The 144,179-nt window shown below is 34.1% G+C and overlaps 7 protein-coding genes, 4 long non-coding RNA genes and 1 pseudogene across 14 annotated transcripts; 6 read left to right on the top strand and 6 right to left on the bottom strand.

Annotated features, from left to right (window-relative positions):
• The first annotated feature begins 9,757 nt into the window (after positions 1 to 9,757).
• LOC112707465 (uncharacterized) lies at positions 9,758 to 16,522 on the top strand (annotated as a pseudogene).
• A 7,044-nt stretch (positions 16,523 to 23,566) lies between these two features.
• Positions 23,567 to 25,102, bottom strand: LOC140174857 (uncharacterized). Its single transcript, XR_011864849.1, has 2 exons — positions 24,801 to 25,102; positions 23,567 to 24,712 (listed from the first exon to the last, which is right to left on the bottom strand). It is a non-coding gene; the product is annotated as an uncharacterized lncRNA (long non-coding RNA).
• A 4,552-nt stretch (positions 25,103 to 29,654) lies between these two features.
• On the bottom strand, positions 29,655 to 36,568 carry LOC112707467 (putative RING-type E3 ubiquitin transferase C3H69). Of its 2 annotated transcripts, XR_003156056.3 has the most exons (8): positions 36,085 to 36,541; positions 35,385 to 35,472; positions 34,504 to 35,285; positions 34,197 to 34,266; positions 33,822 to 33,910; positions 33,648 to 33,707; positions 31,843 to 31,918; positions 29,655 to 29,991 (listed from the first exon to the last, which is right to left on the bottom strand). XR_003156056.3 is itself a non-coding variant. In XM_025759211.2 (7 exons), exons 1-6 carry the CDS (start codon positions 36,093 to 36,095, stop codon positions 33,671 to 33,673), a joined length of 1,077 nt encoding a protein of 358 aa, XP_025614996.1. In that variant the 5' UTR covers positions 36,096 to 36,568; the 3' UTR covers positions 29,655 to 29,991; positions 33,648 to 33,670. The 2 variants fall into 2 exon arrangements, 1 of the variants encoding a protein (XP_025614996.1); XM_025759211.2 differs by lacking the exon at positions 31,843 to 31,918 and having other exon boundaries at positions 36,085 to 36,568.
• A 4,429-nt stretch (positions 36,569 to 40,997) lies between these two features.
• LOC112707468 (E3 ubiquitin-protein ligase makorin) lies at positions 40,998 to 46,734 on the bottom strand. The gene is made up of 4 exons (XM_025759212.3): positions 46,487 to 46,734; positions 44,988 to 45,839; positions 44,666 to 44,735; positions 40,998 to 41,757 (listed from the first exon to the last, which is right to left on the bottom strand). Exons 1-4 carry the CDS (start codon positions 46,495 to 46,497, stop codon positions 41,329 to 41,331), a joined length of 1,362 nt encoding a protein of 453 aa, XP_025614997.1. The 5' UTR covers positions 46,498 to 46,734; the 3' UTR covers positions 40,998 to 41,328.
• A 1,413-nt stretch (positions 46,735 to 48,147) lies between these two features.
• On the top strand, positions 48,148 to 51,404 carry LOC112707469 (aspartic proteinase Asp1). The gene is made up of 9 exons (XM_025759214.3): positions 48,148 to 48,579; positions 48,953 to 49,070; positions 49,171 to 49,397; positions 49,783 to 50,016; positions 50,114 to 50,252; positions 50,327 to 50,521; positions 50,616 to 50,688; positions 50,803 to 50,887; positions 50,973 to 51,404. Exons 1-9 carry the CDS (start codon positions 48,395 to 48,397, stop codon positions 51,073 to 51,075), a joined length of 1,359 nt encoding a protein of 452 aa, XP_025614999.1. The 5' UTR covers positions 48,148 to 48,394; the 3' UTR covers positions 51,076 to 51,404.
• A 13,077-nt stretch (positions 51,405 to 64,481) lies between these two features.
• LOC112707470 (uncharacterized) lies at positions 64,482 to 70,367 on the top strand. Of its 2 annotated transcripts, none has more exons than XR_003156057.3 (3): positions 64,482 to 64,854; positions 69,871 to 70,026; positions 70,157 to 70,367. It is a non-coding gene; the product is annotated as an uncharacterized lncRNA (long non-coding RNA). The 2 variants fall into 2 exon arrangements; XR_011864843.1 differs by having other exon boundaries at positions 64,485 to 64,854; positions 69,913 to 70,026.
• A 20,612-nt stretch (positions 70,368 to 90,979) lies between these two features.
• Positions 90,980 to 92,773, top strand: LOC112707471 (uncharacterized). Of its 2 annotated transcripts, XR_003156061.3 has the most exons (4): positions 90,980 to 91,199; positions 91,274 to 91,395; positions 92,020 to 92,220; positions 92,465 to 92,773. It is a non-coding gene; the product is annotated as an uncharacterized lncRNA (long non-coding RNA). The 2 variants fall into 2 exon arrangements; XR_003156060.3 differs by lacking the exon at positions 92,465 to 92,773 and having other exon boundaries at positions 92,020 to 92,450.
• Positions 92,774 to 97,959: 5,186 nt separating this feature from the next.
• LOC112707472 (uncharacterized) lies at positions 97,960 to 98,772 on the bottom strand. Its single transcript, XR_003156062.2, has 2 exons — positions 98,459 to 98,772; positions 97,960 to 98,375 (listed from the first exon to the last, which is right to left on the bottom strand). It is a non-coding gene; the product is annotated as an uncharacterized lncRNA (long non-coding RNA).
• Positions 98,773 to 101,939: 3,167 nt separating this feature from the next.
• LOC112707473 (thylakoid lumenal 19 kDa protein, chloroplastic) lies at positions 101,940 to 104,501 on the top strand. Its single transcript, XM_025759216.3, has 2 exons — positions 101,940 to 102,483; positions 103,928 to 104,501. The coding sequence occupies exons 1-2, from the start codon at positions 102,114 to 102,116 to the stop codon at positions 104,302 to 104,304; spliced, it is 747 nt and encodes a 248-aa protein (XP_025615001.1). The 5' UTR covers positions 101,940 to 102,113; the 3' UTR covers positions 104,305 to 104,501.
• Positions 104,502 to 109,335: 4,834 nt separating this feature from the next.
• Positions 109,336 to 112,009, bottom strand: LOC112707474 (B3 domain-containing transcription factor VRN1). Its single transcript, XM_025759217.3, has 4 exons — positions 111,757 to 112,009; positions 111,021 to 111,423; positions 109,925 to 110,067; positions 109,336 to 109,844 (listed from the first exon to the last, which is right to left on the bottom strand). Exons 1-4 carry the CDS (start codon positions 111,844 to 111,846, stop codon positions 109,611 to 109,613), a joined length of 870 nt encoding a protein of 289 aa, XP_025615002.1. The 5' UTR covers positions 111,847 to 112,009; the 3' UTR covers positions 109,336 to 109,610.
• Positions 112,010 to 115,950: 3,941 nt separating this feature from the next.
• On the bottom strand, positions 115,951 to 120,985 carry LOC112707475 (zinc finger protein WIP3). Its single transcript, XM_025759218.3, has 2 exons — positions 120,148 to 120,985; positions 115,951 to 116,501 (listed from the first exon to the last, which is right to left on the bottom strand). The coding sequence occupies exons 1-2, from the start codon at positions 120,829 to 120,831 to the stop codon at positions 116,064 to 116,066; spliced, it is 1,122 nt and encodes a 373-aa protein (XP_025615003.3). The 5' UTR covers positions 120,832 to 120,985; the 3' UTR covers positions 115,951 to 116,063.
• Positions 120,986 to 133,088: 12,103 nt separating this feature from the next.
• On the top strand, positions 133,089 to 133,544 carry LOC112705370 (uncharacterized). The gene has a single exon (XM_025756205.1). It carries the CDS (start codon positions 133,089 to 133,091, stop codon positions 133,542 to 133,544), a length of 456 nt encoding a protein of 151 aa, XP_025611990.1.
• The last annotated feature ends 10,635 nt before the right edge of the window (positions 133,545 to 144,179 follow it).

The raw sequence follows: 144,179 nt of genomic DNA on the forward strand, positions 1-144,179 counted from the left end.
AAAACATAATCCATATATTAAGGATGGGTAATCGTTCATAACAAAATATGAGATATTGCTAACTACTATACTGTCAGATAAGAGAAGCATAAACAACAACACACTCGAATAAAAGAAATTGCTAAATAGTAATGTTTATTAAAATGTAAACATTTTTAGGAAGATCCTCGTCTCGTAATCAGCTAGGCAGTGCACACACAAAACACCGAACATATCTTGGTCATCACTCATAGTACTGCAGGTAGGGCAATTGGTGGACTGACAAGCCACGGACTGTCCAGGATCTGAAGGTTCCTCATCCACCCACCGCTCCTCAAATAATTCTGTGAAAACCTTTTTTCACCTTTCGACCTCCCCAAAAGCATGTATAACTTAAAAAAAATTAAACACCCCTTCTTTTGTTATTTTCGTCTTCGTTAATACATAGTAGCAGCATGGCATATAAGTAACCGGCTTCAACATTGCCCTCCGTCGTAGCCCTAGTCAGCAGATCTATTCTAAACACTGTACCTTATTGATGAACCAACTTAGCTAGCAAACACCATCACAAACACTAGGATTTTATTCTACAACTTTGGACTTCACTCTTGTTTTTCATACAATTTTCTTTCATTTTCTTTATTGAACTCAAGAACAATGCATACAATCATAAGCATTGGTGCAGTGGCCTAAGAAACTAAGCTAGTAAGCAAAAGACAACTAAAGGAACTAAATGCAAATGCCTAAGCTAAAGGTAAATTCAAAGAAACTAAATGCAAATGACTTAAAGATTGAAGGAACATTGATTAACAGCAATACAAGTGCTCTTTCAATTGCCATCTTTAAAAGCAGCCAAGAAACAGTACAACCTCTTGTTTTTTCTTTGTCATCACCTCCTTTAGCTCTTGCATCTTTTTTTTTCCATCCTGGGTGATGATGCATCTTTCCTCTAAAGGCTTGATTGCTTTTCCTGCAAAAATAGTGAAAGTTGCTTACTTCCCAAGCACTTGAGTGGTTAGCATTCGTGTGTGCTTGTAAGCTTCTGAACTTACTTTGGTGTGTGAACACCAAACTTAGTTCTTCACTTACTTCCTTGTGCAGTGAGTTGCATGCAGAGTGTCATCATGTGCATTTAATCTCTTTTTTTTCGAAAACATATATTGGACTAGAGTCGAGAGCCAAATTGCTTCTGTGATTGCTTGGAATTAGTGATGTCTTATGATAATTGAAGGATTACAGTGTGTTCATGTGAACTTCATGGTGAAACACCAAACTTAGTATCACATATTCATCCTTGAATTATTATCTTATGAGATCGTCACTCTTGGTGTGAAACACCAAACTTAATTCCTTGCAATGCACAGAGGGTTACTTGGCTCCTTATTAAACAAAGAAAAGAATCACAAAGGAGGGTTACCTTTGGTTGGGTTGTCTCCCAACAAGCGCTCTTTTAACGTCACTAGCTTGTCGGTTAGTCTCTGTCAGGGAGGGCTGTAATGTCTCAGGTCTTCTCCTCTCACAGTGAATCTGTCTCCGCTTGCTTCTTTGAGAATCTCTACATGCTCCAAGGAGATGATTCTATTGATTGTGTACACTTGAGGTAGCTGAGATGAAATTATAGGAAAATGATGTGAGATTAGTAGTTGGTGGATTGATATCATTCTGTCCCCTAGAGAGAAGTCCTCTGTAGGGATCTTCTTGTTTTTTCATCCCCTTGGTACCTTCTTTCCAATTCTCCTCTCTCCTTCAGGTGGTGCTTTGGTGATACTTGTGTCAGGAGGGTCCTTGTTGATTATCCCTTTTGACTCTTGACTCTTGAGGTTTCAGCTCTTCCTTGGGCTTCTTCGATTGTTGTATCACTTGAGCTTCTTGTTTTTCCTCTAAAGATATCTTCAGAAGCTCTGGTTGTGATTCACTGCTTGTTTCCTTCAGAATTACTTCCTTGTGATCTTCCTTTAGGTCTTTGTTCTCTTGTTCTGACTCATGTGAAGGTTTAAAAACATGGAAGGTGAGTTGTTCATCATGTATTCTCAATATCAACTCCCCTTGCTCAACATCTATGAGTGCTCTGGCTGTGGCTAATAATGGTCTTCCCAGGATAATTGGATGAAGATAACTTTCTTCCATTTCCAGAACAACAAAATTTGTAGGGAGGAAGTACCTCCCTACCTTCACCAGCACGTTTTTGACTAATCCTAGTGCTTGTTTTTGGGTCTTGTCAGCCAGTTGAAGGGTTATGTTTGTGAATTTCAACTCATTAATTTGTAGCTTCCTCATGAGAGACAGAGGCATTATATTTATGCTTGTTCCCAAATCACAAAATCCTCTATCAATCATTGTATCTCCTATAGCACAAGGGACGTAAAAACTCCCTGGATCCTTCTTCTTTGTAGGTAAGTCCTTCTGGATGAGGGCACTGCTCTCTTTATTCATCACTACTGTTTGCCCACCCTTTAAGGTACTCTTCTTGATTAGCAACTCCTTCAAACACTTAATATATGAACACATCTGCTGGAGGGCTTCAATGAAGGGAATGTTGATATGAAGAGACTTAAATATATCTAGGAACCTAGAATATGTCTTCTCTTTCTCACCACCCCTGAGTCTCTGAGGGAATGGTGCTTTTGGCACATAAGGTCTCAGGGTTTCCTTCTCTATTGGCTCCTTCCTTTGTGCAGAGTCAATTTCTTGTCCTATCTCTTCCAGTTTCTTCTTGGAACTCCTTGGGTATGCTCTGATGGTCTGCTAATTTCTTCCTCCAAAGTCTCTTCACTTCTTAGAGTGACTGCCTTGCACTCTTCCTATCTCCCATTCTTTGTTTCTCCTCTTAGATTCTTCTCAATGTCACTTGAAAAACTGTTAGCGGATTTAGGGATTTGTTGAGAAAGATATCCTACTTAGGATTCAAGCTTCTTGATGGCATCTCCCTAGTTCTTCATATTAGACCTTACTTCATCCTTGAATGCTTTGTTGTCTTAAAACTCCTTATAAAGATTTTCAAGAAAGGTTTCAATTCGGGAGATTCTATCCTCAGATCGTGATGGTAGGTTGGAATTTGGAGGTTGAGGATGGCTATTTTGTGCTTGATATGGAGGCAGTAAAGAGTTGTTGTGTGGGGGTTGGTATGGTCTTTGGTTGGAATGTTGGTAGGTGGAGTTGTTGTAATGGTTGGGGTTTTGAGGTCTATGGTCTTGAGTTTGGTTTTGTTGGTTTCTCCATCCAAAATTTGGGTGGTTCTTCTAACCAGGGTTGTAGGTTTTGGAGTATGGATCATAGGGTTCTCTTGATGAGTTTCTAACATAATTGGCTTGTTCCCAATCACCTCCTTCCTCTGAATTCACCCCTTCTTGAGCTGGTGGTTGAGTATTGACTGCTGCAACTTGGTTCCTCTCCATTTACTTGGTCAGGTCTGCCAATTGCTTGGTAATCAACTTGTTTTGAGTTAGCAATTCATCCATATGACTCAACTCCATCACCCCTCTGTTGGTGCTTCTATCTGAGGCATAGAAGTACTCATTATTAGCCACTATTTCAATGATATCAATGGCCTCTTCTATGGTCTTTTTGGTATTAAGAGAGCCTTCTGAAGAGTGGTCTAGGGCCTTCTTTGCTTCCCTGGAAATACCTTCATAGAAAATGTGCAGCTGCACCCATTCGTTGAACATCAGGTGGACATCTCCTTGTTAGCTCCTTGTATCTTTCCCAGGCTTCATACAAAGTTTCTCCATCCAGCTACCTGAAGGTTTGCACCTCCATTCTCAACTTGATTATCCTTTGTAGAGGGTAAAAATTTGTTAGAAACTTGTTGACAACATCCTCCCAAATGGTAAGGCTCTCCTTAGAAAATGACTCAAGTCACTTAGATGCTTTGTCCCTAAGAGAGAAGGGGAACAAAAGTAATCTATAGGTGTCAGGATGAACACCATTGGCCTTCACAGTGTCACATATTCTCAAGAATGTGGTTAGATGTTGATTGGGGTCTTATTGGGCACTTCCTCCAAATGAGCAGTTGTTTTGAACAAGGGTAATGAGTTGTGATTTTAGCTTAAAGTCGTTGGTGTGAATGGTTGGTTTTAAGATGCTACTTCCACAATTTCCTGGGTTTGGGTTAATGAAAGAGTCTAGAACTCTTTTCTCCTACCCAACATGGTTAATAGCACCTTTCCCAACATGATTGTGTACTTCCTCCTCCATAGTAACGTCTAGATCTTCTTTCAACTCTTCCTCACCAGCTATTCCTTTACCTCTTGCTTCCCTCCTTAGTCTAAGAAAAGTCCTCTCAGGTTCACTATCAAAAGAGGTTGAAGTTATTCCTCTTCTACCTGTCATACATGCAGCAAACAAACAAGCAAAGTCAAGTGAAGGAATCACTCTTGTTAAGAATTGTGGTTAGAGTGGTTGGTGCAATTTATCAAACAGCTAGTGGATTAGTGTTAAAATGTAAGTAAACAAGGAAAATAAATTAAATTGCTGAGAATAAAGATAAATAAACTGAAATAAAGACTGATCAAGAAAAGAAAAGAAAAGTGTTCAATCTAATTATCCTCCGATTTAATCATTGTCAATGCAAAATCAATCCCCGGCAATGGCGCCATAAACTTGATGCACGAAAATCTGCATCTCTACAAATTTCCTTCGGCAAGTATACCGAATTATTGTCAAGTAAAAACTCACAATAGAGTGAGGTTGAATTCCACAAGGATTGATTGGTTGAACAACTTTAATCAGAGGAATATTCTAGTTGAACTGAGTAAATTTGGGTTGAGTTTTGTAGAAATTTAAATGGCAGGAAACGTAAATAGCACGGAATGTAAATGACAGAAAGTAAATAGCAAAATGTAAAGTGCAGAAAGTAAATTGCAGAAACTTAAATGAGAATGGGGATAATGAACATAAATGTAAACAACAGAATGTAGAGAATGGGGAGACAAAAGTAGGGAAGCTCATTGGGCTCAGGAGATATTGTATTCTCCGGATCAAGTTCATTCTCATCTCTTCCTCAATCCATGCAACTCCTTGATCTCTTGACAATCTTAGGTGATTGAATCCCAATTCCTTGGCAATTCAATCTCTCTAAGCTTGAACAATTGCCCAATTCCTTGATCTAATTGCTCATGGGAAGAGATGAAGTGCGATCACTAATTATACTACATGTTTTTCTAGATCAAAGTATTGGGAGGATTATATGTCACTATATCCATCCAACCCCCAATCCAGTCCAGCATGAGAAAGCGTTTCTAGCATGATTTCCTCATTCCTCTTCCAAGGTTTAGAGGAAATCCAAGTATGAGCAATTTCTCTTCCGAGACAATTGCTCAATTGGATGAAGAGCGAAAGCTTTCAAGCAAATCAAAGAGAATGAAAAGAAGAATAAGAACTATAATTGATCCATTGAATTACAACAGAGCTCCCTAACCCAATGAAGTGGGGTTTAGTTGCTCATAGCTCTGGAAATGGAAATTGGAAATGTAAGGTACATTCACAAGTAAAATTGAATTACAAAGAAAAGTAAATCTGGGTGTTTACAATCCTGGATCCCCAGGTCCCAACCTCCTCTTTTCTTAGTTCAAAACTACCCCTATATATACTACTTCTCTGATCTTCAATCAAGTATGCACGTCTCTGGATGTGGGCCTTTGAGCTCAGTTGAAGCAGTTACAATCTCAGTGGGCTTTGCTCAGCTTGTTGGAGGAGTTTGAATTGGGCATCATTCATGTTAGTCAGGCCGTTAGTGTGGTTAACGTTAAGTGTAAATTCCTGGTTCGAAGACGTTAGTGACACTAACTTGGTCACTAACGTCCCCAACCCCTTTGAGTTACGTTAACCCCACCGTTTAGTGGCACTAACGTAGCCTTTCTTAACCCTTGGTCACGTTAATGGTGCTAACTTCACCATTAACGTCCAAAGCACCCTTTCTTCCACATTAATGGCCCACGTTAGTGGCATTAACGTGGGCAAACCTTGGCTCGAACACGTTAGTGGTGTTAACTTCACCACTAACGTTGCAGACTCCCCTTTATCCACGTTAGTGGCACTAACGTGGGCTTCTTTGGCCATTCCTCACGTTAGTGGTGTTAACTTCACCACTAACGTCCTGAGCTCTTCCTTCTTCCACGTTAGTGCCCACGTTAGTGGCACTAACGGGGCCACTAACGTGGGCTTAATTGGCCTTCGAATACGTTAGTGGTGCTAACTTCACCACTAACCTTGCAAGCTGTCTCTTCTTCCACGTTAATGGCCACGTTAGTGGCACTAATGTGGCTCTACTATGCTTCTTCTTACCTGAAATCAATCAAACAAAGTGCATCAAATTCTTTCTCTTAATCATGAGATGATGCATCATTCATTCTATCATTCAATCCTTGCATTATTCTCATGAAATTGTCTAGAATTCACAATGTTTGCTTGAATCAAGGTATGAATGCATATTCACCCAAATACTTGCTTATTGGCTAAGAAAATGCATGAAACTATCCTAAATCATACAAAAAGTGGCTTGTGAAACTAGCCAAAATGCCCTAGCATTAATTGGAGGGGATCCACACACCACTACTATGACCCTTAGCTTCAGAACAACCAACAATATGATGCCCAAGTTGAGACCAAAAGAAACTAACTCTATCAAAGACAACATGAGTCTCTAACAAAATAAAATAACAAGAAAGCTTGAATTTTCTAATAAGTTCTTTGCAATGCACACGAACCATTTTATTTGAAACTCCCCTAATATTTCACACTAAAAAATTTAAAGCACTGTCCATACTGCAGCTCCATACTGCAGCTACTACTTAGTTCATTTTGCTGAGCAGGGATAGGTTGACCAACTTCTGATGACTGTTGAGCCACTGAAGAAGCTTGCAACGAGGAGGTTGTTCCTTGTTTTATCACCGTTCCAACCTTACGTTCATGTACTCCAACATTTGAATGCACAAGACCAACTTTTAGTTTGATGGTAAATAGGTCAAGTCTAGCATTTCCTTTGCCACGGGAAAGCCTTTTTCTGGCCTTGTTGGGAACTTCTCACCTTTTGAAGATGGGCCAACGTTAAAGGAGTGAACTTTCTTTTTTCTTTTTCTATTAACAACTTAGACCCACTCACCTTCATTCACATGAACATTAATTACAAGAGAATCATCAACATGCAACATATTAGCCACAATATCCTCCTTCTTCTGATTTTTTGCTTCCTCATTATTGGTGTTTCCAAATTCAAAAATACTCTGATTCATTATTGGTGTTTCCCTTTATGCTTGTACAACCTTCATTCACATGGCCAAAACAATTACAATTTTTCCAAATGAGATCTAAATTCTCATATTCAACATCGAATCTTACTTCATCACAATGATTTCAGTTATCATTAACAGACCCAAATCAATTTGTACACACACTCTTGCAAACTTTCCACGTTCTGCTTCCTTGGTACCAAGATCGATCTTTATTGGCTTCCCAATTACTGAAGCTATCTTGCACATGGCCTTATCCTAGTAATACAAGATGTTTAATACAACAACTCGTACCCACACCCACACCGGTGTGGAACCAAAAGTTTTCTCATTTGGTTGAAAGGACGCCATCCAAGGCTTAACCGCAAGGGCCTCCTATCAAAACCTTATCACGATCCTCTGTCAATCGCACTTTACAGGAAAATAGCCAAACCCGACATCCTTAATATCGCAACCCCTTTATATCTTCCAAATGCTCTTCAACCGATGCACTAGAGCAGTATAGCTAAAGTGTTTACCAAGCACTTTGATGACGATGGATCCTAGATAAGGCAAAACCTTACAACCTTCTTTCGTGAAAGTGATGGTGGGTGGTGAATTGTCACCTTACTTTCCAGACACTATCGCAAGTAAATCTCCATCAAGAGAATCATCAACAACCAAATGCTTCGGCTATGATGCACCAAAAATTTTGTCTCTAAAATACACTTTGAAACCCTTAGCCCCCTCCGAAACACTACATGCACCTTTTTCCGTGCTCTCCTCTTTATTGCTGCCGTCGACTTGGCCTTCGTGTACCCCACTCTCACCGCTCTGCCCTCCCCTGCTTGCACTACTCGTATCGTCGCTCATTTCTACTATTGGTTTCTTGGTAATAAAAACGGTTAAGTATGCTTTTGGTCCCTAAATAGGCAAAAAAAATTTCTTCTCCAACCTTTTTTTGCATACAAAATCGTCCATAAGGTTTAACTTGATTTTAAAATCGTCCTTTTTATTTAAATTTTAAATTTTATTACTAAATTATCCATAACAAAAAGATTATAAAAATAAAAAAGGAAAAGGGAACAGACTGAGAGAGGGAGAGAGGGAGACAGGGAATCACGCTGAGGGGGCAGGGGAAGAAGAAGAAGAAGGGAAGGGAAGGGAAGGGAAGGTGGTGACGACGACAACGCCAGCAGATCGGCGAGGAGGACGGCTGCCGCGTCGCCATTCTACTCCTCCTCCTCGCTAGTTCGTCACTCGCTGTTGCTCTTCGCATGTCGCCGCTGCACCTCGTCCTTTTTCTTGGGAACTCAACTGCAGCGGTTCGGCGACGGTGCGAGAAGCTCAGTGATAGCGTAGTGGCCCCCCTTCTCCTTCTCCTTCTCCGATCTATTCTGTCTCTCCCCTTTCTCGGTTATTGCGCTCTCTCGTCCCTCTCACGGTGCTCGACGGCGACTACTCCACCCAGCTGCTCCGTCTTAGGGTTCCAATTCTGCTTCTGTTTCTGATTTTATTAATCACATTATTTTTTATTCTGATTTTGTTATTATGATTTTGTTAATTGTTAATCATATTGTTTTCAATTCTGATTCTGTTTTTAATTTTGTTAATCTATTGTTCTTCTATTTTTTTTTGTTTCTTATGCTTCTGCTTCTACTTCTATTTTTGATGTTTCTGATTCTGCTTCTATTTTTGTTTCTATTTTTTTATGTTTATTATATTGTTTCTGCTTCATTGTTGTTATTGTTGAAGAAGAAGAAAAAGAAAAAGAAAAGATATTGCTGTGATGAAAAAGAAGAATAGAAACTAAGTATTTTGTTAAAGAAGGAGAAGGGTATTTTGGTTCGAAGGATGATTTAAAATCAAGTTAAACTTTAGGGATAATTTTGTATGCAAAAAAAGATTAGAAACGAAAAAAATTTCAATCTATACTTTAAGAATCAAAATCGTACTTAACCCTAATGAAAAATTATGTAATAGTGTAAAGATCAATTATATAATTTTAAATGAGTAATTTTTATTAAGTATATATTTTTTAAATGTTTTAACGGCAGGTTAACGATTGATTAGGAAAGATAATGTAAATAGGGGAAGATTTTATGTACTACTTTTATATAATTTTTTATTTTTATATTGAAAGTGATTAATAAGAAGTGATAAAATAATAAAACATTTGTATTTCACACTACAAAATAAAGATAGAAAAAACAATCCACACAAAAAATATATAAATATTAATTTCTGACGAAAATATTAGCAGTAAATATGCATTAAGCCCGTTAACGTAATTTTTTTTTTTCGTGATTCCATTAACGGCAAATGACTACGCATATTACCCACTTTACACCCCAACAATAGCGAAGAAAACAAACCTCTTTCTCTCCTTTCCTTTGCGCCATCTTTGGGGTATCACTGCACTTAACCGACTGAGAGAGTATATATTAGGTTCCCTGCTACCTTCCTTCTTTCTTTTTTTCTTCTCTCTTCTATCTTGGTATTCTCTCGCTACCGGTGAGAGATTTTCCATGACTGCGCCAAAATTTCCCCACACTTTCCCGAGAAATACTGCCTCTCTTCGCCATACTCTACCCTGGTTCTGAGTTCTTCCCGCAGATTTCGATAAGCCCCGATAAAGAGTTTGTTAGGGTTTTGAGAACATCGCAATTTTGGTTCATATATATAGGGAGAGAAAGAGAGACTAAGACTCACTCTCTTCGTTAGGGTTTTCTTTTTGTTCGGGGATTGGAGATGGGGAGCGTTGATCGGGATGGGGATCGTGCTTTCAAGGCGAATTTCACCGCCGATGGTGCGGCGAAGCTGAAGGAGAGTGTGAAGGAGAAGCTTAAGGAGTTCATGGGGAGTACACTGATGACACTCTAGTGGTACGACCTAATTCGACACCATTTCTGAATAATGTGGTGTGCGTTTTCCAGATATTTTGTATTTGGAAGCGAAGTCCGAGTGTAATTTCAAATGTTCTACATTTGGTAACTGATGTGTTGGATGCTTTGGTTTTCTCTTTGATGAGTCAAGTGCGTCAGTTTCTGAATATTCTGACGTGGAATGAGTTCAGTTGGATGAATTGGAGAAGAGTTTCTATTGAAATTCCCAGTAAAATGTGCATATAAGGTTTAGAATTCTATGAATTTAGTAGTAGAAATATAAATTTTAATTAGAGGCCACTTCTGGTAATAGAATCGAAGGCTATCTGTCCTCTGATTGAATGCCTGTTGCAGGTTCTAATGCATACTAATTTCTTTTGTGCTGCGCTAGTTTTTGACTTTGTTATTATTGGGTGGAACTGTGTTGCACATGCTGCATATGTAGGCTTCTTCTGATATGTGGCAGGTGTATTCATATGCACATATAGCATGACTCTGCAATTATACACGGTAAATATGCAGTGTTGAAACATGATGCTAGAGTTCTAGTTTGAAAATTATTGACAACTTTGTGAAAGTTTACCTTTGGCATGGATAGAAGACTTATGATGAATAAGAAGGTTTAGTATATAAGCAATGTTTATTTTAGGGAATCATTTCTGAAAAAAGGTTCTCGAGAGTCAAGGCTTGCACCTGGTGCAATTTGGGGAATGGGAACTGTTGATGTACTGAGCCTAACCGTACAAGCAGAGAGGCTGTCTTGAGCATTTGAATCTGTGTCCTATAGTTTATAAGTAACCACTTTAAACAATCACCTCCTTCTGTGCTAATACTTCAAATTTCAGAGGAATATTCAACTTAAGCACTAGTTTGTTTGTAAGTTTTTCCTTCTAGAATGTACTGAAATGCCTGCATGCAAGGATAGGCTGTGGGTTTATCTAGTGTCCAAATCTTGGTGATAGTACTTGATTTTTGTTTAGTTTTCCTGATTAGTGGTCATCACCTTCCAGATTGAAGATTGTAGTGGTCATTACCTTGCATGGATAGTCAGGGTCAACCTGATTTAGAACCATTATTTGGATGTTTGTTTGTGTTCTTGTCAGTTTTCCATATTATAAGAAGGCTGGATAGTTGTTTGGAGATGACATGAAACTGTGTAATTAGATAACGTTTATAATGTAAGCTGGACAGTGAATGTTTTGCAATGTAAATATAAACTACATCTCAACTCAAACATAGATGTTACTAGACAGTGAATGTTTTGCAATGTAATACCAACAAGAGCAAATAATAGTTTTAATAGAGGTGAGAATGTTAAGCTGGATGTGTGAACATGTAGGGGAAGATAAGATTAGAAACATAAGTAGTTGAGATCAAGGTATAGTAGCACCAGATGATAGATGAGGAGACGAGTGAAACTTACCTAAGGTGGTTTTCTTCATGTCAGTTTAAGACAAATGGAGCCACCACTTAGAAAAACATATGAAAAATGGAAATTGGAAGACAGTTAGATTAAATATGGTAGAGGAAGACCAGGATATTTTATTTTATATTTTTGGGGGAATCCATTAAAAATAATTTATTTCAAATGGATTTTGGTATTGGTTTTTATTAGACCATCATGTAGTGGGATAAGACATAATTTTTGTTATTGTATAGAGGCTGACTTGCTGAATTATAATGTGTAATTCAGATTGAATGTCTTCAACTGTTTCTTCCATATATTTATTTTTGGGCAATGTTTTGGTTATATGTAATCCACATATGATTGTTACTATTATAATTATTAGTAGTAGTTGAATGATAAGAATGGTTTCCTTTATTTATTTACTTATTCTCTTTAAATTTTATTATATAAGTAGTATAATGTTGTAATTGGAGTTATTAACTAGTGAGTAAAGACAAATGAATATGAAGTTATAAATATTTCATCAAAGTCATTTGATTTTATTGAGTAAACTAAAGTTCTTATGCAATGGCAGGAATATGTTATCGTGTTATTGAGGAATGGAAGGAAGAAAGATGAAGCAAGGAATGAGTTAAATGTTTTTTTGGGGGATGACAGTGATTCTTTTGTATCTTGGTAATTTGAGTTCCGTCTCCAATTTGATTGATAAGTTTTAAGATTATTTCATTTAAACCAGTATGGTATTTACACCCCATTATTCTTTGTATATGTATTCATTATGGTAACAGGTTGTGGGATCATCTAGAGTTGCATTTAGGCTCATATGTACAACCAAAAGAATTGCTGAATGAGGCTTCTAAGAAAAAGCTCACATCAGAGGTCCAATCTGAAGAGTTGGAAAGAGGGAAGTCTGATAAGTTATCTAGAAGTCGGCATAACAAAGATTGGAAAGGATTGGTCAGGGGTGAAGCAGAACCACCTCCCATTCGCAGCTGTGTTGTTGACACTACCCATGTGGAGGATAAATCACAATCTAGGATACATCGTGGTGAAAGGTCACTGTCTCCTAAATCTCCAGTTCAGAAGAAAAGGGGCCGAGCTGATGAACCTCAGTGGACAAAGGTTTGAGCTGCTATAGTAATTTTCATGATTGCTCGATATGTTTGCAAATTGCATATATAAATTGCATTCAATTTTGAGCCCTGAATTTTTATCTGCATTCTTGTATCATGGATTCTTATGCCTCTTTCCATTACCTAGTAAGTGTAAAGAAATCCCTATGCAGATAAAATTACTAGTAGTGTATGCTATTTTCTTGTTACCATTATTTTTTCCCCAACGTCTTGGTATTATATTTTGATGTATTGATATAGTCTCGTAATGGTTGCCTTACTACCATTGTGATTAAAACTCCACTCTGAATGACGTGTTGTAATTTACACATCATGCAAAGATGAAGAATAAATGTAAGATATTAAATTAGGGAGATATTTAGGCACACTAAATAGGAGGATTGTATCATCTCTCTTCTTGTAAACAAGAGTATCTCTTGATCCTTTGCTTTCAAACGTCTGACAAAGTAACCTTGACAGAGAGATGCAGGATCCCAAATGAATATTGCTGCTCCTCGTCGGCTGCTTCAGTTTGCTGTGCGAGATGCTGTTGCCACTTCTAGGCCTTCCAGTTTGGGCTCATCAGTAGAACCATCATTGAAACGACTTCGTTCTGTTGTTTCGACATCAATTGGCGAGACATCATTGGTGGAACGTCCCCAGCGGATACAGTCTGCATCCAAGGTTGCAAATCCAATGGCACCAGTACTTAAAGCTGTGGCAGATGCTGCAGAAGACGTGATAAAATACAGATCCTCTCGTAGTGTATTCGATCGACTAGGTCGTGGGATGGATCCATCAGATGACAACAATCCACCAGAAGATAATTATCAAAATCAGGAACATGACCAATCACTATTTCTTCGAACTTCTGATTACGTTGGACAGTCAAATGAGACTATGGTGGAACGTGAAACTGGTTTTCCTTATGATTCAACTTCGGATAATGAAGGGTTTGATGATGTGAATGTTATGGGTCATAAGGTGACTGGAGCTTCTCGGAACAGGGGCAATGATTCATTAATGTTGCAGTATAGTGTTGCCAAAAATGCGGAAGATGGCTTGCGCCTAAAATGCAATAGAGAGCAGGAGCAAGTTTCTGGTGCACCTAACACTTCACATAAGATTGTGAATATATCTGTTAATGTAAATACGTGGAAGCCACCGCACTATCATGAACCAAGGGAGGTTAAAGAAATAGATGGTTATAATACCATGGACAGTAAAATAGGAGCTCCCAGAACTGGCTTGCGACTAGTGAAGGAAAATGCTAGCACTCTGAAAACTAGTAATGGAAATGTGGGTTGCTCACACATACATGCATAGACTTCTCTGTTAATCAATTAACATTATGCTTAAAGCTTTCAATTTGAGATCATTTTCATTGATATTATGTGATTTAACAGGTAAATGCTGCTCCTGATGTTCAGAAAGAATCCAACAAGGCACAATTTTCTTCAGGTATGTTCTAAACTTTGATGGAACAATTCTTGCTTCCAAGTGGAATGAAATAATTTTGCTTGAAGGCTACTGTAGTGTGATACAATTGCTTTATATGATATGATACATAAAAACAATTTTAATAAATTGTAAATGTAATATAACGGTGGAACATGATGCATCAAATAAAACATTATATTTATATATCCGACTGAAACATTTATAATATAACAACGAAGACATATGCCTTATCCTACTAGGTGGAGTCAGAGTCAGCTACATAGTTCAAATGATGCCATACTGCAATATAACACATCAAATGATCCAAATCTTTATAATGAAATCTTCCTTTGCTTTGCTTTTGTACTAGGAAACTCTTGTACCAATCTCGTATTACTGTTCTCATCCTAATGAAATTCTTTTTATTCCAAAAAATGACCCAAATCTATATATAATTTATGATACTCTTAAGAAAACATTTGTAATAATTATAATTTTTTAAGATTTTAGATATGACAATTGGTCTCATCCCCATGTAAATAGAATGAAAACCTCATCTTGTAGTTCAAAATATTGGTTACAAAGAAAAGAACTCTTAAGGTGGTAATATTTGGTGCATATATTTATATATGTATACATTATGTATATGTGACCCAAACAAAGTATTTATGCATTAAAGAGTATGATTGATTGCATATTGTGTTTGTAGGTTTGAGTGCTTCTGGTCGTCCTTCAGAAGATGCTGATTCCAGAACCATTTTCATTAGCAATGTAATAACTCTGAACTCTTATTTTCTTGGTGGAGGAGAGGAAGCTTTTGGTTGGATTTATTTTTGTTTCTGAAATTTCCTTTTGTTGATTATCACAGGTTCATTTTGCTGCCACCAAAGATGGTTTGTCCCGTCATTTTAATAAATTCGGGGAGGTGTTAAAAGTGGTTATACTTACTGATGCAGCAACAGGGCAGCCAAAAGGGTAAGATGTTTCAAGTTTGTTTGGCACATTTGGATATCAAATGTTCAGTATAACTACACTTTGTACTTTACATTGATTCCCCATTACTTGAGCAGGGCTGCTTATGTTGAGTTCATGCGTAAAGAAGCGGCAGAGAGTGCATTATCTCTCGATGGCACTTCTTACTTGTCCCGGATTCTCAAGGTATTGAAACAGCTTGATAATGTATTCATCTGATTCATAGGGCTTTCCCCCCTCGTGAAATTTACTTTGCTCCAGGCATTTTTCTCCTTTTAATTCCTTTCCATTTTAGAGATGAAAAATGCTATAGCAACTATTAATATACTTGGGTACATGTACTTAGATTTTAGACAATGAACTTGGTTAGTTTTGTAACTTAGTATCTCGTCCTGGTCATTTTTAGTTATTACCTTGGGTTTGATACTTGCATTGTTAGATAATACTAAACGTGTTTGGATGAAGTAACTTTGTGGCCTAATGTGGAAGTACGCATCAATTAATGTATGCAAATGTTGTAGCTTTTAAGCTTAAGACAATGTTGCTTAATTACTGTGTTTGTTACTACCCATTTGCAGGTGGTTAAGAAAAGTGCTGCACCCCAAGAACCATCTTTAACCATGACATGGCCACGTGTTGTTAGGGGATCTCCATTTCCTGCTGCTAGGTTTTCCAGACTTCCTTTTGCAAGAGGCGTTCCTGGTGCATTTAGAGCTCGGCCTCCGGCTAAACTGGGTGCTCGGAGCTTGCAGTGGAAGCGAGATGCTGGTGGTCAATCTGACAATGGTACATCTAGTAGTGGCAATACATCTCAACCTGCGAGTCGGGGTCTCACCTATGTCAGAACAGAGTCGAAGCCGCAAAGCAACTTGGGTACTACTACTTAATTTGATTCTTAAGATGGCGAGATATTGGTTGCACCGGAGTGTCTTAAATATCTAGTCAAAAACAATAAAAAAAATTGATAGAAAAAAAATTAAAAGGTAATGGGACCGCTGGCTTAATTTTTGGAAGTTTGTTACATGGAGGATATTTTGATATCTAGATCCCCAAGTAGGTGGAGATGAAGTTAAATAATGTCTCTATTTTCGTCTGGCTGTTGAAGCGGCATAAGTGGTGGGCATTGATTTTTAATTGGAATGAAGATATGAGGAATTGAGGATGTCACGAATTGTATTAGATTTGTCCGTACAGTTGGAGTGTCTTCGTAGGTTGGACCCCGTCATGATCCTCTTTTTGTTTGGTGACAATCTATTCAACTGCTTATTTTTGAAGGGATATTGATGAAAAAGGAAAAGAAGAAAAGAAAAGGAAAAAAATTAAAAAGGAAAACGGAAGTGTGGGAAAAAGATTAAAAACAAAAGTTGAGAATTTCATTGATGTGCTCCATTCTACTTCATTGTTTATATAGTTAAATATTTTGTTCGTGCTGTAATCTAAAGTTATGTACTTCTGCCGGTGATACTTTTTTAAGTAAATATACTTTTTTTTAAACAAATAAAATAAATTAAATCTTTAGTATTTTCTTTTGGTGCTAATGTAAATATTCTAATATTTTCTATCTTAAAGTTGACATTTAGCTTTAGAAAAGATTTTTTCATCAATTTCTGAATTGAACGAAAACAATTAAAATTTTGAATTCAATCTTATTTTTGCATCAAATAATCTAGAATCTCTTTTCATTCGGATATTTCAACTTCATCAAATAATCCTGAACCTCTTGATCCGGATATTTCAACTTCATTGAATGGTAGGAAGTTAAAGTTGAGCTGAAAGTAAATTACTAAAATGATATTACAAAAACAACTTACTAATGAATAAAATTTTTTAAAAGAATGAAAAACGCAATAAAAATAATGTGTTAAATATATATCTTCAAGAAGAAATTTAGAGATTGAAATCTGATGAATTTTATAAGTATGATTTAAGAAATGAGACTATAATCTTTAGACTTTGGTAATTTTAAGTAATTGTTTTTTTGCATTTTTTAATCAAATATATAAGTTGTTCACCGCTTATAAAAAAACATTTTTGTTATTTTTGTCATTTTTAATTCTTCTTGAAATATATTTGTCTTTTTCTATTGTTTTAAGATTATTTTTGTCTGCGATATAAATTTTTAAATATTATTTTAGTAGTTTGTCCTTAATGTGAAATAAGTATAAATAAAAATAGCACGAGTAAATAGATTTGTTTTCTTTAATAACTAAATTTGTAATAGTTGCATTCCTTGTTGAGTATTTTTTTTAGCAGAGAATTCTAAAATACCAAAAACTAGGAAGTATAAATTGAAAAATGCATTTTTTTTTTGTTGGAAAAATTATAAAAATGTGGATGATGATATGTACATGGATGTGATGGATACTATTTGTTCATACTTTGACAATATAGTCAGGACAAAAATGAATAAAGTCCAATCAACATTCTATAAATATTGTTCTAAACTACACTATCGAGGTCGGACAGGGCGATATGGGCCTAGCCTTATTTACCTAAATAAGTAACAAACTCCTACAACCTCTCCTACTCATCTAGAAAGGAGATCTCAACAACTTCTCTAACAAAAGGGAATAACCAACCCACCATCAAAGGTGGAACTACTCTAAAGGTAGTTATTAACTCTACATCTACACTTATAAACACCATGATATTCTCAGGTATTCCTCGAACTCCAATCTACTAAAAATATGCCTAAAAACCTTTGCTAACTTATGTATTGAAGTTTCTTGCAGGTACCACCCTCCATCTTCACCAAGACATTGAACGACGGCACCTCGGGACTCGAAGATGTCGCATACACCCTATAGGAGTTTGGGCTTTGCGTTCAGCCCCAAATCATAGTTTCAAGTAACCCTCTAAACATTGGCGTCATTGCTAAGGACCTGGTAATCGACGTTGTACAATGGTGGATGACATTCCAGAAGATGGACATACAGCTTCCGACTCAGAAGCTATGAGGAAGAACAACCTAACGACGATCGCGCACTTGTCATACCTCCCCGGCTCGACATGGGGAAGGGTGTTGCTAGAGATACACACCCTGTAAGTCAAGGAGGACGAAGAATAAGCTCAGAAGTCCATCAATCAGGGGGATCGGGAGAAAGAGATCCTACTGAGCTCATGAGACTGGTTCACGGCCATCAAGGTCAGTTAGAACAGCTTGAGAATGAGTTAGAACGACAACGCGAATCGGAACGAGCTCAATAAAGGGAGATACAATGATAAAGAGAACTGGAGGAGAAACTTGAGAGGCTAGAAACCGACATTAAAGGTAGGAGAGCCCGAGCTAATCGAGAAGAAATGCCTTTAGGTGGCGAGGATCCATTCATAGAAGAAATCATGCAAGCTCAAGTTTTCAGAAATTTTAATAGCTCGGACATGGATCTCTATGATGGAACGACCGAGACATCATTTAAATAATTTCAAAAGTTGCATGTACTTGGCGGATGAGTTGGATGTAACTCTCTGTAAAGCTTTCCCGATTACGTTAACCAAGGCGACAATGAAGTAGTTCGACAGTTTACCGCCCAAGTCAGTCACCTGCTTCGACGATTTGGTAAGAAGTTTTCTTACCCGATTCTCCATTCAGAAAGACAAGATCAAGCATGCTCTAAGTCTCTTGGAAAAGGAAAAAGAGACAAACAAAAAAGAAGAGTACAACTCGGAAAGCCCTCGAAGATACCATTCTTGTACCCTACTACGAGTCTCCCTCGTCGACATATACAGAAAAATATGTCACACTAAAAAGATACCCCTCCTAGACACATTAAAGGCAAGAAAGGTAGAAATTGGTCAGAATATTTTGAATACCACAAAATAGATGGCAATTCCAGCAACGATTGCTATGATTTAAAAAATGTTATTGAACAATTGGCCAGAGAAAGCCGTTTGGATAGGTATCTTGCTGTGGATGATCATAGCAAAAGAAAAAGAGATGACGACCAGGACAAGCGAGACCAACCCCCAAGAACTCCTGAAAGGCATGTCCACATGATCGTTGGAGGATTCACTGGAGTGGAGATAACAAAATCTTTCTGGAAGAGGCACTTAACAGAAGTGTACTAGGTCGGCAAAGATGTTGAAATACCCAACCTACCCACAATTGTTTTCACCAAAGAAGACGCACCAGGAGTGATGCCCGGGCACGATGATCCAGTAGTAATCAGAATGATCCTTGTTAACGCAAACCTCCACAGAACCTTAATAGATCAAGGGAGCTCAACAACAGATATCATATTCAAACCAGCTTTTGATAAGATAGGTCTTGAGGGAAAAGACTTGAGAGCATATCCATATACCCTTTTTGTTTGGGAAACATTAAACTGATTTACGGAAATAGTTTCAACTTTTCATCTTTGCATAAAATTTTCTACACTCGAAGGAATAGCAACCGTAAGGGGAGATAAAAAACTGGCAAGATGTTATAACGAAAGCCTGAACTTGCGAGGAAGTGCCAAAGAAAAAGAAGTCAATACCATAGAACTCGGAGGAGTCCAAGTTCGGGAGGAATTGAGACCCTAACCAGATGGAAAGATTGAAGAAGTCCAGATCGGGGATGAGATCAGAAAGACAACAAACATAGGGCCAATCTGGGAGAGTAGCTAAACCAAGAACTCATTAAACTCCTACGAAAAAAATTATGATCTCTTTGCCTAGAAAGCCTCTGACATGCTTGGAATTCATCTCGATCTCATGAGTCACAAGTTCGCCGTTTACCTGGGCTCATGACCTGTACAATAGAAGTGGTGAAAACTCAACCCCGAAAGAGCCGAAGTTGTAGAAGAACAAGTATATGCGCTGTTAAAAACTGGGTTCATAAGGGAAGTAAAATACCCATTATGGCTCGGTAATGTGGTACTCGTGAAGAAACAGAATGGAAAATGGAGGATGTCCGTCGACTATACTGATCTTAACAAAGATTGTCCAAAGACCCTTATCCCCTACCCAGTATTGATGCTCTAGTAAATTTAGCTTCGGGCTACAAATATATGTCCTTCATGGATGCATACTCGGAATACAATCAAATCTCGATGTACAAGATGGAACAGGAGAAAATATCTTTAATCACTCCTAGGAAAATTACTGCTACATAATAATGCTTTTTGGGTCAAAAATGATGGAGCTACATATCAACGGTTAATAAACAAAGTGTTCTTATCTCACCTCGAAAGTTGAGGATGACATGCTTGTCAAGACCAAGGAGGAAGCCATTCTATTGCCTGATCTTGTAGAATTGTTTAACACGATAACGCAGTACGGGATGAGATTAAATACCACAAAATGTACCTTTGCAGTAGAGGCTGAGAAGTTCCTGTGGTTTATGCTTACTCAAAGAAACATTGAAGCCAACCCAGACAAATGTAGGGCCATCATGGAGATAAAAAGTCCAATCTGTCTCAAGAAAATTCGGCAGCTAATTGGCAGACTGACAATTGTCTAGATTCTTGGCAGGATCGGCCTTGAAATCCCTACCCTTATTTGCAATCCTCAGAAAGGGACATCAATTCTAGTAGAATCAAGAATGTGAATACTTCAAAAACTTCTTGAGCCAGCCACGTATCCTTACCTGACCTAAAAAAAGGGAAGAGCTCGTGTTGTACCTAGTCGTCGCAGACAAGGCTATAGCCTCAGCCCTCGTCCGAGAAGATAAGGAGGGGCAACGACCTGTCCACTTCAAAAGCAAAGCATTACAGGGGGTAAAAATGAACTATCAAAAAATATAATAATTTGCTTACACTCTTGTTTTAGCTTCCAGAAGACTGCGACCTTATTTCAAGCCCACACCATTAAATTCTGAACTAATCAACTCATGAAGTATATCCTCCAAAAGATGGATACTGCAGGACGGATGTCACAATAGGTTATGAAATTGTCTGAGTTCGATCTAAAGTATGAAACTCGGACAGCATCAAATCGCAGTACCTAACCGACTTCCTACCTGAATATAGAGGAGGGCTACAAGAGAGCTCTACAACTTGGAATCTATATGTGGACGACTCATCAAATAAAGCTGGGAGTGAGGTAGGAATTATTCTTGAGAATGAAGAAGGAACTCGGGTAGAGCTTTCACTAAAATTTGAGTTTTTAGCCTCTAACAACCAAGCTGAATACAAAGCCATGCTCGCGGACTTGAGGCTAGCCAAAGAGGTCAGAGCATCAAAAGTCACAGTGTTTAATGACTCCCAAGTGACAACCTTACAGATATGGTAATTACGAAGCCAAAGATCTTGACATGAAGAGGTACTTAGAGAGAACACTAGAATAGCTACCCCAATTCTCAGAAGTAGAGCTTAGGTATATAACTCAAAAACTCAATTTTCAAGCTGATGCACTCTCCAAACTGGCTAGTACCAAGTCAGGGGGCAATAACAGAAGCCTGATCCAGGAAACACTTCCACACACCATTAGTGACCAAAGAAGTCGACAAGTCAGACGCGCTGACGATCTCTAATTTAAACTTAGGTTCGATGACTCCCAACATCAAGTATCTCAAATTCGATGTCCCCCTAAATAAGAAAGGGAGGCAAGGAGACTTACAAGGAAAGTGTAGAAATACACTTTGGTGTACAACGTCTTCTATAGAAAAGGAGTATCTACACCCCCTACTAAAGTGTGTTCCAATTTCTAAGACGAAAAAAGCCTTAGAAGAAATTCATAGTGGTATATATAGAAATCATCTAGGGGTAAGGCCACTAGCTAAGAAGGTGTTACAAGATGATTTTTATTGGCCAACCTTACAGAAGGAAGCGGCCGAATTTGTTAAGAAATGCTCACCCTGTCAAATGCATGCCAACTTCCATGTGGCCCCACCAGCTTATAAGCATCACTTCACCATGACCCTTTACAAAATGGGGTTTAAACTTGCCCGGGCTATTTTTTCAAGCACTCGGGCATGTAAAATACCTCAGAATAGGGATTGACTACTTCACTAAGTTGATTGAAGCAGAACCTCTGGCATCCATCACAGCCTAAAGAAGTCAGAAGTTTCTCTACAAGAACATTGTCACCCGATTTGGGGTCCTATAATCCATTATTATAGACAATGGCACTCAGTTCACTGATTCGACCTTCAGAAGCTTGGTGGTAAGCCTTAAGATCAAGCATCATTTCACATCAGTAGAACACCCATAAGCCAATGGACAAGCAGAAGCTGCAAACAAAGTCATATTAGCAGGACTCAAAAGAAGGCTATAAGATGCGAAAGGAGCATGAGCAGAAGAACTACCCCAAGTCATTTGGGCATATTGGAAAACTTCTCATTCTACAAAGGGAGAATCTCTGTTTTGACTTGCTTATTGCATAGAAGCCATGATTCCATAGAAGTCAATGGATAAAGCCTAGGGTTAAGATTCTACAATGAAGTAGGAAACATCCAAGCTAAAAAAGAAGAGCTTGACCTCCTTTCAGAAATCCGAAAACAAGCTCAGATAAGGGAGGAAGCGTTGAAACAGAGGATGTCCATAAGGTACAACAAGAAAGTCATAAAAAAAACTTAGTAAAAAAATGACCTTGGTCTGATCAGAAGTGACATCAGGGTGCAAAGGTCGGGTGAAGGAAAGTTAGTTGCAAATTGGAAAGAACCTTACAAGATCATTGAAGTCTTGGAAAAAGATTACAACGAAGTGTCTGACCTACTAGGGAACGAGCTTCCTAGGTCATGGCATGCATGTAACATGAAGAGGTACTACATCTAGAAAGCGAATTTTGCTCCCTGATATACTCTTTTTTCCGACTTCATAGTTTTTTTCCGAGAAGAGTTTTTCTGAAGGGAGTTTTAACGAGGCATCATAGTAAGGGTTAGGAGTTAAAATATAAAAATTCTTAGTAGAAATAATATTTGTAAAACATTTCTATTAAGGATATTCATTATTTTCTACTTTCTATGTTGTTTATTCTACTATACGCACCAATTTAACCTTGATAAAGTATGAAAATCATTGCCCAACCTAGATGGTCGGCAAGATGAAGCAATAAGGTCTAAATTAATGTAAGAAGTTATGTAAGTAGATCATGGTCTGACCTCATCAAACCACTTGTACAAAAATAAGTTGGAAAAAGAGGCAAGCTTAAAGCAAATTACAAAAATAACTTGATAAAAACATAACCGACCTCTCAAAGTCGGAATAAACATAATTGAGTATTGATATTAAGAGAATAAATCATTACTCAACCTTATAACAACTTGTTAAAAAAATTGAGAAAAAAGGGTGATTTAAATAAGTGTCTGACCTCCCTAAGTCAACACAGCAAGAACAAGTCATCCGATCTCATAGAACAACTCGACCAAACAAGTTGAAAAGAGAGTGCATCATAACTTGTAAAATTTTTTCATAGCAACGAAAACTACCAATCACACGTAGTCGGAACAACTAAAATTTTGAAACTTTACTAACTTTTAGAAATAGTTCGGGACAATCGAGTTATGAAAAAAAAGTTTAGTAAAGAAGATAACATCTTCAATTACTAAAATGCTTGTTATAAAGTGATAATTGAATTCATGAAAAAAAGGAACAAAACTACTATTATGCAAAGCCAAAAACCATAAGCACTTATAAAACCATAAAATAAGTGTGAAAAGTTAAGAGTTAAAGCATTCAAAAGTCCAAACCAGGAAAAACCAGTATCCAACTATTACAAAAAATAAAGTGTTTAAAGACCCACAAACTGATCCATCAAATATAAGGATAAAAGTCCAAGAATGAAACTAAGAAGGAGGAGGATCTTGCTCTTCAGTAATCATGCCATCTACCTCATCAACTCGGATCAGAGAGGTAAGAAGGTTCTTAGTAGTTCGGATTGGGAGGTCTAGGAGAGTCTCATCAACTTGAGCACATGAAGTCTTCGGGTCCTCAATAGGGATGGTCTCATCCTCAGGAGAAACAATCTTTTCTTCAACCATGACTTTGTCGGGTTCAATAGGAGCAAGGTCCATTTCGGGCGCATGAACTCAAAATTGAGTCTTCAAATTATCTACCATCTCGTCCATTCCCTGGGCCACAGACTCCTCCAGATACCCATATTCTTCAAGTCTCTCTAGTTCCTCCTTCAAGCTCAATTTCTCCCCAAAGACATGATGATAGCTCTCCTCAGCCTTCTTTGCAAACCCTCTACCATAGCCCAAGCCACTTCAAAATGTTTCATCTTTTCACAAAGTTTGGAAAGGTCAAAGGGAAGAACCCCCATCTTGGCCTCTAGTTCCAACTTGATCTCCGTCAGAGAAGCCACCTCAGAACGAAGGTCGGCCGACTTCCTTTGGGTAGACCAAGAGGAATTTCATTAAGCTACTTCAAAAAGGTTGCGCACACCCCCCACTGTCCGAATTCCTCCTCGGGGTAGCACCTCCAAATGTCTCTTCAAAGAAACATGAGCCATGCTTATGGCACTATGAGGAAGAATATATTCCTCATAGAAATCAATGGCGTCGAAACCCTAGTCGTAAGCACTACCAAACTCGAAAGATGGGCTTTTACGTTTTTGGGAATTCGGTTCAGTGAGAGGAGGTATAGGGGGCACGGTCCTAGAAGGAGGCTATGTAATTGGAGGAGGAAAGAGGAATGGCTTTGGCCAATTGAGATGAAGATGAGTCCGACTTATAAGGAGAAGAAAAATATCATGATTTCTCAATTTTCTTTAGCTATACCATCCAAACTGCTATATTTTTCTTGGCAACCCGAAGCCTTTGCAAGGTACCAAGCCCATTAGTCATTCTTGCTACAAAAACAAAGCAAATAAAGAAACTAAGGTTACAAAATCCGGCAAAGAAAAGAGAAATGTCTACGAAAAGCAAAAAGATAACTACCTAGTTCAGTACAAACATAGCTCGGCTTGCCTATAAAAAACTTCTTGGTGTTGAGGTGAGGAGATCGGCTCCAACAATCCTAAAACAAGGCTACTACACACTCTTCTACCTTATCCAGATCCTCAAGGTTGTATTTTACGACGCTAGAGACCTCTTCCTAGTATAAACAAAAAACAGGTTTATCTCTCTCATTAAGGAAGAAAGGTCAGACACCCTCTGCACGTCGAACCTTAAAAAAACAATTCTTGAAATCATGAAAAGAATCATCAAAAATAGAAAAAATCTTCCTGTCCTGAATAACTCGAAAGAAAATTCGGTATTGTTTTTTGGAGCTAAAAGGCTTGGTGAGTTGAAAGAGGTAAAAGAAAATCTTGGAGCTGAGATATAGCAACCCCACAGATACGAAGAATTTTGGATTCAAAATTGGTGAAGGAAAATGTCAACCCCAGCCTAGTAAATAAACAATCATACAAGAATAGAAAGTGTTTCTCCAAGTTACTAAGTCGGGGGAAGCAAATTTTATCTTCAGGGTCAGGAGCCACTAACTTATACTTCTTCTCATCCTCTTAGGTTCTACAAATTCTATGCTATAAATAAAACTTTTCTACATACTCTGTCAACTATGGAGATGGCAAAAAGTACAATGACTTCTACCCAATCTAAGCCAGGAGGTAATTTAGACGGCATACTGAGAACTACTGAATGAGACATAAAGGGTTATACATACAAAACAACAAAATAAAGCTATGCCACTACAAAAACTCATAAGCAACAAATCGGGTACAGCAACAAAAGTTAGACCATCCTCAATAGCTGGAAATTTAATCTACTTTACCAGAATATGAAATGAAGCCATTATTCAAAAAGAAAATGGCGCCATTTGGAGGCAAGGTAAAACTCAAAATTCAACACAAACCACAACAAATGGATAACCTACAGAAATAATAAATGAGGAATCTACCACCACAAGAACAGTCAGAAGCAAGCAACTCTGATAGCGAGAATATTACGACGACTTCTATATACTTAATATTTAATAGGAGCCTTTAACTGAAAATCGCATCGACATTTCTTTGAAAAATCAAAAATTCTTTTTCATTTATAGGTATGTGTGTGTCTATATATATATATATATATATATATATATATATATATATATATATATATATATATATATATAGACTCAAATACATCTCATCACACATTACACTCACAAAAATAACTTCTACAAGTATATATGTATATATAAAACCATCAAATCACAACTCCTATCCCTCTTTATAAAAATATAATAATAATAGCGAGGAAAAGCTATATATATATATATATATATATATATATATATATATATATATATATATATATATATATATATATATATATATATATATATATAACAACACAACAAAGAACTCAACAAGAACTCCATAAGCTTCTTCGAAAAAGAGAAATCTATAGGGAGTGAGAACATTGTCCTCGCATATTCTTAGTAGAGGGTTTAAGAATAAGCATTTCTCTCTACTATCCCATCTTCAATTCCATAAGTAGAGTTTAGGATGTCTCTAAAAGACATATGTCCAACTTCAGGCATAAGAGTAGTGAACATAGGTTCTGCCAATCCACGAATGAACCGGCAAACTTTCATCTCTTCTGAATTCACCAGGTAAGGATAACTCTTAGAAAGTCTAGTAAACTCCTTAGCATACTCGATCATTGACATATTCTCTTACCTTAATCTTTCAAAGACAACTATGTAACACCCCACCACACAGAGTTTTATGCTTAAGTCGTAAAACAGAGGTGGTGTGGTATTACGACCTCTAAAATTAAATATATAAGCGTATAATAGTCAAAAGAATGTATGTATGTATATGTTTATAAACCTTAGCTTTCTTTGTACGCAAGTAATCCTTATTCTTGAGCATTGTATATATATATATATATATATATATATATATATATATATATATATATATATATATATATATATATAAACACAAGAGTAGAGAGTCAAGAGTACAAAATATCGAGCTTTGAACTTAGCCTGCGAAACTAAAGCTAGTCAGATAATAGTCATAAATATACATATAAGGAACCATAACCCAAAATACATAAAAGTAATCCTAGTTCTGCATAAACCTCTATGAGGTGCAACATTAAAGCATATATATACATAGGGAGAGACTATACATATAGATATAACAAAATGGAACAAAATATCAAATCCCCAAAGCTCACTTTGCTGTAGAGAACTCCAGACGCCTAGCGAGGTGCCTCTCGACTTGCATCTGAAAAACACAAATATCCGTATGGAATGAGAATCGGAGGTTCTCAGCATGGTAAATGTGTCACGCACATAAGATATAAGGTCCTGAAAAAGCCAAAGGCAATCCTAGAACGCCGACACTCAGATTATAAAGCTTAAAGAACTAAAATAGAAACCATAAGTCAATGTGGTTTTCTAAGAGTTTCTATCTCAACTAAAACTTAAACCTTACCCTCAATCCTCCTCATTTCCTCCAATCCTCCAACACCAGAGAACCGCACAGACAACCAAGCAGATAATAGCAAACACAGGTAGATTACAAGTATTGCAGGTAGCAAATATAACAATCAACATGGTAAGTTTTTAGGTATTCCCAAATAATGCACAAACAAGTAATTCAAATAATATTCATATAATGCATGCCTACCCTATGGCTGATGAGTCTCATTTGTCGGTTATCAAGCCAACCCGACAAGTCTGGGTGCTAAACCCTGGACTGTCTCTCGACGCGCATCCCCAACAGTCTATGCATAGCTTTTCCTCAGTCATATATATAAATTTTGCTCATTGGGGGATATATTCCCGGGAATTTATACATTCCCGGTCACCCTTACGTCGTAGGGTCAATAGAGTATCGAGTCTTAACCTGGAACACGTGGTGGCAAGCCACGGTACTTTACTCAGGAAAACTTGTATCTCAGATAGCATAATTGCATAAGTCTCATTTCATTCATATGCATTCATAATCATTTCATATTCATTCATTATAGTCATAACATTACTTATATATCATATGTTTGCACTTTTATACATAGTTCATCATAACCCAGAGCAAGTGGGGCAAACCACACCCTTGCATCTACCCACGAAGCCTTTATACTAACCAACCTGGAGCAAGTGGGACGAAACCTCAACCCTTGCGTCTACCTAAGAGGTACGTTCTTATATGCCCAGGAGGAACAAAGGAGGGGATCCTAACCTCCCACCATCTCGTTGGGGGCGATTTTACAATACCAGGAGGAACAAAGAAGGAGATCCTCACCTTCCACCATCTCTTGGGATCCCACTTTCAAGAAAGAGTGCTCAAATGCAACATTTATTCATTTCTTTAGCCAGTTTCATAGTTTAAGTAGTATATATGTGTGTGTGTGTGTGTGTGTGTGTGTGTGTGTGCACCCTATCTCCCCAAACCTAATTATCACTTCTCAAGCTTTTTTCATCTCCAAGTTACCACTTTTTCCTAGCTTCATCTCATTACTAGGTATACTATTAGGATCTAGGGCTAAAAGAATGAAAATAGAGGTTTAGAGGTTCGAAATTTAGCTTTAAAACACAAAACCTAGGTTTGCTGAAACTAGGGCCGCCACGCGTATGCGTGGGCGTGCGTTTTGCCATGCTTGCGTACGCGAGATGCCTAACCCGAAAAGGTTGGTCGCGTCGCATGCAGGTGGTCACGTACGCACCCCCTTCAGAAATCACTGCTCGCGTATGGTTAATTTTTTATTTAATTTGTCTTTTCTAATAGGATTAATAATTTATATTATAAAAAATTACAATAGTAAATAATGCACAAAAATTACAATGACAAATTTTACAAAGTCAAAAAAAAGATAAGATTCCATAATTTTTTTAATACTCTCAATGTGCTTTTATTTAGTACTGTTTTAGACGATAAATTTTCATTATTTATGACTATATTGTTAGTTATAGTTAATTTTTATTTACTTTATCCTTTTTGACGGAATCAATCATTCATATTATAACAAAATTACAATAATAAACATAATATATAAAAATTACAATTACAAATTTTATATATTTTCAAGCAAAATATAAAAAAATTTCATAAAGTACAATAAAAAATAAAAGAAAAGAACTCATATAAACATGAAACAATAATAATTTTATAAAAAAATACAATTATATATACGAAATATCTGAGTATTAAAGAGATTACAACATAAAAAAATAACATATATCATACGAAAATAAAGGACAAATGTGAAGGTAAATTATTTTTTGTGCTCTTTTTTAGAAAAAAAATATATAAAGGACAAAATTAGTAGAAAAAGAAATAATTTTTTTTTTAACTAATTGTCTAACAATAATAAAATAAATGCTGCAGATAAAACTTCAAGCTTCACATAGACGTGGTTTTAAGATGTGCATTTAGAGAGAGGGAAAAAATAACCAATACAAAAAGGAAATGTTTCAAAAAACCTTAAACACCCTAAACCAAACTCAGCCTTAAACGAGAAAGACGCAATGCAGCCTATAAATTATGCATGTCACTTCACTTCCATTTGCATTTTCCTAACAGTGCTTCGCTGCACATTATATTCCAACTTTATTCTACTCTTCACTCGGGTTTTCTTTTTTGCTAGTGACAATCTTTATTCTTTGGAATTCATCTACCATTATTTACTTTCTTTCAGTCCACCTTCTATGTGTTAATATTATAACGCCACAAATAAATTGCCATGGATTAGTGCTTATAAGAGTTGAAATCACACATTTCAGTAATTAAATCTGATATTTACAGTTCTAATTATGTAATATACTCAATTTAGGTGCTAAACGCATTCCAATTTTAAAATAATTGAAATTGAAAACAAAATCAAAATTATTATAAATATTACAGTTTTAATTCTAAAATTCAAATGAAACCATATATCCCTTTTCCCAAGGCACTTGGTGCAATGTCACCCAGGAGGAAAATCCATTATGCAATACACATCTCATCATCTCAATAATGATGACAGGGAAACCTCATCACAATGCATAATGTATAACCCCATCAATACATACTTTGATTTATAATGTTGAAGACTACACCCTTGTAAAAGCATGTATGTCCATATATCATTTAACATATGCCTTTATTACAACAAAGAATGCACCACCGCCTTTTTATCAGGTACTTCACTGAAATTACACAAAAAATAACTTTTAGCAACATTTGTGTTATGACAATATTATTACAACCACAACGAGAAACTATGAACCAAAATTAAACAAAGGGTTTGGGTGAGAAACCCCAATCTTGACATTGAAGAAAAGAGAAGACAGGTTGCACGAAATAATACTGAAAATGAAAATTCTACACCCTTAAATTCTCCTAAATACAACCTTTCTGAAGCTACTATGTAATATACACATACCAGTCCCAGGAAATTATCAAACCCAACAGTAAAAGCTGTAAAACATTTAATATGACAACTAGAAACACAATGCAATTTTCCCAAGCTACATGTGACTCACCATAGGCCTGCTCTTAACCATAATTTGGGAATCAAATAATATTAGAATAGCAATCATGTGAAGGCCTAGAATCCCAACGGTTGTATGATAACTGATTCACTGCTTTGAACCAAGACATACATGAACTTTCAAGAAAATTCAGTCATTCAGTGCAATTACTATTGCAACTTCTACATGGCCAACAGTCAGATTGAGTCTTGTTTCGGTTTAAAACAAACTTTTCATGCAACAGAACTCTCTCTCATTAATCTGCAGCAAGCTTGAATACCTGAATTTTTTACCCTCTTTTTTTCTCTATTTTTTTATTATGAACAAGATATGTATCAGATTATATAATGGAATTAAGACTCCATTAAGCTTGTAACTTCTTTGGTTACTTTGGACTACTAAAACCTACTATTCTATTTTGTTAAAACACAACTAAGCTTTGCCCACTAGAAGAGGTCAGCTATATTTATCAAATGATGCCACAATACCCTATCATGTACCGTATTACATGATTAAATCCTAGATGTGTTTTGATAATTTTCCTTATGATTTTCGTAGATCTATCTCCCACTAGCTATTGGATTACGCTTCTATCTAAGCCGCTTTCCTTAATGAGGCTTCTATAAACCTTTTCTAGAGATGTCCGAATCATCTAGTGAGAGACTACTATCTTTTTCATGAAAGGAATGCATTCATAGCATCCTGTCTTGTTATGTGTGTCCCCTTGTCTGACACAATATCCTCATTTCTGCAATATTTAGCATAGCAGAAGAAGCTAGCATTCATGTAATGCAATCAACTTAGCAGGCTACCAATGCAGCCATGATACTTTCTCAATCCATAAATAATACCAATATTGATATAGTGTTAAGTATCTAAGGAAAATGAAAAACCACACTCAAAAGCTAGTTAAGGGAGAGCCACTCTCCTTAAATACAACATCCACCCCATAATACCGAAGTTCCTAAAAATACACCTAGTTAAGGGAGAGCCACTCTCCTTAAATACAACATCCACCCCATAATACCGAAGTTCCTAAAAATACACCGCCCTTGGAGAGCCGACATCCTCAGCGGCTTCATGCTATTGGCTATCAACATCGATACCATTGTTAAGTATCTAAGGAAAGTAGAAAACCACACCTTAAAAGCTAGTTGTCAAGAGGAAGGACCACTCTCCTTAAATACAAACTCAAGCATCTCATGCTATCCGATGTGGGACTATGGGCACCCCATAATACCCAAGTTCCTAACACATGGTGTATGATGAAAATGGCAACAGAACCACAACACACTAAAAGGAAACAAGTTTTCAGGGATTTATCTATTCTTGGAGTGTTTGCTTGTGGTAAGGGCATCAAAGAGAAAAAATGTGCATAATACCTGATATTATCAGAATATAAGCAAGAATCATACTTAGCTGCATATACTTTAGCTACCAAACAAACATCATGATAAATCTAAAATAAAGTTCAAGCACTCAACACGATTTCTAATCAGGAAAACTCGGGTTAACCACAGTACCTACCATAGAACAAAAGTTGTTCGACTTGCAACACTAAAAAACCTTTGACATTGAAGCATGCCATTTTTATGCAAGTATCCTGCAGACATAATAGAGCAGAAGCAGAGGCAATTAAAACAACAAAAGGAGAATAATATATATACCTGACAACATTTCTATCCACACTGCTAAGTGTTCATAACATTTGAGCAAGGTATTTGAGAGTCATCAAGGAGTTTGGAAATAAACAATGAAAGAATAATGAAAGGAAGTGATATGTCTGCAAGTGTGTCTTCTGTTTGAGGTAGAAATTCCTTAAGATAACAAGATTACTACAGAACATCTTTAGATTACATTGTGAAATCAATTAGTCGTCTAATTGAGAAAACAATGAGCAACAGTTTCTTTATTCCATTATATTTACAGATGTGTTTACTGTTTACTTGTTTAAATTGGGCTATTACCATAGTGAACTTAAGCATGTACTACTACTAGTACAGTACCACATGATTAAATGTGTTTTAAGACATTTATATCACAATTATTACACACCACTTCAATATCACACTATAATTTATAATCCCTCCTCTTATAATCCCTCTCTTCTCCTCCCCTGATCCTAAACCATCATATTTTATATTGAAACCCAATCATACATTTTCGCTTCTAGTATTATGTCATTGTATTTTAGCTCTCATGTTTGGTTGAAAATATTATAAGAAAATAAATAACATTGTAAAAGAAAATGGAAACTGGCATTGTGCTTTTTGTGGAGCAAGGGGTGGCTGATCTTTGAGTTATCAAGCAACCTAGGGTCATTGTCAATGACAAATGATAACCAGAATGGTAGGGTAGGGATTTCACTACCAGAATAGTCATCAGCACAAAGGCAGAATAATGGTAGTAAGAGATAGTAATGCCAGATGATTGCCAGAGGAATGAGACGTTACCACTGGAATTACTGATCGTATGAAGATATGTTACCAGCAGTATGATTGTACAATGCATAATTACTTATTGGGGGTGAGAGATCTAGCTTTATCATTTGCACTCTCATCATTTGAAAATAATACAATATACATAAGAGTTTCATCAAAGATGAAATCCTAAAAGAGCATACTAGAAAATTGGAAAGCATTTGCTGGAATTCTGGAAAGAGAATCATGGAAAAGCAATAGCACAAAGATGCAATGAAGAATTATTATGGAGTTAAAGACACAATCATAATAATTTATTGATGATGGGTTCTTTTGGAGTTTGGTAGCAGGTGTTAACTGGACAAATACTCAAAGGTATTAACCTCATTGTAAGCCTTCTAGTACCAAGAAATTATATTTCAAGGAAATAAACTGATGGGCATTCGCCTATTACAAATGTTAAAATTAGTAGAGATAGGAAAGAATAGGAGATAAGCAGGACCGTAAAATGGGAATAACATTGAAGCATGTGTGCAGTTTTGGGGTGGCTTCCATATGTTGGTAGTTCTCATAGTAATGAATAAAATGCATGTGGGTGTTGTTATTTAAAGTGAGGAGTTGAATATCTTGTAATGAAGGAAGTTTGGGAGGGAGCAGGTCTCAATAAGAGCTTATTGTAGTATGGTGTTTCTACTTTTTCTTCAAATAACAAAAATCATCCTCCTCAGAACTAGAATCTATCATAAAGAAAGGAAACAAGTTGAGACCTTATTCCCTTAAATAACATGACTAAACTAGGAACATAAACTTTATCGAAATATTTGCCACAATGAACCAAAGACACTAACAAAAATTAGTATGGATCCACATACAAAAGTTTTAAGCAAAAGGAACCAGAAGTTAGTAACTTACCCTAAAACATATGAGCACCACCTTCATTGTAAATGCATGCTAGCTAGGAAATCTGACAGCCTGATATCATCATGTATTTAGTTAGTAAATGAACAAAAACATAACAGAAAGGAATCTAAAGTCAGAAAGAAGAAGGCCATAAACTATAGAACAATAAAGGAGCACAAAAGCAACCTGATATCTTTGGCAATCACTGTATCGCCATCTGCAGCTCCAAGATGTCGCAGAACTGCCTCCTCAAGACGGCCATCTCTATATGCATGCTGTAATTGAGACATAAAACGCAATTAGGCTGCTGCCAATTTTTAAAAGATGCCTTATACTCACCAATCAAGCATCAATTTTAACATGGTTGTAAAAGCAGTACCTTTTCAACTATTTTGAGTTCAAAAAATTTGCATTCATGTACCAATTTCATGTAATAACGTCCAAAGATCAAATAATGTTTCAAATATACTGTAGACTGAAATGAGAGTTCTTTTTGTTTTTGAGAAACTAAAACGAGTCTAGTTTACTCAAAATAAGAGTGTATTTATATTCATGTATCACCTTGTAGAAACAACTGGTTCCGAAAGGACAGTTCCCATCGCCAAAGTCAAAATGTTTGCAATCTATGGACCTGCAAATCACAACCAAAAACATAGAAATATTAGAAAAGCTATGGTTGTCCACTCAGCTTACTTTTGTTTTTCTTTTTTTTTTTTATTTCTTGATAGTGAAGATATAGAGGTAAGTACTATGGCCATCTTCAGCAGGTTCTATGCATGAATTCCAAGTCATGATTATCTCATGTTACAATTGAAATAGAAAAGCAAAACAAGATATTAGAAACTTTGGCAAGTGATTAGGAAATTACTTGAGCTTTGCCTTGTAGCTGTCAACGATTTCCATTTTTTCTTCATGTGTAGAATACCAAATGACACTTGGAATGACAAAGTAAGATAGCTTGCGACAGATAGGACATGCCCTCAATGTACTATTGACATCCATCCCCAATGTTGGGTTGCTACTACGCCAATTTCTAATACATGATATGCAGAACGGATGGTCACATTCAGATAACAGCCCAAACTTTCGTTCTGCTGCAGTAGGCTTTGAAAGAACACGCTCAAGGCACACACTGCATTCAATTTCTTGACTACGTTTCAATGCCTCAAGATGCTTTTGCTTATTTTCACAACTCTTCATATGTTCTGCTCTTTCCTCAGGTCGAAAAGGATGCAAGCAGTGTTTTCCACAAGTACTACACAAATCTCCATGGATATGAGGACAAGTTTCCCCTCGTGGACAATTGCCAGCCGCAGCAAATGAACAGATTGGAATCTCAGCAGGTGAAGTAATTCTAGATTGACTAACATCATCGTCCCCTACAAATTCATGATACTGCTGCTGTTCTTGATTCCAAGCAGGTATGCTGGGAATAAAGGAAGGACTTCTGGAAGGAGAAAACTCAGGAGCTGCAGCAATACCATTTGATGTAATTCCAGTATTACCAAATACAACATCATCTGAAACCAGGGGCCGTTGTTCAGTTATTGAGGAAGAAGCCGTCGAGGATTGTGGTCGAGAAACTTTGACATGATCATATCTGCAACGACTACCATAAGCACAGACTCCTTTCTGATAAAATGTGCATATCTGTCACAATAAGAAAACAAGCACAAATGATCAGACAAAAATAAATCAACAACCATGAACTGGAGGATCATTGTATCACAAAAGGAGAGCTTGTATCACCAAATTCGGAGGATCATTCCAGTCATGAGAATATTCACAATGCTCCCCTTTCAGACATGCTCCATGAGCAAAGAATTTACAAAGAACCCTAGAGGATTTCAAAAGATAGGAAGTTACACAAATTATAAGAGTCACCAAGTTGCATAGGCATAAAAAAGACATAACAAATTAACAAGAAACAAAGCCCGTAAATACCAAGGTAACGAAAATCATCATGATCACTAATCACACCTTGATTGAAACAAACACAAAGCTAAACTAACACCTCCGAACAAATTTACTTTTATTGATTCTCTACTGAATGACAGGCTAAAAACATCATAACCTGTTTAGTCCCCACTTAATGAATTGAATCCAACAAAAGTCAAAATAAAAAAAAAACTCCATGATTGTACCTTGTACTCTTATTTCCTTAATTCTGATGATTGGGATAAGAGGGAGAGACAGAAAATGGTACAAAATTTTCTGTCTCCGGTACAGAAAATTTTTTATATTTTTGTCGCAACAACCAAAAGAGTTTATGTATCTATTATGAACTGACCCCATATAAACAAAACTTTTACCCATCAAGAAAAATAGATTATAACAACAATCATTCAATCAATAACAATAACCAAAGCAAAACAATCGAATCAACAAACTTCAGATGAAAATTCATAATCAATTGACCATATAGAGACAGTGATAATCGATATCCCACCTCCTAGACATGGCGGAGACAGAAAAATAAAAAAATAAATATATGCTTGAAAATTGAGCGAGACGAAACGTTGAGGAACAAAACCCTAAACCTCGAAGGTGATTACTACGGATTGAGAAAAGAGGTGGACAGAAGAATAAGGGGCGGGGCAAAAAGTAAGGAGGGAAAGCACGTGGGGTTTTGCAGCCACTCAAAAAATGAATTAATCGATTAATTAAAGGGGTGGTGTTGTGTTGGATGGGTGGTGGGAACAATAAAGATATAGGAATAGAAATATGAGCAGAGATTGGAGGCTTGAAGCTAGGATTTGGATGGATGGTAAATACTGCATAGATAGAAAGAGAGACTATGTTTTGTTTTAGCTTCGAAATGGTACCAGCAACCTACCAAGGTCATGTTCTTTCTTTATTTCCTATCTTGTCTTTGTAAGTATGTCAGTTTGATTTGTCATATGATCACGTGGCCTTACGTGGTAGGTTGCTCCAAGTAATCATGTTCAAGGATTTCAGGTGTAAGTACCTTTTGATTGATGGTGAATGCTAGGTGCTTAAAAGATGTTGCCTATTTACTAAAAAAGGTTAAAAAATAATATTTAATTTAAAAAATATAACAATAAATAATTTTTAAAAAATCAAAACTTACTACAAAAGATAAGTTAGGCAAAATTTAGACACCAATTCATAGGCACCATAGAATTGGCCTTGATTAAAAATGACAAAAACATTTTTTGTTTTGGGAAATAAACTAGTTTATCGCACAAAAAAGTGGTTAATATTGTAAAATAAATAAATAAATAAGAGAAAATAATTATAAAATAAAGAGGTATAAATAAAAAATTTTAGTGTTAATATCTACTAATGTTATTATCTCAATATAATATAGATGATATATATATATATATATGGAACAACATAGAGAGAGAGGAGTGTTTTGTTGTTGTTGCTGTATGTTATTAACTGAGGTTTAACCTCTTATTTATATACGTACAAAATGTTACATTTTCAAATTTTATTAAATTCATTCTATCTTGAGAATACGGAATTACCCATCATAAATGAACATTCACATAACTATTCTTATCACAATACTCTTTTTGGATGTCTATTTAGAATTATATCTCATTAAAATCTTACTAAAGAAAAATTGAATGAAAAAAAATTTAGTGAAAGAAAAAGAGTACAATATCCTTTGTGACAAGACTTGCTGTCTTTTGGAAGTTCTATTTTCGTTTGATTACTATTTTGAAAAAAAAGGTCCCTTTGTTTTGACTTTCTGTGAACTTTAAGAAGTGGTTGGTTTACTTTGATTTTTGTGTTGCCCCTGAAGGTGTCGCTGTAATGTTGTAATGTTTGCATGAGAGGGCACCTTTTGGTTTGAACATGTTTCTTTTTTAAAAAGGGTTGTCTTTGATTTTTTTGGGGTTTTGCCCGACCTTTTTGATCCTGCTCGGGTTGTTTGTAGTAACGATCTCTTTTACTGTTGTATTTGTAGGTGTAGCTTTATGTCTCGTAAGGTTCTAACGAAAATGTCCATTAAGGTTCCTCCTGGCCTCCGTAACTGAGTAGATACTGTAGTTCTTTCTTGTGTAACCGTAGTGGATAGGGAGTTCTGTGACGAGTTCTGTAAGCATCATAGAATATGTGTTAATAGGGAGGATGAGAAGAATTACGAGCTAGTCATTCCTGACTCTGAAGAAAGGGTTTGCTTCCCTCCTTTGGATAGCTTGGAGCGCCCTTTTTTCTATGCTTATGATTGTTTTTTCGTCAGACTGGGTATCACTCTTCTTTGTACCGATTTTGAGATGGAGATCCTCTGGTCTTATAACGTAACCCCTTCCCAACTTCACCCTAATTCTTGGGCATTTTTGAAGATTTTTCAACTCCTTTGTCGGGAGTTGGATGTCCAACCTTCTGTTAGTCTTTTCTTTTATTTGTTCGTCTTGACCAAGCCTGGGTCACAGAAGGGGAAGGCTTCTTGGGTCTCCTTCTGTGCTGTTCATGGTAAGAAGGTCTTTTCTTTTTTTGATGGGTCCTTTCATGACTTTAAGAACTATTACTTTAAAGTTCGGGTAGTGGAGGATGTCCAACCTTTTTTCTTAGATGAGAGCGATGAACCTTTCTTTTCCCTTTTTTGGCAAGAGAACCTTGTAGTGACAAAATACACTATAGATAGCTTAGATGAGGTCGAACAAGTTTTTGTTGGTGTTTTGGAAGAGTGCTGGGATCGAGCTCCTCATTTAGACACGAAGAGATTCTTAGGGGACCCCAGTCTTTTCCGGTCCGAGTTAGGTAGTTTCTGACCTCTGGCTTTTCTGATTATGTTGATGTTATATGTTTGTGATCATAACTCATGTCTTTGTGCCCTTTTTCTCTTTTCAGACATGGCTTCGAAATCTTCCTCTATGAAATTGTTGCGTAACACAAAAAGAGTCGATTGCCGCCCGCAATCTTCAGAGCCAAGAGACTAGGGACTCCTCTTCCCGACCTCCTCCTAAGAAATCGAGTTCTGGTTCGGCCTTTCAGAGGAAAGTCATTCTGACTCCCCATGTTCGTTTAGTCTCTCCTGATCCGCCGTTAGAGAGTTCGAGCATGCCATCGTCCCCGTCTCCATTCGAGCCAACCCCTAAGAGGCAGAAGACCACTGGGGAGTTGGGTATTAATCACAAGAACTTCGACGGCTTTGCTTGGAGCGAGAAGCACATCCTATCTAGCAGTCAGATATCAATGGATGATGTGTCTATTCTGAACCACCTCCTGCATATGACACGTAACTGCATTCGTATGGTAGGGGTGAATACTGCTTTGGCAAAAGAGTTGAAAAGGTCTCTTCTTCACGCTTCTCAGGCCTTTTTTAGCTCTGCCCGAGCTAATGTGGAGAGGTTGAATGGGTTGAAGGCCGAGTTGGAGGAAAAAAATGCTAAGTTGGAGTCGGACTTGGAGATGGCTCGTTCTCAAGCGGCCAAGGTGGATGCGTGTAAGAACCGGCATAACCATTTTAATAAAATAATAATTTTTAAGTGTCCAGCGTAGATTCAAAATTTAAAAGTTTTAATTTGAATTTTAAAGGTGAAATTTGATTTCAATGAATTTTTCTGAGTTGGAAAATGTATCTTTTGCGAAAATTTTTTGTAAAAATTCGTACCAGAGCCTAAGCCGGCAGTACTGCCTCTAGTCTGTTTGGTATTGCATATTTTAGTAAAATAAGATTTTGAAAATTTAATTTATTACTTTGAAAGGACAAAAATAATTTAGAATCGAAAACCGGATACAAATCTTAAAGGTTTTGATTCAAAGTGGACCAAATGGACCTAACACGCTAACTGGTTAGATCAGACCCAAGTTTGGCCCAAGACCCAACATATACAAGTAAGTTAATGAGCAACTCAGCTCATTTTCACCCTCCACAAAGAGAGCCACGCGGGATTAAGGTCACTATTCATCATCACCTTCCGAGAGCCATAACTTGAGTTACAAAGCTCCGATTGACGAGCCGTTTGCAGCCACGCGAAACTCTTGTCGAGCTCTTCGTTTCTAGCTAGATAATTTTGGTAAGAAATCAAAACTCAAACTCCAATTTCCTGCCCTAGATTTTGTGCGTTTTTGTCATAATTTTTTAGTAGATTTTGTGGTTTTGGTTGTTTAGGTGATCTCTAGTAGCGGATAATTGTTGAGCTTTGTCCCAATCACCGTTGGATAAGGTAAAGAACCTCTCTATCTTTGTAATTTGAAGTAATGTGAGCTTTAATTATTAATGCATGATTATGTACACATTAAACTTTAATTTTTCAAACTTAATTAATAAAAAATTCAACATTTTTTCATTAAAAAACTGAGTCACCTAAATTTTAATGAACATTCAACTCATTCCTAGTCCTTATCACAATAGGAGAGACATACAAACGCTTATATCTCTCCCACTATATATAAAAACAATGATCTATAGAAATGGTCAATATCTACATTTAAAAAAAAATCATCGATCAATTAAAGGTAAGAAATAGGTAAGCTATAATTTTGAAAATTGAACGAAACCAGCAGACTCAACTGGTCGAACCAAGTAACGTAGGTCAAGTTGGTTTCCTTCTTAAACAAAACAATTCGTTCCAAAATAGGTGGCAAACCAAAAAATAGGTCAAAAATTCATGAGTTGAACTAAGTCGTAAATCAACTGGTTTTCCAATTAATTCAAAAAAAAAAAAAAAGAGAAAACATCCAGCTAAGTATGAACTGAACCTAATACTCTTCCTCATCTTTAGCTGCTTCTCCCATCGAGTTTGCCGCCGTTTTGGCTATTGCAATCATCTGTCATCTCATCACGCTTCCAAGCATCGTTGTCGTCTCCTCCTACATTCCACCTTCTAACTGTCATTTTTGGACAAACATTTCTGATCCCTCTCTTGCCCATTTATTGTGGTTTTTTTTAGTTATTGTTGTGTGTGTAGACTTTTAATAGTTAATTAGTTATTGAAGTTACCTATGGTTGGATTTAGCTGCTGCTTGTTGTAAATTCACTAAATTATAATAGTTAACGTTGTGATGATTAATTGAATTAATTGTTAATTGGGTTGATAGTTTATTTAATTTTATTGTTGTACAACTTATTTGTATACTTACATGGGATTATGTGACTTTAGTTGGTATTTTTGAAATTTACATTAGAATATATTTATGCTTTTGTGTGTTTAGTTATAATTTTATATATTACTATAATTTAGTTGATCTATAATTACATACAATCCCCTTTCATTATACCCCAAGTTTGATTTCACAGGAACCGTTTAGCAATGAAATAAATAACACTTCATTATTTTAAAACAAAAAATACCGAGTTGTAAATGTTACAACACTTCCAAAACGAGACCATAAATCATGAAAAAGGGAACTGTCAGGTAGATAGTAGAACTTAGAAGCAACTTATGAGAAGTCAAGATAATCCCCATCAATTTAAACTTACAAGCATTTGTAGAATAGCTTACTTAACGTAAGAATTACAAGCCAAAACTCGACGGGCAATTTGTGCCAAGACCAAGCAAAATCCTCAAGCCAAAACACCTTCAAATAACATGATATTATAAATATACAAAATGTCAAACCAATCTGAATACCAGTTATAGACACCCGCAATAGCATCACCAAACTAAAGTAAGGATCATGAAGTTACTGCCCAATGTTTTTCAAAATAAAACACCGCAAAGGCAACACTACTTCAAGAAAACAAGGTTAAAAGTATGGGCTTTTTATATAACTAATAAATTTCATCATCACTGTCTTCCTCATCTTCTTCAATATTAGAATGCATCATCATTGAAAATAATGCTGCCTCCATTGGATCCAATGCATCATTTCTAAAATCATCCGGGCCAAAGTCATCGACACCAGAAGCCAATGCTTCAGCCAAGGAAGTCATCCGAATGAAATCCACGTCATCATCTTCCTCGGAATCAAAAGGGCAAGGACCTGGTCCAGTGACCAGCATGTCTGAGATAGCCATCATTTCATAGGGATCCATCTCATCAAACATGTCATTGTCCCTCATGATGGAATATAATTCTCCACCTGATAAATCAACATCGCCAAGCATATCCAATACATCATACATATCAAGATTGTTCGGTCTTCGTCTAGGTGGTGGTCTCTTATGAATCCATGTGTATGAACCAGGTTTCACAGTGTGCTGAAAATAACAGATATTGAACACATTAAAGGAGTAATCAAAGGGAACATAGATACAAGAAAGATGAACACAACCAAACTCAAGCCTCAAAAGTCATAAATGTCATTATTTCAAATGAGGGGAATCACAAACAGAATCAACTTCAAGTAATCCTTTATTTCTGAAGACCAAATTGAACCACTGGAATGACAGTAGCAACCTACAAATCCTGACCTGGCTTGTCTCCAAAACACTGCTAACTATTTTTCCATGGCTCATCATCCCCACCAAATGAAGTATCATTTTAGGTGTCCTAACATATTACAGGTACTAGTAAAATTGTAAAAATAACTATATAGCTAAAATAAAAATTTAAAAAAGGAGAGAGAGAGAGAGAGAGAGAGAGAGAACAACTTATATATAACAAAATTTGTGTATATGTCTTGATTCGGTTAAGGAAAATATACTGTAAAAGCAACCGTCATTGTCTTTATAAAATATTCGTTTTCTGATTTTAATCCCTATAAAAAATACGTTTTGGTTTTGTTCCTAAAAAAATTGTTACATCAGGTACAAACTAAAATGTTGACAAGGCAAGATGTGCCACATCAGCATTTAATCTGCCATGTCAACACTTATTAGTGAAAATTAATGGTGGAGACTAAAATAGACAACTTTTAAATTCTACCAGATTAGAACCAAGAGAAATTTTATAAGAAACAAAACCAAAAAATAGATATAGGGGGTACAACCACTCTTCTTCAATACAACATTAAACATCCCATATTACTCAATGTGTGACTTTGGATACCCCATAATGCCCAAGTCCCTAACAAATAACAATACACTGGCCTCAGAGAGCCAACGTCAATAGCGGTTATCGTCTATCAATTTTGGTGTTTACTTTAATTCAGCCTATTGGTAACCCTTTCCATACCACCGACAACCAGGCTCTGATACTATTGTTAAGTGCCTAAGAAAAGTGGAAAACCAAACCTTAGAAGCTAGCTATTAAGGGCGAAGAACTACTCTTTTTTAAATACATCATCAAGCATCCTATATTACTCGACTTGGGACTGAGCACCCCGTAATATCGAAGTCCCTAACAGCACCATTTTTCTTTTTACTATTGTAAACCAAACCATACAGTTTTTAGCACTCATAGCTGAAACAAATTCCAAAATGAACTTTCTTGACCTATATCATCCTCTCACCACATTATACACAATTTTCCCCATGAACGGAATCTTCTCTTAAGAATAAGATGCTATGTACTTTAAAGAAATCTAACATTCTCTGACATTTACTGTAAAAGAAGCATTGGTAAAACATTGAGTTCTGATTTAAACACAAAGGAAGAGAAATTTGAATCAGCCTGCACTCAGACCTAAAAAAGGAGGCAAAGAAAACAAGTTTCCAAGACTAATTCAAAGAATAAAGATTTCAAATAGTTGATTTCGCGAATACATGTTGATAACTAAATTTTCATCATATCCATGCACAGTTTTTTATGGCAGATGGCGGCTCATGGTAGAAGGGTAAACAACTGCCATGAGGTTATAACTAATGGCTTTGCAGCAAATGGTGGAGAAATAATATATAAAATATAAATAAAACTACTAAAAAGATAAAGAAAAGTTTATATCTTAGTGATACTTTATCAATAATAATATGAAACTATTTATCCATATTATAATAATCAATATTAAAGATTAAAACTAATATCAAGTTGACATAACTAATAATAATATTAATCTTAACTATGCAGCAGCAGAAGCAAATTGAGGGTTTAGAATAGACGATAGAGAATAAAAAAATTTGACGGGTGATAATAGGGAAAAAGAAAAGGATTACAATGGAACAACAAAAACTTGGGGGTTTAGAATATAAAGAAAAAATGATGCAGCTTAGAGAAGCACCATCGTTGTCAATGTCCCATGCCTCTGTGCCGTTGCGTTCTATTACTTTGTCATTGTGGTCTTCCCCTGCAGAATAGGGCGATGCTGTTGGCGGTAATGCTGTTGCATCGCAAGACTTCATCTTCCTCCAGCAGTAGACAGGGAGAGCGAACGACATAGAGTAGAGAGAGCATGAAGAGGTAGAATACGAGAGCTACAGAAGGCTTTGTCTTATAAATGTTAGGTTTAGGGTTACTAAAATGACCAAAAGACCCTCTAATTTTTTTAAAATATATCCAAAAAAACCTGCCAAACTTGTATAATGCACCTTTGGATGCAGCTATTTACTTAAGGAGTATTGGTTAATTATAATATTTTGATTCTTTCTTTTTTAAAACAAAAAAAAATGGAAATTTGAACCAGCCCACAATCAAAATGTAAACACCCAAGAAAGGAAGAAAAGGAAACAGATTTCCAGGACTAAATCAAAGATAATGAAAACGATGATAGATAAGACAAATAGATAATTTAGTATTTTGTAATACTGATTAGTACTCACTCCAAATATGACCATTAAATAATCAAATTCATATATTTGATGGGAACCAGCCATGGAAATGGGCCTTAGATTAGTTCTGAATTAGTTGGTATACAAATTAACGGGAAAGTGATCAAGAATTCAGATTGAATGAAAGGGGCTTTAGATATTGTCTTCAAATTAATTTGAAATTGATGTTACTTTCTTTTCTAATTTTCTGAACCATTACCATCATTATCACCTAATGCTTTAAGAGAGAAGATGCAACATATGCATGGCAAAATGGATGAATTTAATTGCAACAATCAGACTTAATAATAATGAGGAAGTTGTACGTATGACAAATTTTCATATAAAGAACAAGGAGAAACACATAGTGAGCAATTTACTGCTAAAAGAATAATGGCTTTATCATCACCAAGAGTCATGGTAATCAAACAATCCAAAGGGGAAATACATGAAAGAAAGCAAGAGACAAGATAAACTCGAGTACCTTGTAGAAACAACTGGTCCCAAATGGACAGTTTCCATCTCCAAAGTTAAAATGTTTACAATCAATTAACCTGAAAATAGACAATAATTAATCAGTTAAAATGTCAACAATTCAAGATCTGGGTAATATAAAATAAGTTCACAGAAATTGGATCATGTATGTTATATGCAATTTTTCTTGAATATATATATATATATATATATATATATATATATATATATAGTAGCAATAAGTGATGGAACAAATATTTCCTAAAATATCACACACACCGGCACACAAAAATAATTATCAGGTGTGTAGCAGAAGGTGAGAAAAAAATTACTTGCAGTTTGCCTTGTAATTATCAATAATTTCCTGTTTCTCTTCCTTTGTAGAATACCAAATACCACTTGGAATGACAAAATATGATAGTTTGCGGCACACAGGGCAGGTTCTCACTGTATTAGTAGTATTATTAAAGTCCATTCCAGAGGTTGGGGCACTACTACGCCAGTTACGGATACAGGATATACAAAAAGCATGGTCGCATTCCGGAAGCAGCCCAAACTTACATTCAGCAGGCTTAGGTTTCGATAGAACACGCTCAAGACAAACATTGCATTCTATTTCTTGACTATCTTTCAAACTCTGTAGGTATTTTTCCTTTTTCTCGCAAGTCCGCAAATGATTGTCTTTTACCCTTCGATCAGTAGGATGCAAGCAATATTTTCTACAGTATAAACATTGATTTCCATGAACACGAGAACATTTATCTCCTAGAGGGCAGTTTGCAGCAGCAAATGTACAAAGAAGATGCTCAGATGGTATCGCACTACTAGTACTTGATTCACTAACATCAACATTCCCTAGATAGTCCTGATGCTTATGTAGTGAACGCCTTGCATGCTTGTCAGACGGAGATATCTTTGTGGCTTTTGGAACCCAACTTGACGATGCTCCTTGAATAGTATGAGCTGCAGCAGAATCCAAAACAACAGATTGGCATCCATTTGCTGAAGATGATGCTTGAGAAACGTTGACATGCTTATATCTGCATCGACTACCATAAGCACAGAGTCCTTTCTGATGGAATGTGCAAATCTGCTGTCCAGAAACATCTGTATCTTTTCTCTCATGATAAAAATCACATTGCTCCCCTTTCAAACATGCTCCTCGGGCATAAAACTTGCAAATCCTAACACAATTATTAGAGTTTTTTAATTAAAAAAATATATATGAATCAACAAACAAACAAGTAACCAAGAAAGCCCATAAACAACACATAGGAAAATGGTAACAAAATGCAAGCACAGGACATCATCATACAAACCAAAACCCTCGGGGTTAGAAATTCTTAAGCATTTTCACTTCACATAAATCTCATTAGCATTAAAAGATCGTAAACCTAAGTTCAAGATTCACCCTCATATGCTATATACACTATAATAATCCGGGTCCCAGCTTAGTAAATCTTGCAAGACTTTGTTCGAATCAATAAAGAATGGCAAGTACGTTACCCATCCACAATCAATTTCCATGTCGCTAGTCACGATATAATCTATCACTAACCAAACAAGAACGACTCAAAACAAAAACCCTCCTCCTTTCTCTACCCAGTTTCTGCAGCCCCAATTATCACATCACCAACCAAATCACATAAAAAGAATAGGTAACAAAATTTAAGAAATAGAAAGAGAGAAAGCATAAATTGAAAGGCCTGTTTGGTTAATCGATGGATCATGGGATGGGATCAGAAAGACAGGAACCAAAATAGTGTAATCGAACAAACAGGTAAACTAACAACAAACAATAATAATAATAATTTTAGGGATTGAAACTAACCTTGTGGACATGGTTATGGAGGGAGAGAGGAGTCAGGATAATATTGGGGAAATGAAATGAGAGAGAATGAGAGAGAAAAGACAACGTTCGATTTTGGATTTTGATTTTGATTTTCGGGAGAGAAAGGAAAACCTAAAGACAGAAGAGAGGAGGACCCATTTGAAACGGGTTCAGAGGTTTTTGTTTCGTGTTTTTGGCGGTTGGTGGTGCTTTCACAAATTCCAGCTTCCTTCACTATTCTCTGCCAGTTTCGATGATAATTTATATATATTTATACTAATTAACTAAATCAATTCCTAATTTTAATCTCTAATAAATTTAATCATTACATTAGTCCCTAACCTCTGATTTTATTACAAAAATTGTGTTGAAGTCAGATTTTTTGCATTAGAAGTTAACATAGTCGTCTATGTAAAAGGCTGAAATTTTAGTCAACAAACTATAATTTAAATGATATAATTTTTTTAGAAAAATTTAATTTAACTAAAAAAATTATATAATAAATTTAAAAATTAGATTTATAAATAATAAATTTAAAAATAATTATTTTTAATAATAATATATAATATAATATCTATATAAATTTAGTATATATTATATTATTTAAGATAATAATATATTTGCACTGTGATGAAATTAACCTAATAAATTAAAATTAGTTTAATACTTACAAAAGATAAAATTTGTTTAAGAAAACTACAAAATTATTGAGTATATATTAATTTTATTAGAAAATACTGTAAATGTCCTTCACTTTTTTTTTTTCTCTTCCTCTTCTAAAGGAAATTCTCTAACATAGATATCAAAAATATAAACACATTTAAAATTGACTATTAATTCATTGCACTATAGATAATGATTAATTTAGTTGTTAATTTTTTATTAAAAATTATTTTTATTTAATTAAAAGATGCAAAATATATACACCTATAAAATCAAATATAAATAAATTCATCAAGAATACTTAAAGATATATTAAAAGTTAGGAACATAGAACAAAAATATTAAAATTTGTACTCTAAAAATATTCTTTTCTAACAAATAAAAATAAAAAAAGTAATGAATAAATTGTTAAAATTAAAAGAAAAATTTAAAAAGATAAAAGCAAAATTTTTCATTAGTATTTTTCTAAAGTTATTTTGTTCTTTTAATTTTTATGTATTGCTATTTTATTGATTAGTTATTTATTAAATAAATTATTTTTATAATAAATAACTTTTTTTTGTTAAAAATGATTATGGCATTTAAAAAAATAATGTGAAAGAGACTATTTAAAATAAAAATATTTTAAATTAATATTTTTAAATATAAAAATAAATTATATTAATATTAAAAAATAAATATAAGATACAAATACAAAATAAATAAAATATATAAAATAAGAGTACGTTGAATTTAGTTTTAAAAACAAGAATACGTTTAAAAAAGAAGAGTATGGTTGAAAAAAAGAAAAAAATACTTATTTTATCTGTTATTTCTATTTTTTAATGTCAATTTTTACTTTATTCTTATTTAGATCTAGATTTACTTTTATTTATATTTTTTTTTTATCTTTGCACTTCAAAAGAGTACTACTCCTTTGTTGTGATGTTTGGAGTTTTCCACTAATTTTTTTCATACTTTTAGCTAATAAAAAAAAAAGGTTACCATATATGAAGGACACGCCACCATGCTTAGCAACGTAATAAAAGACGAATAAGACACGCCAATAGTATATCTCTGTTTCAGTGTTTTTTATTTTTTTTGCCATTTTTTTGCGTTCCCATCCTTTCTTAATCAAATCACAATTTCCAAGGTCCATCGCTTACTTCGTTGAAATTAAAAACCTTACCTTCAAAGTTCAAACTTCTTGCGGTCTTCTTCTCTTCTCTATTCTTCAGCGGCAAGCAATTTCTTTCGTTTCCAAAAATGAGTGTCAAAAGCTGGAGAATAGTAGCTTTGCACACGGTTATGCTTTTTCTGTTATTTTCTGTCATTTTTCCACTCACTTTATCAGCAGTCAGTCAACCCCGAAACCTCAAGAATCGAAATTCCAAAACTTCTGATACTTCCTCAGCTATTTTCCAGGTTGAAGGGAATGTCTACCCTCTTGGGTATGTCTCCTATTATTTCTTGGATTCCTTTTTAATGTCCCCAACCTTTAATCCTTATCATAAAGGAAAATCAAACTTTTTTATTGTTGATTCTTCTCCAAATTATGTTTCAGCATGGTATTTTTCTTTAAATTTCTTGTCGGTTTGGTTTTTTGGATAGTTTTTCCTGTTTCTGTCTTTTGGTGGGAACTATGCTCATTGTTTTGAAACATTATTCAATCTCATGCGTTCTGAAATAAGCGTCTTATTTTGCTTAGGAAATTTCAGATTGATTCGTCAATAAATCTGCTGACTTTCTAAAGTGAACTTTTTTCAATATTAGGTTTAAATTATACTGCTTAGCAAATTTTTTTTAATGTTCCTCTTTTTACAGGCATTATACAGTGTCCCTAAGCATTGGCAATCCCCCCAAACTATACGATTTTGACATTGACTCTGGTAGTGATCTAACTTGGGTTCAGTGTGATGCACCATGTAAAGGTTGCACCAAGGTAAACATACGTTTAAGTCCATTATGAAATATTAATAGCAACCGTTTAGTCATTGCAAGCTTTTCATTTGATCTCTATCTTATCTTTTGGACTCTCGCAGCCACCAGATCAATTATATAAGCCCAAAAACAACCTTGTGCAATGTGGTGAAGAGTTGTGTGCTGGAATCCACTTATCAAATGAGTATCAATGTGCTGCTCCTTCGGACCAATGCGACTATGAGGTTGAGTACGCTGACCAAGGGTCTTCGCTGGGTGTGTTAGTCCGAGATCAGATTACCTTGCCGTACACCAATGGCTCTGTGGTACGCCCAAGGATAGGCTTTGGGTGAGTGTTTTCTTTCTATCCTTATGTGTGATATTGGTTGCACAATCATTATGGTAAATAGGGATACAAAGATAAACAATTTAGAAGGACAGAAAATGAGAGAAATTTGTGTCTTGAGTCTTAGATGCGTTATTTTGTGTTACCTGCAACACCAAATACATTTTCGTGTCCTTTCCCAACTACCAAATATAGATTTAGTATTTGAGCTGGTGTTGATTCAGCTACAAGAGTACTATACTGTCATTGGTTTTACCACTTTGATCATTGTCAATTATGAAATGATAGCAATATCAAATAAGAGTACTATTGGTGAATGATACTGCAGCAGAATTGTTATTTGCCTTCCTGAATTTATTTAGAGTTTCTTTTTCTTTTGTATGGGTAGGTGTGGATATCATCAGAAGTATTTTGGTCTTAACTCTCCGCCATCGACAGCAGGAGTCCTTGGCCTTGGCAGGGGCATTGTAAGCTTTTTGTCCCAACTTCATGCTCTTGGTTTGATTCGAGATGTGGTTGGTCACTGCTTAAGTGTGAAAGGAGGAGGGTTTCTATTCTTTGGAGATGATCTCATTCCCTCTTCCGGAGTTGTTTGGATACCCATGTTTCCTAGTTCCTTGGAGTAAGTTTTTGTTGAAGTTCGTATATATTATTTAATTCCTCAAGAGATGCTTTTATTTTTTCTGTAAATGAGAAAGCTCACACAACCATTTCTTTAGAAAACACTACAGTGCAGGGCCTGCCAAACTTTTATTCGATGGAAAGCTTACATCTATTAAGGATCTTGAACTTATCTTCGATAGTGGCAGCTCATACACATATTTGAATTCTGAAGCTTATCAAGCCACTGTTGATCTGGTAAGATATAAAAAGTGTTGTAGACATAAAAAATTCCATCCCCTCTTATAACCCTTTTTTTATGTGTAATACAGGTAAGTAATGATTTAAAGAGACAGAAATTGGAAAGAGCCATTGATGATGACTCACTTCCGATTTGTTGGAAGGGTGCAAAGCCTTTTAAATCCCTAGGTGAAGTAAAGAGCTATTTCAAGCCCCTGGCATTGAGCTTCCAAAAAGCAAAGGATTTGCAGTTTCAGCTGCCACCAGAATCTTATCTAATTATTACTGTTGGCACCTTCTAAGACTATGAATAACATTTCTACCACTTTATTGAAGAGAACAAGAGAAATTATGCGCCTAACTTTCTGTCCTTTTCTACAGAAACATGGAAATGCATGCTTGGGGATTCTAGATGGCACTGAAGTAGGTCTCGAAAAACTTAACATCATAGGAGGTAAAACTCAATGAAAACCAACAATATAAAATTTGATGCCAATCTCATCTTTCTTCCCCTTTTATCTGAAAATTTGATGGTAATATACATTTTCTTTTCTAATTTGCTCAACAGACATCTCGCTGCAAGATAAGATCGTGATTTATGACAACGAGAATAAGAAAATCGGATGGGTGTCTGCCAACTGTGACAGGCTTAGGTTATAAGCCCAACTCTTCATATTTCTTTAATTGTGACATTAAATACGTATTAGAGAATTCTTGTCTTATTTTTTTTATTAACAGTGTGAATCGTGAAGTTGAAGAAGGTTTTCCACGCCGATATGCTACTGATTCTGGCATCTTTTCTGATCGGTGCCCAGCAATCTATGGTACAACAGAAAAATAAATGAGTTATTTGCCACAAGATGCTCACATGTAAATAAGATAGAACATATGATTATACATAGTACATCATATCTATATGCTTAGTACAATATGTTATGCGTCATAAGATAAGCTAATGTTAATGAAACTATAGATGATAGGTTCCAACCCAACAAGGGTAACTAATGGAGGAAAGTGTTGAAGTAGAGAGATTTTAAATGCCATTAATGCAAGATGTAGACTCGCTGTGGCTTCAATGATTTACTAATGTTGGAAACAAGTATTAAATACTACCCATACATTTAGGAACATAATTCTATTGAATCAGTATGTGCTGGATTTTGATGGTCACTGTGTATAGTAGTAATAATATCACCATGTACACGAAATTTAATATAAAGATAAATTGTGGAGATAATAGCACTAAAATTATTTAGAAAAGAATGCCCAAGTATAATATTATAAGGACTATAGTAATCGACAAGAAGATATTAGTAGATATCCAAAATTTTAGTAAAGGATGCTCACCTGTGCGCTTAAAAACCACACAGAACCTAAATCAGGAACACGTTCACTTGAGAAACCCACAAAATCACTGGATGATGGTTGTAGTATGTGATCACTCAGTTGTATTTTTTAAAATGTGGAATAAAAAAGGACCTTGACACTGCTCCTGAAATCTAGAAGGACTTTGCGTACAATCAAATCCCCTAGTTATATGGAAATGACCGTTGGATCATCCAAATTTGTGGTTGTGGTTGTGGTTCTATAATCAGGTGGGTAAAATACCATTTTTAGATTATTAGGCTGAGGTTGTACAGAGCTACTTGCTCCCTCCATAGAAAACAGCTCAATATGTACGCTTGTGTGCAGAATTAGGGATGCCACCACCAGTAAATTTTTTAGAGATATAATTACTGACATTTTTAGAGATACAATTAGTGGTTAAGTAGGTTATCTATGATATTTTTACTTTTATCTTTTGAATGCTGTCTTGCAGAGGAATGATTGGTAGAATGTCTTGTTCTCTTTTGAATGTGACTATCAAATGTATCTATCCAAATGATCTTGTCGAGCTAGTCGCTCCATAAATCCTTGGCCACCACACATTCATCAGCAGTATGACTATGTTTCCGATGAAAAGCACAATATCTTGTCTTGTCTACATTTTTCATATCTTGATAAGTACCTGCCTTTTGCAAAGGTTAGATAAGCTTGGCATTTAAAATTTCCTTAATAATTTCTTCTCGTTTAGCGTTGAACTGCATGTAAGAGTCATATCGAGGTGTGAGCGGAAAGAGTTTCTTAGCATCCCGAGCTTTATCGTCTTTGTTAGTGTTTCCCTTATTTAGATGTTGAGTTTGTCTAAATTCTTCAATTTTCATTTGACCTTTTGCCTTTTCACGAAATTTAGCAAGTGTCTTTGGCTTTGTAACCACAATAGTCTCCTGAAACTTTTTTGGCCGAAGTCTGCCCTTTATTGAATAAAGATGGACTTCTGGATGAAGATTTAGAATGCTCATAACTATCTTTATGAACCAAGTAACATAATCACGAAGACTCTCTTGTTGTCCTTGCTTAATTATACTCAAGTAATCTAAATTATGTAAATAAATAGAGAATGTTGTGAATTGATCCTTAAAAAGTTTAGTTAGTTCCTAAAAACATGAAATAGATACTATAGACAAAAAAAAATCAATTAAGTGCAGAACTATCTAAAAAAGTAAAAAAATAATGACATAAAAGAAACACCTTTCACTAGCATCATTGAACAAAATTTCTTGACATGCTTTTTGAGTTCACCAAAGCATCATAAAGTGTTAACGTCATAGGTAAAGAAAAATTTCTAAGCAATTGAAAATCCTGACATCTATAGTAAATGGACCGACTTTCGTTGGCTTCGGTAACTGGTTGATTTGATCTTCGCCTTGCCTGAGTTTTAGAAACATGAGTTGGATTAGATTCAACTTCCTCATCCTCTGATTGTTGTAATGATCCACGTTTTTTAAAATCTAAATATAAATAAATTATAATTTATTTTATTAATTGGAATTCTTTATTTTTAAAAATTATTTTATTAAAAATAATTAAATTAATTTCATAATTATTAGAATTGAATTAAATTCATATTTTTATATTTTTTTGTTATGGTGAAATATTATATAAATAAAACTATAATTTTAATAATTTATAAATAATAAAAATTATATATATACATATATATTTTAATTTGAGTAATTGATATTTTTAATTTTAAAAAAAATTTAGTTAACAATATTATTATCAAGTTTGATATCTACCCATATGACTAAATATCGGTACTCTTCGGTAAACTTGTCTTTATTAATGTTTCATTGTATATCTCTTATTATTATGTTACTAATGTCCTTTATATTAGTAACTTATATATATTATTACTTGGATTTTAATATATCCAATTTTTATAATTATTCGTTTAGGATATTTATAATTTGAGTTGCTGACTTAGCAGCCTTATAACGCGACACACAACTCCATTTTTTAACAACTCATCACTACCTTAATTAATATCATCATTACCCTTCATTGTCTCTTGGAACCAAACCAAGAAGAAATAAACAAAAAAAAGAAGGCCGTGAGGGAGAGAATAAGAAACTATAAAAGCCATGAACCTTGGCGTTCGATTTCTTGAGATCTGTAACTCGAATAAAAAATCTAATCCGACCAAAGTGTTCGTATCTTCCTCTTTTTCATATTGATGTTACTTTTTTTTGGTAGAAATTGACGGTGATATAGTTCTCCTTCCCCTTAAATTTCGCAAATTGGAGTTTGACAGAGAGAATCACGATAGTTCAGAAATTTAGTGAAACAAATTCTTCGTTGATAGCATAGTTCAAACCAACAAGTAACCCTCTCAATCAAAGTTTAAATTTCAATTTAAAATAATCGAGAGTAATTAAACCTCCGATCGTCTTCTCTAAGAACTACTGTCTAAGAGCGCACAATTTTGATTGCAAGAAAGCAAAGGAGTTTTCAATAAAGAAGCAAACAATAAAGAGATAAAAGAACGATGTAAAATTATAATTAATAAAGCAATAAAGGAATAAAAGAATTAAGTATGTAATATGGACAAGGAATGCTTTAAAAATGAGAGAAAAGTGGTTCAAAACATAAATGAAGCCTTGACTTGGGATTAGTTATGGAATCCTTTCCTTGCCATAACCACAACTATAATAATTATGATGGATTAATCTCACTAAGTCAACCCTTAACATCGAAGAATAGGTCAAGTAAGTATAATTGTTATTAATCCACAAATCCTAACTAACTTACTAATTACCTTAGTAAGAAGTTAGCGTTAGTGAAAACAATAACAATTAACAACCCAAGAATTATCACTAAATGTCGGATATTATGACTCTAATAATCCATATACTCATTTTCCCAAGTCAAGGGGTGGAAATCTACCTCATAATCAAAATTGACATTTTATCAAACACATGAAGGGTATAATCATAAAACATGGCAAAATTGGAAAAATGATAAAAACTATGAACAACCAAATGATCAAAATCAACAAAGGCAACTCAATAAACATGTAAAAGCCAACAATCATCAAATTCATCAACTAGAAATTCAAGATTGTAAAACTATATATGTATTGATAAAGAAAAGTAAAATATAAGAAAGCATAGAACAAGTAGTGTAATAAAAGAAAAAATTAAGAAATACTTACAAGGGAAATGGCTAGAATCAAAGATCAAAACTTGAACTATAAAATTCTACAAAATTATAATTAAAAACCTAAACTAAACTACCTAAAACTACTCTTAAGTATGTTTTATATTGTATGGTAGTGTATGTTATGATATGGTGTTGCTTGCCCCATCATATATGTTTCAGCACCTTCAGAAATGGGCCAAAAAACCTCCAAAATCGCGAGCTACGTGATTTTTTAACGAAGTCACGCGCTGGTACCTTGTGTACGCACAGGTATGTGCGCACGCACACTTGGCCGAATTCTCAGGTTGTGCGCACGCACACTTCGTAGTGCTTTTCTCCTTTGTTTCTTCATGTTTCCTCCCTCTTGCATGCCCTTCTTCCATTCTTGTCAAGCCATTCCTACCTATTGCATCTGAAATCACTCAACAAAACATCAAGGTATCGAATGGAATGCAACTGGAATAAAAATTGATCAAATTAAGCACAAAAGAGTATGTTTTCACAATTAGACGTAATTTAAAGAGAAAACACAAAAGCATGCTATTTAGATGAATAAATGTGGGTTTATATGATGAAATCCACTCAAATCAATCCAAAATTTATCGTCAAATATGGATTCATCAATTCCCCCACACTTAAACAATATCATGTCCTCATGCTAATCACAATCAAAGGAAAAGGGTAAAAAGACAAGCAACTTATTCAATGCAACTACTTACATGTATGCAACTATGCTAAATGTTAACTACCTCTATCTATAATATGGTTCCTATGGATTTTGGAAAAAAACAAACAATGAAATCTCAATCAATCCAAAATAAAACCTTAGGGCTATGGTAAGAAAATATAGCAATATGGCCAATGTCCAAAGATTCGATTTGAAATTTTCAAAGACTAACAAGCAACTTGCAAGAAGATATAGGATAAGAGATGGAAACATAGAATTAAGTAATTGAACCCCTCACTGGATGTGTTTACACTCTAATCGCTCAGTGTGTAGGGCTTAATCACTCAATTCTCCTTTAGTCATGTTTTTTAGGATTTGCTAGTTATCTAACAATCAACACATACTTGATGCATGAATGCAAATATCATGAGGACTTTTGAGAGTTGTAATAGGGTTAGGGTAAGGGTAGGATTAATATGGTTAAGTGGACTAGTAGATTGGATCTTTGATTAGTTCAAGTGTTCTGCCTAATCATATTAACCTATTTACACACACAAAAATAACCTAACTCCCCATTCATTCCCTTTTTCTGATATTCACTCATACATTCTTCTTTCTAATTCAACCACATATGCATTCTTTTATTTAGCATTATTATTATCATTCATTTTTTCTTTTCTTTTCTTTTCTTTTTTTTCTTTTTTCATTTTTTTCAAAAAAAATATACACTAAAACTTTTTTTTAATATTGTCAAAAAGAGATGCATATGTTTTAAGTAATGAATGCATGAGTATTTACCCATCTTTTCAAATTTTCTCAATGAACACCCAAAGAAAACTAACTACCAATATTTTTCCACAAATCTTCCCCTACACTTAAATAAAACATACTACTCAACCCAAACTAATCAAAGATACAATTAATAGACATTAATAGTTTTTTACTTAGGGCAAAAGGTGTGCTTAAAATTAGAACAAATGGAAATTAAAGGCTCAAAATTGGGTTACAATGGTAAATATAAGGGTTAGTCATATGGGTTAGTGAGTTTAAATTTCAAAAATCGTCTCAATCATACTAAATGCATTCAAAACATCAAATATAGGACATAAAAATTCAAGCAAATCTAAGATCACAATCATGAAAGGAGTATAACACATAAGAACAAAATTTGTGGTTGAAGATGTGCAACCATCCAATAAAGCTCAAATCTCACTAGGTGTTTTGTTCTAACTCTTTTCTATGTTCCATTAAAAATAATACTTCAAGCAAGTCAAAAAACAAGTTTCAAATCTAATCAATAGAACGCCCTAAAAGGGATTTCTTGAAAATTCCTTGTTGTTTTTACCAAACTTATTTCTTATAGTAGACAACATGCAAATAAAACTATAAGCAAACTAAGTAAAGTGCAATGCAATAAAATAATAAACAAATATTCACAAAACATAACTATTAAAAACTAGAAAATAGTGCAAAGTGTTGAGAAAGAGAAATTTACGCTCCGAAAATTGTAGATCCTCCCCCACACTTAAACGTTGCACGGTCCTCCGTGCACACACATGACCCAGGGGTGAAGAAATATGAGACTCCATCTTTAGCTGGCGGAGGCGGGGGCTTGGGATGCTGGATAAAATAAATAAATCAGAATTGAGGAAGAGTTCATATGAGTGTGGTGTGATAAAAGACAATGTGTGTATTCTAAGTGTACACGGTTTAGAAAACACACATTGACTGGGTAAAACGGTGTCCACACAATCAAAAGAAAAATAGCATGTATTCCTCAATTAAGTAGCCTAGGTCCCAAGTAAAGATAAGCAATAGTGAAGGCACAAACAAACCTAGGAAATCACAACTAAAGTGAATTGAATATATGAGATATTAGATATTGAAATTGTGCAAGTGGAAGCGCAAAATTGATATAGAAGCACAATAAATAATAACCATCCAATAATGAAAAGAAAACTCCTTATTCATCATGAAAAATAATGGAATAGCCACATGGTAAATGTACTTGTTGCAAAAAGTGACAAGCTTGATAAGAATCAAGTTGAGTCACTCAAACAAATGCAAAGCATTAAAAATAAACAAGTGCCTTGTAATGTGATGAATTTGATATGGAAATCATGATGAACAAGTAATTTCAACTCAATTCACTTAAGTAAAAGTGCACAATTCATGATTAAGTTGCCACAAAAGGATATAATCTAATGCATATGGTAGCTACAACATATGAATCAAACTCACAGTTCATTTAGGCAATCAAACAAGGATTTGATGCTCAGTACATATATTCATCAAAAACCATGCCAAAATTCAAGCAAGAACCAACCCAATTAACATCAATCAAATACTTGCAATTTATTCAATTAAGAAACAACTAAACCAAAACTAATATAATTACTAAAATGAAAATGAAAAGCAATTAAAACTAAGTAAAACAAGTAGAAAAACATGAAAAAAAGTAAGAGAAGAGAGGGATGGAGGGGGTGGAAGTGCGTTAGGGCTTAATACAACGTGCAATAAAAATTTTGCTCAAAACAATACTTATGCATACGCACACTAGGTGAAAAAAGGAAGTGTGCGCCAGCACAAGGGTGTGCGAACGCTCTGGACAGAGAGGGAGTGAAGAAGTGTGCGTGTGCGCACGCACAGAACACGCTATTTTTTTAATAACTTGGGGGAAGGATCATGTGTGCGCGCGCACCCATAGAAGCAAAAATTGATTGGGGTTCATACGCACAGGGTGTGCCACCGCTCCCAGCAGAAGGGGTGAAAGCTGGTGTGTGGACGCACAGGTGGGTGCGCACGCACAAAGCGCAAGAAAAACAGGGGAGCGCCGACGCACAAGTAGTGCGAGCGCTCTGAACAGAGGGTGCGCAGGCTAGTGTGCGCGCGCACATGAAACGAAATATAGAGATTGCGTGCGCACGCACAAGGGCGTGCGCACGTACGATGCCCTTTTTTTCCAAAATTTTTTTCTCAAATTCTAAGGTACTCAACCTTAGCTCAATCAAAATTTCACCCCAAACATACAAACATTCAAAATTTCATGGCCCATATGCAAATTAACCTATCGAACTCAAAGATTAAACTACTCCTAAGTCAACCAATCATAACAAAAAGCAACTAAGTCAAAATATAAACAAAAAGAGAGGAGTTCAAGAGACAAAATTTAATAAGCAAAAGCTAAAAGAAAAGAAAGGTTGGAACAATGTTATCATGGTAGGGTGTCTCCCACCTAACACTTTGGTTTATAGTCCTTAAGTTGGACTTGTTGAGGAGACTCTTGTTAGGCTGGCTTGTGTTTCCACTCTTCCTTGAATCTCCATCCAAGCTTGCACTTCATAGGTCCTTCGGGATCTCATATTCTAGTTTCCTTTCTCATTCTTGTTGATCTATATGCTTCAAGTCAGATGGACAAACTCTCAAATTACCCCTGAAGTAACCCAATACTCTCCACAAATCACCCAATGGTACTTTACATCCCACTTGAACTCAAACTCTTGAATTGGTTTTCTTGAAGAGCCTTGGATTCACTTGACAACTAACACTCATTTCTCTACCATTGATAAACTCCATTTGTAGGGTTTATCTTGTGCTTAATTTAGGAGATTTTATCAACTTTTTCTACATGTATTCAATGAAATGGCATGGTTTCATAACTATCTCCTAATTTGTGCTTAAGTATGAAAACATGCTTTTTAGGCCTTAATTTGCTAACTTTGATTCACCTTTGATTCCACTAGATGCTAGGGGTAGCAAAGTGGGCCGGCCCGCCCCAACCCGTCCCGCCCCGCCTAGGCCCACCACGTAAATGGGGCGGACCGGCCGCCCCACCAACTAAAATGGGTTTAAAATGCTAGCCCGTCCCGCTTTATGGCGGATTGGCGGGTTGGCGGGCTAGCCCGCTTGACCTTTTTTTAAATAAAATTCATTAAAATTAACCAAAAAATAATAATTAAAAAATCAAATATAAATAAAAATAGTTAAATTATAATATAATTTTTTTACTATTTTTTTAATTTTTAACTTTAATAAATTTGTTCAAAATAATATTTGTTAATAGAATCATCTTTATTTTAAAAAATAAGTCACATCATTTGAGCATATATACGAAATTGTAAAATAAAATAAATAAAGTTAATAACTAAAAGAAGAATAAAAACAAAAAATGAAAAAAGTGTTTAAAAATTATATAATTATTAATTTTATAATAGTAATCACTCTTTTATTTAATAAAAAAAAGAAAAATAAAAATTTTTGGCCCGGCGAACCGTTCCGCCCCGCCAAAATCCGCCAATTTGGCGGTGCGGGTTTGGCGGATTTTTTTAATTTGGCAGGCTCCAAATCCTAGCCTGACCCGTCTTTTTAGCGAGTTTAGCGGATCGGCCCGACGGGCTCGACCCGTTTTGCCACCCCTACTAGATGCCTTGATGTGTTTGTTAGTGGATTCAAGATGAAAAGGCTAGGAATGGATCAAGGGAGTGAAGAGAAAAGCATGCAAAGTGGAGAACTCATGGAAAAACAAGGATTTGGAGTGCATACATCGATGCGCACGCGTGGCAGGCGCACACGCGTGGAAGATGAAGCCGCATGGCGACGCGTATGCGTGCACTACGCGTACGCGTGGATAGAAAAATGTCAAGCGACGCATACGCGTGACCTACGCGTATGTGTCGCTGCTCGCACGTGACCTCATAAAAGTGAAAACGCTGGAAGCGATTTCTGAGCTTCCTAGGCCCAAATCCAACTCATCTCTGAACCTATTACATGCAGAATTTAAGATGGGTCAAGGGGGATGATACATACACTTTAGTTTTACTGAGAGATGTAGAATTCTAGAGAGAAGGGCTCTCTCCTCTCTCTAGATTAGGGTTCTTAGTTTTATTTTCCTTTTAGATCTAGATTTACTTCTTCTTTTGCCTTAATTTTCCTTTTATCTTACTTGTTCTAGCATTTTTACTTCTCTTGTAGTTCCTTTATATTGTTAATTTTAGTGTATGAACTCTTATGTAGATCTCCATTTTCGTTCAATGCAATTTATGATTTCCATGTCTTCTTATATCTGCTTTAGTTTCCTATTGTTGATCTCTTGTTTTTGTAGTTGTAGTTCCCTTTAATTCTTGCAATTTGCCATGCTCTATGTTTATGCCCATTAAGTGTTTGATGAAATGTTTCTTTTAGTCATAGCTTAGATTTTTCTCCTCTTGGCTTTAGTTGAGTAATTGGTGACACTTGAGTTATCAAACTCTTTTGTTGATTGATAATTGGAAGTTGCTAGTCAATTTGAATGCCACTAAAGCTAGTCTTTCACTATGATTTGACTAGGACTTGTGGTCTCAAGTTGATATCCACTTGACTTTCCTTCATAGTTAGAGGTTAACTAAGTGGAGTAATAGACAATTCTTGTCACATTTGATGATGATAACGAGGATAGGACTTCTAGTTCTCATACCTTGTCAAGAGCTTTCTTAGTTATTAGTTTATTTCTTTTACAATTTACATTTCTTGTTTCTTATCCAAAAACCCCAAAATATACTTCCTAGCCAATAACAAGAACACTTTCCTGCAATTTTTTTAGAGATGACCCGAGGTTTAAATACTTCGATTTGTTTTATTGGGATTTGTACATGTGACAAACAAATTTTTTATTGAGGAATTGTTTGTTGGTTTAGAACTATACTTGCAACGAGATTTCATTTGTGAAATTTTATACCGATAGGCAATTTCCGTTCATCAACCATGTAACAACCTAAGAAAGACCTTAAGTTAGTAATCCGTCTCCAAGATAGCATATTGATGGGGGCCAATGAAGTTCATCGGTGAAATTGCCACCCAATCAATATGTTCTTGGAACGGAATTGCTTTCTCACCAACCTCCTCTTCCCCATCACTTAAGTCATACTTTGGAGGTTGTGTGAAGTCCACATCAACCTAAGAAAGACCATGTAACAACCTAAGAAAGACCTTAAGTTAGTAATCCGTCTCCAAGATAGCATATTGATGGGGGCCAATGAAGTTCATCGGTGAAATTGCCACCCAATCAATATGTTCTTGGAACGGAATTGCTTCCTCACCAACCTCCTCTTTCCCATCACTTAAGTCATACTTTGGAGGTTGTGTGAAGTCCACATCAACCTCTTCTTCAAATCCAAAGGGGGAAGGTTCATCAAGATCATTGAGGGCTTTGACCAATGCGGACAAAAAATTATCAATGATGGAATCCATATATTGATCAATCTTCCTCAATTCTCCCTTTACCTCTTCCGGTTCACATACCTCACTTTCTTCGTCTTGTTTTAATTCATGCTCTAATTCTTCTTCTTTCCCTTGTGGCTCCATGCTCTCCTCCTCACTACACCCTTTAGTCAATGATTCATATTCTTCAAGAGAAGGGCCTTGATCGGATGAGCGTAGTAGGACCAAGCGGTTCACCACTTCAGCTATGGTGGCCATGAATTGCCCTTGAATGTCTTGATGGTCTTGGATCAAGGGTTGGAGGGCTTCATATTGGGGTGAAGAAAGAGGTTCATTGTTTGGGAAAAAGGTTGTATATGTGGGAGGTAGTTCATATTGGTAAGTGTTTTGAGGTGGTATGTAAGAAGGTGGATGGTGGTAATGGTGTGGTGTTTGAAAATGTGGTGATTGAGGATTATGCTGGGGGTGCGGGTCATAGGCATATGGTGGTGAAAGTGCATAATCAAAGTGAAATCCATCATATCCTTGGTTTGGGTATGTATATTGGGAAGGGTTTGGCTCGTTGTAGCATGGGGGAGGTTGCTCATTCTAAAACTGATGCTCCAATTCCATGATGCAATCCAAAATTGAAGTTATCAAGCCCTACAAAATGATCATAACCATACTCCAAACCAAGAGGATGATAACTCATAGAGAAAATTGAAAATAAAAACTAGAGACATCAATTAACAAAAGAAACAAAATCCTAATTAATAGCAAAAATAATCAAACAACTCAAAAAGTATCTATTCGCACTATTCACATATTCACAATAACCAAAATTATGGCACTCATTGTACTAGCTCCCTGGCAACGACGCTAAAAACTTGATAGATGAGAGAATTGTGTCGGTTCAGAAATTTTAGCAAAACAATTTCTTCATTGATAGCATAGTCCAAACCAACAAGTAACCCTCTCAATCAAAGCTTAAATTTCAATTTAAAATAACCGAGAGTAATTAAACCTCGGGTCGTCTTCTCTAGGAACTAATGTCTAAGAGCGCACAATTTTAGTTGCAAGAAAGCAAAGGAGTTTTCAATAAAGAAGCAAACAATAAAGAGATAAAAGAATGATCCAAAATTGCAATTAATAAAGTAATAAAGGAATAAAAGAACTAAGTATGTAATATAGACAAGTAATGCTTTAAAACTGAGAGAAAAGTGGTTCAAAACATAAATGAAGCCTTGACTTGGGATTAGTTATGGAATCCCTTCCTTGCCATAACTATAACTATGATAATTATGATGGATTAATCTCACTAAGTCAACTCTTAACATCGAAGAATAGGTCAAGTAAGCATAATTGTTATTAATCCACAAATCCTAACTAACTTACTAATTACCTTAGTAAGAAGCTAGCGTTAGTGGAAACAATAACAATTAACAACCCAAGAATTATCACTAAATGTCGGACATTATGGCTCTAGTAATTCATATACTCATTTTCCTAAGTCAACGGGTGGAAATCTACCCCATAATCAAAATTGACATTTCATCAAACACATGGAGGGCATAATCATAAAACATGGCAAAATTGGAAAAATGATAAAGACTATAAACAAGCAAATGATCAAACTCAATAAAGACAACTCAATAAACATGTAAAAGCCAACAATCATCAAATTCGTCAACTAGAAATACAAGATTGCAAAACTGTATATGTATTGATAAAGAAAAATAAAATATAAGAAAGTGTAGAACAAGTAGTGTAATAAAAGAGAAAATTAAAAAATACTTACAATGAAAATGGCTAGAATCAAAGATCAAAACTTGAACTATAAAATACTACAAAATTCTAATTAAAAACCCTAAGAAACTTGAGAGAAAAACCTAATTAAAAATGACGTGGAGGAATTGGATTCTTCTTCTTCTTTGTCCAGACGGAGAACGACAAGGTGGCTGCTAGAGCGTGCTGCTACTGCGTGAAGACCGACGGATAGAGAGCACCGGTACAAGGAAGGGAGAGGGTGAGGATAGACTGCTGATGTCCGGTAGAGGATTAGGGGGTGATGTGCTTTTTATTAGTAGACTGGTATACAATAATGAAGAACAATTTTTTAGATGTGTTCTTCTTTTTTGTATGAATGGGAGTAGAAAAGATTAGATTAGGGTTCTTGAAAAATGAAGCAATCTTTTAGTGTATATGAATAATGAAATGTATTTTAGTTTTGTTTTTTAAATTGATTCAGATTTAAAATTATAAACTTAAAGCTAATTAAATTTTGACTAAATTAAAAGGATTAAGATAGTTTTTGTCCAATATAAAAAAATAAGATATTTAAGTCATTTTATAAAATTAAATAAAAAATATTTTTTATTTTTATTAAAGTATAAGGGTGATTCAGTAAAAGTATTGATATGATATATATTTAAAACGAAAATAATTAATTATTGACGTAAAAAATATAATCCGCATGTCGTATTTTAATTTGTCCACGTTTTTATCGTATTAATACGTATGAATTTATCATCGTACCGAAACAAACAGCTATTAATAAATATTATTTGTTACAATTGCCATCGAAACAACATAAATTATCCTTTTTTACTCTTTCTCTTTCTTATTTATTTTTTCTTACCTCTTACTATTTATCCAATGAAACACTGTATTTATCAATGTTCTGAAAATCTGACCGAACTGGCCGGTTCGACTAAATTAACCGGAAATCGATCATTTAGTCAGTCTAGTTGATGCTAAAAACCGATTTGCCAAAAATCAGAGAAAAAATCGAATGAATCGGTGGTTAATTGGCGAACTGTATAAATCGACCGGGTTTGGGCATCCCGGTTCGCTACTATATATATTAAAAAAAAAAAGCAAAAGAAATCAAAGAGCACCCTCTTCTCAGTTCTCTCTCACAATTCACAAATGAACTTACGAAACCCTATCAGAGCTGCAGCCACTTTCAAGTTCCAGAACGCGTACTGGCCCCCGCCACTCTCGCCACTGACAGTGACAACCCTCTCGAAGGTCTGATCGGCCCTCTCAAATGTCAAGCCAGTTGTCGGCGGCCCTGAGTTGCTGATTTTTCTGTTTTGTTAAGTTTGGTTCGCTTATGGCTCTCACTTGCGTGCCTCAACTCAGTCGTGGACTTCTCTCATTGCCGTCGCTCATGCATGCTTGCTTCTCGTCGACATTTTTCTGCTTCGTCTCTGTTCTCTCTCTCTCTTTCTCGTAGCTTAGTCACTGTCACCGTTGGTAAGCCTCCATCCCTCTACTGCTTTTTCAATTTCATTTTTTGGGAGTTAGTTACTATTTTTCTGGATTTAATTATGTTGATGGTTTTTTTCCGGGTTAATTAGTTGTTTTCTGAGTTAATTTTTTTCGTTGTTCATTGTTGTTAGCAGGGATGGGTTGTTGTTGTTTTGTTCTGACTTCTGGATTAATTATTATTAATTATTGGTAATTTTTTGAGTTATTTTTGTGCTGCTTTTTTAAATTCTGATTTAATTTACTAGTTGTTGGCTTGTTTCCAAGTAAAATTAGTTAAACTTAAAAACTTGGTTTGTTATATTAATTCTGATTTTTGAGTTTTGTTAGGTTTTGTTATATTGATTCTGATTTTTGAGTTGTTGGTTGCTGATTTTTTTTCTAATTCTTCTAATTCTGAGTTGTTGATGGTACTTTGCTGGGAATGAATGTGTCAATATACAATTGAGATACTTGTGCTCTTCAACTAGATCTAGTTCTGATTTGATACTAAAAGAAGAGTTTTCAGTTGAAATCCAAGATGAAAAAACTAATAAGCTTGTTCGCTGTGCCAATGTTGTGAAATACATAGCCTCAGCTAAAGCAGACTAAAAAATTGTTGAAAAGCCCTGAAACTTCACTCTATTATTCTTTTGGAGATGTGAAATTCTAAGTTATATGAACCTGTGTTAAGTTTGCTTAGTAGCATATATGACTTAATGTTAGTTTTCTTAACAGTGTGCATTATATGGGAATGTCTTAATTGGGTTGAAGAATACCAAATAATTGATCTTAGCTAATATTGAACACTTGTGTTAATTTACTTGGTGTTGATTATGATCTTTGCTTTTTTTTTTTTGGTTTTTGAATTCTTCGGCTTTGAATGCTTTTGGATGTTGAGAAGTTTTTGGATTCTAAGTTTTTCTTGAATACTTGATTAGTATTGAGAATATAAATGTAATAGAACAAGATTTAGTTTAAGAAAAAGTGAAAGAAGAGAAGGTAAACTCTTGATTATTAGTTAGTTATTCTGTTTCAGGTCAATAACTTTTATATATATAGTGTGCACATTTTGTATTTGGAAGTGTGATTCAATTTTTAGTTTAAAATAATATGATCAATATGTATTGATTCTCAATAATTATGTTTTTAATTTTAAATCTTTGAATTCATTTCTGTTTTTTATATCACAAAATTTTTTTTCTTTTATTATGAATTCTTAATGATAAAATATGAATAAATTACTATGTAAAATACTAAAATGATAAATTTTAAAATTTTATTAGTTTAAACAATATTAAATTTGAATATTTAAAATTGTATATTAAATTTTTAATAATTTTATTGTATATTTATTTAAATCGATTTGACCTAAGTCCAACTCTCATTAAATCATTAAACTATTAAACCAATAACTTAATCGATTTAATGAACAGTTCAGTTTTTACAACTTTGGTATTGATACTACACATGTCTTCAGTTTCATCCGAAAATGATAAAAAGAACTTGGAGCTAGGTTGCAATTCCAATTTTTTGGTGGAATTGATGTGTCAACAAATATATATTTTTTTATTATTTTCCATAGTAGTAATTCCAAAGCTTCACGCTGATTCCCGACTTAACAGTTGGTGAATATTGTGGTTGTTATATAATACGGATACCTACTATCTAAGTCCACAATAAAATAAAATAAATATTTTATTAAAATAATATTAAAATTTAATTACTCAGATCGGTTAAAAGATTTTATATCAATGATACAAATTTAGTTAACGAAAACAAAGATATACCATATTGGCCTATTTTGTTTAGGGTTCGTGATATTTCACTAATAATATATATTGATTTGTATTTATTTGTGTAATAAAATATTTTTTATTTCTAAAATTTAGTAAAAATCTTAAAAATAACTCTTAGTTATATTTTGTTTTAATATTTTTTTAAAAATTATTTATTTACATCAAATATATTATTTATGGCTAATTTTTTAAAATATTTTAGGACAAATTCAACAAAAATTTTATAAAAACAAACTTTAAGCATAAGTTTTCTGTTCGGATTCTTTTTCTTTTTTAAAATTGTTCTCCAAGTCCTCTCAAGATGCTATCAGAACATTTTTTTTCTTTTTCTTAGTTCTCTCTTTTTTATTGAATTTAAGACAGTCATACTTATAGTGGCTATCTCTTTACAATGATGACAAGTTATTTTAGTGAAGTCTCTCTTCATACCATGATTCTTCTGTCTATCGATAACTGCGTGCATTGCACGATGGATATGAAGAAGTAGTCCATTATCCCGGCAATAATGAGCCAAACTAGTATTTGCAGTGAATCCCCCTGTTAAGTAATCGTGCATTACGATAGGAGCGCCCAATTCTCTAGCAAATACAGCTCTTTTTATCATTTCTTCGCATGTACCTGCAGTAGCGTTCAAGTAATGCCCTTTGATTTCACCAGTTTCGGCCTGGGATTTAAAAAAAGTTCTTTCGGTTAAAACGCCATGCGACTCGGCCGGGTATTTGACTTCAGCTTAGCTGCTTAGCGAATGCCACGTCTTGCCACTCATTTGAAATTACCGGTTGAGCCCATGCCATCCCTAAGGGTTATGGTGGGGAGTGGTCACAGAAGGGCCACGGGATTGTACGTGATTTTCGCGGCGAACTCGGTAACATGATATGAGTTTACTTCTTCTCCTTGCGCCTTCCGCCTCCTCGGCTCACTTCGGTTGAAAAGACTTTCTCCTTAGGCGCATGTCTCAGCAACACAAAACGAGGGTTTCGCTCGTTATAGGACTTGACCAAACATCTCACGAGGGCAGGTAGTAGCGTTAGCGTACTAAGAGCCCTCTGGTTGCATTTGAGCTCGTTCTTTTGCTATTTTTCTTGTTTCTCATGATTCTCCTTAGTCTTCTAACAAAAAATACAATTTTATCATCTGATAAATTATTATTGGAATCATCTTTTAATGACTCAACAGTAGATTTTAATGTCACTTCTTTTTTTTATCATCATGGTTCAAGTGGGTGGTTTCATATGTAAGGAATTTTTCTCTCAACTCATCATAAGATATTTGTTTTAGGTTACCACTATCAGTAATGACTGTAACTTTAGTTTCTCACTCTTTGGTAAGACTTCTCAATATTTTTCTCATTAGCACTTATTCGGTGTGAGTCATCCCATAACATCCAAGCTATTGATGATGACCGAAAATCTCTTGAATATTATTTCATTAATGGTTTCTCCTTCCTTCATAGCAAATATTTCATATTCTTTTCTCAGCATGTCGATCCTTGTTTCCTTCATTTGTTTGGTGCCCTCATGAGTTACTTGGAATTTATCCCAAATCTCTTTTGCTGTTTTGTACCTTGATATCTTTTGGTACTCCACAAAACTAGTTGATTAATGCATCATGTTGATTGCTTTGGCATTTAGCTCCACCTTTTTTTTTGTCTTCATCATTCCATTTAGCTTCTTCTTTGGGTGTCACTACTCCTTGTGCACTTGTTTTTGTTAGAATTTGTGGACCATTCATGATGATCTTCTATATATTGTAGTCAATAAATTGGACAAAAATTTGCACCATTTTCTTCCAGTAATTGTAGTTCTTACCATTGAAGAAGGGAGGTCTATTGTTGGACTGACCTTTAGTGAGCATGTAAGTCACAATATTTGAACCTATGTTGTTAGCCATTCGGATCTTTTCTCTAAGCTATGAAGCTTGCTCTCTTGAGACCAAGCTCTGATACCAATTGAAGGTTTGAGAATGGCCTAGAGAAGAGGGGGTTGAATCTATAACTTCCTTTTTAAACTTCTTTTGCTTTTAACTTCATATTGAAATAGGAACTTAGTTGCTGTTAAGTCTGTCAAATTTAAATTTCGGGGACATTTTTATTTTGTCTCTTCACGATACTGACTGACACAGAGCAACAAGTCATTTGTGGATAGCTTGGACTTCTAAGATATTGATAATATAGGATACACTTTTATTATATCTCTTCACGAAAGAAAAATAAAAGAAGAGTAGGGAAGAGAAATTCACACAACCATATATCCTGGTTCAACCACCATGTGTAATATGACCTATATCTAGTCTTCTCCACAATAATAATAGAATTTTCACTATTTTTCAAAGACTATAAACACCAATTTTTCTAGGATTCAATCCAATCATATCCAGGACAAATTCAGCTTCTATCCAAACTATATTTGACTAGGTTTACTCCCTAGAGTTTTAACCATTAAATGCTCACCTAACTTAACAAGGGAATTCTCTCAAGATCATGTGTACAAAACAGAAAAACATACAAAAGAGTTTTGACATAATTTTCTTGGTTTTTGTTATATCTCTCTTTGCCTTTTCTTTCAATGGCTTTTACTGATTTCTCACATAATGTCCTTTTCTATTGAAAAAAAAAAAAAAACAAAGAAAGATGAATACTGAAAAAAAAAAATTTAATGTAAAATTCTGAAGGAGAAAAAGGGATAGCTTGAAAGTTATGAGAATCCAAACTTGTGTGCTCACTCTTTGAATCAATCTTTGGTCGTTTACCCTTTTAATAGTGGAGTAAAAGTTTAAACAGTTGACTTCTTCCCCAAATATCACAGCAGCAGTACAAAAGACAACAGTAGTGATTAAAGCTAACATACAAACAAATTTTGCTACTTCTCTTTTATCCTTTTTCAATCTTCTTCAAGAATCTAAGTCATTCATCAATGCTTTAACTCCAAGTTTCATTCTTAACCTTTGATTTGTAATAGAGTTTTCATAACTTTTACTTTCTTCAAATTTTTAGTTTGATGCTTGTAAAAGGATAGCATTCTCAACACGTTATCAATAAAGCACAAAGAAAAAAAAGATTTTTTGATTCACCTCTTGATTTAAACTTAACTTTTAAATCTTAACTTTTAAATCCTAGCTTTTGACTTGCCTGATTTTAGTAATTCACTTTTTTTTTTCTTTGATTTGAATCTAATCAGAATTTTTTTTTTCTTTTTTTTGTGACTACTTCACGTGTGTAAAAAATAAGAGAAGAGAGAGAATGAATTCAGTTGCTTTTTGTTTGGTTCAGATGGGAATGAATTGTTATGGATAGTGCTCAACAACTATTTTCTTGAGCCATGAGTGATTGTAATGAATGCTTATGGGCTTGAACTACTATCGGGCCTGATTAGTTTGCTACTGGGTATGTTTTTTTATCTTTATAACTTTTGCACAATGAACAAACTAATTATATTGGACTTTTAACCTAATAATAATATTTGATCATCATCAATTAATTATTATTAATTTTTTAAACTTAACAATAAGTGCAGCTGAGACCCAGCACAGTTGGCATATCTGTCCGCCTCATACAACGCTGCATCCGGGTTCAAATCTCAGCTGAGGCTGGTTGTTGGGGGCTGTCCAATCCACTTGACCAAAAAAAAAAGAAACTTAACAATAAGTAATTTTTGTAATAAATTCTAGTTTTATTTTTTTAAAAAAAATCATATCTGCTCTTCAAATTAAAATCATTAATACAAATTTATGTGGAGATTCTCAAAAATCAAGCCAAACAATAATAAAAATAATGCTATAAATCCAAGTATTTTTATTAATCAAATCTAATTAAGTTAGTTTAATATAATAAAAATTAATTATGACTAATATTATTTTAAATTTTATTATTTAATTTAATTAAATAATATTTATAAAAAAATTTAAATGTGTAGTATTACTCCAATAACAAATATATAATTTGCATAGACATACGTACATAGATTACATAGCAAATATAATGTTTGTATATACGTGTATTGTATCGATTACATAATAACTGAAAGTAATCAACGTTGAAAGGCCAAATCCTTCTTATATATTCTCCCTAAGGCCTACGACAAATAACAATTTATACTCATAGATACTTGAATCTCTTCTAAGACGACTAAACGAAAACTCCAATAGCCACATGTAGATCGAATCAACCTGTACACAAATCGATCACAGTTAGAAAACGAGTCCGGGACTCTTCACCGGTCGGAATCAATGCTTCAAGATCGCGAGCAATGACATCACAACCGAAGCCCCGACCATAGCCATCGAGCCGAAAACAGCCACAGCAGCTCCAGCCTGTGGCCCTGGTGTTGGCTCTGATGATGGCGCCGAGCCAATGTCCTGTCCGGTAGAGTAAGCAAAACAGAAGATTGCGACAGCGAGGATGAAGGCAAGGGACCTGAACATAGTGCTCATTTGAGAAGCCATTGTAGAAGCTCTAAAGAGAAAAGAAATAGCTTGAAATGAAGTTGCTCGTTGCTGATCACAGTGGTAACCGTTATTTATAGGAAGGGGAAGGCGCGTGGGGCCGGTCGGGAGTGTGGATGCGTGGAGTGGAGAGAGAGGGAGTAACAAGTGTTGGCGCGTGATTGGGTGGGGTAAGTTAGACGGGTGTCTACGTTTGTGTGCGCTCTGCGCCATGAGCACGGTTTTGTTAATCAACCGTCGCTGCCTCACTGGTTGGCTTCTATGCTTAGCGTCGAAGGGAAAGAGCAACACCTGTAAGAAACTGTAATTTTCATTTTAATTTTAATCTCGTCTTTTTGTCGTTTATGTGGGGTGGTTGATTATTTATTCAATCATGCTAACTAGACAGGATCATAGTATTATATGTTTAATTTAAAACGAATTAATTGATGGTATTCTTAAATTTTATAATGAATAGACCACAGTATCTGCCCATAGTGTCCTGTGCCCCTCTTAATTGGTCTTTTCTTTTTATCTAGAAAAATGTTATCTGGTGTATATTTTTTTTATATGTTTTATATTTTAATATTAAAAATATTTGATAAGAAGTGAATAAATCAATATAAAAAAATGATAAAAATATAATTTTTTATTTAATGACGATATTTTGCAATAGAATAATACTATTTTGATTCTTACGAATTTTGTCTAAAGTCAAAATTATTTTAAACATTTTTTTAAATCGTATTGAATGTTATAATTATAATGTTTAAACAAATTTATTCTGACAAAAAAATAATTACAACTCTTTTAAAAAAAGTTCACCCTAATACGTATTTAACACACCTAAAGTCCTTCCACTGCACCAGCCATCTCCAAACATCACCTGTACATCACATTCACCACCGTTACTTCCCTTTATTCGGGTGGTATATAATTTGGTTAATTCATAAATTAAATCTATTTTTAAATTGGTTTAATTTTATATAATAAAACTAATTATCAATCGGTTAACAAAAATCAAAAAATTATTTTTAATTAATTATAAAAATAAAAATTAATTTTAAAAAATAAATATTTTTTTAAAAAAACTGATTTTTATATAAAAAATTTATTTATTTTTAAATAAAAACTGATTTTTAATCAATTAAAAAGTGATTTAACCGATTAAAAATCGACTTTTACAAAAAAAAGTTAACCAATTTAAATATAAGAGTGACATAAAATTTGATTTTAGTTTTGATTAATCGATTAAAAATTGATTTTTAAAATTTAGTTTTAATGAATTATTTTTTAATAATATGAATATAATTTTTAAAATTATTTTATTAAATTAGTTAATTAAAATGTGGTTATAATTTTTTAATTGATTATTTTATGTACATTCCTACCCTCTACTACAGTTTGCACAATAAGCCAATCCAAGCTACATAACTTTGAGAAGTTAAGAGTTACAAGCGTGTTCAAAATTTTTTTGGAGGAATTGAATTCAATTTCATTATTTAAAATAAAAATAATTAAATTAATTTAAATAGAATTTAATTTAATTTATTTTTTAAAAATTAATTTTAATCTAAATAGATTTAATTTGAATTTCATTGCATTGAGATTTTATTTAAAATTTAAAATATTTAAAATATTTTTATAATCTAATTACTTCTTGTTAACTTTTTTTATTTTTTTTTGTTTTTCAACGCTTCTTATCTTTTAATACACACTCTCTCTTCTCTTATCATCTTCATTTTTTTTTCTTCTCTTTCTTTTAAGTCACTTAATATAATATATATATCTTTCTTTCTTTTTTGAAAAGTCTACTATGTAGATCTAAAAAAATATCCACACGTATAAAATTGATGTGTTTAACTTAGATTAAACAAACCAAGCATTTGTCAATACGTTTGAACATTTCAAGTAAAGTTGTATCAATCATGACACTAGTAAAAAATGACATAATTTTGTTCCATTTTAATAACATGAATTAGTTGTTGTTCATACCCTGACCCAAAATATAATCCAGGCCCAATCCAATAGGACGGCCTCGTCTACGTATCCGACCTCTTCTAAGAGGTCAGAATATATTGAAATAGGCAACTCACACTTAACTAAGTGAGTAACTGCCTCCCTGAATCTCTCACCCACTTCTAGAAGGGAGATCTCAACAATCCTAAGATAAAGGGATGGTTATCCACCATCAAAAGTGGAACTACTTCAACGGTGGTTATTGGCTCATCCCCTATAAATATTCTGACACACTCAAGTACATCTAAGTCCCAATATATTAAACCTGCTTAGCCCCTTGCTAACTTAGGCATCGGAGTGTCTTGCAGGTACCACCCCCGATCTCTTCAAACACACAACTCGGACGGCGGCTCCTTGACGCATATCAAGTCGGAGACCACCCCACTGAGCGCTTGGGCTTTACGTTCCAAGCCCAAATACCATCTGGTTTCAGGTAACCCTCAGAACATTGGTGTCGTTGTCGGGGACCTAGAGATCGACGCCCAATGGCGGATGACCAGTACAATGATGGACGCACAGCGTCAGAGTCAGATCAAGAATACCAAGACATGGTCAACAACGACCAAGCCTTAGTAATACCCCAGCCAAGAATGGAGGAGCCGCATGGGGAGGGCCCCTCTGACAACCAAAGGAGAATCCCATCCGAAGTTCGCCTCCCCGAAGAGGAAAGACAGTCTCGTGACACTGACCTCATGGGATGGCTACAAGGACATCAGGGCCGACTTGAGCAGTTGAAACAGGAGTTAGAGCGATAGTGCAAAGTGGAGAGAAGTTTGAAGAGAGAGATCAAAAGGCGAAGAGAGCTGGAGGACAAGCTCTCAAAGCTAGAATCCAACATTCGCAATAAGGATTCTCGTACTGCTCAGGGAAGATAGTCTACTGGGGGGAGAAGATCCGTTTACTGAGAATATCATGAGGGCTAGAGTTCTCAGAAACTTCAAAAGCCCTGACATGAACCTGTACGACGGGACAACCGACCTAAAACACCACCTCATCAATTTCAAAAGTCGGATGTACCTAGCAGATGTCTCGGATGCTACCCGCTGCAAGCCCTTTCCGACAACATTGACTACAGCAGCTATGAAGTGGTTTGATAGCCTGTCCCTAAGGTCGGTATCTAGTTTCGACGATCTCTTGTGCAAATTTGTTACCCAATTTTTGATACAAAAAAACAAGGTGAAGTATGCTCCCAGCCTACTCGGAGTAAAACAAGAGCTCGGAGAACCCCCTGAGAGACTATATGGAGAGATTCAACAAAGCATGCGTGAAAATTCAAGACCTGCCTACTGAGGCGGTAATAATGGGACTTGTCAATGGCCTTCGAGAAGGTCCCTTCTCCCAATCCATATCAAAGAGGCATCCAACTTCTTTGAACGATGTACAGAAGTGAGCTAAAAAGTACATCAATATAGAAAAAAATGCAGGTTACAAGAGCCAAGATGGCAATCAGGACACCCTTAACAGCCGAAGGAGAAAAGGGGGAGCCCAAGAGAAAAGAAAAAGTCGAACCCGAGAAGCCCAGAAGATACCACACTTATACTCCTCTACAAGTTTCATTAGTGGATGTCTACAGGAAAATCTGTCACACCGAAAAGCTTCCTCCCCGTGTCCCATTAAGAACAAGAAAGGGGGAAGTCATAACGAATATTGTGAATCCCACAAGTTGTACGGACATTCCACAAATGATTGCTACGACCTAAAAAATGTGATAGAAAAGCTGGCCAGGAAAGGTCGGTTGGATAGATATCTCATGGAAACGTCAGACAATTATGAAAAAAGAAAAAGAGATTATGAAGACCACGAGCGGAGAGGTCAGCCCCCACAGACTCCAGAATGACATCAGGAGGATTTGGTGGAGGGGGTGCTGACCAAGTCATCTCAGAAGAGGCATTTAAAAGAAGTTTACCAGGTCAGGAATAATGGACCCTATCTCCCTACAATTTCCTTCACCAGAGAAGATGGATAGGGAATTATACCCGGGCATGACAACCCAGTGATAATTACAATGATCCTCACTAATGCTCATCCGCACAGAACTCTGGTGGATCAAGGGAGCTTAGCCGACATATTGTTCAAGCCGGCATTTGATAAGCTGGGACTAGACGAGAAGGAGCTAAAAGCCTACCCAGATACACTCTTTGGGTTGGGATATTCTCTTATCACGCCACTAGGCTTCATCTCCATACACACAACTTTTGGAAGGGGGCTGAAGTCTAAGACTCTAAGCATCAACTTTATTGTCGTCGATGTGGCCTCCACTTATAATGCTCTGATAGGCCGGACGGCATTAAATCGGTTGGGAGCAGTTGTTTCTACTCCTCACCTTTGCATGAAGTTTCCAACACAAAAAGGGATTACTACCATCAGGAGAGACTAGAAGCTGGCAAGGAAGTGTTATAATGAAAGCCTAAACCTAAGGGGTAAAGGCAAGGAAGTCAATACAATTGAACTCGGAGGAGTTCGAGTAAGAGAAGAATTACGACCACAGCCCAGGGAAAACCGAAAGAAGTCCATATTGGGCAAGAAGCCGGGAAAAATACCATCATAGGAGCTAGTTTAGTAGAAGATCTGAAGCAAAAACTTGTAAAGCTTATACAAGGAAACTCCCTTCACACACTCTTCTTCTCCTCCATTTTCTTTCTTACTTTGTAAATATTTTAGTTATGAGCCACTAACTCTTTTCATTGGGAAAGAGAGCTCTATTGTAATTTAATGGGTTGATTTATTTTCTTCATCTTCAATTATTCTTTTATTGTTTCTTAAGAAAGAATCTTCGTTCTTCATCACAAGAGTTCAATTGTCTTGAGAAAGAAATTGAATCTAACTTGGATTCTATGGGAGCCTCGAGAGAGGAAACATAGAATTGTGCTTGAAGTTCTTTCTCACAATGGTTATGAAATTGGGTTTGGGATTAGTACGTGACATATAACCTTTCCAGTACTTGATTCATGAAATTGTGTGGCTCTAAATCAGAGACCATTCTTCATCTCTTCTCATGACTAATTAGAAAAAGAGATTGGTAATTGATAAAGTTAAGAGAAATCAAATCACCAAGAGATTGGGTTTTGATTACTTATGATTTGCCAAGAGATCAATGATTGCATGATTGAAGAGGAGATGAGAATTGTTGATCCTGAGAGTGCAATATCTCTTGATCCCAATGCTTTTCTTTATTTTTACTTCTAATTGTTTACTTTCTTGTACTTTTATTTCTTGCACTTTACTTTTCCGTACTTTACTTTTCTTGCTCTTTAATTTTCCAGCACTTTATATTTTTGCCATTTACTTTCCTTGCACTTTATTGCTTTCTTTTAATTTCTAGTCATTTACATTTTCTTATTTGCTCATCACTCCAAATTGAATCGTCTAACTAGAATAATCAACTAATTATTGAGTTCTTAATCCTTTAATCCTCGTGGGATTGACCTCACTCTAAGTGAGTTTTATTACTTGATACGACCTGCTATACTTGCCGGTAGTTATGCGGAATTAAATTTTTTCGTATCAAGTTTTTGACCCCTCCCCAAAAATTGCTTTCTAATTATATGAAACTAAAGCCTACATATAGGCTCTCCTAAATTACAAACTCAAATAAAATTGAAAATAAATTACAATGAACTAAAAATTAACTATTCTAGATATTTCTTACGGCCTTGATTGAGTGATATTAGTGGGATTTGCTTGCTTGAAATTTGAGTGCACTTGGAGTGAGTTTAATTGAACTAGAATGATGCTCCAGGGGTCCATTGGCGTTATTGGCTCCAACTTGAGCGTTGCCAATGCTCAAACTGGCGTTGGTGACATAGCGTTAGCGTGGTTAACGCTTTCACTCTCACGCGTATGCTTCGCCCATGCATGCACGTCATCACTGTTTTTGGCACTTGTAACGCGTACGCGTCGACCATGCGTACGCGTGGCCTTCATCGCTGGCATTGTTGAGGTGACGTTAGCGTTAACAATGCCCAAAATGGTGTTAGTGAAATAGCGTTAGCGTGGTTAATGCTTTCACCCTCACGCGTACGCGTTGCCACGCGTACGCGTCACCTTGCAAAAGTATCACTCTCACGCGTACGCGTCGCCTATGCGTACGCGTGGCCTTCATAAATTGTAGCTTCCAGAGGCCATTGCGAGTGTCATTTGAGGCAACGCCAGTTACTTTGGGTGTTGCCAACGCCCATAAAAATTGCCTCCAAGGGTGCTTTGCATGCTTTTTCTCATGCTTGTTTTGTGTTTTCTTTTGCTTCTTTTTCCACCATTTTCTACAACATAAATCAAATTAAAGAAGTGAAAGAAATATACAGCTAAAACACAAAAACACTAAACAATTAAGCATGGTTAATTAAATTTTGATATGAAAAAGCATAGAAAAACACAACATGATGTGCATCCATCAGCCTCCTGGCCGACCTTTCACAAGTCTTTGATAGTATAAGGAAGCATGGTATGAGGCTAAATCCTACCAAATCTACCTTTGCAGTAGAAGCTGGAAATTTTCTAGGATTCATGAGGGCACAAAGGAGAATCGAGGCTAACTCGAATAAGTGCAGAGCAATCTTAGAAATGAAGAGTCTGACCTGTTTAAAGGAAGTCCAATAGCTGAATGGTCGCCTTGCAGCTCTATCTAGATTTTTGGCGGGATCAGCATTTAAATTCCTACCACTTTTTTCACTACATTGAAAAGGATGCCAGTTCGAGTGGATTCCTGAATTTGAAGAGGCCTTTCAAGAGTTCAAAAAGTTTTTGAGCTGGCCTCCTATCCTTACCCGGCCGAAAACAGGGGAAGAACTCATATTATGCTTAGCTGTCGCTGAGAAGGTTGTGGCATCAGCATTAATACGAGAAGATGAGGTCGGAAAATATCCAATCTATTTCACTAGCAAGGTGTTACAAGGTCCTGAATTAAGGTATCAAAAACTTGAAAAGTTTGTGTACGTCTTAATTGTAATATCTAGAAGGCTCCGACCTTATTTCCAGGCTCATATCATAAGAGTCCAAACGAACCAGCCTATGAAGCAGATCCTTCAGAAAATGGATATTGCAGGTAGAATGGTTCAATGGGCTATAGAGTTATCCGAGTTTGATTTGAAATACGAAACTCGGACAGCAATCAAAGCCCAATGTCTTACCGACTTCGTCGCAGAATACACAGGCGATTAGAGCGAGACCTCCACGACCTGGGAGCTCTATGTAGGCAAATCCTCAAACAAGGTCGGAAGTGGAGTCGACATAATATTGGTCAATAAAGAAGGTACTCAGATAGATGTATCCTTGAAATTTGAGTTCCACGCTTCCAACAACCAGGCCGATTATGAAGCTCTGATCGCAGGGCTGAAACTCGCTAAAGAAGTTAGTGCTAACAAGGTAATAATCTTTAGTGACTCTCAAGTAGTAACTTCTCAAATTAATAAAGAGTACCAGGCAAAAGATTCCAACATGAAAAGGTACTTGGAAAAAATGCTAGAGCATCTCAGGCAATTCCTGGAAATCGAGGTTAGGCACACAACTCGGGAGCTCAACAGCCAAGCTGATGTTCTCTCCAAGCTAGCAAGTACCAAGCCGGGAGGAAGTAATAGAATTTTGATACAGAAACTCTCCAGGAGTCCACATTTACAAAGACAGACAAAAAAGTTGACGTCCTACATGTCTCAGGCTTAAACCTGGGATGGATGACTCCTCTAGTCGAATATCTGAAATTCGACATCCTTCCTGAGGAACAAAAGGAAGCCCAAAAACTCAGAAGGGAATCCCAGAACTATACTTTAGTGCGGAGTGTCCTACACAGAAGGAGGATATCCTCACCATTGCTAAAGTGCGTCCCGACCTCTAAGACAGAAGAAGTCTTGGAAGAAGTACACAATGGAATTTGTGGAAATAACCTCGGAGTGAGGTCCTTAGCCAGGAAGGTGATACGAGTTGGGTTCTTCTGGCTAACTTTACAAATGAATGCTACCGACTTCGTTAAAAAGTGCCAACCTTGTCAGATGCATGCCAATTTCTACATTGCTCCTCCCGAAGAGCTTATCAGCGTGACATTTCCCTGTTCCTTTGTAAAATGGGGGGTTAGACCTACTCGGACCTTTTCCCCAAGCTCCAAGACAGGTCAAATATTTGATTGTAGGAGTGGATTACTTCACCAAATGGATAGAGGCAGAACCATTGGCCATTATCACAGCGCAGAGAAGTCAGAAATTCATTTATAGGAATATAATTACTCGATTCGGAGTCTTCCACTCTATCACAACAGATAATGATACTCAGTTCACATTTTCCACATTCAAAAATCTGGTGTCCAGCATGAAGAGCAAACATCAATTCACATCAGTAGAGCATCCTTAAGCCAATGGACAAGCTGAAGCCACCAATAAAATTATATTGGCAGGACTAAAAAAGAGGCTGCAAGATACGAAGGGAGATTGGGTTGAAGAGCTTTCTCAAGTTCTATGGGCTTACAGAACAACACCTCACTCCACAACTGGAGAAACACCCTTTCGACTTGCATATGGAATAGAAGCCATGATCTCTGTTGAGATCAATGAGCAAAGTCCAAGGATGAGATTTTATAACGAGGTTGACAACATCCAAGCCAAAAAAGAAGAGCTCAAACTACTTCCAGAAGTCTGAGAGCAAGCACAAAAAAGACAAGCAGCGTTAAAGCAATGGATGACAATAAGGTACAACCAAAAAGTCATTCGAATGAGCTTCACCATAAACGACCTAGTCTTAATACGAAATGACATCGGAGTAATAAAGTCGGGCGAACGGAAGCTCGCTCCAAATTGGAAGGGACCTTACAAGATAGCTGAAGTCTTAGGTAAGGGCTATTACAAAGTGTCCGACCTGAGTGGAGCCAAGCTCCCTAGGTCGTGGCACGCTTGCAATATGAAAAGGTATTATAGCTAGAAGCGTACTCCGTTCCCTGATGTACTATTTTTTCCGACATCATGGTTTTTCCCAAGAAAGTTTTCCTGAAGGGGTTTTAACGAGGTATCAAAGCAGGGGCTAGGGGCCTGAAAATTATTCTCTTAGTAGCCAAAGCATCTTTGTAAAGTTACATTTCATTAATGATAATACCTCTCTTTCTTAAAATTTCTATTATTATTACTACGATACGCACTGACTTAAGCACGAAAAAGTGCAAAAATTTGTTGTCCGACCTAGGTGGTCGTCAAGATAAAGCGATGGGGTACAAGTCGGTATAAAGAGGTTGTAAAAAGATGATCATAACAACTTGGCAATAAAAAGGCAAACGACGTACAAGTCAGAAAGACTCTGAGAAAAGTAAAATGTATTGCAAAAATAACCTAAGTTATGAAAACGATTCAAAGGTAAAACAAATTGAATGTTTATGCCCAATTAATGGAAAAAGGAAAGTCCTTGGAAGGTTGCTACATAAAGTCTTCATAAAAACTTTGTAAAACAAAAATCCTTATAAACTGTTTTCATAAAAAAAAGCTTTGCAAAAGGCTTTCATAAAAAGTTTCACAAACTAAGAGACATCAAAAGGCTTTGCGAAATAGCAAAATATCTATCATACTAGCATTCACAAATATAAGAAACAACTACTTTGTTAAGGGTCCCATGAAAAGGGACTAAACATCGAGAAAAAGCAGTTGTTAAAGATCCTTTTAAAAGGATCAAGAGTCAGAAAACAAAAGCAAAAAGATTCAGAACATACATAAAAATTATTCATAAAAAAGGTCCCACAGATCCGGCCTTAACAGGAAATATTACTTAGGGCCTAAGAAAGGATTAGGATCATCAACAGCAGAAGGGGTCAGGTCAACAACAGGAGTCAGAGGGGTCGGAGGAACCTCTTCGGTGCCACAAGTTGGAGCAGCCTCGGACGGAGTAGAAGAGCTCGGTAGTGACCCCTCGGCTGGTTCGACCTCACAAGGAGGAAACTCAACCAGGCGCTATCCCGCCGTCTTCAGCTCGGAGTCAGTAGGAGGGTAAGGAGGAAATACAATTTCACCATTAATGACAACTTTGTTAGGGTGAAGAGGTGACAGGTCCAAGTCGGGAGCCAGAACTCGAACTTGTTCCTTCAACACCTCGAACACCGCCTCAGTGCCTTCAGCAACAGATTCCTCCAAGTCCTAGTATCCCTCCCTGAGCCGGTCTAGTTCTTCCCTCAACTCTATTTTATCTGAAAATAAATGAACATAGTTCTCGGCCTTCTCTTTTAAGCCTTCATCCATAGCACAAGAGGCCATCAGCTGCCTCTCCTTCTCACGAGATTCGGAGAGCTCATTTTTCAGCCAGTCCCTCTCCTCCATCAACCTCTTCTTATCCTCTCGGAACATAGCCAATTGGCCTTGAAGAGCCTCCAAAGGAGTCTTCTCCAATTCCTTGAGGAGAAAGGTACAAACCCTAACAGTATGAATTCTCCCTCCGATCAAGACCTGAAGGTGAGTTCGGATGGAAGCATCATCCATAGCAATAGAGCTATGGGGAAGAATGTGCCTCTCACTGAACTTCACCCCGTCAAAGCTAGTGTCGCTAACATTAGAAATACTAGCCTCCGAGGTCTTGCGCTTTTTTTAAATAAGCTCCGAGGAGGGAAAAACTGGAAGGGAAGGGACAAAAGGAGGAGGAGGAGGGGTAGAAAGATTTATCAACTTAGCCAAATTAGAAGAGGTTGTCCCCGAATCTGACTTCTGTGGAGAAGGAGTAGCCGATGTCCTGCCTTCCTGTAGCTGAGCAGCTTGGGCTCGGGTGTTCCTCTTAGCCTCCTGCACTTTCTGGTACACCTTAGAACTACCTTTCATCTTATCTGAAAAGGAAAATTGGAAAATGATTAGCATATAAGTCGGAAAAAAAATCGGAAGAAAACAAAAGCACCTATAAAATAAAAAACAAAAGCTACCTAACTCGGCCCGGACATAGCTTGGAGTTTTGAGAAGAAATTTCTTGGTGTCGAGGTTTGGAGCCCGTCCACAAGCCTCTCGAAAAAAGTCAACCACAACATCCTCTACTTCATTCAAATATATCAAATTGTACTTCTCTACAGGGACTACCTCTGCCCAATATAATTGGAAGCGGGGCTCATTATTTTCATTTAGGAAAAATGGGTGATGGCCTTCAACGGCTCGGACTTTGAAAAAGAAATTTTTGAAATCACGGAATGACTCATAAAAAATGAAAAACACCTTCCGACCTTGAATAGCTCGAAAGGAGACCCACTGCTGTTTGTTTTGAGCATTAAAAGGTCTGGTCAAATGAAAAAGATAGAAAAAGACTCTCAAAGAGATCAAAAAATCGTGTTCACGGCTAACAAGCTGGTAAGTTTTGAGAAATCCCAAGAATTTGGATGGATTTGGAAAGGAGTCACCCTACAATGAGACAACACCTCCATTTCAAAGGCAGAAAAAGGGAAAGTAACTCCTAGACAAGTAAACAAGCAGTCATACATGAACATAAAGTGGGATTCTGACTCATCACCCACCCACAGCAAACCCAATCCTCAGAGTCAGGGGAAATTATTTCGTATTTAGCTTCATCCTCAATAGAATTACAGATTCTATGATGCTTACGAAGTTCTTCTATGAAAACACTATCAAAAAAAGGGTTGGATATGAAAACAGAGGAATCTACCCATCGCAACAACTCTTTAGAAATCCAGGAAGACATTTTGGAAAATAAAGGTTGAAAATATAAGAAGGAATACCTACATTGCACAAAGAAAAGAAACCATCAAAAACAAGTTTGAAACGAAACAGTTCTCTTCAAATAAAAAAAAGAACAGTCAACAACCACAAGAGAAGAGATTTTTATAAAGGAAAATATCAAAGTTCTCTACTGTGAACAATGAAGGTGCAATAAAAGCTACTCAGAATCTCCCTCTCCATCATTCACTTTACTTAACAGAAACAAAGAAAATGTTGTAAAAGCAAAGAAAGGAAGAATCCAGTGAGAAACTAACCTTTTTAGAGAAAAGGAATCTGTTAGTAGAAACGGGGCGAGCAAAACACCAAAGCACTAAGATGTGTGAATGAAGAAGAAAGCGTGAGAGAAAGCTCGATGAAAAGATGAAAAAGAAGAAAGAGAAAGAGGGAAAAGTATTTATAAGATACCAGGGAAACAAACGTAAAAAAGTCCACTCATTGAAGAGGTGCGCCGTTAACAATGTTACCGCCCTCCATGTGTCAAAGTTGAAAAGCCAACGGACGCGACGGTTGACAACCTGAACTCACATTGGTTTTCAATTCAAATCACGTTGTTTACACGACTTAGAAAGGAGCTGCTGATTTACGCATCTCCGACCTTATCTAATACTCGAATCTGACTTAAATAATAAGATCGGGCTCGAGTAGGGGCACTGTTCATACCTGACCCAAAATATAAGTTAGGCCCAATACGATTAAAAGGCCCAATCCAGTAGGACAACCTCATCTACGTATCTGACCTCTTCTAAGAGGTCGGAACAGATTGAAATAGGCAACTCACACTTAACTAAGTGAGTAATTGTCTCCCTGAATCTCTCACCCACTTCTAGAAGGTAGATCTCAACAATGCTAAGATAAATGGACGGTTATCCACCATCAGAAGTGGAACTACTTCAATGGTGGTTATTGGCTCATCCCCTATAAATACCCTGACACACTCAGGTACATCTAAGTCCCAATATATTAAACCTGCTTAGCCCCTTGCTAATTTAGGCATCGGAGTGTCTTGTAGGTACCACCCCCATCTCTTCAAACACACGACTTGGACGGCGGCTCTTGACGTAAATCAAGTCGGAGACCACCCCACTGAGCGCTTGGGCTTCACGTTCCAAGCCCAAATACCATCTGGTTTCAGGTAACCCTCAGAATTATTTACCGGTAATAACTAACTTTTTATTTTACTTGCTATGTCATTAGATATATGGAATGTAAGTTTGGCCTGCAAAGGAAAAATCCTAATATAGAGGTGAAGATTGGAGATAATATCCTACGAAAAGTTAAGAGTTTTAAGTATCTTAGGTGCATCATACAGGATAATGGAGAGATTGAACAAGATGTAAATAATAGGATCCAAGCAGATTGGTAAAAATGGCAGAGTGCACCCAGTTTTATATTTGACAAAAAAGTACCTTTAAAAATTAAAGGTAAATTCTATCGCACTGCTATCAGACCGGCTATGCTTTATGATATAGAGTGTTGGGGGTCATAAGGGAGTACGAACATAAGTTAAGTGTGGCAGAGATGAAGATGTTGAGATGGATGAGTGGTCATACGCGATTGGATAGAATAAGGAATGAAGATATAAAAGAGATATAAGAGAGAGGGTTAGAGTAGCGTCTATTGTGGAAAAGATGGTAGAATCGCGTCTCGGGTGGTTCGAACATGTGAGAAGAAGACCGACAGAAAACCGAGTCAGGAGGGTGGATGAGATGGAAGATTGTCAAGGGGTAAAAGGTAGAGGAAGACCTAAGAAGACCATCCATGAAGTGGTCAAATGAGATCTACATATAAACGATCTCTCTATAAACATGATAAATGATAGAGCTCAATGACATCGTTTGATTCATGTAGTCGACTCCACCTAATGAGACAAATTAGTTAGACCACTCAATATTATTGATAGTTCATGTTTGTTTTTTATTGTTGGAATAATTAACCATGGAGAATCATTTAATTTTTTAATTAATAACAATATTTTTTAAATTTAATTTTTTAGATTAATCCATTTTTTAAAGAGGTAAACAAATTTTACTTGAAAAAAGTTTTAGTTAAAAAATACAATTTTTTAAATTATTTCATATAATTTAATAAATATATATTTATTTTTTAAATATAATGTTATATTAATAAAAAATAAAGTTGTCCATTATAAAATTTTAATTTATTTGATAAACACTCCAAATACTAAAATTTAATTCAATTATATAATTTTACTAATTCATTTTAAATATTAGAATTTAATTCAATTCTATATCATTGAAATTTTTAAATAGGCTATACATGAATGCATAAATAAATAAAAAATCATTGAAAAAAAAAACCAGCAGGACCTGTGCCAATATTAAAGAGAAGCAATTAGAAGAAGCTGCAAATCCCAATATTTCTTAACAAAAAGGGAACCTTCCAACAACCTTCAAGAACGACTTAGCTGCTCTCAGCAAATCCTATCAATCATACCCTTTCAAATATTAACCTTTCAGTAACATCTTATTACACAAAATTTTATGTTTAGGACCTTTAATATAATATTTTATCACACACAATTTTATATTTAAAATATAAATTAAAGGTAACGAAGTGCTACGACTTTTAAAAGTAATATATATATATATATAAACTAAACAAAATACAAATAGAGCAGCACAACACTCATAATCATATAAGGGTAGAAAGGTATATATATATATATATATATATATATATATATATATATATATATATATAAAGTCAGAGTTCTAAAAATACAAATAACAAGTTTTAGGTTTGGTTTGTGAAACAAAGACTGACTAGAGTATATATATACATATATATAATTTGGCCCAAAAATAACTCAAAATACACATAACAAATTTTAGGTTTGGTTTGTAAAATAAAGACCGACTAGAGTATACATATACATATATATACAATTCGGCCCGAAAATAACTCAAAATAGAAAACTAATAACCTATTTTTTCAAATTAACTTCTAAAAAAGACAAATATAATATATACAAGGTAAAAAATCTATATACATATATAAATATAAATATTAAATAATCAAACAAAATATTAAGTAACTTAATGTTTGTTTCAATCAAATTAAATGAATAATTAATTAACTAACGTATTTAAATAAATAAAATAGAATAAATTAAAAAACACCTTCCAAAATATACTACATAAGTTATGCTATTAATTGAAAAATCTAATTTTAATAATGGGTTAACCACAAAAAATACCCTTGAATTATTCAAACGCTGACAAAAATACATCCGAATTTTACTATCGATAAAAATGCCTTCAAATAATTTAAAAACACAATAATACCCAACAATAAATATATATTTTCAAAAAATACTTTAGAGATTGAATTTTAATGCAATTTTTTGCAAGCATGATTGTAAAAATAATATATTATTATACATAAAAATTGGTAATTTTTTGTTAAGTATATAATTTTTTTATAATTGTTTTTGTTAACAACCAATAATACTTTTAAAAATCACAAAATAATACATAGTTAATAAAAAATCACCAAATTTTAAGAATAATAATATCTTATTTTTCTAATTATTCTTGTAAAACATTGCATCAAAATTCAATTTCTAATATATATTTTGAGAAATACATATTTAACATTAGTTTTCGTGCAAGATTATCTAACATTAAATATGTATTTCTCAAAAAATATATTAGAGATTGAATTTTGATACAATTTTTTACAAACATGATTAAAAAAATGAGATATTAGTATCCTTAAAATTTTGTAATTTTTTGTTGAGTATATATTTTTTTGTAATTTTTTTGTTAACAACTAATATTACTTTTAAAAAATCACAAAAATATATACTTAGAAAAAATTATTAAATTTTAAAAATAATAATATCTCATTTTTTTTATTACTCATGTAAAAAATCATATCAAAATTCAATCTCTAAGATATTTTTTGAAAATATATATTTACTGTTGGGTACTGTTGTTATGTTTTTAAATTATTTAAAGGTATTTTTGTCGATAATAAAATTCAGGTGTATTTCTATCAGCATTTGAATAATTCGGAGACATTTTTGGTAGTTAACCCTTTAATAATATATAATAGATAATGGATGATAGATCTAATATCATACTCTTGGAAGTGTTTATTGATTTAATATATTTAATTCATTTAAATGCATTAATTATAACCAATCGAATCAACTATTTGATATGATTACATCATATATATAGTGAATTTATGTGTAAATTATATTATCTTTATAACATTATTTTGTTGGTTAATTTTTCTCCTAAGACAACTTTAAGTCATCATGTATGTAGGATAATACATACATATAATAGTGCCAATATTTTTTTACCTACATGCATATAATAGTGCCAATATTTTTTTTACTTCTTGTTATTGGAAAAATATATGAATAAATGGATCTTTTTTTAATTGATGAAAAACAATAATAAAGGTTATTAAGTAAATGAATCACATAATGAAAAAAACTAAGAGTGATTCATTAAATAGAAAAAATAAAATTATTTTCACATTGACTACAAATTTTATAAAAAATATTTTAGATAATAAATTAACCTTCAATAAATTAGATATTATTACAAACGTACCCCAATATACATATTATTAATCATATCAAACTATATTAATTTATATTCAGATCAAATGATATTTATTTAGAATTATAATTTAAATTTTCTAAAACTAGTTGTCATCATAAATGAGATAGATGAGAAAATTATTTTTACACATATTTCTTTCAGTGACAACAATATCAGATTATTCAAAAACTAAAAAAAAATATATTTTCAATAATTTAGATCAATTTAAAAAATAAAATCGATATAATTTATTACCATTTAAATTGTAAAGGTTTAAATTTTTTTAATCTAATCCAGTATAATTCAAATGATTGTGACTTAATTACATCTTATTCATTCAAACTTATTTTTGAATTCAATCTAATTGAAACTATTATGTTTTGGATTGGATAATATATCCCATCCAAAGTTTAAATTTTATGATTTAAAATTTTTTAATTATTAATATTAACCTTTCTAATAATTTTAAAAAATATTTAGTCTTTTTAAAATAAATTAAATTAAAATATCTAATTTCTCACATATTTAAATTAATCTTAAAAAGGTATTTTGACTTTTTAAAATAAATTCAAATTTTTAATACAAGCAAACAACTTACCGAGTTTACAACTTTTTTTTTTTCACTAATGATTAATCTAAGTTGTGATAAGGATGAATCAGAAGGAGAAGGTAGAAAAAAAAAACGAGATTAAGAAAGAATTTCAGAAAGATTAAACTAGGAAAATTTATATATCCTTCATTATTTTACAATTATAATATATATATATATATATATATATATATATATATATATATATATATATAAACAAATTTCAACAACAATGTTAATAAAAAATCGATAGTAAACAATGTAACATATAATTCACTCCATGGCACGCAATATACAGAGACAATCAAATTCACTCGGTAATTAAAATTAACTAAAAAACAACATGAATCTCTCTGCAGAAACGAATCGATTTTGTACACAAATACACAAACAAAACAAAACGAATCCACTCAGAAGACTCGGTGGTTTAAAATGATGGCTAGCATTGACAGCACAACCGAGGCTCCAAGAGCGGCCACAGAGGTTGAAACAGATCCGGCTGCTCCGGCGTTAGGAGAAGGCGCCGGTGACTGGACAGTGCCCTGTGCGGAGGCGGCCACCGCAAAGAGGGCGAGGAGAAGGAGGAAGGTTAGGGACTTGGACATGGTGACTTGTGATGATGCCATATGGAAGTGACGGTTAGAGAGAGAGAGAGAATGAAAGACTTGTTAGTTGTTGATTGAGGTTGAGATTGAGATGAAAATTGGCTCAAGATTTGGTAGTTTCAGAATATTTGGACTATTAAATAGTCCCATAACAAAATATATTTTCTAAAATTTTTTAATAACGGTTAAATAGTCTTTTTTTAAATTTAATTACAAATTAACCTCATATATTTTATTTAATTATAAAATGATTTTTTATTTTATAAATAATTATTTTATCATAAATCTATCATGTTTATTAACAATCAAGAACAAAAACAATAACAAATTAGATCTTCCATTGATCCTAATAAATTTTTTGGCTATTCCAATCGATTAAATATTAAATTTGATCCGGGACTTCGTGAGGAATTACAAAATCGTGTTTCTTTAAAAACCAATCGATTGGACTATCAAACTAATCGATTGAATTCTAACTCAATCGATTAGATTTCAGTTTATCACTGAACAATCGATTGAAAATTGCAAGGAAGCATGGTTTTTGCATAAATCAATCGATTGGTCATATTAACCAATCGATTGAACGCTGAATTAAATGTGGATTTTATGTAATTCAATTGATTGTTTAGAATTTTCAATCGATTAAATTCTTCAAAACAATCGATTGGATAGTACAATTCAATCATATAGTGGAGTTAATTGCTATTGCCACTGTGAATTTGATGCAATGATGCTGGAAAAGCAGGGTGCTATAGCAGCGAGTTAGCATCACTAATTTTCTTTCATTCTACAACCTCATACTGGGCATCTAAGGTGTTTTATGTCAAACAAAAATTCTAAGATCCATAATTTCGCATTGGTCATATGCCTTGTTCTTTAGTCAAAATTTTTGTACCTGTAAACCTAGGGGAGGATAAATAAAATGTTACAAGTTATCTATTGCACTTGCATTAACATTGTAACTATCATTTTTTGTTCTTCTTTAATTTCTGATATGTTCTCATTTGTGCCAGAACCAAGTTATGTTGCTTTTCATGAGGAAGAGTGGGGAGTTCCTGTTCATGATGATAAGTATGCCAGTTTGTTTTGGTGTTTGCAGAGTCTTTTCTTTTATTTTTAGCTTCCGTGTTGAATCTGTATGAATGCTGAAATTCGGTTTTTTGTGTAGGAAACTGTTTGAGTTGCTCAGCTTCTCTAGAGCCTTGGCTGAACTTACATGGCCTGCCATTCTTAGCAAAAGGCAGGTATTTTGGTACTGACATAATTTGCTTGGGATTTTATATATTCTAGATTCAATCATATTTGTATACGAGCTCCACTGTATAGTAAAAAACAATTTGGTACAATGTTCAGAAACCCGACATGGTGGTAGACTGCACCATGACAAAAAATCAGTGTGAAATGACCATATATGATTGAATTGTACTAGCCAATCGATTGTTTTGAAGAATTCAATCGATTGAAAATTCTAAACAATCGATTGAATTACATAAAATCCACATTTAATTTATTGTTCAATCGATTGGTTATATTTATGCAAAAATCATACTTCCTTGCAATTTTCAATCGATTGTTTAGTGATAAACTGAAATCCAATCGATTGAGTTAGAATTCAATCAATTGGTTTGATAGTCCAATCGATTGGTTTTTAAGAAAACACGATTTTGTAATTACTCACGAACGTTCCGGATCAAATTTAATTTTTTAATTGATTGGAATAGCCAAAAAATTTATTAGGATCAATGGAAGATCTAATTCGTTATTGTTTTTGTTCTTGATTGTTAATAAACATGATAGATTTATTATAAAATAATTATTTATAAAATAAAAAATCATTTTTATAATTAAATAAAATATATGGAATTAATTTGTAATTAAATTCAAAAAATGACTATTTAACAGTTATTAAAAAATCTTAAAAAACATGTTTTGTTATGGAACCATTTAATAGTCCAAACATTCTGGAACCACCCAATCCGGTGCCATAAAAATTCAAGAAGGAACTATTTATAGAGGAGTATATTGTAATACTATTGAGTCATTGGCTCCTCAAATGGGTATAAAAGGAATAATGAAGGTTTTGGCCTTTTGGAGACAAAGTTAGGTATTAAGATTTTCCATTTTGAAGAAAATAAATATATTCTTATTAATTAGACGATTGGCTGACCATCTTAACTTTAGCTTTGTAAATATTCTATGACATGACTTTTTGTTTAAAAATAAAAAAATATATATAAACCAATTCTAAATCAAGTTAAAAATAGAATAATTTAATTAATTATAAATATAATAATTAATTTTATTTATTTATGATTTAAAATATTAAATTTTTTATTGATTATTAGTTCTTTACTAATGTGATTAGCTCTTATTTTTTACTAATTTTGTACGTTGTGATTTTATTAATTAATAAATGTCTTGTGATTAAACATCTTTTAGGTTTAGAGTTTTGTATTTTACTTCTAAATCTATTACCTCCAGCTCTTCACAGCTTAAGAAAACCCGCTAACTTCCGTTACCCTAAACCCGTCGACCTTTACAACGCCTCTTTTCTCCGCTCGTCGTCGCTGTGAGCTCGTCATTGTTGTAGCTTCCTCTGAGCTCGTCACCGTTGCCCCTTTTCTTTGACCCCGTCACTGTCTTCCTTCGACTCCCCGCCATGTCATCATATGCAGGTAAGTTCTTCTCTCTCTCTCTCTCTCTCTCTCTCTCCGCTGACTCATTGCATGTTCTTATTCTTCTTCCACAGACTCATCGCTGTCGCTGTGAGCTCGTCATCGTCGAAGCTTCCTGTGTGCTTGTCACAAGAACCCCTTTTCTCTGAGTGCGTCATTGTCTTCCTCGAGCTCGTCACGACCCCGTCATCTACAGGTAAGTTCCTCTCTCTTTGTGTGTGTGTGTGTCTCTCTCTCTCTCTGTCTTGGGGTGTTATTGTGGCGAGTGAAAAATGTCTTTGCCCTTCATGTTGGATTTTTAACCAAAGACATAATTAAGTTTTGGCGTTTAGTTATAGCGCTTGCTTTCATTCTATCTCTTAACTATATATGTTCTATGACAATAGCAGTACTAGAACTTTGATTCTTAGATAGAGGGTTCATTTATTAGTTGAAGTGGGGAAATATATATAGTAATTAGTAATTCAAGGCTTGTTGAGTTTTTCTGGTTATGGTTTGTTAAATTTTGACATTGGAAATCATACATTATGCCACTACCTAATAATGCTATTGCCACTGTGAGTTAATAAACCTTTCAATATCATTATTGATCAAGTCCTAATCAAGAACAATAAAAAGTATCTTAGTTTTGAATTGGTTAAGTTGTGAATTTGTGCTGTAATTTTGTTTGTGCAACTGAATCTTATTCTCATCATGAATTAGAATTTATGCTTTAATTTAGATATATTTGCTTATCTATCATTTACTCTGTAACTGCAATTTATGTTAGGATGCAGGAATCATGATGAATTCAACTTACAGGTTTTGTATTTCGTTTTAGTTTCGATACAGACAAGTCGTAAAGTCAGCTATAGTACTCTCTTGAAAAATGGGAGGCATGCAAGGGACTATACCCTTTACACTGGGGCTCTTGGGACAGCATTTTTGGTTTTCAGGGCTTATCAAGTCACCAAGAATGGCAGTGATCTTAGCTTATGCTCTAATATTGTTAAGGCTAGTGATTCTGCTTCAGAAGATTTAGGTAATACTAGGAGTCTGGGACTGGTACTAAATTTATTTTTTATTTGAAGGGCTGGTTCAAAATGTGTTCAATTATATGATGTCAATTGCTAAAGCTTGCTCTTTACATTGTAGACGAAACTACTAGAACTAGCTTTTGAACTTTTGTTTGGAAAATCCTAAACAAAATTCAGTTTCATTTACTACCTAATATCATATGTGGAAATAGGATGATTAAGTTTAATATGCTAATCTATTGGTTGCAGTCGTGTGACATTCATCTGTGGTTGTGCTGGTGTTTGTGTTCTTGGTGCTGTCTGGTGCACAAAAATGAAACTTGCACAACTGAACCGGCAAGTGCACCGGGTCGTCCAAGTAATACCTCAGGTGAGTGAGAGTCGAATCCCACGAGAATTGTTGGATTAAGCAAGCTGTGGTTATCATGCAGATCTTAGTTAGGCAAATATAAAGTTGATTGTTGTTGTCGTAGGCGCATAAACAAAACAATAACGAAAGCAATAAAGAGTTGAAATAAAAACAACAAGGCCTCGGAGATGCTTGTTCTTCCGGATTGATACTTTCTACTCCCTACTTTAACAATGAGTGATTCATTCAATGGCAAGGCTGTAAGTGATTAAGCCATGGGTCGTGGTCATTAATCACCTCTAATCCAAACCAAACGCCCGAACAGGTCAGTCAATCTGGATGAGAGTGAAGCTTACGCAATTCAATCTGTGATGATCCTACTCAAAACGCCACAGACAAGGTCGAATCTTTTATATCGGAGAATGAAGCTCTATGATTCTAGCCGTAACGCCACAGGGACCTCAGTTACCCATGACTAACGAGATTTCATGTCATGTATCCCAATTAGCCCAAATAACTTGTTAGAACCTGTGATGTACTCTCAAGCTGTAGCTCAATACTATCCGAGTCAGGACTCGTAAGAAACTCATGTAGAATAAGGGTCATACTTTCGTTTTACCCCAGATTCATAAAGATGAAGAATGATGATACATCATAGAATGGAATCAAACATATATTAGAGTAGAAAAATAATAATATTAATCCATAGGAATGAGCAAAGCTCCTATCCTTAACCTAGAAGGTTTAGTTGCTCATACTTTACAGAGAAAACTGAAGTAATGTGTTTGTGCTTCTCCCCTCCTGGGAGGTTTAATTCTCAAGAAGAAGGAAGTCTCTTATTTATGATAAAAACTCTAAGACTAAACCTAAAAGATATAGTTTTTAATTAAAAATTATAAAAGAAAAATAAAATAAACTAAGAAGTGCTAAAATCTACTTTGGGACCCACTTGGTCAGTGTTTGGGCTGATGCCTGGCGTTCAAATCAAGTTTTGGGTGTTCAACTTTGGTTCCTGCTACCTAGCTGGTGTTGAATGCCAGTTTGGGCATTCAACTTAGGAGGTTGGTCTTGTTTGGGCGTTGAACGCCAGAAAGGGGGTAAGTTGGGCGTTCAATGCCCGTTTTTGGCAGTTGTCTCCAGAGAAAAATATAAATTATTATATATTGTGGAAAGCCCTAGAAGTTAGCTTTCCAAATCCATTAAGAACGCATAAATTGAACCTCTGTAGCTCTAGAAATGCTCGTTTGAATGCATGGAGGTCAAGATTTGACAACATCTGCTATCCTTTCTTTGCCTCTGAATCAAATTTTGCCAAAACTCGCCAAATTCACCTAAAAATCACCTAAAATCATAGGAAAAACACAAAAACTCAAAGTAGCATCCAAATATGAATTTTGCACTAAAACATACTAAAACATAATAAAACTTAACAAAATATAACTAAAATCACTATGAAAACAATGCTAAAAAAGGTATAAAATATTCACTCATCACTGTCATAGTTAAGCATGCTAGTGATGAAAAAAATACTTAACTATTACCTAAGACAATTCAAAAAGGTATTTTATTATGTTCTCTGTATATTTTTGAATTTTGACCCTTGTAAATATTCCAATTTATACTTAAAGTGCGCGTGTTTAACTGCTTCCTGGATTTGTGCCAAATAAGTGTTGATTATTTCCTTGAGATTATTTACTTAGGAAATTTTTTTTTTATTTGATTAATAGTATGAACTCTCCTTGAGAACTTCAGATTTCACAACATTAGTTGCTCAGACTGCACACAAGAGGGTAACAAAGGATAAGAGAGTTTTTCTTTGTATATTAATGTAGGGAGTGAGTAAGTTCTAATAAGAGTAAAGTATCGTTTTTATCCCTAACGTTTGAGGTAAGTTTTAAAGTTGTCCCTAATGTTTAAATCGTTCTATTTAAGTCCCTAACGTTTTACAATTGACTCAATATTATCCTGTCGTTAGACATCTGTTAACCGAATTGACGGCGAGACAAAATTGAGACGATTTTAAGACGTTAGGGATATAAATAAGACGAGAGCGTTGAGGACAAAAACGATACATAGAAATAAATTTTGATTTTATCCTTCAATAATATCAATATTTTAATTTGATTAAAATTGAAATTGAAGAAAAGATTAAAATTTATTAAAAATTAAAATTATTAAAATTTTTAAAGTAAAGTTTTTTATTTTTAATAAATTTTAATATTTTCTTGAATAATTTCAATTTTTTACAATAAATAATTACTTAATTTATTTTTTAATTTTACTCTTAATAAAAAAATAAATTCACTTAGAAAAAAATAACGTGATTAAGAATAAAATTAAAAAAAAATACTTGAATAATTATCTAGCATAAAAATTTGATATTATTAAAAAATAAAATTAAAAATAAAGTTTAAATAAATTAAACATTAAAGAATTTTGGTACATTAGAGACAAAAGGTACAATGTATACTTTATTGTATATATATCATTTTCTTCCACAGATTTATATACTAGTCATTTTACAAACATTTCATTATGAGTAAAAATATTTAAGAGTAAAATTATAAAAAAAATTATTTAGAATGAAAGTAATGTGATTAAGTGTAGTTTAGTTAGATGTGATTAAAAAATAATTGAATAACTATGTAATGTAAAAAATTGATATTATTGAAGGATAAAATTAAAATTTATTTCTATGTATCATTTTTGTCTCCAACGTTTTCATCCTATTTATGTCCCTAACGTTTTAAAATTATCTCAATTTTGTCCTGCCGTAAATTCTGTTAACAGATCTCTAACGACAGGACAACATTGAGTCAATTTTAAAACGTTAAAGAATTAAATAGGACAATTTAAATGTTAGGGACAACTTTGAGACTTATACTATGGTGTAGACTTCTGTAGGCTATGCTTTTGTTAACAACTTTAAGATATAATGTGCCAAGCATTTAAGGTCCAACGAATAGCTCATGTAACCATAATTGAAAAAAATATGGTTGCTTTTTATAATTTTGGCATAATAAACACATTTGGTTTATCTTTATAAACCTTTTTTAGGAATTAGAAGGATATGTAGGAAGGCAATTAGAAGGGTATATCATTACTCTTTTTTCCTTTTAATTTTTATTTTTGGAGAGGCAATGAGATGTATCGACTTGTTAATAATTTCTAGTACAAAATGTCGAATTCTCAAGAGATTCTAACTTCTGAAAGTTTTGAAGGCATCATTATGATCATGTTTAGTTTAATCTATATATCAACTTATATTGATAGACTTTCTTGTATTCCATGACATTGTTAGATTGATTGAAGGAGTGTATTATTTTGTAGGGAGCTATTATAGGGCCGTTGATAACTACAGTCATGATTGCTCTGAAGAATTTATATGTTGAATTTGTTCTTGAAGAACCTAAAGGAAAGGTTATGCTGACAAGCCATTTACATTTGCTTTGTATGTGTAGACCGCTGCAGTTCTACATTTAATTTAGTGTTTTTTAATTACAAAGGGAAAAATGGCTCTAGAAAAGTTTTTGCAATTAGAATCTACACCCTTTTCAAATAATGCCACTTGTAATTAGCCAATTTTGTTTTAAAACTTATGTATGAAATTGCAGCGGTTCAAAACTGTCGCATTTAAAAAAAAACTTACATAAATTTGCAGTGGTTTCAAAACTCCGGCATATTTTTTTAAAATTCACTAACTAAAATAGTGGCGGTTCTGCCACCGCCATAAAATCAAAATTATCTAATTTGTGACGGTTGTGCCAGCAGTTTGTAAAAATTGCTGCAAAATCAAATAGCAACGCCCTAATCCGCAATGGTTATAGAACCATTGGTATGTCATTTTGCAGTGGTTTAAAGCTGTCACAATTTCCCAAAAAAATTGCCGCTATGTCCTGGTTCCCTTCTAGTAAAAGAACAAAAGAACATGAGAGAAAGTTGGAGGAAAAAGGTGAATTGATTAAAAGAGGTTGAAGCAATGTGCTGGAGATTGAAAATATCTTTCTTGTACTTGTTGTGAGCCACATGACAATGGGGGTATCAATGAGTAGGGTAGGGTTTGGATCTAACCCTAACCCTATTCGTGGGTTGAGAATATTCCAATCTTAAGTCTATCCGTTCTTAACATGCGGGTACTCGACTCTAGCCATAAGTTACCAAAAAGATGCAACATTATTATATAACTTGATGATAATTTAAAATAGAACTGACTTTTATGTAAAAAAAAAATTATCAATTAATGATCTTCTCTTAGTAGTTAAGAATCTTTTGTATTTAGTGAGAGGTCTTTGGTTCAACATTTACTTGAAACATATTTTATATAAGTATATAACATATACATATATAGGGTGTAGGTTAGTCGAATAGGATTGAGACTCAGCCCGCACCCGACCTGATCCGCACGAGAACCCTACCCGTACCCTACCCTACGTGCTGTGAATCGGGTTGGCAACCCTACCTGACCGGATTGGGTTGTGTTGGGTACTCGTGGATAAGGTGCATGTTGCCACCCATACATGACAATCTATTTCAACATATTTTACTCTTTTTATAAAAAACATTATTAGAGACAATTTAGATGAAAGATTTATCGTCACAAAACATGCCCATAGGTAGAGAAGGTTGAATATGAAATTTCTTTAATAGCCTAAACAACTAGATAAGCTCACAAGTGCCAAGAGTTAAAGCTTGATATTGTTTTTTTCAAAGAGAGATTTGAAAATAGTGGTTTGCTTCTCATTCTTCCAAGATATCACAGTTTGGTTAAGAAAAAAAACAATAACCATAGATGAATTTTTCTGGTGTATTTGAGGGCTCCCGAATCTAAATGTGTGTAGCTAGTGAATGTGAAGGTGATCATGGCAAAAAAGAAAAGGCTAATAATAGAAAATTATTTCTAGTATCTCAGAACTATGTAAGAAGCATTAAGATGAACATTAGTAACTGATTCAATGAATTGACTTAGACATCCCACTAAATAACTTATATCAGGACTCACGTTTGTCAAGTAGAGGAATTTACTATTGAGTCGTTTATAGACAGTGGCATCTCGAAGAAGAGAGCTTAATTCCTCAAACAGGGAGGTTGTGTAATCCATCGACATTGTAGCTAGTTTGACCCCCAAGTAATCACCAATCGTTAATAAGATCTAAAGTATACTTCCATTGATAGAGAGTTATACTAGATTTGCTGTGTGTATCTTTTGTCATATTCCCATGAAAAATTTGAGGATTCTCTAGTCTTTGATGATCTTGAACCTATTATCCAGAGATGTTTTCGCTTTTTAAATTTCAGCTAAATCATCCCCATCAAGCACATGATCATCAAGATGGGTGAGAATAGCTATGAAACCAACGTTGGAGGTTTTTGTAAAAAGTGAATGATCATTCTCAAATTGACTAAAACCAAGTCTTCACTATAAATTTTCAACACAAATACAATCATTATTCAACAAAGTGTCATCATCACAACTTATCATCATCAATCATCTCATATCCTCATCAACCTTAATAATCAACACATTTTATAACAAACTCAACAATTTCATCAAAATCACTAAACCTTAACAATCACACCTAGTTCAACTTAGCCTGCAGTCAACTAGCTTAAATTTTCACGTTACATTATAGGTTATCTACGAGAAACCAAAATCATACCTTGGTCGATTCCTCCCTAATACTCGGAACACCCCCAAGGTCCTCGATTCACAAACTTCAATCCCCAATCACTCACCAATCACCAACTCAGCTCCCAAGGTTCAGTCTCAAGCCTCCAATATTGCCAATTTATCTCCAAACCACATAACTCACTCTAATTCCACACAATTATCACAAATTCAATATAAGGTTTGTTACATCAACAATTTCACAAGAGTTAGAAGTTCCTCGTCTTACCCACGGTTATTTGGGACAAGACCCAACAAGCCCACAAAGCTACTTCAATCCTAAAACATCAAAATCACATAATCTCTCAAAAGCAACACCCAAATCACAAAACTGAAAGGAGAAAAATTGGGCACAAAATCAAAATTTTTTTACTAAATTGTTCGGTAAATTTTGTAGAGGATTCTGAGACAAACGCGTGGTCGCTAACAATTCGTCGATCAAAGCTCTGGATTGAAAGATAGATGGAATAGAAGATTTGAGCAAGGGTTTGAATGTTCTTTCCATTCTCCCCTTGCAAGTTTCGGCGTGTTTCTCTAATCATTAAGGAAGAAGAGCTGAAGCTCATAATTTATGTGGTAAGTGGGTTGGGCCTTAGGCCTTGGGCCTAAAGTAGGCCCGATTCAATCGGTTTAGTTTGACAATTTAATTTTGAATCAAAATCTTTAAAATTAATGTTAAAATTCATATTTTAATTATTTTAATTTTTTAAAATTATAAAATTTAATTTTTTAATTTTTTAAATAATATTTTATTTATTAAATTAGATTTGGATCCTCTAAAGTTTAAATTTTATTTTAAAGAGTAAAGTGTGATCTATCACCATTAATTTCATAGGTAGGACCAATAATAAATATAAAAAAAAAAGAATAGAAGATCACATTTTATTCCCTAAAATAAAATTCAAACTTTAGAGAATCTAAATCCTAATTATTCATTAATCACGCAAAATTCACATGAAATAAAGGTGGAATGATATTTTTTACTAGTTGGGCTTCATAATTCAAGCTCATACTTATTTTTTTATTTAAAATAATAGACCCATTATAAAAAATTTTAATAAAATAATTTAATTTTAATTCATGTCACTAATACCTGCAAATAGTTGGGCTTCCACATTGTAGCATTGGCTGAAATACACGCGGCTTATTAATTTTTTGGTTAAATTACACAGTAGGTCTTTATATTTTTGGTGAAATTGTAAGTTAGTCTTTATACTTTAAAAGTTTGTAATTGGATCTCTAAAGATAATTAAAATTTGTAATTTAGCTTCCGCCGTTCAAAAAGTATTTGATTTAACAGAATATTCTATATTTTGAACATGTAACCTACACATGTTTGCAATAGGGACCAATTTATAACTTTAGTAAAAGTATGGGGACTAACCGTGTAATTTAACCATTTGAAAATGACCAAAAACTCCTTAGACTATCTGAATCCACTCTACTCCTCCCCAGCTCTCTCACTCTCACTTTCTCACTTTCCAAAATGGCACCCCAACCCCAACGCTCTCTGTCTCTCACCTCGACTCACCATCATCGTGCTCTCGCCTCCGTCACCACGCTGAATTCACTAATAAATTGAGTTGCTATTTTTGTGTTGATTTGTTGCTATTTTTTTCTTAGACATTAAATTGTTCGCTTTGAACATGCTTGGGATTGGAATTATTCTCTTTCATTTATCGTCGGTGTTCAGTATTGGGATTGGAAGAGAAGAAAAAGTTGTCGGATGAGAGATGCGAGATGGAGAAAGGAGGTGAGACCCGACTCGTGAGCACAAATGCGGTGGATCCGGCATAGCGACGGTGAACCGAGGTGAGAGATAGAGAGCGGTGGGGTTCGGGTGTCGTTTTAGAAAGTGAGAAAGTGAGAGTGAGAGAGTTGGAGAGGGACATGGTAGGTTCAAATAGCCTAGAGAGTTTTTAATCACTTCAAATGATTAAATTAAACAGTTAGTCCCCATACTTTCACTAAAATTGTAAATTAGTCTCTGTTGTCAAACATGTGCAGGTCACATGTTCAAAATAGAGAATATTATGAGAATATTCTGTTAAATCAAACACTTTTTGAACGACAGGAGACTAAATTGTAAATTTTAATTCTCTTTAGGGACCAATTATAAACTTTTAAAATGTAGGGACTAATTTACAATTTCACTTAAAATATAAAAACTAACGGTGTAATTTATCTTAATTTTTTTAATGTTGCATGATAGTATGTAACACAAACAAAAATCAGTCAAGATGTGTTTTTTATTGGTATTCCCATTTTTTGTTTAGTTGTAAGGTATTTACTGATTTGTATTAGACAATTTGATTTGCGTTTTTTTTTGAAATTGAAAAACTTTAACATTGAATCAAACTCTCTGACTTCCGTTTTTTAAAATAAAAAATTTAAAAGTATAAATCGAATTTTTTAATTTATAATTTATTTTTTTTAACATATTACACCGTTCAATTTGATTAATATCATTTTTAAAAAAAATAACTTCTTATCAAATAAAAATATCCAAACTTTCAACAATAATCAACTATACACATATTTAATCGTCACAAAAATATACATATTTAATCAATATATAAAAAATAGCCTATATGTGTACCTAAATGCTTTCAAAAAAATTTAAAAAAATAATTTACTTAAATAAAATAATTAAAGTTTATATTTACGTAATTATAACAATGCAAAACTGATTATGTATGTGTTCTATTAGAATTCTATATATTCCGTATAATTCTTACCATTTTTTATAAATACATATAACCGTAAAACTTTTATCATAATTTGTAAACAAACAAGTATTAGCATAAATCGTAAAACCTTATGAACAAGCACATGTACACGGAATCAGTAATTTTTTTCTTTGAACTATTTAATTTACAAAAAATGTAGACATTAATTTATTTACATGTTAAAAGTTGATTAATATCGAATTAATTTTTTATTAAATTATATGATAGGCTTTTATCAATAACTTATTTAATTTATAAATAATTTATAGTGTGGTGATTTATATGTTAAAATTTGATTAGTGTCGAATCAATATTTTCGTTAATTAATGTATTAGAATTTTATCTTTCAATTATTTAATTTATAAATAATTAAAAATTTAGTGATTTATTTATTAAATTTTGATTAGAATCGAATTAATTGTTTTTGTTAATTTATGTGTTAGACTTTTACCTATAACTTTATTTAACTTATAAATAATTTTAGACTTTTTGTTATGAAATGTTAGTCTTCTTCTCACTGTTATCTTTTCTACTTTTTCTGTGTATTTTTTTTGGACGATTTTCTGTGTACTCTTTATACTATTTATGTACTCTCTATCTATTATCTTTTTTTATCTACTTTTTTATTTAAATATTAACCTGTTATTACTTTTATTATATATAATTATTTTTATTTTAATTTATTTTTTAAATTAACTATAACTCCTATCATAATACTTTATTATAATATATATATATATATATATATATATATATATATATATATTCTCTTTAAATAAGTTAAAAATAAATTATTTTTATAAATAGGTCAACAAAATTTTCTAAAGTATTATATATAACGTCTATTAATTATTTTACAAAAATTACATAGTTTATATTATCATTACCTTTTTAAAATTAATAGGATACAAATGTAATATAATTGTATCTATCTAAATAGTTACTCCAATTGTTTTATCTAAATAAATTGCTAAAAAGAAGGTACACGGTGAGAATCGACATCAGCTGAATCGTGTGATTTCTGTAACTTCTGGATAATAAAAAAATCTGCTCAAAAGCACGCAGAATCACACAAGATAACATATCGGACATAAACATCAAACAGTAACGTTTTCCTGCACCATACATTGCTTCTATCCCCACAAAAAAACCGCCATGGCCTCCCCTACCATGTTTTCATCACCGTCTTCCATTCTCTCCTTCTCCTCCTCTTCCACCACAACAACCACTACCACCACCACCACACCAAAACCATCTCAACAACTTCTCTCCCCACTACTTCCATCGTCCAAGCAAACATTAACAAAGCTGACTGCCGCTGCAGCCATAGCCACCATTCTAACCGCCGCACCTGCACCTTCCATTGCATCCTCAGAGCCTTCGTACCGTGTCTACTACGGCACCGCTGCCAGCGCCGCAAACTACGGCGGATACGGTGGCAACTCTAGTAAAAAGGACTCTGCTGAGTATGTGTACGACGTCCCTGATGGATGGAAGGAGCGTTTGGTCTCTAAAGTTGAGAAAGGTACTGATTGAAAAATATGCACAATTTGTATAATTTTACTTATTACTTGAAAAGAAAGATACAAATATTATATTTTTCTTCTGTTATTCGTTAGTTTCAAACAATTATTGTGAACTATTTAGATAAAACTTTATTGTATTCTATGATTTTCTTTTCTATAGAAAAAAATTTTCATTCATAGAAATAGGCTTACAGATTGTATATAAAACATTAATTCTAAGTCTATTAAAAAATAAATTAATATTCTCTATGTTAAACACGCCAATAGAAATCACAATATTAGATTACAAGAGATCTTAATAAATAGAGGCAGATACAGATTTAAGTCTCTTTCCTTTTTAATTACATATATGCTACAATACATTATGATATATCTTCTTCTTTGCACAAATATGAATATCTTCTGGATCTAAAAATTTCTCTATGAATGTTGTATGATTCTTCATTAACCTCAAAGGATTAGATGAATCTTTAGCTGACTAAAATTAACTACTTGGCTTTGTGTTATCCATTATACTCACTATGGACTGATTAATGTGTATAAGAGGTCATTGTATTTTTGTCTCTTGATCAATGATTTTAGAATCCAGGTATTATGAATTTAAAATAAAATATTTATTGTATTTTCTTTAAGAGAGAAAAAGGATATTTTAGAAACAAAAATTGGATAGCAAAGAAAGAAGAATCCCTTTATATATGTAATAGGTAATATATAATAGATACTAGATACTTAAAGATTAGAATACTAAAACTAACTATAAAAGATTATAACGCTAACAAATTTAACCATTAAAAATTAAAACTAATTTGTAATTATGAAATATTGCTTTTGATCGTTAACTATGTAGCAATGCTATTAGTGAATGATCTCACATATATTATTAACAATTAGTTAGATTTGTCTAACAAAGACAATCTTTCGTAATTATAAATTTTAATTCTTTTATGATCAGATTTGTCAATATTATAATTTTTTATGGTTAGGTACTTTATTTCATCCATATAAGTTTGTTTACTTAACTATCAACTTTTTATTATCAATTTAAATACAAAATTTTGACAAATTCTGAGCACGTAGCTCAGCTGGTGAGGACTGTACTTGCTAAATTAAGTACACAACTATGTCTAAGCTTAGAGCTTTAACACAAGTGGTTGGTTCTATCCGACGACAATTGTATACCGCAAAGTACTTATCAATTTGCTGTAATAGTAAAGATCACTTAGAACATTTAATCCACTTGCTAAAATCTTTCTATTTCTATGATTCATTAGTCTCAAACGATTATATATAATAGCATGAATTCTTAGGATTCAAGTTCTTAGGATTGTATAAAGTAATGTAGTATAAATTACTTAGAAATTTCCCTTGCTATAACAAACTAATGACACTGAATACACAACTCTAGCAAATTTCTAATTGTTATTTTTTTCCCCCTATCATCAGGCACCAACGGAACAGACAGTGAGTTCTACAACCCAAAGAAGAAATCGGAGAAGGAGTATCTAACTTTCCTCAGCGGGTTTCGCCAGCTTGCCCCAAAGGACGCAGTGTTAAACAACTTGGCTCTCTCGGATGTTGATTTGCAGGACCTCATCGCGAACGCGGAGAGCTTGACCTCTGAGGAAGTGAAAGATGATCAGGGACAATTGTATTATGTTTACGAGATTGATGGGGTTGGTACTCATAGCTTGATCTCCGTAACTTGTGCTAAGAACAAGCTATATGCTCATTTTGTCAATGCTCCTACTCCTGATTGGAATAGAGACAAGGACATGCTGAGGCATGTTCATGAGTCTTTTAAGACAGTAGGGTCCTATTAGCAATTTGGTTATATAATTTGATATGAAACCTTGTGAAGTGTTTCATGGCTCGCTGTGTTTTATGTTGAAGAGGATGGTGTCCTGTGATCGCATGCAATTTTGTAATTGCCTTTACATGGAAACTGTGAGTTTCAGGAACGGGTTGCCATAATCTTTTGGTATGTCATTATGGGGAATAGAATCTGGTTATCGTTGCAGCCTTGCTGGTTGGTAGTTAAAATTAAATTTATGCTTATTTTGGTTGCTGAGCAGGGGAAGTTTCCAAATGCTTTTAGATGTGTTCTTGAACAATTTTATTTCCAGTTCCCGAACGAGCATTCAAAATAAATCTCACTTTCGACTTTTTGGTAAGAGTAATTCTAGAGAGCAAAATTTTTTTCAGCTAGCTTTTTTTTAATTATTTACTTATCTTAAATTTTAAATTTTTAATCCTAGATTTTAAATTATAAATCTAAATCTTAAAGTTGACTAATATTGACTAACTAAAATTAGTTTTCTATACTTTTTCTTTTGATAAATAAAAAAGTAGTTATTTGATAAATTGCTGCCTTGAATTTTTCTATACTACTCGAGTCGTATGTAGTTTTCTACCCAAATTCATTTATCACTGATTATTGGATAGAATATAAGTTTCGTGAGAGAATCTTCAACCTAAATCTATCTATCTATTTATAATATATAAAACAAATCTACTACACATATAAATTTTTTTAGCATACAAATTCATATAAGTTGGCCAAAACTTAATAGAAACGACACTCTGTTTAGATTACGTGTAAATATACTCTTTCCCAACTCTTGAATAGTGCAAACGGTTCTTTTTCCTCAATTAAAATTGTAACGCTCAAAATTCAAACAACGATAAAAATCTCTCAAAATCATCGCGAAAAGTGAGGGAAGTTTTAAAACTGAATTCGAAAAAAATTATGAGAAAATGAAATAAGATGAAGAAAAAGAAGCAGAAGATATGGAAGAGGGGAATGAAGAGTTTTGAATTACGCAAAATTTATCAATATAAATCCACCGAAAATTCTTAAACAATACACATAAATGACTTAGTTTTTATACCGAAACTTGCTGCAAATACACAAAAATATTTTCTCTAATGCTACAATTTTTTTCTTCTTTTTTTCCTTATTTCTTTCTTTCTTTTAGTTGAATGAATGTAAGTTCATCCTCTTCGAAATAATTTTGTAACATTATGTGTTTCTTCTTTTTCTTTGTTTGATTTTTTTGTTTTTATTTCTCTTAAGAGAGTAAAAACAAAAAGAAACTCGAGAAGGTAAAACAAGAAAAAAAAGATGAATAAGAAAAAGAAAAGAAGAAGATGGTGATGATGATGAAAAATAGAAGAAGAAGTAGCAAAAGATGATGAGGAGGAAGACGAAGAGTTTTTAAATTATGTAAAATTTATCAGTACAAATCCATCAAAAATTCTTAAACAATACACATAAATATCTTAGTTTTACATCGAAATTTGATGCAAATATATACAAATATTTTCTCTAATACTGCATTTTTTTCTTCTTCTTTTTTACCTTATTTCTTTCTTTCTTTTAGTTGAATGAATGTAAGTTGAATTTATGGAGAGAAGCTCTAGAAGTGTATGGTTTGCGCATAAGCTGTAGCTAGACGGAATATATGAAATGTAAGTTTAGTTTGAGAAGGGAAAACCCTAATATAGAGGTGAATATTGGAGAAAACATCCTACCAAAAATTAAAAATTTTAAGTATCTGGGATGCATCATACACAATAATGGAGAGATTGAACAGGATGTAAATCATAGGATCCAAGCAAGTTGGTCAAAATGGTGGAGTGCATCTGGTTTTATATGCGACAAGAAAGTGCCTTTAAAACTTAAAGGTAAATTCTATCGCACTGCTATAAGACCGGCTATACTTTATGGTAAGGAGTGTTGGGCGGTTAAAGGAGAGCACGAACATAAACTGAGTGTGGCAGAGATTAAGATGTTGAGATGGATGAGTGGTCATACGCGATTGGATAAAATAAGGAACGAAGATATAAGGGAGAGAGTTGGAGTAGCACCCATTGTGGAAAAGATAGTTGAATCGCGTCTCAAGTGGTTTGGACATTTGAGAAGAAGACCGACAAAACACCCGGTCAGGAGGGTGGATGAGATAGAAGATGGACAAGGAGTAAAAGGCAGAGGAAAACCTAAGAAGACCATCCATGAGGTAGTCAAACGAGATCTACATGTAAACAGTCTCTCTGTAGACATGATACATGACAGAGCACAATGGCATCGTTTGATTCATGTAGCCGACCCCACCTAGTGGGATAAGACTTTGTTGTTGTTGTTGTTGTTGAATGAATATAAGCTCATCTTCTTCCAAGTAATTTTGTATTATTATGTGTTTTTTTTCTTCTTTGTTTGAATTTTTTATTTTTTATTCTTATTAAAAGAGTAAAACAAGAAGAAACTTGAGAAGGTAAAACAAGAAAGGAAAGATGAATAAGAAAAAAAAGATGGTGATGATGATGAAAAAAAATAAGAAGCAGCAGAAGATGAGGAAGAAGAAGAGGATAAGTTTTGAATTATGCATAATTTATTAGTACAAATCCACCGAAAATTCTTAAACAATACACATAAATGTCTTAGTTTTACACCGAAATTTTCTGCAATACATAAAAATATTTTCTTTAATGCTGCATTTTTCTTCTTTTTTTTTTTCTTATTTCTTTCTTTCTTTTAGTTGAATGAATGTACATTCATCATCTTTCAAGTAATTTTGCAGCATTATGTATTTTTTTTCTTTGTTTAATTTTTTGTTTTTTATTCTTGTTAAGAGAATAAAACAAGAATAAACTTCAGAAGGTAAAACAAGAAGGAAAAGATGAATAAGAAAAAGAAGAAGATAGTGATGATGATGAAAAAAAAAAGAAGAAACAATAGAAGATATGGGAGGAGGAAGAGGAAGAGTTTTGAATTATACAGAGTACAAATCTACCAAAAATTCTTAAATAATACGCATAAATGTCTTAGTTTTACACCGAAATTTACTACAAATACACAAAAATATTTTCTTTTATGTAGAACTCCTACATTACATTCAATTCAAACCATCAATGATGAACAACAATTTTCACCTACCGAATCGTAAACTACTAATAAAAATATTAACTAGAATCGAACCACACTTCAACTACTTGATTTGATTCAAAACAATAATTCATTTCACTCTAGTTCAATTGACAATCTGAACTTGAATCATTCATTATCTTTAACAGCGAGATAATTGTTCAAAACTGATTTTAGAGCTTGATTTCAAAAACGTAAAGAACAAAGGAAATTGTGAAAAACAAAAAAAGAGAATGCAGAGAAACACAGAAATAAAAGAGAACGTAAATCGAAAACGCTGAGAAAATTCGAAAAAGGAAACGAAATCCTTTTGAAAAAGGCAATTATATATGTGCACGTTGATTGAAAAGTTGGTTAGATAGTGGAATGTGAGGTGAATTAGTTTAAAGAGATTTGTACAAACTTGTATGTGGAGAATATTTTTATATAAAAATTGATAGCACTCTTTTATACAATGAATTTTGGCCATCTTATTTTTTTTTAATGATACCACATTAACACTTCTAAATGCATGACAACATATGAGATTTAATCAATTATTTTTAAGAAAAAATTTAAAAAAACTCTTACCTATTATTAATCAATTGAAACATTAATTATTAATTAAATACAATAAAAATATACAAACAAAGTGTTCATGATAATTATAATTATAAAAAATTTTAATTACAAATATTCAAATGCCACGTTATTTGACTTATTTATATATATTGTATAAAACTCTTATCAATATACTATTTGGTCTATTTACAAATTATGTTACATACAACTCTTATTATTATTATTTTATTTTTTAATTTCTCTTACAAATTATTAAAAACTGCTACAAATAAATTCAAATTTAACACAACATCTCATCAGATACATTTAAATATATCATGAGTTCATGACTATAAAATTAATTTATAATTTTATATTATATTTTTAATATTTTCATTCGAATTTATTTTTCTAACTTTTTTCTTTAATTATTTGAAAATAATAAAAATGTAAATTTATATAATTCTAATATAAAAAAATTATGTTTTTTTTAATAAATGAATTCAAATTCCTAAAACCAATACCTTAAAATTCAATTTATATTATATTTTTATTGAATAATTATATAAAATTAAATATAAATTATTAAATAAATATTTTTTAAAATATTTTTAATATAAAATATTTTAAATTTAATATTAATATACATATTATTTAATTAATCTCTTAAACAATATTAAAATATATTATATATAATATAATTAATTTACCTCTCCGTTCTCTGGGCGAGTCTTAATTATTCTAAGTTTTAGAATACCTCAAGCAACTCTAATACATGATCAAAGATCAAATGTGGGCTTATTATAATTTGATTCTGCCTTGATTGAGCTTGTGCAAACTAGTATAAACTTCTTTTGGGTTTCACTAATGTTCCCTATTGCATCCTTTTAGTCAAAAGGAAGAGTTGCCTCCCTCTCATTTTTGTTCATTGCCGATCTCTGAATTAGTATTCCTTTCTTCACGCTTGGTTCTTGTATAGTTGATTTTCAAGTATATGAAAGTTGATACCACCTAACGTTCGATAAGATTGGACTTTTTACTTTATATCACAAAAAATTGGTTATGTCGGTGACTTTGGGCCATTACACATATTCGGCTCGCAAAATGGGATATCACACCTTAAAAATTAGCTATTAAAAGAGAAGAATCACTCCTTTTAAATATAACATCAAGCATTTTATATTACTGAATGTGAGACTTTAGACACTCCATAATATTCAAGTCTACAATGGATACTTAAAACAAAATTCCTTTGGTTGTAGAAACTAGAACAAAAATACTTGTTTTTTCCCAGATATAGATTTTTTGTTGTATTTTTTATACTTCCCTAAATGTAAGAACAGCATATATTGTCTGTTTCTCTGTTTCTCTAGTTCTCTCTTGGACAGAATTCAAACAAAGACATGTCACATTTATGATGTATCAATTATCACATGCATTGCCATTCCCCTAAACTTTACAAATTAAAATCATTCACAAAATTTGGTAAACAAAATTATGCATGGTTTTAAGCTAATCATGGACCATAGATTCTTACTTCATATATTCCAAAATTAACTACAAAAGGTCCAATTCATCTATAAGGGAATCAGATGCAATCCAAGTGACATCTCTTCAGCTTTTCACAAAAAAGAAAGCAACAGAATCCAAGTGGATAAACTTTCTCTACCTTTTGAAAACATGAACCTTAAAAACTGAATCTTCCATGTTAATCAGTTCAAAGACACAAACATCTTCAGCTTGCAACCCATTCTCATGGACAAACAAGGACCAACCACCTGAGAGGCGGCGAGCCGAGCTGCGACAAGGGAGCAACTTTACTTGCCATTGTCTTTCCCCAACCTTAAGCGCCACGTCCTTCACCTTGTCCTCAATGTAACCTTTCAAAGTCGGTACATTCTGCAACATATCAGAACAGAAATTAGGGACTTCAAGAATGTTTCAAGAATAATGCTGAGGCTTTTTTTATTTAATGGTACCACTTGGTATTCTGTGAGGTAATTTGGCTTTATGAACAGTGTGAAGAAAGGGTTATAGGAGATGAATTTCTGAGCTATTTCCTGAGCTTTAAGTTCCTTTGGCCAATTCAAAGATGATGTTCTTCTTCGAGTAGAGCTCTCACCTGTTAGAATGCAGAAGAAACAAGTCTCAAGCAGTTAATCCAGTTGAATGAATTTTCGGTCATAATCTGAGAAGTTTAATCCCTCATGAATCATGATATTCAAAATGTAAAGCTGATTATCATACTTATTGCTATACTACTATCACTAATATCTAAGGCTTTTGTAAAGGGAAGCACAATTTTATTTATGTTGATCAATATACAAATACGGAATTGTAGCTTTTTAGGTCCAAAAATTCCAAAAGTAAATGGTGTGTATTTGGAGATAGGTACTTATGCTTTGAACTATAGATGTATATAGGGTTATCAGTTATGGTAGAAACCAAAATCACTTAATTTTGAACATTTTTAGACCAAAATCATGAATCACAATTTTTAAAATTTTTGGCACATATAAAAATGACTACTTTTACCCCAACATAAAAAGAACATGTTTAACCCTATACAAATAGGAAAGATGAATATAAATATATAATCAAACGAAAAGTATAACAAAAATGTTATATGTACTAAAAGTTAGCTACCAAATTAGTCATCATGTATTGTTTAGTTCAATTTTAAATATATGTTTTGTGACTTAACATATATTTTATACGAATAATTAATTTAATGACTGATTTTTGGTATACAGTAGCATAGTTAAAAATGAAAATGGATCCTTTCAGTTATTAAAAAAAATTGAGGGAGTAAAATGTGATTTATAACCTTTCAATATACTCTCTCTCATGTTTTCTCTCGATTCCACTTATAACAATTATTGGTGAGAGATCATACTTTACTCCCTCAATTATTAAAAAAAATTGAAAAGATCCATTTCCGTTAAAAATACAGATGCCTCGGTGAAATAATACACTACCACCAACATGCAAGGAATGGAAACCTTAATAGACGAAGATCTCATCAGCAAGATATAGCAATTATTAAAAGATGAAAAAGACAATAAAAAGCAATACCTCTGACTTTCATATGAGGCTGAGGAGAAAACAATGTCAATCTTTTTCCAGCGTCATTATTTTTTACAGGGATTTCCTTTAAGATTCCAACTGTTTTCTCATCTCTCTGGTCACATTTGCCCTTTCTATTCACAGTCTCATATTTGGAATAATCTATTTCTAGATCATTTGTCTCAAGTATGATTACATCGAACTGAGAAGTTTCTTCATATTTAAACACAACTAAATATCCTTCATTAAGAGAGTAGTTTTTGGTAAATTCCTTCCATCCTTTTACAAACCAAACTTCATCACTATTCTTTTTTGTCCAATACACTTTCCATAGAGTGCCATCTGGAGGCTTAAGAAACACTGGATTTGAAAGAGCGCTTCCATGTCTCCTTGAAAACTTATTGGGTATTTTCTGTGTGAAAATCTTTTAGTTAGTGTGCCAAAAGTTCTCACACCTTAACCAGAAATAAAAAAACAAACAAAGAAAATAGCCTAAACTATAATTTTCATCTATGTATAAAAATAAATAAATTCCGATCCTGCTTTTAGTTTTTTATTTTTGTTCTGAAGATGGCTATTACATCTGGAATGCTCTCGCCTGTTGATGATAATAATAATAATGAATAGATGAATAAATTACCTTCCAAATAAAAACTCTCTTGTTAACTATTATATATGATATATGATCATAAAATCAATAGCAAAATGTATAGCTCTAATGCAAATAAAACATAAATATGCTTACAATCCTTTGAAGATTAGTTTTGAGTATAGCCTTGAAGAAACGGGAATGCAACATAATGTTGTTCTGGCATTGATGGTGATGAGAAGACATGAATAATGGAGTTTATTTTGGGTACCATGAAGGCATGAAATGAGAAGATGGTACAAGTAAAATAAAGCAAGCAGTTCAATATCTCTCCGGTGAGAGAAACCATAGCAGGTGCCCCATTTATGATCCTACTTGGCTAGATATCTGCTCCTACTAGAGTGTCATGAATACCCTAACGGTTGATTTACCAAGAACTAGTGTGAATGTATATAAGCATAAGCATAAGCATAATTATTTAGGGTGTGTTTGGTTTAGGATTTCCTGTATGGTATGTTTAGTTTTTCTTAAATGCTTCGGTTTAGCTATTTTTTTTAAGTGTTTGTTTGGGTGTTATTATTTTGATAAAAAAAATTATTTTTTAATAAAAAAGATTTTTTTTTATTTTTTAGCATGTTTGTCAAATTTCTAATAGTAAAAATAAAAAAATATTTTTTTTAAAAAGTTGTAATTTATATCTTTTTTCAAAAGATTTTTTTCTTAAAAAAAGATGTTTTTCATGTAATAAATAAACAAAAATTTTTTTTATTATGATTTTATTAATTCTATTTGAGTAGTAAAAAATACTGAAAATATTAAAAAAAATATTAAAATTTATTTAAATATCTAAAATAAAATAATTATTTAAATATATATTCTTTTCAATAATTTTTATTTAAAAGTGCTTTTAAATAACATAATCTAAACAACATTTAGTTTACTATAACAAATCTTTATATAAAAAATTACGAAACATAAACTACATTAGTACTAATTCAATTTTAATTAAAATCAACTTTATAAAATTGTGGTTCGAACCTAGTTACATGCTCTTCTTGCTATTAAATTATATTATTTTTTATTATTTTAAATATTAATTATTAATTATATAGTAAAAACATATACTAATTTTTTTAGATATTATTTTAATTTTATACTCACTTATATTTAAATTAATTATATTTTTTATTATTCAAATTATTAATATAAATATAATTAAATTTGTATAAATATAAAAGTTCAAATATTTTTACTAATTAGAATATAATTATTTTTTATAATTATATGATATTTATTAATATTATTTTTTAATAAATACATATAATATATAATAATATAATAAATATAAATTAATTAGTTAGTTATTAAAATAAAAAATATTTACTTTAATATAAAAATAAAATTAAAAAATATTTATTATGAAAAAATATTAAAATTTTATATACTTATTTAATAATAACTAAATTATAATTTGTTGATTATAATTTGTTAAAATTTAATTATTTTTAAAATATTAATAATATATATTTTAAATTTTAATTTTAAATTTTTGATTATTTTATATTTTTTATTTATGTAATATCAGTTTTATCGATTCAATTAGTAATTTATTAATTGAATTAATAAACTAATAAATAAATCAATAGTCTGACGATTCTGACAACTATAATCTTAACATATATATAGTTAAACTCTTTAATTAATTTGGATCATGTAGATTTTCTTCCTGTATGGGACATTTAATACTGTTTTTTTATGCCCAACATTTAATACTGTTAATTAGCATTCATGTCTCCTGGCTAATGATGCTTACTCATATACTCCTAATAATATCCTTACTATTTTCCATGGGAAACAACCTAAATGATTATTAGCAATTATGAATTATGAGGAAAACATATGATTTAACTATATTGGAAACTTTATTAAGGGACAAGGCAGCACACAAAAGCTAATAAGGGTAGAGGATTATTAAACATAAATTATAATAGTGGAATTGTACTAACACGCCACGTTATTTTTATACGAACATTATTACAACTATTCATAATCTATTTTCAATATATGGTGAGTGATTCGTTGCTATATTAATTAAAATTACTTCGCAACATTGACTACTTATTACCCACAACATCATCATCGTCAGAATACTAAAAATATTGAATAATTTGCGGAAAAGAATTGGTTGGTGTTGGTAATTTAGATGATGATGCTCTGGCATCTGGCGATCTAAATCAGAAGAGGAATGACATGGAAGAATCATCAAGACTCAAAGAATGCACTACATACTTGCAACTTCAATTATTGAGGCAACAAAAAATAATAAAAACATGTCCTCAAATAGTGACATTTGAGTCCTATCTTGAGTGATATTGATAGCATAGTCCTACACTATATTATTTTAACCCCAACCCGACATATTAAGGACTAATCCGTCGCGGATCTGAGCTCCATTTAAGGGTCTGCCGCTGGCCAATGAGTTGCTGCATGCACAAGGCGGGGTTCGAACTCCCAACACTTACTTAATCGGACGAGTGAACTGACCACTCGACCAACCCAAGTTGGTTTACACAATACTCATTAATGGTGCTGGATAGATGCTTTTTGGACAGAATTTTATTTATTTTGTTTTTGTTCCTTTTGGGCTCGAAGATATTTGAATGCTTAAGCCCATCAGAAAATATACACAAGGTTTTATGTTTCTATCTTTGGACATGCGTCTTCGGCTACACGTGTTTTTTGGACATGCTAGAATGATAATAATCACAATATTGTTTAAATCACAATATGCTTTGCAGGCCAACAAACTCAATTAACCATCTTGCCGTGTGGCTATTGTGCATTTACTAAATAATAATCCATTCTGACCCCAAAACTTATATATCCATATTACTCGGACTTTGATGGCCAGTTAAATACTTAAATCCATTGTATTCTCTCATTTATCTATGGAAGTATAAGTTTTTCAAACAATAAAATGACATGTAATCATTCAATAAGTTTTCTTCTTCTTCGTTTTCGGATTTTTTTTTTTTTATGCGTAAATTCATTTTCGCATTTTACTAATGACCCTTCTTTTCTATCACTTAGTAGAAGGATTTGTGATTTGCTTTTTATATGTAACAGTGGCTTTACAAAAATTTGTTGAAATATATAAGTATGCACTACCCTTATTTGTATATGAAAAAAATGTAAGAAAAAAAAAATACTCATTATAAATTAGTATTAGAAAGAATTTTTTTAATTAAATTTATTTTTTAAAAATTTTAAATTAGTTAAATTAGTACTTTTATTATTGATAGTTTCAAAATTTACTGATGTAGAATGTTAAGTGATTACATTGACCACAACATATATCTAAAAGTTTTAATTGGCTACTGCTAACATGATAAATTTATAAAATTAGATCAAATCAACTATAAATTAAAGAGATTTTGAGGCATTAAAATTCTTCAGTTCAGAGTTAATTTGATTTAATTCTATAAACTTATCATGTTAATAAATAATTAAAATTAGGTGGGTACATTTGTATTATTTAATGTGCCATATCAACTATAAGTAATAGAAAGACTAATATAATCAGCTTAAAATTTTTAAAAAATAAATTTAATTAAAAAATATTTTAAGAGACTAATATAACCAATTTAAAATTTTTGAAAGACAAGGTTATTTTTACTAAAACATGTAATATAATACAGATAGAAAAAAAGAAGCCAGAGAGAGACACTCAAATGCAAGAAGCCTAACTAATTAGGGGAGAAGAGCAACAAATAATGAGGAAGGAACAAAGAACAAAGTATTATACAATGTAAGTATTCTTTTTTATGTTATTTTCTTTCATTCTTCTCTATATACTTTCTATCTGTGACTGACTGAACCAACACCTAATTGTATAGGTGATCGAAAATCCTTAGCCCTTATACTTCTATTTTCTTCTTCTTATACTTAATATACGTTCATTATTTTCTTTAAATTTGGTTACTGTTTTTATTACATATATTTTTTCTCATTTTGGATTTATTCTCCAAATCAATTGTAACCCCTATCATAAAGATGTAAGAACAAAGAATAACTTATTGTTTACATTGATAAAAGTTTAGAATGTTATTTGTGATGATAGAAACTAATTTTGTACCAATACAAAATATGTTTGTGTAATAAAAATATTAAAATGTTAATTTTCTTTATAAATAAAATTATCAGTATTTTAAATTTTTACGAATAAAAATGTATAATAATAATGTATTTATCTTTCGTGATACAAAATTAATTTCTTTCGATTATAAAAAAAAATTTCTGTTGTCAATTTTCACGAATAAAAACAATAATTTATTCCAAAAAAAGCACTAATTTGAGCAAGGTAAATAAGAAGGGTATCATTATACAATATATAGTCTATTACAATCATTTATACATATTACGTAATATATGATATGTAAACTTGGGTTTAATTATTCCAGGTTCTACAAGGAGCAATCACCATCATGTTCAACTTCGGAAGCTGCTTCATCCTCCTCTTGCATGCAATCAATACCAAAAGCACCATGTCCATGGCCAAAGGCTTTGACATGATCCTTCAGGGACCTCTTATGCTTGAAATCAGACCCACACAAACAATACCAGATCCTGCCGCAGTTCTTCTCATGCGTCCGCCAATCGCCTTTCACGGCGAAGGGCTTGCCACATTTCCGGCAAGCGTAGGGTTTCACGCCGTGCTTTCGCTTGTAATGCGTTTGGAGGGTTCTGAAGTCCTTGAGAGGCCTCGCTCTTGGGTGGTCTATATTGTGCTTGCAACCTGGCGCACAACAGAAGCATGGAAGCCTTAGCATTGCTGTTGGTTGTGTTCCTTTTAGAGAATCTGGTCCCTTTCTGTATTGAGATCCATGTCCCCACATATGCATCTATAAAGCAATGAGAGAATTGAGAAATAATCTATATATCATGTTTAGAGTAAGGGTACTGCTATGGCCTAAGCTTAAACTGATTTTAGGTTCACCAAGAATAGAACTCTTAACCTTTTAGATCTAAAACTCTAATACCATGTCATGAACCCACTCATCCCAAAAGTGTAACATGACAAGACATTGTAACACTAATAGTTATATCTCTAATACTTCCTAAACTTCCATTGTACACGTTATACGCTTAGGCCATTGGCTCCCTATACTTTCTCTTAGTTTAAACAATGAAAGAAAAAGTATATGTAGACAACGAAAATAATAAACAACGTGAACAATAGATATGTGAGATGTTTAATTTAATAGGTATGCAGATGATTATGTTTATTATTTTTAATTGGATGGTTATTTCTTTTGATTCGATTTACTCATGCAATGACTAGATATTCAATTCACTATATATGTACAGATGATTATTCTAATATTAAAGTTTAGAAAGTAATTTAAAAATAAAATATTTTTTTATTTATTAGGTTAATTTTAGAATTCATTGTTCATATTATTTAAAAAAATTATTGTATACCTAACAAAATTCACGGTGAAAACATAAACGTTCATGTTTCTTCTTAGAAATACATTAAATTTAACAATGATATTTGGAAAACAATAGAACTTGTTTTGTTACATTAATATTATCAATTCATTTTGATAATATGTTTAATCAAATTGATCCAGTAGTTTAAGGATAAATAACAAAAAATTTTAGTTGAAGAAGAACAAAGAGAAAAAGAGAAGATATATATAAAAAAAGACTTTGATTAAATTTAATTATAAAATTAATTTATGTATTTAATATTTATTAATTATTATTAAAATAATTATATTATTTTAAATGTAATAAGTATATAACTATAAATATTATGAATATGTTATGCTAAATAAAGGAAGTTGAGTTATTGTGTATCTAGTATTACTGTTTTGTTTTAATGTATTTCAATACTATTAAATATTTCTGCAATGGTGTTTATACATTTATTTCTAAGATAGTAATCAAACTGAGCCTTGGTGTACAATAATACTGTATCAATAACATTAACAACTACCGACATCTAATGAAAAGGACAACTACTATTGATAATGTGTGAGATATCTATACTTACATGAGATATATATAATCACTGTCAACTAAATGTACGAGCAGAAAACTAGAACTTGAATGTTATATTGAGAACTACACAAAAAAGTGAAAAATACGAAAATAAGTATAATATAAAATATGTACTTTTTGTTGATACAAAATATGAAATATGAAACTATATATAGATACTGAGGAAACAAACTTTTATAGTCTATACCGACATAGAAAAACTTTTATAATCAGGCTCAGTCATGAAACTTAATTTAAGGCATTAACTCACTAAGTTGCTCTAATAGGAAGCAGCATAACTATGGATTATGTGAAAGTTGAAACTCGCCCCCCTACACCTTCAAATGGAAAGATTCCGAAAGGAGTAACTAAGAGGGGATAAAAGTTAAATACGAGACATGCATTGAGCTCAAGTAAAATATGAAATATATATTATTAAACTCTAAACTCAGTTGCAATATATTATACATATGTTTTAGTATTCTTTTTATTAAAGTACCTAACTATTTTATTTCACTGGAGTTAAAAAAATCTTAAGTGATAATGATAAGAAAAAGGTTGAGGACCAGCAATTTTTATGACTATCAATTTAGCTAGCATACATGTTTTATTAGTGTATTTGAGTTTTTTTTTTCTTTTTACACTAGCTTATAAAAATATGCTAATGATTAAGTGCTATATATATATATATATATATATATATATATATATATATATATATATATATATATATATATATATATATATATATATATATATATATATAGATATAGAAAAAGTATAGGTAACTAATAACATTTTTGAATAATGTGTGAACAATGTAAATTAATAAAGTTAAAAAAGTAAATTAATCTTAAATTTAATTAGTAGCATTAAATTAGAATGTAGTGTGTTTTTATTTAATTGATGATTGTTCATGTTATTCAAAATAGTCATTGTTTATCTAGCACTCTCCATATATATATATAGAGCATATAGCATTGGCGAATGATAATTAAACAACGAAAACAAATCGAATGAAAGAATAGTTTATTGTTAAGTAAAATGGGAAAATCATGGTTTGAGTGATAATAAAACAAGAAGCAACAAATTAACTACCTAACACAAAGTCATACATTAATTATTTCATCTTTCAAACTGCCCTTGAAATGAATAACAAAGTACAATACTATAAAATATTAACAAGAACAAGCAAGGCTATTTGAATTTTGAAAGGTTTAATTAATAACATAGATTTATCAGTCAAACAATAATCATAATATTTAATTTTAGTCCTTTCCACAATAGGGTGGCAAAGTTCGTACAATCTGTATAAATAAGTAGGTCAGATATCCAAATCCAAGTTTTTTTTTTCTATTTTTTTTATTCTACTTATTTTTAGTTCACATAATGTCATCATGGGGAAGTGGGACTGATGACTAATTTTTTCTCTCATTTGGGGGGGGGGGGGGGGGGGTTAAAATGGACCGATCCGTAATTCTTGACAGATAGATGTTAGGTTCCATTAAATTTACAAAATTGCATTTTAGGAACAACTGGAGTAGTCTGCCATTTTAATTTCTTCACGAGTACTGTTATTAATTATGTCTTAGTTTTTATTAGTCTTGTGCAGAACACAATATTCTAGTTTTGACATAAGATGGAAAAATTCATCAGAAGTTTGAATTGATTTCTTAAACCAAAAACAAAAAGAAAAACTGATCAATATACATATATAGTAGTCTTACTACCATATTAGTTATGACATATGCAAAAGGAATATGCATGTATGACTCCAAAAATGATCAAACACCGGCAGAAAAAGATAATAAGGTAAACCAATTAACAAAATCTTAATTAATTAAGAATACATCAAAGTAAATTATAGAAAACTAAATTTATGGCTAATAATGCGATGAAAAATGCCTTTTAAAATAATAAAAAAAGTTTAAATATATTTAATACTAATCAAGTGACTATTATGTATTTTAAGAAATGCCATTTATATTCTAGATTTAAAAAAGTGATTATAATTATTTTGGTTTTCCCACTGTATTTTTCGATTTCATAGGTCAAGAATTAATGTATTGCGAATTAAGATTTTATTTAAAGATTTGTCACTAAACAATTGATTGTTATATGTATAAAACAAAATTTAAATTTCTGACCCTTATTTAGATGGACAAGTGAGCTATCATTCACTCAATCCAAGATGATTAATGAAGTGTTTATATGACGCCCTTATTTTGATTTTCTTATGGTATTTTTTAACTTCATAGGTTAAGAATTAATTTATTACAAATTAAGATTTTATTTAAAAATTTGTCATTGAATAATTTGATTGTTATATACATAAAACGAAATTTAAATATCTGACACTTATTTAGATGGACGAGTGAGCTAATCACTCGATTAATTTAAGATGATTAATGAAGTGTTTATATGACGCCCAAATTTACAGTGACGATGAGAACGACACAAAAATTCTATTTCACTGGATGTATTATTGACAAAAACTCTGACCTGAAGATTATTGTATCGGTTGAAAGTCTTGGAGCAGACTGGGCATGAGAACTGAGTAGGACCAATGAGAATCTGAGAAGCTGTGGGAATCCAATACTGAAACTGTGTCTTGTTATTGTTCAATCTCTCTAACAACAAAGGCTGATGCTCAGAAACCACGCTCATCACTTCATCTTTTTCTCCCACAATTTCTTCTGTGTTTGATGAGATCTTCTTCTTCTTTTGCCGATCATCAATACCGGAAGTATTATCAGACACGCTATTAGGAAGCCCTATTCGTAGCGCTACGGCAACACCTTCGTTATCATCATAATCATCATCAGCCAAAAGATTCTCTTCATCTTTTTTGTTGTTGTCTTTTCTCATCTTGTCCACCACTACTTCTTGATCACTGCTGTTGGTGTTTATGAAAGGAAGGGCTTGTATGAGAGGAGGGGAAGAAGGAGGAGGAGAAGAAGATGATGAAGAGGGTGGTTCCAATTGGAAGGAGAATAATCTGGTGTTTGAGAAATAGAGAGGATACGATGGTGATGAGAAGAGGGAAGTATTAATGGAATTTTGATTAGAAATAAAAGAAGAAGAAGAGGAGGAGGAGGAGGAAGAAGGGAAGTAATGAGGGTGGAGGGGCATGAAGTTGAACCTTCCTGATGAAGCGTATAGATTGGAATAATGTGGGTCTGTCATTCTGAATGTTTAGATATGCTTCCATCCTTAGGTTCTTTATATATATATATGAGTTTAATTTTTGTGTAGTGAGAAGGTATGTATTATATAAAAAATATAATACCGTTAAAAACACTATTGATGGCCAATTGATGGTTACAAAATATTAAAATTGCTGGCCCTCTAACATTGCTCTTATATAAAAAATACTTATTTTTGTTAATATAATTGAATATAAGTATAAAATGGTTTTATATTAAAATTCTATATATATAAAATAAAGTTGAGCCATATAAATTTAGACGTTAGTTTTTAGATTTTATATGTGAAATTTTTTAAGTTTTGATTGTGCAATGTTTTGCCTGCTCATTTTTATTTTTTTTTTCGAACAAAATTGATATAAGATCAAATATATAAATTAAACATTCTCGATAATTTTTTTAACAATTATACTATATATTAAAAAATAAATTATTAAAAATATACAAAATATATTAAAAATAAATTCTACAACACATATATTTATAAATAAATAATGATTAATTCAGTGGTTATTTTTTGTGTATATATAATATTTTTTATTTTTAATTATTGAATTATTTTATATTATTTTAATAGCGAAACCTACCATGTTTAAGAAAGTTTGGAATATAGGTATATAACCGAATAATTCATACTCACTTACATTTTAAAATTATATTATACATCAAAATAAAATGGCACGATAAAACAGAAAAGCACTTCCAAATTTTATAAAAATTCACCGAATTGATCTATATGTTCAATTTCATAAGTCATTTATTGATTGAAAGTTGAAACGACAAAATTCAAAATATATAAAAAATTATTTTGTGGCGTAAGTTTGAATGATTTACATCTAATTAAAAAACAACAAATCTCTGGATTATATATAGGTGAAAATTCAGGTGAAGTCAACTTTACGTGAAGTTGATACTTCAAAGCCGTTAGATAAAAATTTAGTCAAATTAGTTAAATCATTTAACGACTCTCAGGTATCAACTTCATGTGAAGTCAACTGCACCTGAATTTCTACCTTATATATAATTCTAACTATTTGTATTGTATATTCATTCAATTTCTTTCCGTTTCTTATTTAATTTATTTCTACCTCTAATAGTTTATTAATTAGTTTGTTTTACAATTATATTACTTTTAGTTATTATTAATTACGATATCTTTAAAAATAAACTAGGATCAACAAATGATACCACTATAAGTTTAAGGTAATATTATATCATTGAATAACATTTTTTAAGAGTAATTTTTTGAAAAATTCCATCATTGAATTTGATGCTTTATATACACGTAAATCACGTCTTTATTTTTAGTTGTTCACGGTATCTCCTAGTCCAACAAGATAAGGACTAATCTGTCGCAAATCGAAATTTCCTTTAAGGTCCTGACATTTACTTAAGCGAATGAGTGAACTAATTACTCAACCAACCCAAATTAATTATGTGAATCATGTCTATAAAATTTTACATCAACAAAAGATTATTCGATAAACTTTTTTTCATTAGATCAAAATTGACCGGTGATATAAAAGTTGAAAACATAGACAAATATAATTTGTTAAAATTATATTCAAGAAAAATGATAGATTGCAAAAAAAGAGTCTACTCAATCTTCTAATAGTACATAAGATGCTATCGTTCTAACAATTCCAGAATTTTTATTATTTGTATGTATTAAAAATTTGTCTAAAACCATTTTTGGTTATTATAGTTCACAATTAAATTGTGATTTTAATTTTTAATTTCTTGATTTTTTTTTGTGATTTTGTTATATCTTTAATTTTATACAAGTTTTAGTTTCTTTTATAGTTATTGAAATAAAATATATTAGATTTTTCTAAATATGCAACTGTTAAATACCCAATAACTAATAATAAAACTATAAGCACAAAGATCATAAAAATTAAAACTCAAATTCTTTTTTAAAAGAAAAAGAAAATGCAAATGCATGTGGAAATTAAAGTACTAAAGAAATTACCCTCTCCAAGAAAGAAGTAAATAAATTAGCGGAAGAAAGGCAATCCAATGTTGGAGTCATTGAAGCATTGCTGGCTGTCTCCCAAGAGATAGAGATCGCAACCACAGTCGCATATATATGCAAAAGATGGGGATAGAAGTTTAGAGAACATTATTGTGTTGCGTCCATCTTTTGCGTCACTCACCTATAAATGTTCACATTCAAGACAATCACTCAGATATAAAAACAATATATTACATATCTAATATCTTTTAAAGATAAAGCTGTAAAGAATATTAATTTATTATGCCCTCATAAACTAATTTTTAAAATTTAATTAATTAGATTTATTATTTAATCTTAATTTAATATATTTTATTAAATTATTAAATAAAATACATAACAAATTACGTATTTAAAATTTTAATTATTAGAATTTTATTAATTATATTTTAAAATTTAAATAATATACATAAAATCTTAAGTTTAAATATTATTATAACTGATAGAAAATAAAATCTTTAATTCGTAACTTGTGTTATTAAAGTATACATTAATATTTTTATGTTATATTATTTTTTATTGTTTTTTTTTTTCACTTGCTTCAATAAACGAGCAGTAGATCTATGAAACTTGGCTGCATATACAGCATTTGCGTGGGTGAGCGTGTTTAGTGTTTCTTACATTTAGCACACATACTCATACATACTGATAGATAGATAGAAAGATATTGCTGTTAAATTTTACCATTCTCTCTTTCTGCCTTTTCTGTCCGATTAGTCAACAAAATATCAAATGCACACTGTTGGTTTTGGAGTTGGGAGTTTAGTTTTATTTTTATAATTTCCATTCCATTTCCCTAGTTATTTTTTATTACTACAAAGTGTTTTACTATCAGGGATCGCTTTCAACTGCGAATCCAGGTGTTGGTACTTTTTCCCATGAACTTAGAAAATACTAAATACTAATTTACTAGTTTTTTGTTACTCATCTTCGAACTTTCACAACCTTACCCTTTCAAGTTGAGACCGTGTGTCTTACACGACTCCATATGACTTTCTGCCTACTATTATGATAAATGAGGGAACACTTCTGAATCTACCACTACCATTTTGGGTCAAGATGTGGTAGCTAGATTTTCCCATCTCACCCCAACACCTTCTTGTCGACAGTAGAGTGTGGCTAAAAAACTTGAGAAAGAAAAAGAGAGAAGCCAAGGTGCTGGTGAGTTTGTGGTTATGTTCTCGTTGATAGAAATATAACTATACATATTTTTTTCTATTAGTTTAATCTTTTAAAAAGAATAATATTATGATATATATAAGAACTTTTATGATAAAAAATCTAAAATTTATTCTTTGTTAAATTAAAAAAAATAGCATAAAATAAATAAAAAAAATTTATGCAAAAAGAAAAAAGATAAATTCAAAAGAAACTTTTGTATGAAAGAATATATTAAAAATATAATTATTTAAATATCTCATTTTATTAATTTAATCGTTTAAAAAAATTCGTTTCATGATAATCGTTATATGGATTGACCTTTTTTAAAATGATTTATCTTTGATAGTAATTCCTAATAGATAGTTGTAATACAAAGAAGATGAATGTTGATTGGTATAATGGTTTGCTTTGTTATTTTGATGCTTAATATAATATACTTCAAATGGCATTGGTTGATAAAAAGCGTTAATAGAGATATAAGTTAAGTGTGGTAAAAATGAGGATGTTAGACTTGTATAAACAAAAATATAAAATCAAAAATTAGAATAGCACTTATTATTAAAAAGATAGTAGAATTTTGTATTAGGTAATTTAAACATGTAAAAAAAATGAAAAATAGAAGAAGACAAAGAAAATCTATGCATAATCTGTTTTATGTATATACGATACATTATAGGATTCAATAATCATTACTTGATATAAGTATATAACACACTGCCATTAGTTGTATTTATAATTAGTTAGGTTTAATTAACTCTCCCCTGTTGGTTAGTGCAGGTTAGCATAGTATATATATAGTTAGCTGTTGTAGTGTGTGACATAGTGTGTCAACATTTTTTGGCTCATTCTCTCATACCTTGAATAATAATATTGATTATTTAATTTTATGTAGCTAAATTTATGTGGTGCAATAAAACTTTGTTGTTATGATTGTATTTTGTATTTTATTGTATTGTTACGGCGCCTATGCACTGACTATAAGTAATTCTTTGCGCTACGGTTACTTATGTATGTTAAGTAAAGTAACTATAAAAGACGATTGACTTGTCGAAAATTCTAAACCATTATTAGCAAACAATTTGTCAACTTTTTTATTTTTAGATTTATATTATCTGAAGAAAACATTTTATTAGTGTAATTTTTTTTCTTTGATCCAAATTGAAAGCACCTACGGATATATGAGTCCATATCTATTGGCATTAAACTTTTACTATTTTATTAATTACAATAATGAACATCTAGCATTAATTTTGTATGCATCAGTAGTGTTATTAATTTTGTGTAGGATTATGTAAAATAATTTATATTTTGCATACTTGAATCTTCGAATTCAAGGAATCAAAATAAATAGAGTAGCATAGTTTGGATAAGAAATGTAAGAATGGTAATTTTCCTGTTACATTGAAACATAATGAATGCTTCTGAAAAAAGATGTAGAAAACGCAGAACCTATAGAAAATGACATCTGCATTGTCGTTTCACCCTTTATAATAATTCAACTTTGCACTTGAACGTATTTAACTATTTATTCATGAGAGAAGTACTGTACTCGTGTTGTGATAAATTCCATTGTTCTTTTTTACCAAAAAGTCCCTGAGTGAATTTTCCACGAGTAAAATGATTTTGACACGTGGATCACATATCAAGCACAAACACTTTGAAGATCGTAGTGTTGATTAGCATGGAGCCATGGACACTGCTTGACGCGTGGAGGGCAAAATTGGAGCATGAAAATGAGAAGCAAGCAAGAAGTTAGTGGCCGGGAGAAATGTGTGACAAGATGACGGCAGAGATAGTGATGGAATATATATAGCATGGGACTTGAAATAACATTTGAGTTTAAAAATAAATTCACGATTTTTTTATAACAGATATAATTTAGTTATGGATATATAATATGGTAAAAATTCAGTTGTAATCAATTTCACGTAAAGTTAATAACTAAGAATTGTTAAATGAAAATTTAATCAAATTAATTAAATTATTTAACATCTCTCAACTATCAACTTTACGTAAAATTGACTGTATTGTGTTGTTTGACGTGGTGTTAGTATTGCAGAAATATCAATAGATATAGATGTCCCAAGATCAAAGGTTCCAGCAGCCCATGAGGTTCAATTCGTGCTCATTAGAAGTTGCTGCAGCAACTCATACTAGAAAAGCACAGTAAAACTCTTAAGTTACTTAAGAATCAGAGTTAGACATTTTAGACTGATTTGTACATATCATAGTGAATTTTTTCTGAACCTTAGCTTTAACTCTTATATTTATTATTCTTTTAGTTGTCTTCAGTTTAGAATTAGTTTTTTTAAATATGATGATATACCTAAGAAATTATTTTTAAGTTATCTAAAATCTTTTGAGATGTGTTAGATTTTGAGAATAGAGTAAGGCGCAAAATACTAAAAATATGACAAAAAAATAGAAATATAAAAATTAGAGGTTTATATTTTATTTAGTGATGAATTGAATATATATAAGATGGAACAAATAATAAAAAATTTAATTTTTTTTATTTTTTCACACAAAATTTAAAATAAAAAATAAAATAATAAAAAATATAATTATAAAAATTGAATAAGGATAATAAAAAATAAAAAAATAAATTATGTCTCCGTTAAGGCTCTATATATCTTTTTTATTAAGAAAGACACAAAATATACTAATTTAGTATCTTACGACACAATATTTTTATTTATATCTCACATTCCAAACACAATTTTATGTATCCGTGCATTATTATATCCCAATGTCCTATTCTTATAAACAAATACAACTTTAAAGAAACTCAAAAATTCTCCCTTTAAGATTTTTTTCAGAAACCGCTATAAAGAACTTATACAAACCTGTGAATCTTTCACGGTAACATATATTTACTACATACAAGTCTAAAATACTTTCACTCAACCATCTTCCATTTTTTGATGGAGACAACTATGCCTACTAAAAACACAAAACACTACAATAAAAATATTGAATATCGTTAAAATTACCATTAGATTTATCATTGATGTATATTAGCAGACTTATTATCGGATATTCCGATGAAAAGGAGGAGAAATTTATCACTATAAAAAATTATCATCGGAAGAGATTTTCTGTCGCTAAAGCCAATAGTAATTATTGGTGCCAAAATATAACTCATTGGCACTAATGTTATTGTCGGATTTTCCGTCGGTATATTCCGCCGATATTACGATTTGATGAAATATGTCGTTTTGGTGATGTACTGTAGAAAAAATCCGACAGTAAAATTAGGTTAAAGTTCAAACGGAAACTCTTCTCCTCACTTGTGCGAATGCTCTCTCTCTCCTCTCTCTCTCTCTCTTCTTGTCTTCTCTATATTATAAAATCCAAAATCCTTTTTAAAAGAGAAATCCATTAATTCTTCAAAAATCCAAAACCTTTTTAAAAGTTTTTCCTAGATAGTATGAATGACCAAGTTGTTCCAAGTATAAGTTCATTAAGTCTATGCTAAACTAGTTTGATTTTTCATACTTTTCTAAACCAGAAACAGAAACCAAACACGGCCCTCGACCCAAACAATTCAGTCAACGTCCAGTTCATCACAATCCACTCAATTTTAGTCACAAACACAAGAAAGAAGGTTCAAACACAATCAAGCAGTTAATCAAGTAGAGCAATTAGCAGTTAAACATATTTATTCACATAGGCAAACCAATTACAACATGCACACCCAAACAATGTCACATAGATGCACATGATGAATGACTACCCTATGGCTGATAAGTCTCATCTGTCGGTTATAAAGCCAACCCGACAAGTCCTAGTAGCTAACTATTGGATTGTCCCTCTGTCGTGCATCCCCAAATCTCAAATCATAAACATTCATAATCATATATCACACACACCAGTGTATATTCACGGGGGCGAGTTCATCCAAAAATTTTACAATGTCTAACCACACTTACGACATAGGGTCAGTAGAATATCGAGTCTCACCCCGAAACACGTGGTGGCAAGCCACTGCTTTCACCCAGAAAAATTCGTATATCAGATATAAAAGTGCATACTCATTTAATCATTCATATTCCATTCATCTAATCTCATTATAGCCATTTCTCATCACACACATATAGTGTATAAGAACTTCCTCAACAATCCATATCAAATCAATCATCATTCATGCCATAGATCACTTTTTCTCAAATCACTTTACTTTGAAATCAAAATCAAAATCATCTCTGTCTGAATTCTGAAATTCTCATTTCTCAAATAATTTCAAGCTCATAGGCCATTTTTCCTCAAAAGTAAGTTTCATTTTCAAAACAAAGCCGTCACTTTCCGCAACATCCTTCCAAAACTCCCAAACAACTCAGAAACTATGCCAAATTAAAAATCTCTTTTGAAAGATTCAAAAATCATTCATCCTAAGATAGGATTTGGTAATAAAATTTCTCAGTAGAGTCTCAAGACTTTAGGAAAGAATAATCTAACTCATTTCCTCAAATTCCTTGAAAATCTCTAAAACCTTAACTTCTTGATTTGAATAAATAAAAATATAATTTAAGCCAAACCAAATTGTGTAATCAATTACTCCGAACAAATTTTCAAAAACCATCTCTTTTACTTAAGCCAAATCCAACTCCGATTCCTTGATTAAATCTGAAGCATTTCCAACTGCTCAAAAATTGTTTTAGTTTTGCAAATTCAAAATTTAAAAAATACTTTAAACTTTGTCTAAAACGTTGTAAAATGAGATTTGTCAATCAAAATTCAAGTTCTTTCAAAGTCACTGAAACTCCTCCAATTGAAATCCTCAAGTCAAATTCAAAAATATAAACTCTTTTCACATTTAAAACAGCCTTAAAACATAAGTTTTTTCGAAATGACTTGCTCCCAAAAGATATATAATACTTTTCTTTAGAAACAAGACTAAATCATAATTCTCATTTCAATAATTCATTTCAAAATATAATTCAACACTTTCTTAAATAATTCAAGTAAAATAGTAAAAGTCTTAAACTCATAATTTTTCAAATAACATTTCAATAAAGTCTCAAAATTTAAAGGAATTTCGACAGCACCTCCCCTAAAACTTGGGCTTTGCCACCCTTTTCGAGTCCCGACCAAACCATTCCACAACCCTTTCCAATGGATTCAAAACCAAATCAGTTCAAAATCAAGCTGATTCCAAAAGTGCATACCATTTTCATATTTCAAAATAACCGATTCAAACTCATTTTCAAAACTTTAAAAAATCACTTCAAGAACCATCCGTTTAACAAAACCAAACAATAATCCAGTCAAACAATACATAAGACTTATATAATCACTAAAGGTACATTTCTCACATCAATATCCATATATAACAATTCTAAATCGTAAAGTTTAGTTTTCTGAAAAGCCCCTACCTCGACAAGTCAAAACCATAATCCAAACGCGTCAACGGAACTCTTTTCTCTCAATCCAAAATCAACGGAGACTTCAATTCACTGCTCTGCACACATTTGCAATGGCATAAACAGCTTAAAAACACAACATGAAACCTCGGTTACTAACTCCTAAAACCATTAACGTCGCAAAAACCTTAACAACATACAACAGAACAGCAAGGAGTAGCTTACAGTACTAAAGAGGAATGACTAAACGGAGTAGCCGCAACAACAATAACACTCGCTACAACAACGGCTCAGAGCAAAGGCGGCAGAAAAACTCGCGGTGACTGTATAACCTGACACAGACAATCTCAGCAACAACTCTCACGGTAATAACCAACTTAACGGACAAAGAAGATCTGAGGCAAGGTTAGAGCTTACCAAGCAAACATTGGCTTTAGTGATGATTTCCAGTGGTAGCAGCGGCGGCATGGAGCTCCGGCGACGCAGCAGCAATGCGGGTATAACGACGGCGAACCCAGCAACGCGGCGGCAATGGCAGCTCCACGACGGCTACATCTAGCACGTCCTCTGTTTGCGACTCCAACAGCGGCAGCAGCAAGCATAAACGTCGGCGTGTAGCTCGACAAAGGAGACTTTCTTCCCGCAGTGGCGGTGGGATGTGAACGGCCTCCCTCTCCTCCCGGACTCTCTCTCCGTGGCTCTGCTTTGACGGCGGCTCCAGTGGCGATGTCGATGAGACTCGGCGACGGTGATGCGTGGTGCGACGGTGATGCGTAGTGGCGGCGTGGACAGCCCCTCCCCCTCCACCGGCGCCCTCTCCCCTCTCGGATCTCACTCTCCTCTTTTCCTTCTTTCTTCTTCCTCGATCTCCCTTCCATGTTTCCCTTTTTTTTTCTTTCTCCTTTTTTTCTGCGTGCATGCGTGGGTATTGTGTGTGTTGGTGATGAGTGTGGGTTGTTAGGGTTTCTCTTAGGAAAAGGAGAAAATGTGTGTTAATTAGAGTTAGGGTTTGTATTCAGAATTGGAGATTTTAGAGTTTAATTTGAAAACTAATTAAATTCTTAAAATTACTTTAAATATTATTTGTTGTATTAAATTGTTATTTGACTTTCACTCAAATACTTGAAAATATAATACAATATAATTAATTTTTTTTATTAACAAAACTTAAAGTATTTAATTATAAAAATATTATCATATAAAAATCTTATCATTCTACAACTATTAATTTTATAATTTAAATGTAAAAAATAATTCAATAATTATAAAATTAGATAAAATTCTAATTTAAATAGTCAAACCTCATTATTTTTAAATTTTTAAAACTTTAAATCACAAATTGAAAAATAATCCATAATTATAGAGTTTAGATAAAAATCTTAATTTATTTTAAATTCAATTAATTAAAACTGTCTTTGATTCTCTTCAATAAAAAAAATTTCTAAAATTAAAAAAATTGTGATAGATCTTTTCAAATCTCTTATGAGAAAGATTCTACATGTAGTTACTGTGAGAAGGAAAACAGACCATGGCATCCTTTAAGAACATCAACGCTGTGAATACTTCTAGATTTTTTGAGCTCGTATATCTTGATCTACTTGCTTGGCTCTACTAAAAGACAAGTCTGAGTTATAGAAGATATATCTTTGTGATCATTATTTATTTTTCTAGATTCACATTGGTTATTTTCTTAGTTCATAAAGATTATACTTTCCAAAAATTTGTTGAACATACTAAGAAAATCCAAAATGAGAAGGAAGTCTCAAGCTCAATCATTCGATCTGATCATGGTATAGAGTTTGTAAACTCATATTTCAAAATATTTTGTAAAGATCTTGATATTTTTTTATAATTCCTAAAACTTCTCAACAAAATGGGGTAGTTGAAAATAAAATTAAAAGATTACAAGAAATAGTAAAAGCCACACTTTTACAAGTTAATTTGTCTATAAAGACTTTTTGTGTTGAAGTAGTGAATATAGCATGTCATCTTTAAAATAGTCTTTATATATAAGACTAATCCTTAAACTTACATTTTGCGTTTTGGAAAGGAAGAAAACCTACATTTCTTACTTTCACATATCCAATTCACATTATTTTGTGAAAGTTTTAAGAAACATTCTAAATGTTTAATTTGTTTAAATTTTGTTCATAATATTTTAAATTTGATCCAATTATAACAGATATACTGACGTGGCACTAACACATAACAACGACGTATTAGCGACACATTAGTGTAAGATTGCTAAATTATACATTGTTTAATTTCATTCAGAAATATCATTAAAACATTGAAATATTAAGAGTAAAATTAAAATTAAACGTTAAAGATAAAATTAAAAATAAAATATAAAAATTAAAAACAAAAATAATATTTACAATTCAATAATTTTTTTTTAAATAAAAATTATGATAGGTGCTGCATGCTTGATAGTAAATTATATAAAAAAATTTGAATCGTATCACTTTTATTATATAAAAATAGTTTGGATATCTTTAAAATTTTTTTTATAGTATTACTAACTAATATGTGATTTGGGTAAGTAACTAAGTATTATATATTCTTATTAGTAAAATATATAAAAATATATTTGAAAACATCCAAGCTATATATTTTTACATAATAAAAATGATATGTTTTAAAAAAATTATTTTATATAATTTACTAAGAAGTATATGTGAAAATTCCATAATTTTTTTTAATAAAAAATGTTATTATTAAAGTGAGCCTTAATAAAAGTGACACATTTTAAAGTAAGGTATTATTAATATTGTTACGGCCTGGTCCAAAGGGAACCTGGGCCGACCCGACCCACTAACCACCCGACCTGAACGGTCGGATGAGGCACTCATATCCGACCCGAACACGCGTCCGGGACAGCTGGCCGCCACAGCTGTACAGGGAAACTTTGAGGAAGGTGGGTTCTGCCCTCGTGGGACCCACTTCTGACATAGTATATAAGGGGAGGGTCCTACCCCTCCCCCAAGGTACGTCACACATTTCACCTAATCCATTTCTCGCCTGCATACTAACTGACTAGAGCGTCGGAGTGTCTTTGCAGGTGACACCCCCTCCTTTCACAACGAGAGTTCGGCTACCCGGCAGATCCGATCCCAGCACAATTTCTCCGGACGAGGCGTTCCCGCCACCTCAAATATCCACCCGAACCGTCCGGTAACCAACCAACCGAACATTGGCGCCGTCTGTGGAAACGCCTAAATGGACGTCGTGCCGGGCATTGGAGACCAAGGCCGAACAGCCGGCGCAGAAGGGGCAGCCTCTGTCGCCTCACCGGGAGGGCGACGAAGGTCCCCTCGATAACGCACCGAACCACGCACAAGGACGCGAGAGACGCGACCCTTCGGAGGAACTGGCGGTGACAGCGCCAGAATAATGCAGGAGCTACGCCATAGGGTCCAGAACCTGGAACAACAACTAGCCGATTAGGAGCATGATCGACGAACCACCGATCCTAGCTACTCCCCGTCTCCTGAAAGCCGAGAGAGAGATTCCCACCGGAGTCGCCCCCGACACGCCTCCGCTTCCAGAACGGAAGCGGAAAGCACTCGAGAAGATTCGCCTATCCCAAGAAGACGAAACGACACAATCATCTACTCCCGAGGCAAGGAAACGTGCCTCACGGGACGAGATCGCGAAGACGGAGAAGGGAGGCCTGTGAGGACACGGCGACCCGTGATAATGGGCGCCACTCCGTTCCATCGATCCATCCTCGAGGTCCGGTTGTCGAAGCACTTCGACAAACCAATGGACATGAGGTACGATGGAACCCAAGACCCTCTGGAACACCTCACGGCCTTCGAGGCTAGAATGAATCTGGAGGGAGTAGGAGACGAGGTGAAGTGCCGGGCCTTCCCGGTCACGCTGGCAGGACCTGCGATCCGATGGTTTAATGGCCTCCCGCAGGGATCCATCTATGGGTTTTCGGACATCAGCCGTGCCTTCTTAACTCAATTCACAATACGAATAGTAAAGGCAAAGCACCCGATCAACCTGCTTGGGATAACCCAAAGGCCTGGGGAGCTGACCAGAAAATACTTGGACCGGTTCAACGACGAATGCTTAGAAATTGATGGCTTAACTGACTCAGTAGCCAGCCTCTGTCTGACGAACGGCCTCCTCAATGAGGACTTCTGAAAACACCTCACCACGAAACCGGTTTGGACGATGCACGAGATCCAAATGGTAGCTAAGGAATACATAAATGACGAGGAAGTCAGCCAGGTCGTGGCTGCCAATAAAAGACACTCCGGCTACAATCAACCTAGGCAACAAGGTAACGCAGAAAGACAGAAAGAGCAAGCCAGGGAGGGAGGGCCGAGCAAGGCACCCAGACCATTTTCCCGGATCGAAAAATTCACCAACTACACTCCACTCGCTTTTTCCATCACGGAAGTATATCAGCAAATAGCCGAGAAAGGAATCTTGTCGAAGCCCCGACCACTCAAGGACCGTACGGGGGGAACAAGAGCTTCTACTGTGACTACCACAAGGGCTATGGGCAACAAACACAGGACTGCTTTGACCTGAAGGATGCACTAGAACAAGCGATAAGGGACGGTAAACTAACAGAATTCTCCCATCTTATAAGGGAGCCGAGGAGGCGACATCGCGACCAAGACGAGGAAGGCAAGACCCGGTCGGCAAAGCGGCGACAAGAGCCAGAAGACAAAGACCACGGTCTCATCGTGATAAACGTAGCAACCGCCAAAAATATCGCGCCAAGGTCGAGATCGGCACACAAGAAAGACGCCAAGGTCCTAGCGGTCTCCTCCTCGCTGGTGCGAAGCTCTAAGAAGCCCCCATCTATCTCTTTCGGCCCGAAAGATCAATGGTTCGACGAGGTCCCTGAAAACCCACCCATGGTAATCACAGCCAGAGTGGGAACCGGCCTCGTCAAACGAATCCTTGTCGACACGGGGGCAGACTCGAACATTATGTTCCGCAACGTGTTCGACGCACTGGGGTTAAGGGACGCCGACCTATTGACCCACCAGCACGGGGTCATCGGGTTAGGCGACCACTTCATCAAGCCAGATGGAGTGATATCCCTGCCGATTTCTGTGGGATAGGCTCAAGGCCGAAGATCAGCAATGGCTGTGTTCGTGGTTCTCCGAGATTCCACGGCCTACAACATCATCTTGGGGAGGAAGACGATTAACGATGTTGAAGTGATAATCAACACAAAGCTACTAGTCATGAAGTTTGTTACCGATGACGGATCTATAGGGTCCATAAGGGGAGATCTAGAAACAGCGGTCGCTTGCAACAACGCCAGCCTCTCCCTAAGGAAAAAATCTAAAGAGGCGTCGGGGGTGTTCCTGGCTGACCTAGATGCCAGGGTTGACGACAAGCCCAGACTGAAACCAGAGGGGGACCTGGAAAAGTTCAGGGTCGGTGACACGGAGGAAAAGTTCACGTTTGTCAATAGAAACCTTCCACATGAATTGAAGGAGCCTCTGGTAGAAATGATCAGGGCCAATGGGGATTTGTTCGCCTGGACACCGGCCGACATGCTGGGCATAGACCCCAAAGTCATGTCACACCACCTAGCTGTCAAATCGGAAGCCCGCTCGGTAGCCCAGAGGAGGAGAAAGATGTCGCGGGAGAGGGCGGAGGAGGTGGCCAGGCAGACGGCCAGCCTCCTAGAAGCAGGTTTCATATGGGAACTAGACTACTCGACCTGGCTTTCGAATGTAGTTCTGGTAAAAAAGCACAGCGGAAAATGGAGAATGTGCGTAGACTACTCCGACCTCAACAAGGCATGCCCCAAAGATTGTTTTCCCCTCCCCAACATAGACGCACTCGTCAACGCAGCGACGGGCTACCGGTATCTGAGCTTCATGAATGCTTATTCCGGCTACAATCAGATACCGATGCACCGACCCGACGAGGACAAGACAACATTTATAACGCCTGGGGGAACCTTCTGTTACAGGGTGATGCCGTTCGGCCTAAAAAACGCAGGGGCAACATACCAAAGGCTGATGAATAAAATATTTCGCGACCTCATAGGCAAGACAGTGAAAGTTTATGTAGACGACATCCTCGCGAAGACTGAGCGACCTGACGACCTCCTGAATGACCTGGCAAATGTATTCGCGTCTCTCCAACAACACGGTATGAGGCTCAATCCCCTCAAATGTGCCTTCGCCATGGAAGCTGGAAAGTTCCTAGGATTCATGATAACCCAAAGGGGGGTAGAAGCCAACCCTGAGAAATGCCAAGCGATACTCCAGATGAAGAGTCCGGGTTGTGTCAAGGACGTCCTGAGATTGGCAGGTCGACTCACCCATTTTCTCGACAACAAAAGCCCTACCCTTCTTTAACCTCATGAGAAAAGGGATAGCATTTGAATGGATGCCTGCGTGCGAGGAAGCTTTTAGACACTTTAAGGAAATCCTAGCAACACCCCATGTGCTTGGGAAGCCAAAGGCCGAGGAGCCGTAATACCTATACCTCGCCATAACAGGAGAAGCCATGGCCACGATTTTGATACGAGAAGAAGGAAGGGCTCAACAGCCAGTCTATTTCGTGAGCAGAGCCCTACAAGGGGCAGAACTAAGGTACAGCAAACTGGAAAATCTAGCTCTGACACTCTTGACCTCTTCGCGGAGGTTTAAACAATACTTCCAAGGTCACCAGATTGTCGTAAGGACGGACCAAGGAATCCGACAAGTACTCCAAAAGCCCGATTTGGCGGGAAGGATGATGACTTGGTCCATTGAACTCTCCCAATATGACATATGGTACGAACCCCGGCAAGCAATCAAGGCGCAAGCGATGGCAGACTTCCTGGTGGAAGTGACGGGAGATCCAACAGAAGAGACGGGCACACGGTGGAGGCTCCACGTGGACGGAGCCTCCAACTAGACGTCCGGGGGCACCGGGATCATCCTGGAAAGCCCAGCCGGGGTCGTATACGAGCAGTCGATCAAGTTCGAATTCCCCGTCTCGAACAACTGGTGGACGAAATTGTGATCACTATTCTTTAAGTTGTACTTTTATGGAATTTGAAATTGGCACGAGTGGACACAACTCCGTTCAACTAACCAGCAAGTGTACTGGGTCGTCCAAGTAATAAACCTTACGTGAGTAAGGGTCGATCCCACATAGATTGTTGGTATGAAGCAAGCTATGGTCACCTTGTAAATCTCAGTTAGGCAGATTAAATTGATTTATGGTTTCGAAAATAGAAATAAGAAAATAAATAATAAAAGGGATAGAATACTTATGCAGATTCATTGGTGGGAATTTCAGATAAGCGAATGGAGATACTGTATGGCTCAAGGACGCCTGCTTTCCCACTTCTTCAACTCAATCCTTCTTACTCCTTTCCATGGCAAGCTGTGTATAGGGGTTCACCATCAGCGGTGGCTACTTTCAATCCTCTCGGGAAAATGATCCTCTGCGGCTGTCACTCGCATGGCTAATCGTCTGGAGGCATCACCCATGGTTGATGGCTACATCCCATCCTCGCAGTGAAAACTACGCTCACGCGCTCTGTCACAGCACGGCTAATCACTGGTTGGTTCCCGCTCCTACTGGAATAGAATCCCTTGATTCTTTTGCGTCTGTCATTAACGCCCAGCACTTGCGAGTCTGAAGCACGTCACAGTCATTCATTACCGGAATCCTACTCGGAATACCACAGACAAGGTGAGACTTTCCGGATCCTCATAAATGCCGCCATCTATCTAGCTTATACCACGAAGATTCTGTTGGAGAATCTAAGAGATACACATTCAAGCTCTGTTGCAGGTAGAACGGAAGTGGTTGTCAATCACGTGCGTTCATAAGTGAGAATGATAATGAGGGTTACTTATCATCACATTCATCATGTTCTTGGGTACGAATGAATATCTTGGAATAAGAATAAGAGAGATTTGAATAAAAGAGAATAGAATTGCATTAATACTTGAGGTACAACAGAGCTCCACACCCTTAATCTATGGTGTGCAGAAACTCCACCGTTGAAAATACACAAGCAAAGGGTTCAGGCATGGCCGAATGGCCAGCCCCCATGTGGTCACAAGACCGACTGATCAAAGACCTAAAGTGATCAAAGATATCTAATACAATAGATAAATGTTCTATTTATAATAAACTAGCTCCTAGGGTTTACATGAGTAAGTAATTGATGCATAAATCCACTTCCGGGGCCCACTTGGTGTATGCTTGGGCTGAGCTTGATTAATCCACGAGCTGAGGCTTCTCTTGGAGTTGAACTCCGAGTTATGACGTGTTTTGGGCGTTCAACTCCGGATCATGACGTTTTTCTGGCGTTTAACTCCAGACAGCAGCTTGTACTTGGCGTTCAACGCCAAGTTACGTCGTCAATTTCCGAATAAAGTATGGACTATTATATATTGCTAGAAAGCTCTGGATGTCTACTTTCCAACGCCGTTGAGAGCGCGCCATTTGGAGTTCTGTAGCTCCAGAAAATCCATTTCGAGTGCAAGGAGGTCAGATTCCAACAGCATCAGCAGTCCTTTTGTCAGCCTTTTTCAGAGTTTTGCTCAAGTCCCTCAATTTCAGCCAGCATTTACCTGAAATCACAGAAAAACACACAAACTCATAGTAAAGTCCAGAAATGTGAATTTAACATAAAAACTAATGAAAACATCCCTAAAAGTAGCTTGAACTTATTAAAAACTATCTAAAAACAATGCCAAAAAGCGTATAAATTATCCGCTCATCACAACACCAAACTTAAATTGTTGCTTGTCCCCAAGCAACTGAAAATCAAATAGGATAAAAAGAAGAGAATATACTATAAATTCCAGAATATCAATGAATATTAATTATAATTAGATGAGCGGGACTTGTAGCTTTTTGCTTCTGAATAGTTTTGGCATCTCACTTTTTCCTTTGAAGTTTAGAGTGATTGGCGTCTCTGGGAACTTAGAATTTGGGATAGTGTTATTGACTCTCCTAGTTAAGCATGTTGATTTTTGAACACAGCTACTTATGAGTCTTGGCCGTGGCCCTAAGCACTTTGTTTTCCAGTATTACCACCGGATACATAAATGCCACAGACACATAACTGGGTGAACCTTTTCAGATTGTGACTCAGCTTTGCTAGAGTCCCCAGTTAGTGGTGTCCAGAGCTCTTAAGCACACTCTTTTGCTTTGGATCACGACTTTAACCACTCAGTCTCAAGCTTTTCACTTGGACTTTCATGACACAAGCACATGGTTAGGGACAGCTTGATTTAGCCGCTTAAGCTTGGATTTAATTTCCTTGGGCCCTCCTATCCATTGATGCTCAAAGCCTTGGATCCTTTTTACCCTTGCCTTTTGGTTTTAAGGGCTATTGGCTTTTTCTACTGCTCCTTCTTTTTCTTTCTATATTTTTTTTTTCGCCATTTTTTTTTCGCAAGCTTCCTTTTTCACTGCTTTTTCTTGCTTCAAGAATCAATTTCATGATTTTTTTCAAATCATCAATAACATTTCTCTTTGTTCATCATTCTTTCAAGAGCCAACAATTTTAACACTCATAAACAACAAGATAAAAAATATGCACTGTTCAAGCATTCATTCAGAAAACAGAAAGTATTGCCACCACATCAATATAATTAAATTAAATTCAAGGATGAATTCAAAATTCATGTACTTCTTGTTCTTTTGAATTAAAACATTTTTCATTTAAGAGAGGTGAAGGATTAATGGATTTTATTCATAGCTTTAAGGCATGGTTACATACTAATGATCATGAAATAAAGACACAAAACATAGATAAACATAATACTAAAAACCGAAAACAGAAAGAAATAAAGAACAAGGAATGAATCCACCTCTAGTGGCGTCTTCTTCTTGAAGGACCAATGATGTTCTTCAGCTCTTCTATGTCCCTTCCTTGCCTTTGTTGCTCCTCCCTCATTGCTCTTTGGTCTTCTCTTATTTCTTGGAGAATGATGGAGTGCTCATGATGTTCCACCCTCAATTGTTCCACATTGTGGCTCAAATCTTCTAAGGAGGTGTTGAGTTGCTCCCAATAATTGTTGGGAGGAAAGTGCATTCCTTGAGGCATCTCAGGAATTTGTTGATGATGAGCTTCCTCATGCACTTCTTGAGGGCCGTGAGGAGCTTCTCTTGCTTGCTCCATCCTTTTCTTGGTGATGGGCTTGTCTTCTTCAATGGAGACATCTCCTTCTATGATAACTCCAGCTGAGTAACATAGATGACATATAAGGTGAGGGAAGGCTAGCCTTGCCATGGGTGAGGGCTTGTCGGCTATTTTGTAGAGTTCATTGGAGATGACCTCATGAACTTCTACTTCCTCTCCAATCATGATGCTATGGATCATGATGGCCCGATCCACAGTAACTTCAGATCGGTTGCTAGTAGGAATGATGGAGCGTTGAATGAACTCCAACCATCCTCTAGCCACAGGCTTGAGATCCAGTCTTCTTAGTTGAACTGGCTTGCCTTTGGAATCTATTCTCCACTGAGCTCCTTCCACACATATGTCCATTAGGACTTGGTCCAACCTTTGATTAAAGTTGACCCTTCTAGTGTAGGGGCGTTCATCTCCTTGCATCATGGGCAAGTGAAACGCCAACCTCACATTTTCCGGACTAAAATCTAAGTATTTCCCCCGAACCATTGTGAGATAGTTCTTTGGATTCGGGTTCATACTTTGATCATGGTTCCTAGTGATCCATGCATTGGCATAGAACTCTTGGACCATTAGGGTTCCGACTTGTTGCATGGGGTTGGTTATAACTTCCCACCCTCTTCTTTGGATTTCATGTCGGATTTCCGAATACTCATTCTTTTTGAGCTTGAAAGGGACCTCGGGGATCACCTTCTTCTTTGCCACAACATCATAGAAGTGGTCTTGATGGCTCTTGGAGATGAATCTTTCCATCTCCCATGACTCGGAGGTGGAAGCTTTTTGTCTTCCCTTTCCCTTTTTTTAGAGGATGCTCCGGCCTTAGGTGCCATTGATGGTAATGGAAAAACAAAAAGCTCATGCTTTTACCACACCAAACTTAAAATTTTGCTCGCCCTCGAGCAAGAAAGAAAAGAAGAGAAGAAGAAGAAGAAGAAAATATGGTAGAGAGGGAGAGAAGTAGGTTCGGCTATGTGGGAGAAGAAGGGGGTGTGTTGTGTGAAAATGAAGTAGAAGGGAAGGGTATTTATAGGAAGAGGGGAGGGTGGGTGTTCGGCTATTTTGGGTGGGAATGGGTGGGGAATTGAATTTGAATTTTTATGAAGGTAGGTGGGGTTTATGGGGAAGAGTGGGTTGATGTGAATGGTGAATGGGGTAATTGGGAAGAGGAATTGAGGTGATTGGTGAAGGTTTTTGGGAAGTGTGATACGGGGAAGAGTGAAATAGGATTAGGAGAGTGTGATTAGGATTAAAAGGTAAGGTGGGAATATGGTAGGTGGGGATCCTGTGGGGTCCACAGATCCTGAGGTGAAAAGAAATACCATTCCTTCACCATATAGGCATGTAAAATGCCTTCGTGCATCATTCTGGCGTTTAAACGCCCATTGGTGCACGTTCTGGGCGTTCAACGCCCATGTAATGCATGTTTCTGGCGTTGAACGCCAGTTTCATGCTTGTTACTGGCGTTCAGCGCCAGTTTGTCTCCTCTAGGCACATTCCTGGCGTTCAGCGCCAGGATGTTGCTTGTTTCTGGCGTTCAGTGCCAGAATGGTGCTCTGTTCTGGCGTTGAACGCCAGCCAGATGCATCTTACTGGCGTTGAACGCCAGTCTGCGCGACTTCCAGGGTGAAAAATTTTTTTCTTCTGTTTTTGACTCTGTTTTTAATTTTTTTGATTTTTTTCGTGACTCCTCATGATCATGTACCTAATAAAACACAAAATAACAATAAAATAAAAATTAGATAATTAAAATTGGGTTGCCTCCCAACAATCGCTTCTTTAATGTCAATAGCTTGACAGTGGCTCTCATGGAGCCACAAGATGATCAGGTCAATGTTAGTGTGTAGTCCCAACACCAAACTTAGAGTTTGGATATGGGGTTTGAACACCAAACTTAGAGTTTGGTTGTGGCCTCACAACACCAAACTTAGAGTTTGACTGTGTGGGCTCTTCTTGACTCTGAACTGAGAGAAGCTCTTCCTGCTTACTCTCTTTTGTCACAGAGGGATGGCCATGTGCCTTAAACACAAGGTAGTCCCCATTCAATTGAAGGACTAATTCACCTCTGTTGACATCTATCACAGCTTCTGCTGTGGCTAGGAAAGGTCTTCCAAGGATGATGCAATCATCCTCTTCCTTCCTAGTGTCTAAGATTATGAAATCAGCAGGGATATAAAGGCCTTCAACCTTTACTAACACGTCCTCTACTATTCTATAAGCTTGCCTCAATGACTTATCTGCCAATTGTAATGAGAACAAGGCAGGCTGTACCTCAATGATCCCTAGCTTCTCCATTACAGAGAGTGGCATAAGATTTATCCCTGACCCTAGATCACATAGAGCTTTTTCAAAGCTCATGGTGCCAATGGTACAAGGTATTAAGAACTTGCCAGGATCTTGTTTCTTTTGAGGCAGAGTTCTCTGAATCCAAGTGTCTAGTTCACTAATGAGCAAGGGAGGTTCACTTTTCCAAGTCTCATTACCAAACAGCTTGGCATTCAGCTTCATGATAGCTCCTAAATATTGAGCAACTTGCTCTTCAGTCACATCTTCATCCTCTTCAGAGGAAGAATAGTCTTCAGAGCTCATGAATGGCAGAAGGAGATTTAATGGAATCTCTATGGTCTCTATATGAGCCTCAGATTCCTCTGGATCCTTAATAGGAAGCTCCTTCTTGCTTGAAGGACGTCCCAGGAGGTCTTCCTCACTAGGATTTTCGTCCTCCTCCTCCCTAGTGCATTCGGCCACATTGATCACATCAATGGCCTTGCACTCTCCTTTTGGATTCTCTTCTGTATTGCTTGGGAGAATACTGGGAGGAGTTTCAATGACTTTCTTACTCAGCTGGCCCACTTGTGCCTCCAAATTTCTAATGGAGGATCTTGTTTCATTCATGAAACTGAAAGTGGCCTTTGACAGATCAGAGACAATATTGGCTAAATTAGAAGTGTTTTGTTCTGAATTCTCTGTCTGTTGCTGAGAAGATGATGGATATGGCTTACTATTGCTCAGCCTATTGCGTCCACCATTGTTAAAGCCTTGTTGAGGCTTTTGTTGATCCTTCCAGGAGAAATTTGGATGATTTCTCCATGATGGGTTATAGGTGTTTCCATAAGGTTCACCCATGTAATTAACCTCTGCCATGGCAGGGTTCTCAGGATCATAAGCTTCTTCAGAAGCTACCTCTCTAGTACTGTTGGATGCATGTTGCAATCCATTCAGATTTTGAGAGATTATGTTGACCTGTTGAGTCAACATTTTGTTCTGAGCTAATATGGCATTCAGAGCATCAATTTCAAGAACTCCTTTCTTCTGAGGTATCCCATTATTCACGGAATTCCTCTCAGAGGTATACATGAACTGGTTGTTTGCAACCATGTCAATGAGTTCTTGAGCCTCTTCAGGCGTTTTCTTCAGGTGAATAGATCCACCTGCAGAATGGTCCAATGACATTTTCGAAAATTCAGATAGACCATAATAGAATATATCTAATAGGGTCCATTCTGAAAACATGTCAGATGGACATCTTTTGGTCAGCTGCTTGTATCTTTCCCAAGCTTCATAGAGGGATTCACCATCTTTTTGTTTGAAGGTTTGAACATCCACTCTCAGCTTGCTCAGCTTTTGAGGAGGAAAGAATTTATCCAAGAAGGCAGTGACCAGCTTATCCCAGGAGTCCAGGCTATCCTTAGGTTGTGAATCCAACCAAATTCTAGCTCTGTCTCTTACAGCAAAAGGGAAAAGCATGAGTCTGTAGACTTCAGGATCAACTCCATTCGTCTTTACAGTCTCACAGATCTGCAAGAACTCAGTTAAAAACTGATAAGGATCTTCAGATGGAAGTCCATAAAACTTGCAGTTTTGTTGCATTAATGCAACTAGTTGAGGCTTAAGCTCAAAGTTATTGGCTCCAATGGCAGGAATGGAGATGCTTCTTCCATCAAACTTGGATGTTGGCTTTGTGAAGTCACCAAGCATTCTCCTTGCATTATTATTATTATTTTCGGCTGCCATGTCCTTCTCTTGTTCGAAAATTTCTGAAAGGTTGTTTCTGGATTGTTGTAATTTAGCTTCTCTTAATTTTCTCTTCAGAGTCCTTTCAGGTTCTGGATCAATTTCAACAAGAGTGCCTTTTTTCCTGTTCCTGCTCATATGAAAGAGAAGAAAACAAGAAAAGAAAGAGGAATCCTCTATGTCACAGTATAGAGATTCCTTTGTGTTAGTAGAAGAAGAAAGGGGTAGAAGAATCCAAATACAAGGGATATAAGAAGTTCGGATTCTTAGATGAAGAGAGGTGAAGAGAAGTGTTAGTAATTAATTAATTAAATAGAATAAGAGAAGAGAAGAGAAATTTCGAAAATAATTTTGAAAAAGGGGTTAGTATTTTCGAAAATTAAAGATGAATTAAAATTAAAATTAAAACTTGAAACAATTAGTTAATTAAAAAGAATTTTTGAAAAAGAGAGAGGTATTTTCGAAAATTAGAGAGGGAAAAGTAGTTAGGTGGTTTTGAAAAAGATAAGAAATAAACAAAAAGTTAGTTAGTTGATTGAAAAAGATTTGAAATCAAATTTTTTAAAAAGATAAGAAGATAGGAAGTTAGATAAGATATTTTGAAATCAAATTTTGAAAAAGATAAAATTTTGAAAAAGATA

The sequence above is a fragment of the Arachis hypogaea genome, chromosome 8 (genome assembly GCF_003086295.3).
Source record: "Arachis hypogaea cultivar Tifrunner chromosome 8, arahy.Tifrunner.gnm2.J5K5, whole genome shotgun sequence".
In the NCBI taxonomy this organism is placed as follows: Eukaryota; Viridiplantae; Streptophyta; class Magnoliopsida; order Fabales; family Fabaceae; genus Arachis; species Arachis hypogaea.

Excerpts from the sequence above, each read along its gene's own strand:
- LOC112707467 (XM_025759211.2), bottom strand. Across the intron at positions 34,267-34,503 it reads AGCTACAAGGCAAAGCTCAA|GTCCATAGATTGCAAACATT; the intron begins GTAATTTCCTAA and ends TGTGATTTGCAG. Across the intron at positions 33,911-34,196 it reads GAACCAGTTGTTTCTACAAG|CATGCATATAGAGATGGCCG; the intron begins GTGATACATGAA and ends TCTCAATTACAG.
- LOC112707468 (XM_025759212.3), bottom strand. Across the intron at positions 44,736-44,987 it reads AATTACAAGGCAAACTGCAA|GTTAATTGATTGTAAACATT; the intron begins GTAATTTTTTTC and ends GTCTATTTTCAG. Across the intron at positions 41,758-44,665 it reads GGACCAGTTGTTTCTACAAG|CACACTGTGAAACCTGGTTC; the intron begins GTACTCGAGTTT and ends TGTTATTTTCAG.
- LOC112707469 (XM_025759214.3), top strand. The coding sequence starts at position 48,395 with ATGAGTGTCAAAAGCTGGAGAATAGTAGCTTTGCACACGGTTATGCTT. Across the intron at positions 50,017-50,113 it reads ATGTTTCCTAGTTCCTTGGA|AAAACACTACAGTGCAGGGC; the intron begins GTAAGTTTTTGT and ends CCATTTCTTTAG. Across the intron at positions 50,253-50,326 it reads ATCAAGCCACTGTTGATCTG|GTAAGTAATGATTTAAAGAG; the intron begins GTAAGATATAAA and ends TGTGTAATACAG.
- LOC112707473 (XM_025759216.3), top strand. The coding sequence starts at position 102,114 with ATGGCCTCCCCTACCATGTTTTCATCACCGTCTTCCATTCTCTCCTTC. Across the intron at positions 102,484-103,927 it reads GGTCTCTAAAGTTGAGAAAG|GCACCAACGGAACAGACAGT; the intron begins GTACTGATTGAA and ends CCCTATCATCAG.
- LOC112707474 (XM_025759217.3), bottom strand. The coding sequence starts at position 111,846 with ATGTCTTCTCATCACCATCAATGCCAGAACAACATTATGTTGCATTCC. Across the intron at positions 111,424-111,756 it reads AAACTAATCTTCAAAGGATT|AAAATACCCAATAAGTTTTC; the intron begins GTAAGCATATTT and ends ATTTTCACACAG. Across the intron at positions 109,845-109,924 it reads ACCTCACAGAATACCAAGTG|AATGTACCGACTTTGAAAGG; the intron begins GTACCATTAAAT and ends GATATGTTGCAG.
- LOC112707475 (XM_025759218.3), bottom strand. The coding sequence starts at position 120,831 with ATGACAGACCCACATTATTCCAATCTATACGCTTCATCAGGAAGGTTC. Across the intron at positions 116,502-120,147 it reads ACCGATACAATAATCTTCAG|ATGCATATGTGGGGACATGG; the intron begins GTCAGAGTTTTT and ends ATTGCTTTATAG.
- LOC112705370 (XM_025756205.1), top strand. The coding sequence starts at position 133,089 with ATGGGCGCCACTCCGTTCCATCGATCCATCCTCGAGGTCCGGTTGTCG.